Consider the following 144,179-nt stretch of genomic DNA (forward strand, 5'->3'; position numbering starts at 1 on the left):
AAAGCTTCTTGTCCTCTCTGGGAGGAAACAACACCCCTGTGAGGTGGGATGGACTACAACTCCCATCATCCCCTAGCCCAGTATGCTTTGGGGATGGTTGTCTTTGTAGTCCAGCTACATCCAAATACACACATACAGACAGAGAGGAGATAGTAAAGCCCAATGGACTACAACTCCCACCATCCCCTAGCCCAGTATGCTTTGGGGATGGTTGTCTCACTAGTCCAGCTACATCCAAATACACACATACAGACAGAGAGGAGATAGCAAAGCCCAATGGACTACGACTCCCATCATCCCCTAGCCCAGTATGCTTTGGGGATGGTTGTCTTTGTAGTCCAGCTACAAAGAGAGGAGATAGCAAAGTCCAATGGACTACAACTCCCATCATCCCCTAGCCCAGTATGCTTTGGGGATGGTTGTCTTTGTAGTCCAGCTACATCCAAAAACACAGAGAACTTTATAGATAGAGGAGATAACAAAGTCCAGTATCCAACCTAGGCTGGGCTTGGGGATTTTGGGAGTTGTAGTGCAAAAAGCTTGAACACCCTTTTTTGCAAAAACCCAGCACTTATTAGATGTGGCTGGATTACATTTCCCACTTTCCCCTGTATGGGAGTGATAGTCTTTGTAGTCCACCTGGGTGAGGAACAGCTTCTCCTATGCTCTCCTTTTTTCTCCAGCTTCCTCCTTCCTCCTTTTCCTGCTTTCTTTGTACTAAAATACTATTTACTTACCTTTACCTGGCTCAGGTGTGGGATTTTCTTCCTCTTCGAGCATAATCTCCTCATGAGATGCATCTGAACCCCTCCCAACAAACCCCAGCCCCCATTTCCGCACCTGGGCACCTTTACCTGCCTCACCTGTGCTTCCTACCTGGCCAGATAGAGAAGCCACACCCAGTCAAGAGGGAAAAAAAACTGGGCTGCAATGAATCCTGGGAAATGAAGTTTGCAAACGCCCATCCAGGTGGCTTCAAAGCATTCTGGGAAAGGTAGGCTCCCTATTGACTTAATAGTAATTCCCAGGTGTTTTGAACTAGGGCAGTCTACCTTTGCCAGCAAAGCATGCTAGGAAATGTAGTTTCACTCCATTAGCTGCTGCATTCTGGGAGATGTAGTTCTGCAAACATGTTTGGAAATGGAGTTGAATCAAACCAGAGGTGAAAGCCATGCAATGCACCATGGGTAATGTAGTTTTTCTGGAATTGCGAGCTAAGAGACGCAAGGAGATTCTTAAGGTCAATCAAAGTCCTCAATGGAAAGGGATGCTGGGAGATGTAGTTCCAAACCACCTTGACATCTTCATGACTCCTCCTTGTACTATTCTGAGGTTTACCCAAAGATATCTATTTGTATGTGTCAGCACTGAAGACTCCATTGCGCCAACCCATTTATTTATTTGCAGTATTTATATTCCGCCCTTCTTTCTCACCCCGAAGGGGACTCAGGGCGGATTACAATGAACACATATAGGGCAAACATTCAATGCCAACAGACAAACAACATATATAGACAGACACAGAGGCATTTAACATTTTTTTCCAGCTTCACGATTCCGGCCACAGAGGGAGCTGTTGCTTCACTGTCCACTAGTGGCTGTACTTCCTCATTCCATGGCAGTTTTATGATGTTTTAAATTAGTTAAATTAGCCTCCCGCATAAAGCGTACCTAAATTTCCCTAATTGACAGATGCAACTGTCTTTCAGGGCTGCATAGGTCAATAGCAAGCCGGGCTATTTAATGGTCGGGGGCTTAACCCGACCCGGGCTTCGAACTCATGACCTCTCGGTCAGTAGTGATTTATTGCAGCTGGTTACTAGCCAGCTGCGCCACAGCCCGGCCCATGGAGTTAAAGTGGTATTAAACCGCATTAATTCTGCAGTGTAGATGCACCTATAGTCAGCTTAAGCAGAAGCTGGTGAGATGGCCACTGGAAGAAGGAGTGTCTACAGCAGGCATGGGCCAACTTGGGCCCTCCAGGTGTTTTGGACTTCAACTCCCACCACTCCTAACAGCCGATAGGCTGTTAGGAGTGGTGGGAGTTGAAGTCCAAAACACCTGGAGGGCCCAAGTTGGCCCATGCCTGGTTTACACTGTGGAATGAAGGTGGTTTGACCCAAAGGCAATCCAATTCAACCCCCATTTAGATTGACAGACAGACCGACATCACATAATGATTATTGAACAGGGCCTTAGAGTGGTTTCGACCTTAATCCACAGATCTGGTTTTTAATCCACTTTTAATGTGTTATGTTTAGTTTTAATTTATTTATTTATTTATTTACAGTATTTATATTCCGCCCTTCTTTCTCACCCCGAAGGAGACTCAGGGCGGATCACATTATATAAATATAGGGCAAACATTCAATGCCTATACGCATAGAACCGAGACAGAGACAGACAGACGCAGAGGCAATTTAACCTTCTCCGGAGGGGATGTTCGATTCCGGCCACAGGGGGGAGCAGCTGCTTCATCATCCACTCTGACGGCACTGGCCTTGAACTCATGACCTCATGGTCAGAGTGATTTATTGCAGCAGGCTGCTCACCAGCCTGCGCCACAGCCCAGCGCAGTTAAGTACAATTAATTGTACTTAATTAATTATGCTTTTGTATTTTTTATGTTTTGTACAGCATCGAATGGCTGCCATGTATGTTGTGAGCCGTCCATGGGGAGATGGGATAGGATACTACCTACTAATGTTGACTTTGACAGATAGTAGATAGACAGGTAATAGAATCATGGAGCTGGAAGGGTCATCCAAGGGCCATCCAGTCCGACAGACAGACAGACAGACAGACAGACAGATAAATGAATCATAGTCATGGGCAGGAAGAGATCCCAAAGGCACTCCAGTTCAACCCCCATTTAGATAGATAGATAGATAGATAGATAGATAGATAGATAGATAGTAGGTAGGTAGATAGGTGGATAGATAGATGATAGAACCATGGAGTTGGAAAGGTCATCCAAAGGCCATCCAGTCTGATAGATTGATTGATAGATACCCTGTTTCCCTGAAAATAAGACATCCCCAAAAAATAAGACCTAGTAGAAGTTTTGCTGAATTGCTAAATATAAGGCCTCCCCCGAAAGTAAGACCTAGCAAAGTTTTTGTTTGGAAGCATGCCCAGTGCCCGCCAAACAAAACACCATAGCATGCAGGATTGGTAAATGTATATCATTATTATTATTATTATTATTATTATTATTATTATTATTATTATTTCCCGCCTCAATCTCCCCAGAGGGACTCGGGGCGGCTTACATACCAGTTGTATATGGAAATAATGGTAGTAACAAGAAATTTGTTACAGTTTGTCTGGTTTAGTTGTGTTGGTTTGTTATGACAACTACTGTACAGTATAGAATCAATGTTCATTTTTTTTGTTCAACAATGAATACAAATACAAATGGAAAAATAAGACATCGCCTGAAAATAAGACCTAGCGCATCTTTGGGAGTAAAAAATAATATAAGACACTGTCTTATTTTCGGGGAAACACGGTAGATAGATAGATAGATAGTAGGTAGATAGGTAGATAATAGAACCATGGAGCTGGAAGGGTCATCCAAAGGCCATCCAGTCTGATAGATAGATGATAGATAGATGATAGATAGATAGATAGATAGATAGATAGATAGATAGTAGGTAGATAGTAGGTAGATAATAGAATCATGGAGCTGGAAGGCTCATCCAAAGGCCATCCAGTCTGATAGATAGATAGATTGATTGATTGATAGCTAGATAGATAGCTAGATAGATAGATAGATGGTAAATAACAGAACCATAGAGCTGGAAGGGTCATCCAAAGGCCATCCAGTCTGATAGATAGATAGTAGGTAGATAGATAGATAGATAGATAGATAGATAGATAGTAGGAAGATAGGTAGATAATAGAATCATGGAGCTGGAAGGGTCATCCAAAGGCCATCCAGTCTGATAGATAGATGATAGATAGATAGTAGATAGATAGATAGATAGTAGGAAGATAGGTAGATAATAGAACCATGGAGCTGGAAGGGTCATCCAAAGGCCATCCAGTCTGATAGATAGATGATAGATAGATAGTAGATAGATAGACAGTAGGTAGATAGTAGGTAGATAATAGAACCATGGAGCTGGAAGGGTCATCCAAAGGCCATCCAGTCTGATAGATAGATGATAGATAGATAGTAGATAGATAGATAGATAGATAGATAGATAGTAGGTAGATAATAGAACCATGGAGCTGGAAGGGTCATCCAAAGGCCATCCAGTCTGATAGATAGATGATAGATAGATAGATAGATAGATAGATAGATAGATAGATAGATAGATAGATAGATAGTAGGTAGATAATAGAATCATGGAGCTGGAAGGCTCATCCAAAGGCCATCCAGTCTGATAGATAGATAGATTGATTGATTGATAGCTAGATAGATAGCTAGATAGATAGATAGATGGTAAATAACAGAACCATAGAGCTGGAAGGGTCATCCAAAGGCCATCCAGTCTGATAGATAGATAGTAGGTAGGTAGATAGATAGATAGATAGATAGATAGATAGATAGATAGTAGGAAGATAGGTAGATAATAGAATCATGGAGCTGGAAGGGTCATCCAAAGGCCATCCAGTCTGATAGATAGATGATAGATAGATAGTAGATAGATAGATAGATAGTAGGAAGATAGGTAGATAATAGAACCATGGAGCTGGAAGGGTCATCCAAAGGCCATCCAGTCTGATAGATAGATGATAGATAGATAGTAGATAGATAGATAGATAGATAGATAGATAGATAGATAGTAGGTAGATAATAGAACCATGGAGCTGGAAGGGTCATCCAAAGGCCATCCAGTCTGATAGATAGATGATAGATAGATAGTAGATAGATAGATAGATAGATAGATAGATAGTAGGTAGATAATAGAACCATGGAGCTGGAAGGGTCATCCAAAGGCCATCCAGTCTGATAGATAGATGATAGATAGATAGTAGATAGATAGATAGATAGATAGATAGATAGTAGGAAGATAGGTAGATAATAGAACCATGGAGCTGGAAGGGTCATCCAAAGGCCATCCAGTCTGATAGATAGATGATAGATAGATGATAGATAGATAGATAGATAGATAGATAGATAGATAGATAGTAGGTAGATAATAGAATCATGGAGCTGGAAGGCTCATCCAAAGGCCATCCAGTCTGATAGATAGATAGATTGATTGATTGATAGCTAGATAGATAGCTAGATAGATAGATAGATGGTAAATAACAGAACCATAGAGCTGGAAGGGTCATCCAAAGGCCATCCAGTCTGATAGATAGATAGTAGGTAGGTAGATAGATAGATAGATAGATAGTAGGAAGATAGGTAGATAATAGAATCATGGAGCTGGAAGGGTCATCCAAAGGCCATCCAGTCTGATAGATAGATGATAGATAAATAGTAGATAGATAGATAGATAGATAGTAGGAAGATAGGTAGATAATAGAACCATGGAGCTGGAAGGGTCATCCAAAGGCCATCCAGTCTGATAGATAGATGATAGATAGATAGTAGATAGATAGACAGTAGGTAGATAGATAGTAGGTAGATAATAGAACCATGGAGCTGGAAGGGTCATCCAAAGGCCATCCAGTCTGATAGATAGATGATAGATAGATAGTAGATAGATAGACAGATAGATAGATAGATAGTAGGTAGATAATAGAACCATGGAGCTGGAAGGGTCATCCAAAGGCCATCCAGTCTGATAGATAGATGATAGATAGATAGTAGATAGATAGATAGATAGATAGTAGGAAGATAGGTAGATAATAGAATCATGGAGCTGGAAGGGTCATCCAAAGGCCATCCAGTCTGATAGATAGATAAATAAATAGATAGATAGGATGGAGCTAAAAGAGATCCCAAGGGTCATCCTGTCCAACCCTCTAAGATGGATGGATGGATGGGTAGATTGATAGATAATAGAATTACTGTCACGGGTAGGAAGAGATCCCAAAGGCAATCCAGTCCAACCCTATAAGATGGATGGATGGATGGGTGGGTGGATAGACAGACAGACAGACAGACGGACGAATCATAGACATGGGCAAGAAGAGATCCCAAAGGCATTCCAGTTCAGCCCCAATTTAGATAGACAGTAAGTAGGTAGATAGGTGGATAGATAATAGAACCATGGAGCTGGAAGGGTCATCCAAAGGCCATCCAGTCTGATAAGATAGATAGATAGATAGATAGATAGATAGATAGATAGATAGATAGATAGATAGGATGGACGGGCTGTCCTGGAGCTAGAAGAGAGCCCAAGGGTCATCCTGTCCAAATTCCTAAGATAGATAGATCAACAGACTGTTTTGTCGAAGGCTTTCATGGCCTCGAATCACTGGGTTGCTGTGAGTTTGGGCCCTTCAGGTGTTCTGGACTTTACGTTCCACAGATTGGAAGAAAGAACTCTTCTTTCTCCCAACCTGGACTTTTCACAGATATATAAACCCCACTTGCTTAGTTTACAACAAACTCTGAGGATGCCTGCCATAGATGTGGGCGAAACATCAGGAGAGAATGCTTCTATATTACACCTCACAACCTCTGAGGATGCCTGCCATAGATGTGGGCGAAACGTCAGGAGAGAATGCTTCTATATGAGACCTCACAACCTCTGAGGATGCCTGCCATAGATGTGGGTGAAACGTCAGGAGAGAATGCTTCTATATTAGACCTCACAACCTCTGAGGATGCCTGCCATAGATGTGGGCGAAACATCAGGAGAGAATGCTTCTATATTACACCTCACAACCTCTGAGGATGCCTGCCATAGATGTGGGCGAAACGTCAGGAGAGAATGCTTCTATATGAGACCTCACAACCTCTGAGGATGCCTGCCATAGATGTGGGTGAAACGTCAGGAGAGAATGCTTCTATATTAGACCTCACAACCTCTGAGGATGCCTGCCATAGATGTGGGTGAAACGTCAGGAGAGAATGCTTCTATATTAGACCTCACAACCTCTGAGGATGCCTGCCATAAATGTGGGCGAAACATCAGGAGAGAATGCTTCTATGTTATACCACACCACCTCTGAGGATGCCTGCCATAAATGTGGGCGAAACATCAGGAGAGAATGCTTCTATGTTATACCACACCACCTCTGAGGATGCCTGCCATAGATGTGGGCGAAACGTCAGGAGAGCAGGGCTCGGGCTGTGGCGTAGGCTGGAGAGTATGCCAGCTGTAACCAGCTGCAATGAATCACTCTGACCAGGAGGTCATGAGTTCGAGGCCCGCTCGGAGCCTATGTTTGTCTTGTCTTTGTTCTATGTTAAAAGGCATTGAATGTTTGCCTATATGTGTAATGTGATCCGCCCTGAGTCCCCTTCGGGGTGAGAAGGGTGGAATATAAATGCTGTAAATAAATAAATAAATAATAAATAATGCTTCTATATTATACCTCACAACCTCTGAGGAGGCCTGCCACAGATGTGGGCGAAACGTCAGGAGAGAATGCTGCTGGAACATGGCCATACAGCCCGGAAAACTTATCGACCCAAACAGTAGACTGACAGACAAATGATAGGAGCAAACAATCCTAGAGTTGAAAGAGAACCCCAAGTGTGTTGTCGAAGGCCTTCATGGCTGGGATCACAGGGTTGTTGTATGTATTCTGGGCTGGATGGCCGTGTTCCAGAAATATTCTCTCCTGACCCGCAAGTGCCATCCTGTCCAGGCAGAAGGACTTAGTCAAAACCCTCCCAACAGATGGCCAGGCAACCATGTTTCCCTTTTGTGCTTTAATTCTCTCCCACCCGGCAGATGGGTCAAGACGGGGTGTCGAAGGGCTCTTCTTCCTCTGGGGCTCTCTGTGCTTCCATCTACTTCAGGGGCCGGTAGACCCAGTCGGAGCCCCCCGTGAGGTCCGGCCAGGCAGGCGTGGTCTTGGACTTGGCTCCGGCACCCTCGGTCTGTGCGGCCACGCTGGCGGCCAGGTTCTGGAAGCGGGTCAGGCCCGGCGAGGCGGTGACCGGTGCGGTGGACTCCCGGGGGGACCTCCGGCGCTGCTCCCGGACCTCGTACTCGGGCCCCTCTTCGGTGACGGTCCCCCGGCGCCGGTAGGCCCTCTCGGGGCTGGCCGCCCGGCTCCCGGGCGGCGTCTGCGGGTGGACCGGATAGATGTAGACCTTGGTAGGGCGGCGGGTCCGGGTGCCGGCTCCGGCGGGGTATTCGACGTCCTGGTACTGCATCTCGGTGGCCGGCCCGATGGTGTTCCGGCGCTCGTTGCTCCCGGGGTAAAACATGGTCTCCGAGGTCCCGCAGGCCACGTCCCGGTACCGGACAACAGCGGGGGCCGTGGGGGGCGGGTTCGCCGGGTGGTGGTGTTCACACTCGCAGTATTCGCACGGCGGGTAGTCGGCGTACGGCCTCCGTCCGGCTCGGCGGGGTTCCTTGTCCTCGTTCTGGACGTTCATGGTCAGCTTGAGCGGCTCCAGGGTGCAGTGGACGCAGCGCGGGCAGCGTTTCTGGCGGGAGACGTCCGACTCGGACCACCGGCCCCAACGCTTGCGGCTGTGGCTTTTCCTCGTGACAGCGGGAGCTGGTGGTCTCGATCTTTGACACTCTAAAAAGGAGAAAGGAGAGCTTCAGATGAGGGCATCTACACTGTTGAATGGGCCAACTTGGGCCTCTCAGGGGTTTTGGACTGCAACTCCCACCATTCCTAACAGCCTCAGGCCCTTTCCTTTTGCCCCCCAGCCGCTTAAGCGGCTGAGGGGCAAAAGGAAGGGGCCTGAGGCTGTTAGGAATGGTGGGAGTTGCAGTCCAAAATTCCTGGAAGGCCCAATTTGTCCCCTGCTTGGTCTTGGTCTTGGTAAATCCAGCTGAATTCCTATGAAAGGTTAGGAAAGTCTGACACCTAGTGGCCAAAGTGAGTAGTGCCGCCTGTGGTCTGATTTGATTAAAATTTTATTCAATGCAGGCCCTGGAATAAATAATACCAAAATCCAATAGTGCTGAGCCACAGCAGCTCAAACTGCATTCCTTGGCAGTTTGATCTTCATGTTTAAATTCATTGTTTTTCAATGTGGGATTTTTACTATAATGTGTAAGTTATTGTCACTTTATACTTTTGACATTATGAAGAAATTGTGGCATTGAATGTTTGCCGTTTATATGTACCGTATATACTCGGGTGTAAGCCGAGTTTTTCAGTCCTTTTCAGCATGTATGCACCCTCTGTGTTTGTGCATGGGATATAAATAAAGAATTGTTGTTGTTGTTGTTGTTATTAATAATAACTCCCATGTGCCCTAGAAAAGCATGATGAGGAATGCTGGGAGTTGTAGTTTAAAGTGGGGCCAAAGTGCATTCCTTTTTACAGCATGTATTCACCCTCTATGTTTGTGCATGGGATATAAATAAAGAATTGATATTATTATTATTATTATTATTATTATTATTATTATTATTATTATTATTATTAATATTAACTCCCATGTGCCCTAGAAAAGCATGATGAGGAATGCTGGGAGTTGTAGTCCAAAGTGGGGCCAAAGTGTGTTTATGCATCTCTGTCTGCCATGTCTCCATGGATTTGAAACTCCAGAAGTGCACAATTTTGCGTTAAAATGTATATTTATATTACATGCAATATTACTAATAATATTGCAATATAGTCATAGAGTACAATATAATAACATATAATGCTTATATAGTGCTTATATTGCACTATACTAATAATATAATATATTCTATGTATATATAACTTGTAAGCCACCCTGAGTCCCTTTTGGGTTAAATTAGTAAATTGTATATTTATATTACATGCAATATTACTAATAATATTGCAATATAGTTGTAGAGTACAATATAATAACATATAATGCTTATATTGTGCTATACTAATAATATAATGTATTATATGTATATATAACTTGTAAGCCGCCCTGAGTCCCCTTTGGGGTGAGAAGGGCGGGATATAAATGTCGCTAATAAATTAATAATAATAAATTTAATAACATTATTCCACAGGCTGCGCCGCTCTCATCTGCCACTAGATGGCAGGCTTCCCCAACCTTCCATAGGAATGAAGCTTTGTTTCCTCAATTAGGGAAATAGGTTGCATCTGTATTGTAGAATTAATGCACTTTGAGACCACTTTAACTGCCATGGCTCAACGCTATGGGGTCCTGGGAGCTGTGGTTTGGGCAGTTCAAGAGTTGCCAAACTGCATTAAATCGGCACCCATTTGAGACAATGGGTCTCAAATATCTGTATCTGGGGAATTTTTTGCCACGACAGCAATATTTGATGTCTATTTTTCCCCCACCCAGCTTGTTACATAATTCCTGATAAAACAGCAAATGGCAACAGACAACAATTTCTAGCAATTGTTTCAAGCGGCGGATTGAAAACAACGCCGAGAAATTATATAATGCCATTATGTAACACGAGTTAAATGCCAACGTTTAGAGCGTCTGGGAACAGAGTGTCGAGGCGAGTGTTTTAAAAAATATGTATTTTCCGGGAGGAGAATCCCTGGGAACAGAAGGGTTTGGGATTCCCGTTTTAGGAATATCTATAATATAGGGATGGTGAAAGTTGGGCCCTGCAGGTGTTTTGGACTGCAACTCCCATAGACATTTGTAAAGTGTGTCCCATTATCGGATTATATTTCCTGGTGTAAACCATGGTGTTTTGGACTTCAACTCCCTCCATTCCTCACAGCCTCAGGCCCTTTCCTTTTGCCCCTCGGCCGCTTAAGCGGCCGAGGGGCAAAAGGAAGGGGCCTGAGGCTGTGAGGAATGCTGGGAGTTGCAGTCCAAAACACCTGCAGGGCCCAACTTTCACCACGTGTATCCCAACTCACCTTTGGCAATGATCATGGCGCAGAAACTGTGCAAAAGTTGGCAGAGATAGCAGTAGATCTGTGGCGGGAAAAAGAGAAAGCACATTAGATCTGGGAGTTGTAGTATAATTTCCCAAGGCTCAATGGCATGAGATCCTGGGAGTTTATCTTGGGACTTATAGTCCCCCCCCCCCGGGAGTTATAGTTTCCCAAGGCCCACTTGCTATGGGATACTGGGAGTTGTAGTTCTCACAAGGTCTTTCAAAGGGAGTGATAGTTTCACAAGGCTCAACTTTGTGGGGTCCTGGGAGTCGTAGCCTCACAAAGTCTTCCCTAGGAGTTGTAGTTCCGGAAGGCCGTTCCCGGAAGCTATAGTTTCGGAAGGCTCAACGGCATGAGATCCTGGGAGTTGCCGTCTCATCAAGGTTTTTTTTTTTCCCTGGGAGTTATAGTTTCCCAAGGCTCAATGCTATAGGATACTGGGAGTTGCAGTTCCACAAGGCCTTTCCTGGGAATTAAATGTTTAAATTTTTATAATTGTGCATGTTTTTTTGTCTATTGTTGTGTTTTATATTGCTATTGTTTTTATTTGGGCTTGGCCCCATGTAAGCCGCCCTGAGTCCCCTTTGGGGAGATAGAGGCGGGGTATAAAAATAAAGTTGTTATTATTATTATTATTATTATTATTATTATTATTATTATTATTATTATTATTATTATAGTTTTATAAGGTTTTCTTTCCTGAAAGTTATAGTTTCCCAAGGCTCAATGCTATGGGATACTGGGAGTTGCAGTTCCACAAGGCCTTTTCTGGGAATTATAGTTTTATAAGGTTTTTCCCCCTGGGAGTTTTAGTTTCCCAAGGCTCACTGCTATGGGATACTGGGAGTTGTAGTTCCACAAGACCTTTCCTGGGAATTATAGTTTTATAAAGTTTTCTTTCCTGAAAGTTATAGTTTCCCAAGGCTCACTGCTATGGGATACTGGGAGTTGCAGTTCCACAAGGCCTTTCCTGGGAATTATAGTTTTATAAGGTTTTCTTTCCTGGGAGTTATAGTTTCCCAAGGTTCAATGCTATGGGATACTGGGAGTTGTACTTCCACAAGGCCTTTCCTGGGAATTATAGTTTTATAAGGTTTTCTTTCCTGGGAGTTATAGTTTCCCAGGGCTCAATGCTATGGGATACTGGGAGTTGTAGTTTCACAAGGCCTTTCCTGGGAATTATAGTTTCGGAAGGCTCAGCTTTATGGGATCCTGAGCGTTGTAGTCTCACAAGGTGGATCCATAAGGTTGTTCTCAGAAGCTATTGTTTCAGAAGGCTCGATGCTATGGGACTCTGGGAGTTGCAGTCTCACTTTCCTGGGAGTTTTAGTTTCCCAAGGCTCAATGGTATGAAATCCTGGGAGATGTAGTCTCATAAGGTTTTTCCTGGGCATTATAGTTTCACAAGACTCAATGTTATGGAATACTGGGAGTTGTAGTTCCACAAGGCCTTTCCTGAGAGCTATTGTTTCACAAGGCTCAACTTTATGGGGTCCTGGGAGTTGTAGTCTCACAGATCTTCCTTGGGGGGTTATAGTTTCACAAGGCGTAATGCCTTTGAGGTACTGGGAGTTGTAGTTCCATAAGGCTTTTCCAGGAAACTATAGTTTTTGGAAGGCTCAATGCTATGGGACCCTGGGAGTTGTAGTCTCATAAGGCTTAATGGTATGGGACATTGTTCCATAAGGCCTTTCCTGGGAGCTATAGTTTCGTAAGGCTCAATGCTATGGGACCCTGGGAGTTGTAGTCTCACAGATCTTCCTTGGAGGGTTATAGTTTCACAAGGCTTAATGCCTTTGAGGTACTGGGAGTTGTAGTTCCATAAGGCTTTTCCAGGAAACTATAGTTTTTGGAAGGCTCAATGCTATGGGACCCTGGGAGTTGTAGTCTCATAAGGCTTAATGGTATGGGACATTGTGGGTTGTAGTTCCAGAAGGCCATTCCCGGGAGCTATAGTTTCGGAAGGCTCAATGCTATGGGACCCTGGGAGTTATAGTCTCACAGATCCTCCTTGGGGGGTTATAGTTTCACAAGGCTTAATGCCTGTGAGTTACTGGGAGTTGTAGTTCCATAAGGCTTTTTCTAGGAACTATCGTTTTTGGAAGGCTCAACACTATGGGATCCTGGGAGTTATAGTCTCATAAGGCCTTTCTTGGGGGCTATAGTTTCCAAAGGCTTAATGCTATGGGATCCTGGGAGTTATAGTCTCATAAGGCCTTTCTTGGGAGCTATAGTTTCCAAAGGCTTAATGCTATGGGATCCTGGGAGTTATAGTCTCATAAGGCCTTTCTTGGGGGCTATAGTTTCCAAAGGCTTAATGCTATGGGATCCTGGGAGTTATAGTCTCATGAAGCCTTTCTTGGGAGCTATAGTTTCCAAAGGCTTAATGCTATGGGATCCTGGGAGTTATAGTCTCATAAGGCCTTTCTTGGGAGCTATAGTTTCCAAAGGCTTAATGCTATGGGATCCTGGGAGTTATAGTCTCATAAGGCCTTTCTTGGGGGCTATAGTTTCCAAAGGCTTAATGCTATGGGATCCTGGGAGTTATAGTCTCATGAAGCCTTTCTTGGGAGCTATAGTTTCCAAAGGCTTAATGCTATGGGATCCTGGGAGTTATAGTCTCATAAGGCCTTTCTTGGGGGCTATAGTTTCCAAAGGCTTAATGCTATGGGATCCTGGGAGTTATAGTCTCATAAGGCCTTTCTTGGGAGCTATAGTTTCCAAAGGCTTAATGCTATGGGATCCTGGGAGTTATAGTCTCATGAAGCCTTTCTTGGGAGCTATAGTTTCCAAAGGCTTAATGCTATGGGATCCTGGGAGTTATAGTCTCATAAGGCCTTTCTTGGGGGCTATAGTTTCCAAAGGCTTAATGCTATGGGATCCTGGGAGTTATAGTCTCATAAGGCCTTTCTTGGGAGCTATAGTTTCCAAAGGCTTAATGCTATGGGATCCTGGGAGTTATAGTCTCATGAAGCCTTTCTTGGGAGCTATAGTTTCCAAAGGCTTAATGCTATGGGATCCTGGGAGTTATAGTCTCATAAGGCCTTTCTTGGGGGCTATAGTTTCCAAAGGCTTAATGCTATGGGAGCCTGGGAGTTGTAGTTCCACAAGGCCTTTTCCGGGAGGTACAGTATCGGAACACTCAACAGTATGGGATCCTGGGAGTTGTAGTCCCACAAGGTCTTTCCCGGGAATGATAGTTTCCAAAGGCTCAACGCTATAGGGTCCTGGGAGTTGCAACCTCATAGAACTTCCTTGGGAGTTCTAGTTTTACAAGGCTTAATGCAACGGCGCTCTATGGCTTATAGCCTCATGGGGTCTTTCTTGGGAGTTGTAGTCTCATAAGGCCTTTCCTGGAAGCTATAGTCTCAGAAGGCTCAACGCTATGGAACCCTGGGAGTTGTAGTTCTACAAAGTCTTGTGAAACTATAACTCCCTGGTATTGAGACAGTGGGCATGGGCCAACTTGGGCCCTCCCTCCAGGTGTTTCGGACTGCAACTCCCACCATTCCTAACAGCCTACCGGCTGTTAGGAATGGTGGGAGTTGCAGTCCAAAACACCTGGAGGGAGGGCCCAAGTTGGCCCATGCCTGAGCTAGGGTGTTGCCCAAGGGCGTTCCCCCGGTGAACAAGCAGTTCGGACTACAACCCGGCGCGGAGCCCTACCAGGGTGAGGAGCTTGAGGGCCACCTGGACCAGGAGGATGAGGGCCACCAGGACCACCAGGGTCTCGTGGAGCTCCAGGCAGCAGCCCTCGGGGTCCTGGCAGGGGGGCGGCGCCGGAGGAGAGATCAGGCCCATGGGGCGGAGGATGACCCAAGGGAGACCCCTCCCACCCTCCCTCCCTCCCGGTGGCAAAAGGCCAGGAGGAGGAGGAGGGAGGAGGCTTGTGACGCCAACAACAGGCGGCCTGTAGGGGGCGCCAACAGGAGAGGATTGTGATGACTCCGGAGAGCAAGGGCGCCCCCTGGAGACCGGGATGGGGCACTTTCCCCCCTCTATATATCTCCCCATTCTGCCAAAATCGCCTTCAAAGCCCCCCTATCCAGCCTCTCCTTCGAAGCCTCCACCACACTCCCCAGCAGAGAGTTCCACTGCTGAACAGCTCTCTCCCTGTCTCATACACACAGTCAGGAAGTTCTTCCACCATGTTACAGTAATACAGTAATTACTAAAGGTAAAGGTTTCCCTTGACTTTAAGTCCAGTCATGACCGACTCTGGGGGTTGGTGCTGATTTCCATTTCTAAGCCCAAGAGCCGGCGTTGTCCGTAGACACCTCCAAGGTCATGTGGCCACTGGCATGACTGCATGGAGTGCCGTTACCTTCCCGCCAGAGCAGTACCTATTGATCTACTCATACTCTGGGGGTTGGTGCTGATTTCCATTTCTAAGCCCAAGAGCCGGCGTTGTCCGTAGACACCTCCAAAGTCATGTGGCCACTGGCATGACTGCATGGAGTGCCGTTACCTTCCCGCCGGAGCAGTACCTATTGATCTACTCATACTCTGTGGGTTGGTGCTCATCTCCATTTCTAAGCCGAAGAGCCGGCGTTGTCCGTAGACACCTCCAAAGTCATGTGGCCACTGGCATGACTGCATGGAACACCGTTACCTTCCTGCCCAAGCAGTACCTAGTGATCTACTCTGTGGGTTGGTGCTCATCTCCATTTCTAAGCCGAAGAGCCAGTGTTGTCCGTAGACACCTCCAAGGTCATGTGGCCACTGGCATGACTGCATGGAGTGCCGTTACCTTCCCGCCGGAGCAGTACCTATTGATCTACTCATACTCTGTGGGTTGGTGCTGATTTCCATTTCTAAGCCCAAGAGCCGGCGTTGTCCGTAGACACCTCCAAGGTCATGTGGCCACTGGCATGACTGCATGGAGTGCCGTTACCTTCCCGCCAGAGCAGTACCTATTGATCTACTCATACTCTGGGGGTTGGTGCTGATTTCCATTTCTAAGCCCAAGAGCCGGCGTTGTCCGTAGACACCTCCAAGGTCATGTGGCCACTGGCATGACTGCATTGAGTGCCGTTACCTTCCCGCCGGAGCAGTACCTAGTGATCTACTCATACTCTGTGGGTTGGTGCTCATCTCCATTTCTAAGCCGAAGAGCCGGCGTTGTCCGTAGACACCTCCAAGGTCATGTGGCCACTGGCATGACTGCATGGAGTGCCGTTACCTTCCCGCCGGAGCAGTACCTATTGATCTACTCATACTCTGTGGGTTGGTGCTCATCTCCATTTCTAAGCCGAAGAGCCGGCGTTGTCCGTAGACACCTCCAAAGCCATGTGGCCACTGGCATGACTGCATGGAGTGCCGTTACCTTCCCGCCGGAGCAGTACCTATTGATCTACTCATATTCTGTGGGTTGGTGCTCATCTCCATTTCTAAGCTGAAGAGCCGGCTCATGGGCCATCCAGTCCAACCCCATTCTGCCAAGAATCAGGAAAATCACCTTCAAAGCCCCCCCAACAGATGGCCATCCAGCCTCTCCTTCAAAGCCTCCAAAGAAGGAATTTCCACCACACTCCTGAGCAAAGAGTTCCACTGCTGAATAGCTTTCACAGTGTGGAATCTCCTTTCTTTCCTGTCCTTCAGTGGTTCCCAACCTGTGGGTTCCTAGATGTTGCTTATCTATTTATTTATTTATTTCCCTCATTTCTATTTATTTATTTTATATTTATTTACAGTATTTATATTCCGCCCTTCTTTCTCACCCCGAAGGGGACTCAGCACGGATCACATTATATACATATAGGGCACACATTCAATGCCCATATACACATAGAACCGAGACAGAGACAGACGCAGAGGCAATTTAACCTTCTCCTGAGGGGATGTTCGATTCTGGCCACAGGGGGGAGCAGCTGCTTCATCATCTGCTGTGACGGCACTTCCTCATTCCAACGTCGTAAATTAGTTAAATTTGCCTCCCCATTTTTTTATAAGTGGTACCTTATTTCCTACTTGATAGATGCAACTATCTTTCGGGTTGCTAGGTCAGCAACGAGCAGGGGCTATTTTTTATTTTTTAATTGACGGGTGCTCACCCCACCACGGGCTGGCCTCGAACTCATGACCTCATGGTCAGAGTGATTTATTGCAGCAGGCTGCTCACCAGCCTGCGCCACAGCCCGGCCCCTCACCTGAAGGGACTCAGGGCGGCTCACAATCTGGCAAAAATTCAATGCCAATATACAATACAAGAAGATAAAGCATAAACAATTAAAACAATTGAATAATTTAACAAAATACAATAAATACATTTTAAACCATACAGTATAAAATCCTTGAACTATTTGTCCACAATACCTTGTTGGGCTTCAACTCCCAGGAATCCTAACAGCTGGTAAACAGGCTGGGATTTTTGGGAGTTGTAGGTTAAAACACCTTCAGACCCATAGATTGAGAACCACTGGTGTAGATGCACCCCGAGATGCTGATAGAGGTAAAGGTTTCCCTTGACATTAAGTCCAGTCATGTCTGACTCTGGGGGTTGGTGCTCATCTTCATTTCTAAGCCGAAGAGCCGGCGTTGTCCATAGACACCTCCAAGGTCATGTGGCCATTGGCATGACTGCTGGAGCGCCGTTACCTTCCCACCGGAGCAGTACCTATTGATCTACTCACATTGGCATGTTTTCGAACTGCTAGGTTGGCAGGAGCTGGAGCTAACAGCGGGCGCTCATTCTGCTCCCGGGATTTGAACCTGGGACCTTTCGGTCTCCAGCTCAGCGCTTTAACGCACTTCGCCACCGGGGAATTCAATTTCGTATTGAACTGCTTTTTCTGTCAAATTTGTTGTAAAACATGATGTTTTGGTGCTTAATTTGTAAAATCATAACCAGGCTGTGGCGCAGGCTGGTGAGCAACCTGCTGCAATAAATCACTCTGACCATGAGGTCATGAGTTCGAGGCCAGCCTGTGTCCGGGTGAGCACCCGTTAATTGAAAAATAAAAAATAGCCCCTGCTCGTTGCTGACCTAGCAACCCGAAAGATAGTTGCATCTATCAAGTAGGAAATAAGGTACCACTTATAAAAAGTGGGGAGGCAAATTTAACTAATTTACGATGTTGGAATGAGGAAGTGCCGTCACAGTGGATGAGGAAGCATCTGCTCCCCCCTGTGGCCAGAATCGAACATCCCCTCAGGAGGTTAAATTGCCTCTGCGTCTGTCTCTGTCTCTGTTCTATGTGTTTATGGGCATTGAATGTTTGCCCTATATGTATATAATGTGATCCGCCCTGAGTCCCCTTCGGGGTGAGAAGGGCGGAGCTGGGGCTAACAGCGGGAGCTCACTCCACTCCCTGAATTGGAATCATTGACCTTTCAGTCAGCAAGTTCAGCAGCTCAGCGGTTTAACCACAGCAACCCAGTGATTCCGGCAATGAAAACCTCCGACAACATAATTTGGTCAAAGTTAGTAGAATTTCAGCTGCAATATCGGGGTATTCTTTAATGCAAGTCCATGAATGATTACATGGGGCCTGGATCTATCCTTGCACTCCCTGTCCCAGTTCAGCACTCTATAACACCTTGGGGGATGATAGTTGTGGTAGTCTGTCTCCCTCCAAAAAAACAGATTGCAAGCAGGCTGCAAGCAATGCAGGAGGCGACCACCAGGTGGAAGCAGCGAGCCACAAAAAGCAATGATGGGCATCACAGTGGATGGCAAACCCCTTGCCCTGGCAGTGACCCATGAGATCCGGCGCCTTGAGCCCTGTTCCCCAAGAGACCTTGGCACCTAGTTTCACCCGGCTTTGACTGATAGGCGTTGCTCCCCTTCCCGGGCCTGTCAATCACTCATGTGCCCATGATAGCCCAGGCAGGAGATGCTGCAGCTGTATAGACCATGGAAAGGCCAAGTTGGGTCCTGCAGGTGTTTTGGACTGCAACTCCCACCATTCCTCACAGCCTCAGGCCCCTTCCTTTTGCCCCTCGGCCGCTTAAGCGGCCGAGGGGCAAAAGGAAGGGGCCTGAGGCTGTCAGGAATGGTGGGAGTTGGAGTCCAAAACACCATGGTTTACACCAGGAAATATAATCCGATAATGGGACACACTTTACAAATGTCTATGGGAGTTGCAGTCCAAAACACCTGCAGGGCCCAACTTGGCCCATGCCTTGTATATACACTTTGGTTCAATATTCAGAAACTAGCAAATGCCTCTCTTTCCCCCCCCCCCCTTCCCTTCCCCTCTTGCTGCTTCTTTGAGCCGAAACGGATTGGCTTTAAATCTGTCACTGGCGGCTTATAAATTATCCATAAAACGCACTTTCGGAAGGGAAGCAGGCAGGCGAGGGATCTATATGGGCCGGGAGGAGCAATGGATGTGAGCTGCCTCTGAACAACCGTGCCCGCCGAAGAAAGAAAGGCCAAGCGCTCCCAGGGCCTCTTCTGGGTGTCATGCCCCGTGCGCTTGGGCCTCCCCGGACTCCCCCTCTGAGCTTGAGTAATGCTTCTGGACATAGATGCCTCTGAGCATGAACAGAGTGCCTTTGGACATGAGCAGAGTGGCTCTGAAACATAAATGTCTCTGAACCTGAGCAGAGTGCCCCTGAATATAAGTGCCTCTGAGCATGAACAGAGTGCCTCCGAACATGAGCAGAATAAATCTGAGCATGAGCAGAGTGCCTTTGGGCATGAGCAGAATGCCTCTGAAACTTACATGCCTCTGAGCATGAACAGAGTGCCTCTGAACATAAGTGCCTCTGAGCATGAACAGAGTGCCTCTGAACATAGCTGCCTCTGAGCAAGAGCAGATTGCCTCTGCTGAACATAGTGCCTCTGAGCATCAACAGAGTGCCTTTGAAACATAAATGCCTCTGAACCTGAGCAAAGTGCCTCTGAACATAGCTGCCTCTGAGCAAGAGCAGACTGCATCTGAGCATGAGAAGAGTGCCTCTGAGCATGAGCAGAATGTCTGTGAACCTGAGCAGAGTGCACCTGAACATGTGCCTCTGAGCAAGAGCAGACTGCATCTGAGCATGAACAGAGTGCCTTTGCACATGGAGAGAGTGCCTCTGGACATGAGCAGAGTGCCTCTGAAACATAAATGACTCTGAACCTGAGCAGGGTGCCTCTGAACACGTGCCTCTGAGCATGAACAGAGTGCCTCCAAACATAACTGCCTCTGAGCAAGAGCAGACTGCATCTGAGCATGAGAAGAGTGCCTCTGAACATGAACAGAGTGTCTCTGAAACATAAATGCCTCTGAACCTGAGCAGAGTGCCTCTGTACATAGCTGCCTCTGAGCAATAGCAGATTGCACTTGAGCATGAGAAGAGTGCTTCTGAGCATGAGCAGAATGTCTCTGAGCATAAGCAGAGTGGCTTTACACATGAGCAGAGTGCCTCTGAGCATAAACAGAGTGCCTCTGAAACATAAATGCCTCTGAGCATGAGCAAAGTGCCTTTGGACATAAGCAGAGTGCCTCTGAAACATAAATGCCTCTGAGCATGAACAGAATGCCGCTGAACATAAGTGCCTCTGAGCATGACCTGAGGGCACCTGAGCATAACATAAATGCCTTAAGCATGAACAGAGTGCCTTTGAACATAAGTGGCTCTGAGCATGAGCAGAGTGCCTTTGAACATGAGTAGAAGACCTCTGAGCATGAGCAGAATGATTCCGAACATGAGCAGAGTGCCTTTCAGTCTGCACGTTCAGCAGCTCAGTGCTTTAACATGCTGTGCCACCGGGGGCTCATCTATGTATATACAGTATCTATCTATCTATCTATTATCTATGTATCTATCATCTACGTTGGTACGTTCCTATCACCTATGTATATCATCTAGCTATCTATATCTATCATCTACCTACCTACCTATCATAAATCTATCAATCTATTATCTATCCATCCATCCATCTATATCTATCAATCATCTATCTACCTATCTATGTATTTATTATCTATCTTTCATCTATCTATCTATCTATCTATCTATCTATCCATCTATTAGTATCTATCTATCTATCTATCTATCTATCTATCTATCTATCTATCCATCCATCTATTTCTATCTATCTATCTATCTATCTATCCATCTATTTGTATCTATCTATCTATCTATCTATCTATCTATCTATCTATCTATCTATCTATCCATCTATTTGTATCTATCTATCTATCTATCTATCTATCTATCTATCCATCTATTTGTATCTATCTATCTATCTATCTATCTATCTATCTATCTATCTATCTATCCATCTATTTCTATCTATCTATCTATCTATCCATCTATTTCTATCTATCTATCTATCTATCTATCTATCTATCTATCTATCATAAATCTATCAATCTATTATCCATCCCTCCATCTATCTGTCTCTACCAATCATCTATCTACCTATGTATTTATTATCTATCTATCATCTATCTATCTATATATTTATCATCTATCTCTATCTGTCATCTATCTACCCACATAGCTATCCATCTGTCTGTCTATCTATCTATCTATCTATCTATCTATCTATCTATCTATCTATCAATCTATTATCTATCCATCCATCCATCCATCTGTCTCTATCAATCATCTATCTACCTATCTATATATTTATCATCTATCTATATCTATCTGTCATCTATTTACCCACGCATCTATCTATCTATCTATCTATCTATCTATCTATCTATCTATCTATCTATCTATCTATCTATCTATCTATCTATCTATCTATCTATCATCTATCTGTATCTACCTACCTACCCACCCACCTACCTATATATTTATCTATCATAAATCTATCTTCTATCTATATATCTATCAATCTATCCATATATCTATCTATCCATCCATCCATATCAATCATCTATCTACCTATCTATTTATTATCTATCTATCTATCTATCTATCTATCTATCTATCTATCTATCTATCTATCTATCATCTATCAACCTATCTATATATTTAACATCTATCTGTCATCTATCTACCCACACATCTATCTATCATAAATCTATCAATCTATGATCTATCTATCCATCCATCCATCCATCTATCTGTCTCTATCATCTATCTACCTATCTATCTATATATTTATCATCTCTCTGTCATCTATCTATCTACCCACACATCTATCTACTCTATCTGTATCTACCTACCTACCTATGTATATATCTATCATAAATGTATCAATTATCTATCCATCCATCTATCTGTCTCTATCAATCATCTATCTACCTATCTATGTATAGTTATTGTCTATCATCTACCTATCTATATATTTATCATCTATCTGTATCTATACCTATCTGTCATCTGTCTATTTACCCATCTATCTGTCTGTCCGTCCGTCCGTCCATCCATCCATCCATCTATCTATCTCTCTATCTATCTATATCTTGGTATCTAAGTATCTATCCATCCATCACCTACCTATTTATTATTATTTATCAATTATCCGGCTGTCATCTATGTATGTATGTGTGTATTTTCAGGGGTTGGGCAGAAAGGCTTTGGGGGTCTCTTCCAACTCTAGGATTCCATGATGGGAAGTGGTCCAGAGCTGCAGCATTGAATAATTAATTAATAATAATTAATCAGGACCCCCCCCCCCCTAATATTTCTCCCACCCCCGACCAAAGGCGGAGGGCTCTCTTTTCTGCCTCCCTCCCTTCTTCTGGGTCAGGAGAAAGAGGGGTCTCTCCCTGCCTCCCCCTCCCCTGTGACAACCCGATCCTCTCCGTGTCCAAGTGTATTGGGGGGGGGGGGTCTGCCTCCCTTCCTTCCTTCCCCTGCGTCAGAGAGAGAGAGAGAGGGAGGGAAGGAGGGAGCGCGGGAGAGGGAAGAGGAGGTCTATTTTTAGCCGGCTGCACACCCAGACAGAATGCAAAAGAGAGAGGGAAGGAAGGAGGGAGGGAGGGAGAAAGAGAGAGAGAGAGAATGAAAGGAGGGAGGGAGGGAGGGAGGCGACCCCGACTCATTTTGGAGCCTCCCCGCCCCTCCTGCTCGCTCTTCCCTGCGGCGCATCCACCCTTCTTCCCTTCCTTCCTTCTTCCCTTCCTCTTTTTTCTTCCTTCCCTCCTTCCGTCCTCCTCCTCCTCCTTTTTCTTTTCCTTCCTTCCCTCCTTCCTTCCTTTTTTCCTTCCTTCCTTCCTTTTTTATTCCTTCCTTCCTCCTCCTCCTACTCCTTCTTTTCCTTCCCCTTCCTTCCTTCCTTCCTTCCTTCCTTCCCTCCTTCCTTTTTTCTTTCCTTCCTTCTTTTATTCCTTTCTTCTTCTTCTTCTTCTTCTTCTTCTTCTTCTTCTTCTTCTTCTTCTTCTTCTTCTTCTTCTTCTTCTTCTTCTTCTTCTTCTTCTTCTTCTTCTTCCCCTTCCTTCCATCCTTCCTTCCTCCCTCCCTCCCTTCTTCCTTCCTTTTTTCTTTCCTTCCTTCTCTCCTCCTTTTTTTATTTCTTCTTCTTCTTCTTCTTCTTCTTCTTCTTCTTCTTCTTCTTCTTCTTCTTCTTCTTCTTCTTCTTCTTCTTCTTCTTCTTCCCCTTCCTTCCTTCCTTCCTTCCTCCCTCCCTCCCTCCCTTCTTCCTTCCTTTTTTCTTTCCTTCCTTCTCTCCTCCTTTTTTATTTCTTCTTCTTCTTCTTCTTCTTCTTCTTCTTCTTCTTCTTCTTCTTCTTCTTCTTCTTCCCCTTCCCCTTCCTTCCTTCGTCCCTTCTTCCTTCCTTTTTTCTTTCCTTCCTTCTCTCCTCCTTTTTTTATTTCTTCTTCTTCTTCTTCCCCTTCCTTCCTTCCTTCCTTCCTTCCTTCCTTCCTTCCTTCCTTCCTTTGTCCCTTCTTCCTTCCTTTTTTCTTTCCTTCCTTCTCTCCTCCTTTTTTATTTCTTCTTCTTCTTCTTCTTCTCCTCCTCCTCCTCCTCCTCCCCTTCCTTCCTTCTTTCCTTCGTCCCTTCTTCCTTCCTTTTTCTTTCCTTCCTTCTCTCCTCCTTTTTTTATTTCTTCTTCTTCTTCCCCTTCCCCTTCCTTCCTTCGTCCCTTCTTCCTTCCTTTTTTCTTTCCTTCCTTCTCTCCTCCTTTTTTATTTCTTCTTCTTCTTCTTCTTCTTCTTCTTCTTCTTCTTCTTCTTCTTCTTCTTCTTCTTCTTCTTCTTCTTCTTCTTCCTCTTCTCCTCCTCCTCCTCCTCCTCCTCCTCCTCCTCCTCCTCTTCCTTCCTTCCTTCCTTCCTTCCTTCCTTCCTTCCTTCCTTCCTTCCTTCCTTCCTTCCCTTCGGAGGGTCCAGGCCTTTGGTGGTCAGCAAAAGAGAGCGCGAGAGCGAGGCTGGGAGGGGCGCCTGCGTGGCTCCTGCGTGGGCTCTCTCCTGGCTCTCTTTCCAGGCACGTAGGCCGCGTCCTCTTTCCTTTCGGGGAGGGGGATTCAGGGGAGGGAGGGAGAGAGCGAGGAGGGAGGGAGGGAGGGAGGGAAGGGAGCCCCCTCCCCAAAAGAGGCAGGCAGGCAGGCAGGCAGGCAGGCACACACCTGCAGAGATGGGAAAGAGGGAGGGAGGGAGGGAGGGAAAGCAGCCTATCTGGTCCAAGCCCGGCCTGGAAACGCCCCCCGCCCCAAAATCCTCTGCCATTGAGACCCTGGAGGGAATTCAGGGGAGGGGGTAAGAGAGAGAGAGAGAGAGAGAGAGAGAGAGAGAGAGAGAGAGAGAGAGAGAGAGAGAGGGGGGGGGATTTATGATTGCAGGAGGAGGAGGAGGAGAAAAGGGAGGAAGGAGGGGGAGGAAAAGGAGAAGGAAAGAAAGAGGAAGGGAAGAAGGAAGGAAAGGAAAGAAAGAATGAAAGGAAGGGAAAGGAGAGAAGAAAGGAAGGAAGGAAGGAAGGAAGGGTTAAACTGGTGAAGGGAAGAGAAGAATATGAAGGGAAGGAAAAGTAGATGGAAGGAAAGAGGAAAGAAGAAAAGGCGGATTGATGAGGGAAGGAAAAGTAGAAGGAAAGGAAGGAGGGAAGGAAGGAAGGTCAAAGGAAGGGAGAGGAAAGGAAAGAAAGAATGGAAGGAAGGGAAAGGAGAGAAGAAAGAGAGAGGAAGGGAGGGAGGGAGGGGAAGACTGGTGAAGAAAAGAGAAGAATATGAAGGGAAAAAAGTAGAAGGAAAGAAAAAGGAAGGAAGGGAAAGGAGGAGAAAAAGAAGGAGGAGGAGGAAAAGGAAAAGTAGAAGGAAGGAAGGAAGGAAGGAAGGAAGGAAGGAAGGAAGGAAGGAAGGGAAAGGAGAAAAGAAGAAAAGGCGGATTGATGAGGGAAGGAAAAGTAGAAGGAATGGAAAGGAAAGGAAAGGAAAGGAAGGAAGGAAGGAAGGGAGAGGAAAGGAAAGAGAGAGACAAAAGAAGGAAAGAAGGAAGGGGGAGACTGATGAAGGGAAGGAAAAGTAGAAGGAAATAAAGAGGAAGGAAAGAAGGGAACAAAAGGGAAAGGAGGAGGAGGAGGAGGAGGAGGAGAAGAAGAAGAAGACAGGGGATTGATGAGGAAAGGAAAGGAAGGAAGGGAGGGAGGGAGAAGAATATGAAGGGAAGGAAAAGTAGAAGGAAATAAAGAGGAAGGAAAGAAGAGAACAAAAGGGAAAGGAGGAGGAGGAGAAAAAGAAGGAGGAGGAGGAAGGGGGATTGATGAGGAAAGGAAAAGAAAAAGGAAGGAAGGAAGGAAATAAAGGTGAAGGAAGGGAGAGGCAGGAATGGGAGAGGAAAGGAAAGGAAAGACGGAAGGAAGGGAAAGGATGAGAGAAGAAAGGAAAAGGGAGAGTGGTGAAGGGAAGGGAAGAAAAAAGGGAAGGGAAAGTAAAAGGAAAGAAGGAAGGAAGGAAGAAAGGGGAAAAAAGAAAGAAAGAAAGAAAGAAAGAAAGAAAGGGAAAGGGGAGAGAAGAAAAGAAGGAAATGATTGGTGAAGAGAAGAATATGAATGGAAGGAAAAATAGAGGGAAAGAAAGAGGGAGGAAGGAAGGATGAAAGGGAGGGAGGAAAGGTCAAGGAAGGGAAAGGAGAAAAGAAGGAGAAAAAGGGGGACTGGTGAAGGGAAAATAGAAGGAAAGAAATAAGAAGGAAGGGGAAGAAAGGAAAAGGAGGAGAGAAGAAGAAAAGTGGGATTGATGAGGGACAGAAAAGTAGAAGGAAAGAGGAAGGAAGGGGAGAGATGGGAAAGGGAAGGAAAGAAGGAGGGGAAAGGAGAAGATAAGAAGAAAAAAGGGTGGATTGGTGAAGGGAAAATAGAAGGAAAGAAATAAGAAGGAAGGGAGAGAAAGGGGAAGAAAGGAAAAGGAGGAGAGAAGAAGAAAAGTGGGATTGATGAGGGACAGAAAAGTAGAAGGAAAGAAAGAGGGAGGAAGGGAAGGAGGGAGAGATAGGAAAGGGAAAGAAAGAAGGAGGGGAAAAGAGAAGATAAGAAGAAAAAAGGGTGGATTGGTGAAGAGAAGAATACGAAAGGAAGGAAAACAGAATGGGGATGATGCCTGGCTTGACAGCAGTGTGTGTGTGAAAAAGATCCTGGAGTCCTCATGGACAGGAAGGTGAACATGAGCCAACAGTGTCATGCGGCGGCTGAAAAAGCCAATGGGATTTTGGCCTGCATCAATAGGAGTTGAGTGCCCAGATCCAGGGAAGGGGCCTGAGGGAAAAGAAAGGGGCCTGAGATTGTTGGGAATTGTGGGAGTTGGAGTCCAAAACACCTGGAAGGAGGGCCCAGGTTGTCTCATGCCTACTCTAGAAGGTTGAGAATGAATCACCTGGTGCTTTTATCTATCTTCTATATATATAAAAGAGTGATGGCATCACGGCAGCGGACAAAACAACAAAAGTAAACACCCCACAACCTCGAAAATCGACAGCACAACCCCTCATCCATGCCTCTAGGTTGATACAACAAAAAGAAAAGAAAAATAAAGTCCTAATTAGAGGGAGAGGAAGAATTGCTTTTATCCAGTTGCTGCCAGTTAGAAGGCTAAGCTCCTCCCAACTTGGTCTCCTAGCAACCCAATAAAAATAATAAAAACACTAAGAAATACTAAAAAATTAATACAATAAAATACTATAACAGAAAATAACTAAAAGTAATACAAGAAAATAATAAAATATAATAATTAATATATAAATAAATATTATATATATATACATATATAAATATAAATATAAATAATAATATATAAATAAATATATAATAATAATAAATATATATTGTTTATTTATTATATAAATATAACAAATAAACAAACTACACATCCCTAGTAGAAAACAGCCAGGCTTTGAAGCAGCAAGGCTATTCACTGCAATTCCAATTGGCCACAGCAACACGTGGCAGGGCACAGCTAGTATATATATATATATAAAAGGGTAATGGAATCACGGCACCGGACAAAACAACTAAACTAAATGCCCCACAACCTCGAAAATTGACAGCACAACCTCTCATCCACGCCTCTACGTTCATACAACAAAAAGAAAAGAAAAATTAAGCCCTAGCCACAGCAACGCGTGGCCGGGCACAGCTAGTTTCTTGTAAAGTTAGTTTGGAATAAAAAAGCCACAGAAACATGTTGAACAGCTATTCTTTCTCCTTTGAGTGGTGTAGGGAGCTCTCCATATTATGTTTAGACCACATTTCCTATTGGAGGTGTCAAGAGGTGAGGGCTTCAAGTCTCAGAGGTAAACCTGTATTATATATTTGTATTTCTTACCTTTCCACCTTCAACAATGGCTCTCAGGAATGGAGATGCATCGAATATCCAGAGCGTCTAAAACTTTTCATTTTGGGGATGGAAACTTCTGCTGGCTGGGGGTTTTCTGAGAATCGCCATCCAAAAAGGGAACTTTCTCACATTCTGGGTGTGCATCCTCACTGTCGAAATAATGCAGACTGACCCCTCCTTTAATTGAAACTCGGGATTCTGAGCCATGGCAGTTAAAGTGGGGTCAAACCGCATTTATTGTAAAGTGGAGTTGCACATGGAGTCCTGAAAACAAACAGAAAAGCTACAATGGCAAGGTGTTGTCGAAGGGTTTCATGGACGGAATTATTTGGTTGCTGTGATTTTTCCAGGCTATTTGGACATGTTCCAGAAGCATTCTCTCCTGATGTTTCACCCACATCTCTCGCCAGCATCCTCAGAGTTTGTGAGGTCCTTTGGAAACTAGGCAACTAGGAAACTAAGTTTATATACCTGTGGAATAATGTTCAGGGTGGGAGAAAGAACTCTTGTCTGCTGAAGGAAAGTGGGAATGTTGCAGTTAGCATTGAATAGCCTTGCAGCTTCAAAGCCTGGCTTCATCCTGCCTGGGGGAATACTTTGTTGGGAAGTGTTAACTGGGCCTGATTGTCTCCACAGATATTAAAACCCCACTTGCCTAGTTTCCAACAGACCTCACAACCTCTGAGCATGCCTGCCCTAGATGTGGGCAAAACATCAGGAGAGAATTAAAAATGATCATAGGCACTGCCAGTCTGATAAATATTTTGATAATGTTTGACAAATAACTTCAGTGGCCAGAGGTTATGGATATCTTTAAATGGTGCTTGATGTAAGTTTTAAATTGTTTTATTTGATATGTTAATTGGGTTTTTTTCATATCGGGATATGATATTTTAACTGATTATGTATTGTGGTCGGATGTATTTGTATGAATTTTATATGTTGTACGCAGGGCCGTAGCCAGAAAAAAAAAATTGGGAGAGGTTTTGAAAATGCTACAGGCCTGGTTGTACGCCACTTTAAATCCCACTCACGGGAGAAAAGTGGGATAGAAATGAATAAATAATAATACTTTTGTAACATGGCCATACAGTCCAGAAAACTCACAGCAATCTATATTGGCATGGTTTCTTTTTTGTCTCAAGTGATGTGTTTTTCCCATGTGATTTTATTGTATTCCATTGTATGACCCATTCACCATGGTCTAGGATGCAGCTTCTTAAACTGTGGCTTCTGACTCCAAATGGAGTCAATTTTGCTCAATATTGGGGTCCTGAAATAGTGGCAGCGGGAAGTTTTCTGTTTTAGACATTGACGTGAATTGGTTCTACAGTGTTTACAGTGGCCTCTGCAGAAGATGCTTCAGCTATGCTTCATAAAAAAGAAAAACAGCCTGTTTAGCAAGCCTTGCAAATGTTTGATTTTCATCCCTATTTTATTTCACGTAAACATTTCTCAGGTGGAAAGAGGTCACAAGTGGAAAAGCTTAAGAAGCCCTGCTCTAGGATATATCTGCTTATCCACCTGTCTGCTTGGGTGTAGAAAGAATGCAGTGTAACACCACTTGGACTTTCATGGCTCCATGCTATGGAATCGTGGGAATTGTAGTTTCACAAGGTCTTTATCCTTCTCTGCCAAAAAGTGCTGGTGCCTCCCCAAACTACAACTCCGAGGATTCCACAGGAGTGAGACATGGCAGTTTAGGTGGTGTCGAAATATATTAATTCTACAGTGTATAACAGGCATGGGCAAATTTGGGCCCTCAGGTGTTTGGACTGCAACTCCCACCATTCCTAACAGCCTCAGGCCCTCTCCTTTTCCCCCTCAGCCACTTAAGCGGAATGATTCAGGGTCCAAGGAGGAGATGGCTTTGTCTTGTCAGTGGTGGTTTATTCCTGTCCCCTTGCAGGGAGAAATAAGCCCTTTATGATGGATGATTAAAATGTCCAAAGGTTTCCTCCTTCCCAATATGGCCTGGCTTTTGCCCTCCGAGGTCTGCTGAGTAGGAAGTCCATTGTTTTATTCTTCAAGAGGTGATCATGGCAATCCGTATTAGTAGCACATGGCCTAAGGCATCCTGATGATGCTCAGGTCAGGATGGGGTGCCGGCCAAAAGTTCACATCAGGGTCACAATGCCTCTTTTATAAGGGGCAAGATATCATAAGAAATAATAATAAAGATAATACAAATAATAAGAAATAATAAAAATTGATAGGAGACACATGTGGGACCCATTATGGGGGAGAAACATGAGATCCAGCATCCCCATGGGTTGGGAAACAAATGCAGTCAGTCCTATGAGGTGTTCAAAAGGGCTCCGACCTCCTTTTGCGTTTCTTATAAGGGAAAAAGAGGGAATCCCAGAGGTTCTCCATCAGCCTAGGCAGGCAAAAGGCTTGTTGGGGTTCTTCTTAAGACTAGGAAGTGGCACAAGGAATACATAGGGTTAAGTGGCTGAGGGGCAAAAGGAAGGGGCCTGAGGCTGTTAGGAATGGTGGGAGTTGCAGTCCAAAACACCTAGAGGACTACAGTTTGTCCATGTCTGGTGTAGAACACAGTGCATTATGCCCAGAATCCCCTATTGGAGTGGGGGTTTCTGGGGGTTGCAATCCAAAGAAAAAGTAACTTCCTCAACCAAGAATCACACCAGAGTCCTTGAAGTTTTTTTCCTTTTTATATTTACAATATCATTTTCCATTTCTTGCAAGGTTTTAAAAATGTGTACAGCATCTCAGACCCCCCAGCCTCCCCCTCTGCACCCCAAGTTCCTTTTTTCCCCCCAGGGAGACCCCCCCAAAAAAGGTGTCTGTCTGTTCATCCACCGTCTAGAGATCATAACAAACAAACAAAAATAAAAAGAGCACCACCTTTGTGTTTTGTTGAAATCTTCCATAAGCGGGGAGGAGCGGGGAAAAGAAGGTCCGGGGCTCTCTTTCTTGGGGGGCAGATTAGGCGAGGAGTCTTTCTGAGGTTCTGGGGATGATGGAGCGGGCGGGGGGCTTTCCTTGAGTCGGCGGTGCAAGAAGTGTCCATTGTGGGGAGGTCCGGAAAAAAGGGGTGTCCTTCTTCCCTTCCCCAAATCGTCACCCCCTTGGATCCCAAATCTAAGTCTCATAAAAATAGATTTCTCTCCAGTTGCAAGGGAGGCAAGGGGAAAATATGGCCAGTCTTTGTTGTTCTTGGCAATCTTATATATTTTTTGAGGCAGCGGGGGTCATTGAGAAAAGCGAGACCCCCGTTTCATGGTTTGTCATTTCTCATTGCACGGAGAGGGCGGGAAATGCGGCCACCTTGATAAGTCGGGAAGCGGGGCAAAGCAGTGGCCCCCAATACTTTCCAGCGGGCCCCGTTTGGCAGAGAAAGGGGTCGTCGGATTCACTGAGAATGAGGAGGGGGGTTGTCGAAGGCTTTCATGGCCGGGATCACAGGGTTGTTGTATGTATTCCGGGCTGTCTGGCCATGTTCCAGAAGTATTCTCTCCTGACGTTTCGCCCACATCTATGGCAGGCATCCTCAGAGGTTGTGAGGCATGGAGAAACTAGGCAAGGAAGGTTAATATTTGAGAAGACAGAAATGCTTGACCACTCCAACAACTATCATGTCAGACTACACAGAGAGGCCACTGAAATTCACAACTTCACCAGAAAGGAGGAAACCATGAAAATGAACAAAATCTGGCTACCAGTATTAAAAAACTCAAAAATCAGAACAGTAAATAAGAAGCAACACTCTGAGACATGGGAACCAGGGGCAGCTAACAAAGGATGCCTCCAGGCAGAAAGTAGCCAGTAGATGAAGCCATTCAATGCAAATTAGGGTGATTAACTGCAACATTCACGCTGGCCTTCAACTGACAAAGAACTCTTCTCACACCCTGGACTTTCCGCAGAGTTTCCGAGTTTCTCCATACCTCACAACCTCTGAGGATGCCTGCCATAGATGTGGGCGAAACGTCAGGAGAGAATACTTCTGGAACATGGCCATACAGCCCGGAATACATACAACAACCCTGAGGAGGGAGGGTCCCAACTTGGCAGCCATCTCGGACGTTGGGAGAGGTTGTGACCCCTCAGGAGGCCATGGTTTTTTATAAATGCAAATGAAAGAAGTAAAGCAAAGAATGTTCCCGGCTTTGGTTGCAAAACAAAACAGCGTTTGGAAGGAAGGTGTCGTAAAAAAAGAGCAAGCGGGTCTTCATTTTTGTCCTTTCCCCCACGTGATATTCCATTTTTGTGTGGAATATCCAGTATTCCAAGCAAGGCTCCCATTTGTGGGCAAAGATGCATTTCCGGAGGAGCGCCGCCGTCCAAAATATTGGGATTTCGGGAAGAACTGGACAACTGGACCAATGGAAACCATTATAGATTCCCAAACCAAACAAGCTGTGCTTTTCTCCGCTGGTGGATGGACCCAAAACAGTGCAGCCAATGCTTTGGGATGCGCAGGAATGATACAATTTGGGGGGAAACACACAGATTTGGGGGTCGAGGGCATTTGGCAACAGTGTAAGGCGTTGATATCTCTGCCGGCAGCGCAACCGACGTCGAAACTTGCATTCGGCTCCTTGGCACAGAATTTTTTTTTTCCATTTCAGACAGACCCCCAGTAAACCCCACCTTAATTGCCCCCCTCCCAAGCCCACCCTCCAAAAATAAAATTAAAATAAAACAATTCCCCCCATTTACTCCCATCCGAGTTTGCTGAGTTTGGCACAGATTTCGCTTTTAAAATTTTATTTCATTTTTTCCCTCAGTTTTTTTTTACAAAATAATTGTTTTCCTTTTTTAAAAAATGGATTATCTATATATATATTTATATTTATAATAAATTCTTCTGCTTCGTCTTTTTTTAAAAAAAGGAAACCAACTCGAAACATCGTAAAGTTAGATGGAGTCTCCGCATGGCTTAGGACGAAACTCCGGACCCCCGCAAACCCTCCCGCCCCGTCCCCCTTAAACCTTTGTGTTTCTCTTTTGTTTTTCCCTCTAATGGAATATATATATGTGTATATATATATATATATATATATATATATATTCCTTTAAAAAGAAAAGAAAGGAAAGGAAAACAACACCTAAAATGGAGAAATGAAAATTTCGCACGAACAAAAATGGCAGAGGCACGAGAACCGAGGAAGGCAACAGCAGAGAGAAAAAGTTCAGAAGAATGTGCTTTTTTGTTTAAATAAAACATTACAGGCTGCCCTCCATATTTGTGGCTTTGATTAAAATGTTTGTTTGTTTTTAGTGTGTGGTTTTTCCATCTTGCCCTGAACCCCAGCGAATGTGGAGGGCGGGCTGTAAAACGAATTGCTCTTTCCCTCTTTCTGCCTGATGGGATTCCAGAAAGTGTGGCAACCTTGGATCTAACGCAAAGAGAAGGAACGGAGGACGGGACGGGTCCATCGGGAATGGCAATCTTCCTCGGAAGGGATCTGAGTGGCTGCGTCAAGGAGACAATGCATTCACGACATGGGAGATTTGGAGCATTGGAACCAAGCGGGCATTTGGTGCAATGCAAAGAAGGAACAAAGGAATGGCTTCCGGAGTTGGGGCGGAGGGCATGTTGGCTCTCGGCCCCCCAAATAGGCATTTTCTTTCCCCAAGAAAAGGGTAGCCACTGCACCAACTCCACCATTGGGAAGAGACCCTAAAAGCCAGTCTACCCACCTACTAACCAGGCTGCAAGACACAATCCAAGTCCTGCTGACAGACGACCATCTGGCCTCAGAGAAGGAGGCTCCAGTGGACTCCCCAGCAGAAGCATACCTATTCCTCCTACGGTTTGGTGGAATCTCTTTTTTCTGTAGCTTGAATCTAACTGCATGGAAAGCAATTCCACCTAAACCTTAGGAAGAACTTCTAAACAAAGGAAGGCCTGCCACAAAGCAACGCCAACAAGGACAACACAACCAAGTGCCTTTAGAGAAGAGGCTTCGTGTAAGCGAGCCAAGCTACGTATCAGAAGGTGCAGGGAAGCAGGGGGAAAGGAATGGGGGCATGAAGAAAGGAGAGGTGAGGTCACATATACACAGGATGGATTGCAACCATTTTTGCCCCAGTTCCTGTAGTTGGAGGGTCATCTAAACCAGGAATGGGCAAACTTCAGTCCTCCTAACAGCCAATAGCTGGGAATTAGGAATTGTGGGCCAAAACACCTGGAGGGCCAGAGTTTGCCTGTGCCTGGTCTAGATGCGCCCAGAGTCTCTTGGCTCTCCAAGGCACCCCTGTGCCAGTTGCTTGTGAGTGGGTCAAAACGAAGACCTGGCCTTGCAAATAAAGAGTCTTGACCTCTTCAACAAAATACCCCTTCAAAAGTCACAAAGGATAAAACCCCAGAAATCCTTCATGCCTAAAACTTTAGTCTTTGCCACATTTGTTTTCCCCACATCACTTGCTTTCCCTATTTATTCTGGATGCTGAAACAATATTCTTAAATGCTCAGTGCAAGTTTTTGTTCATTTACTGCTATGCTGGACATTTGGGGACTCCTTCAAAATCCTCAACCCAGGAGAATCAATTCTACCGTCCAATAGCTCCTGCCCTAAGGAGGTTCTTTGGAGGAGAAGGAAAAAATGCTGATTTGGGAACAAATAATGGGGTTGGGGGGGGGGGGGATGCTGCATTCTCCAGTCCAGAAGGCAAGCGGGAGTCTAAAGATGATCTGCAGCACAGATCCCTTTCCTTGCCGACCTCTTAAGAAAAATAACAAAGGCAAACATGCAGTGTGTTCTCTATTGGCGGCTCTTTCTCGGTTTGTAAACACTCCCTCTCGTCTCATTTCCCAGTTTGTGTACTCTTGTTTTGCTTATTTTTTTAAAGGTAAAAGAGGGAAAACACATACATAGAATTAAAATAAACATGGTCTCCCAACCACTGCCTTGTGCCTTGCCCATTCTTTCTCAGTTTCAAATCTTGACCTTCGTATAATAGCGTTCCTTAAACCAAACACTTGCCTTCTCTGCCAAGCTCCAATAAACAAAGTTTAGAAGACAGTCAGTCAGAGGAAGGATTCTGAGAGCCCAGGTTGAAACCCTCTCTGAATTTCATTCTGGACTTTTACCTCTTTTTCTTGTTTTCTGGTGAGATTTCAGGGGCTTGTTAAGTTGCCACAATTGGCAATCTTTTGGGAGGAACTTTATCTTTTTGTCAAAATATGTATCATTGTGTTCCACAAGGCTAATGAATGGTGACCAAAACGTGGCCAGGAAGGAGGAGGCATGGGAGACGGCCAAGGGACGAGGCAGACGGCCGGCTTTTCTCTCTGGACGGTGCTAAGAAGGCACTGTGATTTGACCTCCTGCCTCCCCGGGAAGGACAGAAGGGAGGCCGACCCCTTCTTCCGCCCCACAACACAATCGCTCCCTTGGAATGACATTACAACGCAAGCACGCAAGCCGCACAGGAAAAGTAAAAAGAATGGAAGAGGATTGACCTTCTGTCCTTACACTAACTCTTTCTCGGCTCCGAAGAAATATTCGGTGGTGCCCTTCAGCACCCGGAATGTGCCGTGCATTGAATGTGGTGATCCTCATCACGGAGAGAAGATGCGGGTGTCGTTCTCTTTGCTCTCACATTTCAATGTTGACTTCTCCATTACCCTCTGAGCAAAACCATTCGTGTGTCTCGTGATGTGAACCATTTGAGCAATAGCGTGGCCGCCTTTCACAACAAGGTGAACGGAGCACTGGGCGTTCTCGCTCTCGGCCCCTGATCCCCTCCACCCACATCATGGCTAGAAAGAAATAGGCGGTCTTCACCATCCGGACAAGAGGAATGAAGACAAGATTGCAGGTTTTCTTTTCCAATCGCTCCTTTAGCCTGAACCCCAGACCCGCAGTTGGAATGGCACCGGGTTTCCTATTATCTGTCCAAATCAAAGATGTTTCACCTCCCCGTCACGTCCCTTTGGCAACCCCAGTCCCACATCCAAAAGGACCCCTGCCTCCACAACACCCCTATTTCTCTCATTTTCTCTCCACTTGAAAAAGGGACCGATTCTCCAAGTGGCCTGTTTCTGGCCCCAAGGGTGATGGCGGGGGCTCCAGCATCAAACCGAGTGGGCAAGCACCGCCGGCCCCTGCCGATGGAGGGAGAGGGGGGTCTCTGCCTCTCCCCCCCTTGCCGTTCCCCTCCCCACGCACAGAATGTTATACAAAAGACCCGTCCAACGTGGCGGGGAAAGACGCCTCCCTCCTTCCGGGCAGGGGGGCGGGGACCCCCACCGCTGCTGCCGGGCGGCCGAAAGGGTACAGAGGGGAGGGCGACTATACGCGGGTGGTGGAATGAGGGTGGGGGAGCGTGTTATTGTGTCCGGTGGGGAAGGTGTTGAAGGGGTGCAGGGCTTGCATGCCCGTGATCGTGCTGGGGATCATGGTGATGGTGTTGGGGGTCATCAGGGGGACGTCGTCCGGGGCCCGGCGCAGGGCCAGGGTATAATCGGGGGGGCAGGCGGGGCGCAGGATCTCATGGGGCCGCAGGGGCTCCAGGTCATGGGCGTCGTGCTCCGAGTGCTTGATCTGGAGGGACATGATCTCCTCCTCCTGCCCGCCATGCACCAGGTCATTGGCCGCGCTGCGCTGGGGGCTGAGCCGCCGCCCACTCCGCAGTTCATGCCGCTTGTCCCGCTTGTAGTAGAGGGCTGCGAAGGCCAGGATGTTGAGGAAGAGAAGGGAGGCGCCCACGGCCACTGTGACGCTCAGCTCCGTGGAGTAGTCCCGCGAGTCTCCCGGGAAGGGCACGTAGCGCTGCGGTCGCACCACGTCATCCTCGTCCACAGGGAGCGTGGGCATAGGCCGGCGGGTGGTCAGCGGCCCTGTGCTGGGCCAGCGGGTGACGGCCGGTGGGATGCGGGTGGTGGTGGAGGTGTAGGGGGGCTCGTGGAGGTTGTGGAGGTGGGGCACCAGCTCCAGCCAGAAGGCCACCTTGTTGGCCCGGTAGTTGTCGCGCACCCGGGGCTTGAGGCCGATGTGGAGGTACTGCTTGTCTTTCGTGTTGAACTTGGTCCAGACCACCTCCTCAAAGCGGTTGGGCTTGGTGTGGATGAACTTGGTGTCCTGCGGAACTGGCTGGTTCGGGTCTCTGAGGAAACCAGGGAGACACAGAGACGGGATATGGTTAATGCACAGGAAGGGCAAAACAGTGAGAAATTAGAATCATATAATCATAGAATAGTAGAGTTTGAAGAGACCTCATGGGCCATCCAGTCCAACCCCCTGCCAAGAAGCAGGAAATCGCATTCAAAGCACCCCCGACAGATGGCCATCCAGCCTCTGCTTAAAAGCCTCCAAAGAAGGAGCCTCCTCCACACTCCGGGGCAGAGAGTTCCACTGCTGAACAGCTCTCACAGTGAGGAAGTTCTTCCTGATGTTCAGGTGGAATCTTCTTTCCTGTAGTTTGAAGCCATTGTTCCACGTCCTAGTCTGCAGGGCAGCAAAAAACAAGCTTGCTCCCTCCTCCCTATGACTTCCCCTCACATATTTGTGCATGGCTATCATGTCTCCTCTCAGCCTTCTCTTCTGCAGGCTAAACATGCCCAGTTCTTTAAGCCGCTCCTCATAGGGCTTGTTCTGCAGACCCTTGATCATTTTAGTTGACCTCCTCTGGACGCTTTCACCCAAGGCTGCCAATGCAAGCAGCATCCTTTACTCTAGGCATGGACAAACTTTGGTTCTCCAGGTGTTTTGGGCTTGAACTCCCACAATTCCTAACAGGCGGTAGGCTGTTAGGAATTGTGGGAGTTAAATTCGAAAACATCTGGAGGGTCCAAGTTTGCTCATGCTTGAGGGTAAAGGATCCCTTCCTACAGGGGTACAAGTAGGGATGGGTATGATTTATGACCCCACTAGCAACTTGTATGCAAGTCTTTATAAAGGTAATTTGGGATGGATTTTTTTAGTCCTGACAGAATAATATAATGCTCTGGCAATTCTGCTGTCTGTTAACAAGAAAATATTTTCCAAAATAGCAAGAATTTCCACTGAAACAAACAGATAGTCAGTCAGAAAATCTGACCCCAACTCCCTCACTTCCAGAGAAAAGCTGAGAACTGGCCCAAACTTGGTGGCCAGACGCAACATAGTCTCACATCGTCTGCAGCTGGATGTACCGGAGTGGCCTGCAATGGGCCATGGTGGCAGCTGCTGACCCCATTCAGTTAAGGAAAAAAAGCGATTGAAATACATCAAAGAAAATGAGAACAGAATTGTACAGTTATTGAATAACCTTTCCCCATGGTAAATTCCTAAAGGTCTGCCAGCCACAGAGAAACCATGGAGGGGACCAGTTTAGCCTCTCTATAATAGGGAGCAGCCTGAAAGGCTGGGAAGTCCTCCATGACTTAGATCTTTCCCATCTTTCAATCCCCGTTCCTTTTTACCAGACCTTTCAGGCGCTGCGTCTGAGAATTACAGGCTTCTCGCTCAACCAAGGGTTTCTTCTTCCATGCTCAGCTTCATCCCTTTTCGCTCCCTGCTCAAGACTCTTGGGATTGGCTCCCTCGACGTTTGCAGGCAGCCTCTCCCTGCACTGCTTTTAAAGCTCAATTAAACACTTACTTGCTTTCTGAAGCATTTGGAATTGTCATTTAATATTGTTTGTACTCGTGTATAATTTGGTTATATGTATTTGTCAGTTTGTTTTATAACATATTCCATTGGTTTTTGTATTTCAATCTGGATAATTTGTTTCACAATTCTATTACACAGATTTATGTTGTATTACTCCCTCCATCCCTCATGTACGTATGTGTATTTTAAGTTGCACGCCTTCAACAACAGTGACTGTTTTGTTGTTCTTCTACAGGTTATCTGGAATCCCAAAGTTTGCAATATTCCAAACTCCTAAACTCTCTATATGAGTAGCTGAGAGAGTGATACTTCTGCAATATGAGGGTTCAAAGTACCCAAACCTATTTAAAATAATGTGCATGCAATCCCCTTCATGCTATGTGTAGAAGGTACATATAAAACATAAATGACTTTCGTGTTTAGACTTTGGTCCTATCTCCAAAATATTTCATTATATAGGTGCATGCAAACACAGATATTCCAAAATCCAGAATAAAAAAACTCTGAAATCCAAAACACTGCCAGTCACAAGCATTTTGGATAAGGGAGATTCAACCCTGTATTCTGCCAACTGCCGTGAACAATGTTGGTGCTAAAGTAGGCCCTCTAATTAGGCAGGTTTGTTGAATGAAGTTTTAATTATATATATGAAGAGCCTTGAATTCTATAGAATTATGCTGGGTAAAACTAGAAAATTCCTAGATCAGTGTTCGTTCTAGACATCCAAGGCGATTCTATGGTCAGTTTCTACGGCTTCCACAAAATCACACTGGAGACCCAGAGATAACACATCTCTAGGCATTTTCTAGGTCCTCCAGTGCTATTCTACATTTATTTCAGATAGAAAAAAATACATTATACTCAAAAATACTCTAACTTGAAACATCATGGAATGTATCCCTTGCATAATATGCTGGCATACTACATATAAATAAATGACAAGAGTAACTTAAATATTGTAATCGCCAAGGCCATGAGTGTCGTCTTACCCGGTCTTGGCAAAATTGGTCCAGTAGGTCATAACAACCGCGCTCAGCATGACGTCGTTCTTGGAGAAGTTGCACGGGAAGAGGTCGGTGGCTCCGATCATGGGCACACCAAAGACGTACGGGATCTCATCTCCGTGGGCGGCGTCTGCCCACTCGGGCCGCGTGTCGGTCTGGCAGTGGTGGTAGAAGGTGTAGAAGTAGACCGGTGACTGGTACTCGGCGTGCAGCTTGGCGGTGGCCACGGCAGGCGCCACCCACTGGTGGTCTGTGAAGAGGGCCAGGAGGGTCTTGCGCCGCATCTCGCCGTTGTCCCGATCCGCCCAATCCGTGTACATGAACTTGATGGTCTCTCGCAAAATGTCCTTACCCTCCGGGTATCCGTACAAGTTGTCCACAAAGTTGGATATGGTGAAGTCGAAGTAGCTGGCCGAAATGCCATCCTCGTTCTCCATGGAGTCCTCCACAAACTTCAGGCCTTCCCCCTGGTTGACACCAATGAGGATGTCGTAGTTGAGGAACTCCCCTTGCTGCATCAAGATCTCCGGGTCATCCGGCACCACATCCCCATCCACCACGGGCCCGAAAGCAATGTGGTAGCGAGCCGGCTGGATATCCTGATCCACCAGCTCCCGGTAGGGTTTGCGCCGAAGGCAGTCGACCGTGTTGCTGGTGTCCATGTGGTCGCAGCCTACCTTGGAGGCCAGCATGCGGGTGTACTTGAGGGGCTGGTAGTTGACCGACCAGCTGGAGATGGCGGTGCCACTCTGAGCAATGGCTTTCTGGAACAGACCTGTGAAGAAGGAGAGGAATCATCAGTCCCAAGACCTTGGAAGAAGGTGGAAGGGGAAGGTGAGGAGCTCCCCTTGCTGCATCAGCTTAGGGTTGGCTTCCATCGGACGTTGGCCACAGAGTTGTGCTTGAGGACTGAGAGATCCCTAGAAAAGTGTTCTCTCAGAAAAAAAAAACATTACTAAGAGGGCTTACCCCCAGCTTTCTCACTTTTGTGGAAGTCTGGAAGGCTGACTGTAAAGTGGAGGCTGGGGTTAGGGCAGGCATGGGCAAACTTCAGCCCTCCAGGTATTTTGGATTTCAGCTCCCACAATTCCTAACAGCCAGTAGAAGTTGAAGTCCAAAACACCTGGAGGGCTGAAGTTTGCCTATAACTGCTATAAAGGGTATCACACAAATTGTTAATTTGACCTCAGGCTTATAATCTAAATGAGAAGCGACACAGAAGAAAATGTCTAGCAACATGCCTGCATTCCACACTAGCCTTCCCAAAAGGAGGTAAAATGTGGAATTTTCCGCTCAGAGGGTTACCTTCCGAATGGTGGGAGAGGATGAGGAGGTTGACACAGGAGGCCCCGGCCCCCGAGCCAAAGATGGTGATCCGCTCAGGGTCTCCCCCGAAATGGCCAATGTTCTCGTTCAACCACCGCAAGGCCTGGATTTGGTCAAGGAGGCCGTAGTTTCCCTTGGCGGATTGGTCGCCGGTGCTCATGAAGCCTGAAGAGGAGGAAATGCAAATCGTGGTGTCAGGAAGAACCATCTTGGGCAATCCGTCGGTTACTGGGATAAATTTGGGGGGAGGAAGGGAATCCCCAAAGGAACCCTTTTCTCTTTGACTATTTCCTTGCAAAAATAGAAAATCATAATTAGCAAGAACGAACGGTGTGCTGGTTGGCCAAAAGGGCCAAAGTAATATAGTGGCCTGAGAGCTGGACTAATTAATTAATTATGAATGTGTTTAATTTCTACAGCACCTTTCTAGGAATCTGAGAGACCTGGGTTTGAATCTTCATTTGGCTGTGGAAAACCACTGGGAGGTGGACTAGGGATGCATCTAAACTGTCAAATTAACACAGTTTGACACCGCTTTAACTCCTATGGCTCAACATTCAATGCTAAGCAATTTGGGAATTTTTTCCAACCTTTTCTTGAGTGTTTACCAACATTGATTTCATCCGCAATTTGTCCTTGTGTCCAGTCATGAAGACTGGAGGATGCAGTGAGATATAGTACTTACTTTCTATATAAAGAAGAATCCCTTAAGAAACAAGAGAGATAGAGCCAGTTTTCAATGGTTAAACTTTCAGGATGAAAGCTAGCAGAGGGCCAGTTACCCTGTTTCCCCGAAAATAAGACATCCCCTGAAAATAAGACCTAGTAGAAGTTTTGCTAAATTGCTAAATATAAGGCCTCCCCCGAAAGTAAGACCTAGCAAAGCTTTTGTCTGGAAGCATGCTCGCTGAACAGAACACCTGAGCATGCAGGGTTGGTACATGTACATACCATAGAGTGTTGTACATGGAAATAATGGTAGTAACAAGAAATTCTTGATAGGATTCACAGTTTGTCTGGTTATGCTGGTTTGTGATGACAACTACTGTATAGTATATGATAAATGTTCATTTTTTTGTTCAACTATAAATGTGAATTCTTCTTCATGGAAAAATAAGACATCCTCTGAAAATAAGACCTAGCACATGTTTGGGAGCAAAAATTAATATAATACACTGTCTTATTTTCGGGGAAACATGGTAAGTCTAATCCACATTCCTTTTCGTGAACTTGAACCCTGTTCCGAAGACACCAAATCTTGCCTGATTTGAAAGCCAAGCAGGAATGGGACTGGTTAATGTTTGGGTGAGACCTAGGGAGCTGGAGTTTTCCAGAGTTTTTAGCCTTGCCTGCCCAAGACTGTAGGTGCCCCATCAGACCACAACTCCCAGGTTTCCATAGCACTGAGCCACGGCAGTTCAAGTGGTGTCAAACTGCATGAAGTCTACAGCGTAGATGCTTCCTTAGTCTAAATGCTTACCCAGCTATTCCCCTGATGAGGCACCAAGCCGAAAGCGACGATGTCAAGGAAGAAGTGGCTGGTGTTTTGCCTCCATTTCAAACAAAAGGGAAGCGATCGATCGGAAGGCATGCCTCCTGCCTCTGCTGAAACCCTGCGTTTGCACACGACCAATCTCCTCCAAAATTAATCATCGTTCCGTCCTGGGGCCCTTTCGCTGGAGATAACGAGGCCTTGCCGTTAATTATTAAAAGCGTTTTAATGAAATATTAATTCCAGCTGTGCCTGGGTAAATTTCACACCCATAAGGGGAACAAAGGGAGGGGGACGGAAAGGGAGGGACCCCAGACCGGAGCCTGATGGGAGATTGAGCAGGGACTGCAAGGCACTCCAGGGTTGGGCCGGGGGCTGGTTATGGCCAGAATTTCCCCTTGGCAAAAGTGTCCAAAACAAAGAGGGTTGGTTTTGCATCCCATGCATGACTCAGGCAGCTGACCCCTTCTGCCTATATGCATTTGAACATGCTGCCCTACTATAAAGCTGCATCTCTCCTTTTATGGGGATTTCAGTGCATGTGCCAAAGGATGCTTCATCTTAAAGGAGAAAAGTTATGTTGAACAGAGAGCTTGGCAAACGTATATATTTTTTGGGACAGGGACTTTGAGTATGGCCCTACCCAGTCCACTTCCAATCATGAGTTTTGATTTGCAAATATCCAGTACTTTATGTTGTATTTCAAGGGAAGGAACTGGTAAAACTACTACCTCTGAGCATCCTTTGCCTGTGAAAATCTTACGAAATTAATGGGGTCACCATAAGCTGATAATGACTTGAAGGCTCTTACACACACCCGGCTAAAACTGCCAGCTTACTAGGGATTTGAAGAGTTGTTGTCCAAACGATTAACACTTCCAGGTCTGGTTTAATGACCTACGCTTCTTGGACAATCAGCCCTCCGCATCTGTGGGTTTGGCTTTTGCAGATTTGATTCAAAGCTTTGTTTCTAGAAATGTCTAGGCCCTCCAGTTGTCTACCAAATCACACAGGAGGACCTAGAGATTCTGAGAGGTGTTATCTCAAGGTTTAAAAAAAAGTACAGCTTTAAAAAAATACAACACTTTTCCTACATTCACAAAAGATTTGTACCCCTATCCCCAGAAAATCTGGAGGGCTGACTGATTTTCAGAGCCCACAAATCTGGGGCTGGACAAGCAACTCAGTGTAAAATCCAAACTTGTTCCTCCAGTCAATGATAGAATACTTCATTTCTGTAGGGCAGGGGTTAGCATTGTGTTTGTGGGTCCCTGAACCCTATTTCTTGTGCGGCTCCTTGCCAATCCCAAAAGTCTCTCATAACCGGGGGCGGGGCTGTGGCGCAGGCTGATTAGCAGCCAGCTGCAATAAATCACTCTGACCAAGAGATCATGAGTTCGAGGTCAGCCTGTGTTGTGGTGAGCACCAGACAATTAAAAATAAAATATAGCCCCTGCTCGTTGCTGACCTAAGCAACCCGAAAGATAGTTGTATCTATCAAGTAGGAAATTTAGGTACCACTTATTTGTGGGGAGGCTAATTTACGACACCATAAAAATCATCCAGCTGCCGTTGGAATGAGGAAGTGCTGTTGCAGTGGATGATAAAGCAGCTGCTCCCCCTGTGGCCAGAATCAAGCATACCCTCAGGAAGCTGGAAGCCGGAGAAGGTTTAAATTGCCTCTGCGTCTGTCTCTGTTCTATGTTATATGGCATTGAATGTTTGCCTTATATGTGTACAATGTGATCCGCCCTGAGTCCCCTTTGGGGTGAAAAGGGCGGAATGTAAATATTGTAAATAAATATGAAAACATGCAAAAATGTTTTCCCAGAAGCAGCCCAGAGCCCTCAATATCCCATTTCGCTCTTCTAAATGATATGACAAGAGTCAATTTCCCTGCCATTTTGAGCATGGCTACAGAAGAAAATGAAGCTATTTGGCTTTGCTGAGTGGGGGAATGGCATGAGAGGGGAACTGACTCTTGCCCTATATGTTCTCTTGCTCCAGCCTTCAGGACTCTGGGATTCTGGAAGTTGTTCCCCTCAAAAGTAACTTTTGCAAGGAAGAAGTCGCAATCCTGAGCATCCCGAAGCCTAAGTTGCAACGTGCGCCCGCCTCCCCCGTACCCAGCACGCCGAGCCGGTAGTTCATGGTGACGACAATCACGTTGCCGTATGCAGCCAAAACGCTGCCGTCGAACATGTTCCCCGTTCCTTCCATGTAGGATCCGCCGTGGATGAAGAGCATGACGGGCTTCTTGCCGCTGTCCCGGATATCTGCGAGGCGAGAAGGGAGAGACGGGGTGGCGTGAGGCGGGGAACCGGAGAACCAAATCCTCCCCCTATTCCCTTTCCTTCCAAGTCAATTTTCCGCTTCACCCCTGCCCAACCGCAACACTCCGTCCCTTGTACCAAGTACTGGCTGTGTAGATCCAAAGGCCGCATTTTCAAAGTCACAAAAGTTCTATCCCAGCACAAAATTCAACCAGGGAAACATATGCCAATACATTTAGAGGTGTATGTAGTCCAGAGGTGCAGAATCATGAAGTTGGAAGAAACCACAAGGGCCACCTAGCCCAACTCCCTTCTGCCATCCATAAAAACCCTCCTGACAGATGGCCATCCAGCCTCTGCTTAAAAACCACCAGAGACAGAGACTCCACCGAACTCCCAGGCAGCCTATTCCATTGCTAAACGGCTCTTGCAAGTGGGTCACACTCCAAGTAATCACAATATTTTTCAAAAACACAAAACACACAATACAGATAGAAGTACAATTGAATGGCACAGATTTCTGCACTCCTAAGTGGCGAAGTGCGTTAAAGCGCTGAGCTGCTGAACTTGCAGACCAAAAGGTCCCAGGTCCAAACCCTGGGAGCGGCGGGAGCAGCCGCTGTTAGCCCCAGCTCCTGCCAACCTAGCAGTTCGAAAACATGCCAATGTGAGTAGATCAATAGGTACCGCTCCGGCGGGAAGGTAACGGAGCTCCATGCAGTCATGCCAGTGGCCACATGACCTTGGCGGTGTCTACGGACAATGCCGGCTCTTCGGCTTAGAAATGGAGATGAGCACCAACCCCCAGAGTTGGACACGACTGGACTTAACATCAGGGGAAACCTTTACCTTTTAAGGCAAGAGACTGGATGGATATTCAGGTGAGATGATAGAGTCAAGGTAAGCCAACAACACAAGAGAACATGTGTTAAGGTGGTTGGCAAAGACATGCGTGCCCCTGTGCATATACAAGGGCATATCAGTCCTCCAAGAGGGGATGGTCCATAACTCCTCTTGAAGAGAGCATTACTAGGCCTTGCACTGTCTTCGTTTTTCTCTTCTGATTTACCATTAGAAATTGACGTTCAACCTCCTTGTTCCACCTTCTCTCACTGGACACCAAATCCAACTACTGTATCCTCTTCCTTGCCAAGCAGCTCCCAACATCTCTATGTTTCCTGGTTTGGAAAATTAGCTCACTTCAAGAAGCCTGGCCATTTGGATGTAAATTACCAATAAATATGCAAGTGGGTGGGTTTTTAAGACCCCCATTATTAGTTACCGTATATACTCGCGTATAAGTCGACCTGAATATAAGCCGAGGCACCTAATTTTACCACAAAAAACTGGGAAAACACTGACTCAAGTATAAGCCGAGAGTGGTAAATTCCAGAAATAAAAATAGATACCAATAAAATTACATTAATTGAGGCATCAGTTGGTTAAATGTTTTTGAATATTTACATAAAGCTCAAATTTAAGATAAGACTGTCGAACTCAGATTAAATCATTATTCTCATCTTCTTCAATGTAAATGTGCTTATGTATCCTTTTAATAATAATAGAGTAAAATAATACATGTAATAATAATAATAATAATAATAAAAACAGGAGAATAATTGTCACTGCTAAAGGAGGAGAACCTCCTCTCTAGGGGTGCATCTATATTGTACAATTAATGCAGTTTGGCACTACTTGAACTGCCATGGTTCCATGCTTTGGAATCATGGAAGGTGTAGTCTCATGAAGTCTTTGTCTTTGCCAAAAAGAGCTGGTGAGTCACTAAACTACAACTCCTAGGATTCCACAGCATTCAACCACGGCATTAAAGTGGTCTCAAACGGCACTCCTTCTATAGTGCAGAGCCAGTAGCATGGTTGACCCATCTCTGGTTTTCTTACAGATTGAAATGAGGCTGCTCTCCAAGGTGCTGAACCTCATATCCTCCCACTTTGGAGGGCTTCTTTTGTAGCAGGAAATAAAACCTGGTACAGATTTGCTGCACCTCTGACCATAAAAGCTACCATGGGATGGAAACCGAGGCATTGAGAGGGGGAAGGAGGTAAAAGTGTAGTAAATCAGAAAGCTGAGATGCTCAAGAATGGCATCTCTCTAAGGTTGGATCTTGCAGAGATGAGAAAAGAGGTCAATATAAATGAGGGGGCTCAGAGGTTAACAGAAGCCAGGAAATGGGAAAGCTGACCAGGTATATTAGGAGGTCATGTAAATGCCAAGACGGTTAGTGCGGGTGGGGATGGGGGTGTATAAACATCTTTGAAGGCTTCCAGTTCGCTTTGGATTTGAGATGAGACATGATTTATTTTTTTTTGGAAAAAGGTGAACCTTGTTTAAAAAGCTTCCGCAGGTGGCAAACCCCCTTTGCTCCCTGAAAATGGCACCCCTCTCCTCAAATCCCCTGCTTGCGTTTCTAGGTCACATCCCATTTCCATGGCAACTTGGAGCCTAATTAATTCACTGCAAGGGGAGAGCGTTAATTAGACGCACCAAGGTCTTAATTAGCGGTTTCCAAGCGAGGCTCCTCCCCGCTTGCCTTCCCCCAGGGAAACAGATGGGGACGAGGGCAGGGCCAAGGCAGGGGCCTTTGGGGCAAATGGGGTGCCCTGCAACAACACCCCAGATTTGTGGGGTCAGGGAGTCATGTGGCGACCAACTCCTGAGACGCTCCCATGCGAGATGAGTTCTTCTTTACACCATTTGCCACTTACATTGGCCCTGATTCTGAAGACACTCATCTAGTCTGCTTGCACACTTTTCCAACCTTGTCAGAACCAGCACACAATTTCCATGCCTTCTCCCTGAATTGGGAATGCCAGAGATGTAGCTATGGAAGCACTGCAAAACAATGTGCATGCCTCCTCACAATAAGAATTCCAGCAAAATAATGCCGCTCTTTAATAAGAATTCTGGCAAAAATAACGCCCTTCCTCCCCCAAATAAAAGTTCTGTCCCTCCATGATATTATCCTCTGTTCCTCAAATTTCTAGACTTGCATTTCTGGTGAGCCACTGGAAATAAGAATTTTTAGGATCTGAAGGAAAAAAAAGTTACCAAAGGAAGGTGAACCCAGTAAAACTCTGCAATTTGGAGCAATTTAGGGAGGCAGAATCCTTACTGGGGGGAGCCAGGCCCTCCTTCCGTTCCTGTGTTTCTAAACCTCCCCTTCATTTTCTCTCGCAGACAGATGCACACACATTTTACAACACATTCTGGAACTCGGCGCAAAGCAACAAACTCACACCTTCAGGGTGGATTTCACAACTTGGAGATCCACGTTTCCAAGATGAGAAGGTGAGATCAGAATGGATTATATAAGCACAGATAAGTGGCAATGATTGTTCTTTGGGCATCACTTTTTGTAAATACAGGAGAGCAAATGGTTTTGGACTATAACTCCCAGTATCTTCCTGAGCAGCACATGGCAGCTGGGGGGGGGGGGGGGGAATCTGGGAATTCCAGTCCCAAAGTGTTGCTCATTGGGTTGTGCATGGCAGGACGCTATGGTGCAATACAAGCCAGTGGTGGAAATATTAAACTATGTCATCTCTGCACACACAAGGACTAATCATTTCCAAGGTTCTCTCTCTGCTAATCAGAAAAACAAACTTTCCTACATACTTCTCACTTGGGATTTCCACATTCCGAAATGATTTGGGAAATTATTCCGCACAGAAAAGCAGACAAGTTTGTTTGTTTTCTTTGCATAAGAAATATGAGCCTTTTTTCCACACACATAAAACATGTTCAAACACTCACATTTTGGTCCATGATTGCTGTTTTTCTATGCACAAAATAGTGACCTAGCTACACTCACCAAATGAATTTCAGCAACGTCTAAGCAGGAAAAATCAAATGCAGGAATACAGGATGGATGACACCTGGCTTGAAAGTCAGGATTCAGGGACTATAGTACATAACAATGTGAGCTAAGTGTGTGATGCAGCAGCGCAAAAGGCCAATGCAACTCCAGGCAGCATCGACAAGACCACAGGAAGCCAATCAAGGGAAGTGTAATGCAATCCTATTCTTCTTTGGTTGGATCTCACCTGGAGCCCTGAATCCCATTCTGGGCTCAACAACCCAGAAAGGATAGGGACAAGCTGGAAAATGTCCAGAGAAACCAAATCGTGATCTGGAAATCAAGCTGTATGAGGAACGACTCAAGGAGCTGGGTATTTTTAGCCTGGTGAAGAGAAGACGGAGAGGTGACATGATAGCTATCTTTAAATATCTGAAGGGATGTCATTTAGAAGATGGGAGCCAGCTTGTTTTCAGCTGCTCCAAATGCTAGATAGAAAAAGGAAGCAATGGATTCAAATTACAAGAAAAGAGATCCAACCTAAACATTAAGGAGAACTATATTTACACTAAAAGCTGTTTGACAGTGGACTCTATCTTGGAAGTCTTTAAACAGGGGTTGGAATTAAAATGTTGCAGAAATGTGTTCCACCATGGCTGAATGGGTTGGGTTTGATGACCTCTAGAGTCCCTTCAAACTCTACGGGGACATCACGTTTTACAAGGGCCATCCTCCTCCCTGCAACTATATCCGTTCTGGAAACGACTCTCTAGTGGCAGTTTCAGTAGCTTTTTGTGCAAGATATAGAATGAAATTCTGCACAAAACTGTCATGTGACTATTTTAAAACAGTGTTTTTCCACTTTAAAAATCACTTTTTAAACACATATAAACCATGGGTTTATGCAAAGAAAACCATGTGTTTTTCTGTGCAATATAATTTCCTGATATTTGAGGGAAATGAAAATTGTATGCAGTTTTTGCACATATTAGAGATTTTTGTCCTTGTTTTAATTTTTTGACCAGGTTTCCAGACTAACATCAACTTTTTCTTTTTCTCAGCAAGGAAACGAACAATTTTTTCCATCCTTCACAGAAGAGTTGTGCAGCATGCTCAGTGGAAATGTATACTATGGAAACATGGGTGCATCTACACTATAGAATTAATGTAGTTGGACTCCGCTGTAACTGCCATGGATGGCTCAATGCTCTGGAGTCCTGGGAGTTGTAGTGTGATGAGTTCCCAGAACTCTTTGGCCGAGGAGGGCAAAACACATTATGAAACTACAATTCCCAGGATGCTATGGCACGGAGCCATGGCACTTAAAGTGGAGTCAGATTGTCTTCATTCTATAGTGTAGGTATAGAGTCTGTACTGTAGACTGAATGTATTGTGACATCGACTTAATGGCATGGCTTCATGCTAAGGAATGATGGAAGCTGTAATTTGGCTGAGAAACTATACGTCGTGTGGTCGAAGGCTTTCATGGCCAGAATCACTGGGTTACTGTGGGTTTTCTAGGCTGTCTGGCCATGTTTCAGAAGCATTCTCTCCTGATGTTTCACCCAACAAAGGATTCCCCCAGGCAGGAAGCAGCCAGGCTTTGAAGTTGCAAGATTATTCAATGCTAATCAAGGTGGCCAATGGCAACATTCACACTTGCCTCCAAAAGACTTCTTTCTCCCACCCTGGACATTATTCCACAGGTATATAAACCCCATTTGCCTAGTTTCCAACAGACCCCACAACCTCTGAGGATGCCTGCCATAGATGTGGGAGAAACGTCTGGAAAGAATGGTTCGGGAACATGGACAGACAGCTGGAAAACTCACAGCAACCCAAACTATACATTGTTATTACATTGTGGGATTGTAAGCTGCCTTGATTCCCTATGGGGAGAAAGGAATAAAATCAATAAAGTTAATAATGAATAATGATGAGAAGCCTAGACCTGGTAAAACTACAATTCCCAGCATCCCACACCCACAGCACAGAACCATGGCAGTGTCACATTGCATTACTTCTACAGTGTAGACGTGCTCTAGGTTTCTTTTTACCAAGTAGCTTTTTATTAAGCCCATTGGAACCTAATCTACTTTCATGCATGCACACTTTGAAAAAAAAACCCCTCTTTTTAAGCTGAATTAACTTGTTCCAATTGTTTAATATGTTTTTTCTCTCGGTTAAATTATTTATTGATTTCAGTTTGGAATTGTCTAAATTGTATGCCTTGCTTTATCTGTTTTGCTGCCCCGAGATTGCACGATTAAAGGGACAGATGAAAACATGATAATAAATCTATAAGAATTGTAACTTTTTGTACACTTTGAGCTCCCTGGATAAAAACAAGTCTTTTCAGGTTTGCTTTGTAATCAGTCTGGAGTGTCATTTTTGGAAAAATGTTGGGTATAACATACTGTTTGATCCTCCGCTGATGAAAACCAGGGTTTCTGTGTCCAAGCAGCATCACAGTGTGATCAAAATGGCAAAAAATATTCATTGAATATCAACTATTTTTGCACTTTGAACTCATTTTTCCTGCAACTGAAGCAAGCTGAAGACAAAGGGGGAAAGTGGTGGAGAACAGACAAACAAGGATGTTTTAAAAGCAGTTGGAAGAATGGGAATGTAGAGGATTAATCAGGATTGTACCTGTGATACATTTCTTTTCATGCTGGTGCATTAGGATTTTCACTGAGGTTTCTTACATTTTATGATGCTGTTTTAACCAAATAAATGCTCAGTAACGCTATTATCCCCAAACAAAATATATACAGTATGTTTGAAGACTAGGATAGGAAAATATTAAGAAACAAATCGAATGATTGCATTAAAATGCTAGGGCTGCATCCAAGGGAGCTCAAACTGGTGGCAGGAGAGAACTCTTGCCCTCTGGGAACCATTTTGCAATTTAAATTCTGCATGGTTTTTTGTGTGTGCAAAACGGAATGTATTCCTATGTTTTGCCTCATAGTATTTTACCCCAAAAGTTGGATTCTTTTCAGGGATTTATTCCAAATGTTGGAAAAAATTGCCTCTCTTTTTTAGGTGAAGGCATCCAGAATCCTCCAACCGGCACAGGTTCTGGAGGATTGTGGGCCTTGTAGTGCAAAGAAGTAAAATGTCAATGGAACAAAATTTTATTTTATTTACCGTATATACTCAAGTATAAGCCAACCCAAATATAAGCTGAGGCACCTAATTTTACCACAAAAAAAAAAAAACTGGGAAAACACTGACTCCAGTATAAGCCGAGATACCAATAAAATTACATTAATTGAGGAATCAGTAGTTTAAATGTTTTTGAATCTTTACATCAAACTGTAATTTAAGGTATGACTGTTCAACTCTGATTAAATCATTATTTTCATCTTCTTAAATATAAATGGGCTTATGTATCCTTTTAATAATAATAGAGTGAAATAATAAATGTAATAACAATAATAAAAGAGTAAAATAAATGTAAAAGTAACAATAATAGAGTAAAATAATAAATGTAATAATAATTAATAGAGTAAAATAATGAATGTAACACTACCAATAATAATAGAGAAAAATAATAAATATACCATATATACTTGAGTATAAGCCAACCTGAATATAAGCCCACCAGGACCCTTACCTGAGTATAAGCCGAGGAGGGATTTTTTCAGTCCTAAAAAAGGGCTGGAAAACTAGGCTTATACTCGATTATATACATACTTTTACCCCGCCTTTCTCACCCTGGAGGGGACTCAAGGATAGCATTCTGAGAATTGTAATCGCTTCATCTTTACTGACAGAAATGGAGAGTAGATGCTTGCAAGCAGAGATCTAGTAATTTACGGAAAGGGGTCCTAAGGGTGCATCTTCACTGTAGAATTAATACAGTCAGACCCTATTTTAACTGCTATGGAATCCTCGGAATGGTAGCTTTTAAAGGTCTTTAGCTGCCTCTGGCAAATATTGCTGGAGCCTTACCAAACTACACTTCCCAGGACTCCATAACACTGAGTCATGGCAATAAAAGAGGTGCCAAAAAGAGGGGCCACAGTGGCGCAATGGGTTAAACCCTTGTGTTGCCGAACTGCTGACCTGAAGGTTGGCAGTTCGAATCCATGGGACAGGGTGAGCTCCCGCTGTTAGCCCCAGCTCCTGCCAACCTAGCTGTTTCAAAACATGCAAATTTGAGTAAATAGATACCGCTTCAGCAGGAAAAGGCAAAAAAGATGCTCCAAGGAGCCTTGCCGGCCACACAATCAAGAAGTGTCTATGGACAATGCAGGCTCCTCAGCTTAGAAACAGAGAAGAGCATCTCCCCAAGAGCCAGAGATGAGCACTGCCTCCAGAGCCAGAAATGAAAGGAGAAACCTTTTCCTTTGTCTGTGTATTTGTGTTTCACTGTATGTCATTGCAACTAGGCACTGAATGTTTGCCTGTGCCTGTGTATATGTTGTAATCCGCTCTGAGTCCCCTTGGGGAGAAGGGCGGAATATAAATAAAGTGTTGTTGTTGTTATTATTATTATTAAACCACATTCATTCTACTACAGTCCGATGTAGAAATGCCCCACATTTGTTCTTGCAGGGATTTTCTCCCTGCCGCCCCCGCCTGGTGATGCTGAGGATTGCAGCCCCCACCACAAAAGTATGTAACTTTCTGGCTTGACTGTCCTCAACGAGGGAGCCTGGAAACATAAGCCTGAGTGGGAAGTGTGTGTGTGTGTCTGCCGTTTTTCTCACAATGACAACAAGCTTCCCACTGCTTTCATATATTTTTTACTGGGGGTTGGAAATGTTGAAAGGAGTGGCATTTTCGATTTCTGCTGGCATAAAATCATCAGCCCAGAAATCTTTTTTTTTAAATCCAATTTCGCTGTTTTACATCCAAGAGATGGAACTGTGACTTTGCATTTACGTGACAATTGTGCCTTAGTGAACAGCAACATCGTATGATTGTAGAAACGTGGAAGGCACAACAGCACCAGAAGTGCCACTTGGCTTGCGAAACCTTCCGTCGAATATGGATTCTCGCATCAGGCACAAAAATATCCTGCTTTTGTAAGGGAGATGACACTGGTGCAAATCATTAACAAGGAACCCATGGTTACTTTTGGGGTGATAAAAACTCCCAGCATCCCCTAGCCAATAAGCACTTGATGGGAATGTTGGGAACTGCAGTCCCAAAAGTCACTGTGATCAGCCCTGATTGCATTAAATTCATCATAGTTATAGTAATAGTAATAATAATACATAGATATGCGTGTATTATTTAGTCATTTTTGGGAGATTCCCTTTGAAATTGTTGAACAGCAGCTCTCTAAAGCTTTAGGTGCTCTTACTGCCCATTACAGGGAAAACCAGCTGATTCCTAATGCATCTAAAATGCAGACCTGTGCTTTTCACCTTAAGAACAGACAAGCATCTTGAGCCCTGAGGATCACCTGGGAAGGAATTACATTGGAGCATTGCAGAACATCCAAATACCTGAGAGTTACCCTGGACCGTGCTCTGACTTACAAGAATCACTGCTTGAATATCAAGCAAAAAGTGGGTGCTAGAAATAATACCATACCTCATAACCTCTGAGGATGCCTGCCATAGATGTGGGCGAAACGTCAGGAGAGAATACTTCTAGAACATGGCCATACAGCCCGGAAAACATACAACAACCCAATACTATACACAATATGACTGGCACAACCTGGGGATCACAACCTGATACAGTGAAGACATCTGCCCTTCCTCTTGCTACTCTGCTGCAGAGTATGCATGCCTAGTGTGGAATACATTTCACCATGTTAAAATAGTGGATCTAGCCCTTAGTGAGACATACTGCATTATCACAGGATGTCTATGACCTACACCACTGGAGAAATTATACTGTTTAGCGGGTATTGAACCACCTGACATCTGTCAGGAAGCATCAGCCTGTAATGAAAGGACCAAGGTATTGACATCTCGGGCCCATCCTCTGTTGGATATCAGCCAGCATGCCAATGCATTAAATCAAGAAACAGCTTCCTAAGATACTCGTAGAAACACTTCAGCAAGCGAGAGTCCAAAAGTGGCAGGTTAAAACCCGGAACCTCAATCTATGCTGATACCAGATGAGAAACTCCCTCCTGGGCACACAGAAGACTGGGCAACTTGGAAGGCGCTGAACACACTGTGCTCTGGCACCTCAAGATGCAGAGCCAATCTTAGGAAATGGGGCTATAAAGTGGAGTCAAAGACATGCGAATGTGGAGAGGAGCAGACCACAGGTCACTTACTACAATGAGCCCCGCCACATGCACAATGGAGGACCTTCTCACAGTGACACCAGAGACACTCCGTGGCCAGTTTCTAGTCAAAGGAAATCTAGTATAATGCCAAGTTTTTAACTTTGTGTTTTAAAATACATTATTACTGTATCCTCAATTTGCTTCTGACACGACAGATAAATAAATAAGATCATAGAATCATAGAATAGTAGAGTTGGAAGAGACCACATGGGCCATCCAGTCCAACCCCCTGCTAAGAAGCAGGAAATCGCATTCAAAGCACCCCCGACAGATGGCCATCCAGCCTCTGCTTAAAAGCCTCCAAGGAAGGAGCCTCCACCACAGCCCGGGGGAGAGAGTTCCACTGTCGAACAGCTCTCACAGTGAGGAAGTTCTTCCTGATGTTCAGGTGGAATCTCCTTTCCTGTAGTTTGAAGCCATTGTTCCGTGTCCTAGTCTGCAGGGCAGCAGAAAACAAGCTTGCTCCCTCCTCCCTATGGCTTCCCTTCACGTATTTGTACATGGCTATCATGTCTCCTCTCAGCCTTCTCTTCTGCAGGCTAAACATGCCCAGCTCTTTAAGCCGCTCCTCATAGGGCTTGTTCTCCAGACCCTTAATCATTTTAGTCGCCCTCCTCTGGACGCTTTCCAGCTTGTCAACATCTCCCTTCAACTGTGGTGCCCAAAATTGGACACAGTATTCCAGGAGATTCCCTATTTACATTCAAATTTCCCCTATAATCAAATGTTAGGATTAGTATCGTCGTCGTTGTCATCATCGCTGCACTCTTGCTATTACCTTTATTTGCACTCCACTTTTTCACAACCGCAACTTAAATTGGCTCAATATGTCTCCCTATTGAAAACACCATTCTTTAGACATTTAGTAATAAACGGCTAGCAAATATTAATTCACCATTAAAAAAGCAGAACGCAATTCCTGTTTCATTAGCATCCTTGAAAAAGCACTCTTAGAATGGGGAGCCGATGCTGGCAAAATTTATTGTGTGAAATGACATTTTGCTTTATCTCCAGCACCGACTTGCTGTTTAAATAATGTGATTTCTTAAATTGCTTCATCTGTTCATTTCTGAGTGTGAAATTAATGCAGCCCATACAATATTTCAAAAATAAAGAAGGAACCCCGCCTATTTTTTTCTCTTCCAAAACTGGATTCCACGATCTTTTGAAACCAGGGTTGCTTTTAGAGAAAGTCACTCTAATATTTTCTTTCAATTTTTAGCCTTTGTGACAAATCAAATTACCCACAGCACAGCACTTTCCTATAGATAGACATGGAATAAATAGATAATCCTGAAACAAATAGATCAGGACTCTCCAATAAAGTAACTTTTCCAAGTCTTGGTTGTCAGAGATTATATATAAACCAGAACTTGGAAAAGTTACTCTGCTTGCAAAAGATTTATGCTCATACAATCGGGCACATCCAAACATACATATATAACCTCTTGCACCCAGAGCTTGGAAACGTTACTCTGGTAGCAACAGATAATATACATAGACAGACAGATAGCAATCAAAGCTTGGAAAAATTACTTTGTTGAAGAATTGTGACCCCAAAAAGGTAACTTTTCTAAGCTCTGAATCTAACGTTAAAGATGAATCAGAAATGAATGATTAGAGAAGTTCGGAAAATTCTATTCTTACATTTATCAGTGGAGAAAAAAACACTCTTTAACAGGTAAGAGCAAGCTGCGATTATTAGAATAGACTATACTGGGTTTAACCACAGCGTCTCTCCCCAGTCAATATGTTTTAGGGAACGATGGACATTGACATCAAACACAATTGGAAAAAGCAACCTATTTTTAAAAAACTGAGGATGAGAACCCTGGAACTCTTCTGATAACCTTGGACTCTAATCCCTAGTAGCACCTGGCAGGAGAAGCAGTGGTAGAGAATGCTGGGAGTTGCAATCCAAGTGCACCAGGAGGGCCATAGGAATCCTACTGCCAGGGTACACGAATAAATGTGTTCTGTATTTTTTCAACTGGAAAGAAAAATGGCGGTTTCCTCTATTAAAACCATCCAGGGGATTCTGGGATTTGTAATTGAAACTACCTATTTCAAAGGCCAGTCCTTCCAGTGGATGTTCAACTGCCTATTCCCTGGCCCTTAGGGATACCTGGCAATAAACCTCTTGCAGACCCTCCAGATGTCTTGCGGACTATATAGCCCATGTTCCTAAGCCATGCAGGTGCCACTTAGGAAACTCTTGGTATTAGCATATTTTTCTCCGCTCCATTTTACACAAAGGCAGCTGTATTGCATCCACTAGGATGCCTTTTCAAACTCAGTCCCTACTGACCTTCATCTTTCAACACTTGCTGTCAGAACTACACATCCCATAATGCATCACAAATAAAAGCCAAGCTGCAATCAAAGGTATTAGTGAGTAGGTGATGCTCTCCATGTGTCCTGGACTACAAAACCCATTGCCTACGGACAGCTGAGACAGTGTCTGGGGATGATGGAAGCTGTAGTTCTTAACACCTGGCTGATTTGCCATGATGCCCTAGAGGTTAGAAAAGCCAGAGGAATTATACTGAGTCGTGAGTCAACACTTATGTAAATCTCACCGGTGCAATGGGTATATTTAAATTTCCCTGCTGTTGCAAAAAAACAGAACAATTTCCCAATCAAAAGGGGTTCAAAAGAGTTTTGGTTTCCTCACTTTGAAAACCTTAACAGCAAATGGTCTTCAAAGCAGAGCTTGGAGAAGTTACCTTCCTGGACTATAAATGTATTTAATATATTATGTATTTATGTATAATCTGTGCTTGAATTTGTTTTTGATTTTATACTGCTTATTATTTTGTTGTCTTGTTTTATATTTTAACTTGTTTATATTGTACTTTGTCTTTCCTGGACTTAGCCCCATGTTGGCCGCCCCAAGTCTCTTCAGGGAGATGGTGGCGGAATACAAAAATAAATTATTATTATTATTATAAATCTCAGCATCCCCTGATCCACACAAGCAACTTTTTTTTTTACTGCAAGCCCTACAATGGTGTCTGAGGGATTCTGGATGTTGGAGTCTCTCCAAGTAACTTTCCCAAGCATCAAGGGTTGATTATCCCATATCCAAAATGCTTGAGACTAGAAATGTCTTTGATTTCCTCTCTCCCAGATTTTATAGAATTTGCATATACAGTACATAATGGGACATCATGGAGATGGGACCCAAGTTTAAACACAAAATTCACGGATGCTGCATATACACTTGGTGGTACCGTAATTGTATAAACAATATTTTAAATTGTTTTGCACATAAAACAATTTTGAACATATTGAATCATCCAAAAGCAAAGGTGTCACCATCTCAGCCACTCAAGTCTCCTCAGAGCGAGGTATAAATTAGCATAAACATAATAATATGCATAATTTCACGTTTTGGAATATTTCGGATATCCAGTTATGGATGTTTAACCTGTACTAGGTAAGAGAGATCCTCATTTTGTAAAACGCTTTCAGCCATTCTTAGTACGTCAATTGTAAATATGTTGGGTTGCTGTGAGTTTTCCAGGCTGTATGGGCATGTTCCAGAAGCATTCTCTCCTGATGTTTTGCCCACATCTATGGTAGGCATCCTCAGAGGTTGTGAGGTTTGTTGGTCTGTGGGAAACTAGGCAAGTGAGGTTTATATATCTGTGGAATAATGTCCAGGGTGGGAGAAAGAACTCTTGTCTGTTTGAGGCAAGTGTGAATGTTGCAACAGGCCAGCTTGATTACAGAAATCAGCCATAGCAGAGCACTTGATGAACCAACCTGGACACAGCATATTATTTGAGAACACAGAAATGTTGGACCACTCTAGCAACCACTATGTTAGACTACGCAGAGAAGCCGCTGTAATCCACAAGCATGTGGATAATTTCAGCAGAAAGGAGGAAACCATGAAAATGGACAAAATCTGGCTCCCAGTATTTAAAAACACCAGAATCAGGACAGTAAATAAAGAACAACACTCAGAAAACAGGAAATTCCAGACAAGAAAAAATCAGGGCCAGCGAACACGTTCCAACAAAGGATTGCCTCAGGCAGGAAGCAGCCAGGTGTTGAAGCTGTAATCAAGCTGGCCTGTTGCAACATTCACACTTGCCTTAAACAGACAAGAGTTCTTTCTCCCACCCTGGACATTATTCCACAGATATATAAATCCCACTTGCCTAGTTTCAACAGACCTCACAACTTTTGAGGATGCCTGCCATAGATGTGGGCGAAACGTCAGGAGGGAATGCTTCTGGAACATGGCCATGCAGCCCGGAAAACTCACAGCAACCCAGGGATTCCGACCATGAAAGCCTTCGACAACACAGATATTGGATGTACAACCTGTACCAGATAAGAGAAATCCTCATTTTGTGAAACTCTTTCAGCCATTCTTAGCACGTCAATTGTAAATATGTTAATTGCATCTAAAAACAGACTTTGCTTTTGCTAGTTAAAAAAACCCCACAATATAACAATTAAATAAGAAATAATGACACAATGACGCAATACCCCCCATTGCCCATTCACCACAAAATTCATTTTAAAATCCAATACAGAATTAGTGAATAAGAAGATTCAAGGAAAACAGGCAAAGATCGCATTGATTTTGCAAAATATCCCTTTGTCATCATACACAAGAGACCCCACAACCCCAAATAAATCATTTCTCTTTACAACAATATATACATATATATTAAAAAACTCTTCTAAACCACCCTTCTATTACCCTAAATGGATTACAGGGCATTTTCTTCCCTTTCCAAAAAACGACAAAGAAAAAAATAAGAGGAAAAGGTAAAGAAAGGAGGAACAGAATCACTGGCAAAGTTTTCGGATGTTTTCGGAAAGCAAGAAAGGGGGTGCGTTTTGCTCAAAGAGAAGATCAAAAAAAGGAAAAAAAGGGGAGGAAGGGGTTTTTGTTCCAAAATGTGTTAAATATATATATAGATAGATATAGATATATAGATAGATTATTATTTGTTCTGGTTTTTATACAAAAAAAGAAGAAGTTAAAAACCAAAAAAAAGGATAATAATTTTTTTGTTCTTTTTTTGTTTTAAAAAAAGCAAAATGTGAAACATGCAGGAAAAATACCTTCGTCTGGAGTGGGATTGTTAGTTGATGCCTCCTCACGCTTTTTCGTGAGCGGACCTAAGAGCAAGAAAAAAGAAGAAAAAAGAAAAATGGGACAGGGGGAAAAAAGAGAGAGAAAGATCAAGAAAAAAAGAGATCGTTTTTCGGTTCATCAAAAAGGGGAAAAAGCAATATTTCTTTTTTTTCTGTTTAGCAAAATACAAACAGGTTTTTAAAGCTTTTTTTTTTTTCCTTCCTGGGGTCGGCCTTGTGTGCATCATGTTTGCATGTATGTAGGCATGGCTTTTGGTTTTGTTTTTCCCCCACCGCAAAAAAAACAAAACAAAAACAAAACAAAGCACAGAAATATGAGATAATACCGGAAAGCTGTGAAATTAAAAGATTGGTTAGAGAGGGATAAACCGAGATGGGGAAGGAAGGTTAGAAATGGAGGGGGGGGAGAGACCCCAACGTTTTGTGCCCCATTTTCAAGGTTTGGGGTTTGAAATTCCCAGGAGGGAGAAGGAAGGGAGAAAAACGGGGCCAACTTTTTTGCTAGCTGGGCTCCTGGGCCATTTAAGGCCGGCTATTTAACTGGGAACTTATTGGGATTGTAGGGATTGGCCCCCCAAATGGCCAAGACTAATGCAGTAGTTGGTTGTGTGAGTTTTCCGGACTGTAAGGCCATATTCCAGAAGAATTCCCTCCTGAGGTTTCACCCACATCTATGCAGGCATCCTCAGAAATTGTGAGGTCTGTTGGAAACTAGGCAAGTGGGGTTTATATATCTGTGGAATGTCTTGTCTGTTGGAGGCAATCCAACAAAGGATTCCCCCAGGCAGGAAGCAGCCAAGCTTTGAAGCTGCAAGGCCATTCAGTGCTAATCAAGCTGGCCAATTGCAACATTCACCCTTGCCTCCAACAGAGAAGAGTTCTTTCTCCCACCCTGGACCTTCCACAGACATATAAACCCCACTTGCCTAGTTTCCAACAGACTTCACACAACCTCTGAGGATGCCTGCCATAGATGTGGATGAAACATCAGGAGGGAATGCTTCTGGAACATAGCCATACAGTCCGGAAAACTCACAGCAAACCAGTGATTCCAGTCATGAAAGCTTTGGCAACATATAAAGCAGAAGTGTCCGTTGATTAATCTTCTAAAAGGAAACAGGGTAGATCTCCCTTTAGGGTTTAGGAATCTCTGGGATGTCCCTCCTCAGTTTAGTTCAGTCCTCATCTACACTGCCATATAAACCAGATTATCAAAGAACATAATCCACATTATCTAGTTGGAACTGGGTCACCTCCTCGTTGCCTTCTTATGGGGGTTTGTCCGGGATAATGAGTCTACATGGCCATATTGTTTTCTTATGGGGGCTCGTCCGGGATAATATGAGTCTACATGGCCATAAAATCCAGATTATCTGGATCATGGGCAAACCCTGGCCCTCCAAGTGTTTTGAACTCCAACTCCCACCATTCCTAACAGCCCCTTCCTTTTGCCCCTTGGCCGCTTAAGCAAAAGAATATAATTATTACATTTATTATTTCGTTCTGATATTATTGTTATTGCGTTTATTATTTTACTCTTATTTATTATTGTTAATACATTTATTCATTTACTCTATTACAGTAAAGTCTCTCATATCCAACATGCGCTTATCCAACGTTCTGGATTATCCAACACAGTCTGCCTTTTAGTAGTCAATGTTTTTGTAGTCAATATTTACAATACATTGTGATGTTTTGGTGCTAAATTCGTAAATACAGTAATTACTACATAACATTACTGCGTATTGAACTACCTTTTCTGTCAAATTTGTTGTATAACATGATGTTTTGGTGCTTAATTTGTAAAATCATAACCTAATTTGATGTTGATAGGCTTTCCCTTAACCCCTCCTTATTATCCAACATATTCGCTTACCCAACGTTCCAATGTTGGATAAGTGAGACTCTACTGTATTACATTTATTATTTTACTCTATTTATTATTATTGTTGTTGTTGTTGTTGTTGTTACATTTATTATTTTACTCTACTATTATTATTATTATTATTATTATTTTATTATGACACAGCAAACAAGATAGATATGCTGGATTTCATATCACAAAATCACAAGTCGAACACTTCCCAAGTGTCTAGGACTGTGTGATGTATTTTCGATGATGCGTGCAGATCCCATTATTATTATTTTATTATTATTAAAAGGATACATAAGCACATTTACATTGAAGAAGTTGAGAATAATATTTAATCAAAGTTGGACAGTGTCATCTTAAATTACAGTTTTATGTAAATATTTAAAAATGTAATTTTACTATTATCTCAGCTTATACTGGAGTCAATGTTTTCCCAGTTTTTTGTGGTAAAATTAGGTGCCTCGGCTTATAGTCGGGTCGGCTTATACTCAAATATATATATTATCTGCCTTGATATTCTGGGTTATATGGCTGTGTGGACGGGCCCTTCGATAGTGGGAAAATTCCCTTTGGTTTGGGAATGAAAGCGGTGGAAAGCCTCCCCTCAAGTCTTAGGACGTTTCTCCTCAGGACTTAGGCCCCTTCCACACAGCTGAATAAAATCCCACATTATCTGCTTTGAACCGGAATATATAGCAGTGTGGACTCAGATAACCAAGTTCAAAGCAGATACTGTGGGATTTTCTGCCTTAATATGCTGGGATTTTAGGCTGTGTGGAAGGGCCCTTAGAAAGACTTTCCTCAATTTGGAAAGCCTCTCCTTAGACACTTCAGGGTTTGGAAATACAGTAGAGTTTCACTTATCCAACACTCACTTATCCTACGTTCTGGATTACCCAACGCATTTTTGTAGTCAATGTTTTCAATGCCTTGTGATATTTTGGTGCTAAATTTGTAAATACAGTAATTACTACATAGCATTAATGTGTAATGAACTACTTTTTGGGTCAAATTTGTTGTATAACATGATGTTTTGGTGTTTAATTTGTAAAATCATAACCTATTTTGATGTTTAATAGGCGTTTTCTTAATCTTATTATCCAACATATTCGCTTATCCAACGTTCTGCCGGCCCGTTTATGTTGGATAAGTGAGACTCTACTGTACTTCCCTCAGGGAATTAAATCCCTTCTACACTGCCAGATAATCCAGGTTATCAAAACAGAAAATCCACATTATCTGATTTGAATTGGATTATCTAAGAGCCCTTCCACACAGCCATATGACCCAGAATAGCAAGGCAGATAATCCACAATATCTGCTTTGAACTACCCTGTTTCCCTGATAATAAGACATCCCCGAAAAATAAGACCTAGTAGAAGTTTTGCTCAATTGCTAAATATAAGGCCTCCCCTGAAAGTAAGACCTAGGAAAGTTTTCGTTTGGAAGCATGCCTGCCAAACAGAACACCAGAGCATGCAGGATCAGTAAATGTACGTACCAGCTGTACATGAAATTCTTGATAGGATTCAGAGTTTGTCTGGTTACGTTGGTTTGTGATGACAACTACTGTACAGTACAGTAGAGTCTCACTTATCCAACATTCTGGATGATCCAACGCATTTTTATCGTCAATGTTTTCAATATATCGTGATATTTTGGTGCTAAATTCGTAAATACAGTAATTACAACATAACATTACTGTGTATTGAACTACTTTTTCTGTCAAATTTGTTGTATAACATGATGTTTTGGTGCTTAATTTGTATAATAATAACCTAATTTGATGTTTAATAGGCTTTTCCTGAACCTCTCCTTATTATCCAACATATTCACTTATCCAACGTTCTGCCAGCCCGTTTATGTTGGATAAGTGAGACTCTACTGTATATAATAAATGTTCATTTTTTTTGTTACAAGAACACCGTATTTAATATTTGGTAAAAGAAAAATATTTAACATGCTAGTGGGATTCAGTTTAATATGCTCATACAGTTTGTGAATGTGAATTCTTCTTCATGGAAAAATAAGACATCCCCTGAAAATAAGACCTAGAGCATCTTTGGGAGCAAAATTAATATAAGACACTGTCTTATTTTCGGGGAAACACGGTAGGTTCAAAGCAGATATTGTGCCAAACAAGGCCTGAACAATACAATTGACCAAAAAAGCCACAGAATGAATACAATTCAATATACAAAAGATAAAACAGTAATACAATAAAAACACGAGTTTACAACTATTAAAATATCAGTCAACCAGGTACACTTACCTTAGGATGTAGTTCAGGCCTGGGCAAACGTCGGCCATTCCAGAGAGAGATTTCCCAAACTCTGACTGAGGCTTTCTGAGCTCTGAGGGGAACTTTTCGGAGGGAATATTTCCCAAATTGAGGAGAGGCTTTCTAAGGGCCCTTCCACACAGAATAGCAAGGCAGAATAACCCACAAAATCTGCTTTGAGCTGGGTTATCTGAGTCCACACTGCCATATATTCCAGTTCAAAGCAAATAATGTGGGATTTTATTCAGCTGTGTGGACGAGGCCCAAGACATGAGGGGAGACTTTCCACTCTGAGGAGATTTTCTAAACCCTGAGGGAAGGAAAACTTCCCAATCTCTGAGGAGAAACTATCTCAACTAAAAAGGCAGTCTTTCTAAGGCCCATAAAACCCCACATTATCTGCTTTGAACTGGATTATATGACAGTGTAGACAGGGATTATATGACAGTGTATATGACAAGGCAGATAACCCACAAGATCTGCTTTGAACTAGGTTATCTGAGGCCCTTTTCCACACAGCTGAATAAAATCCCACATGATCTGATTTGAACTGAAGTATATGTGGAGCAGTGTGGACTCTGCTAACCCAGTTCAAAACCGGTATCATGGGATTTTCTCCCTGGATTCTTTGGGTTATATGGCTGTGTGGAAGGGCCCTAGGCTATCCGAGTCTACACTGCCATATATTATTTATTATTTATTTACAGCATTTATATTCCGCCCTTCTCACCCCAAAGGGGACTCAGGGTGGATCACATTACACATATAGGCAAACATTCAATGCCTTTTAACATAGAACAAAGACAAGACAAATATAGGCTCCGAGCAGGCCTCGAACTCATGACCTCCTGGTCAGAGTGATTCATTGCAGCTGGTTGCAGCTGGCTTGCTCTCCTGCCAGCGCCATAGCCCAGGCCCAAAGCAGATATTGTAGGATTTGATTCAGCTGTGTGGGAAAGGGTCTCATATACTGTATGTACTCGAGTATAAGCCTAGTTTTTCAGCCCTTTTTTAGGACTGAAAAAAGCCCCTCTCGGCTTATACTCGAGTGAGGGTCCTGGCTGGCTTACACTCAAGCATATATGGTACATTTATTATATTTCTCTATTTTTATTGGTATTATTACATTTATTATTTCACTCTATTATTATTGTTAGTATTACATTTATTTTACTCAAGTATATATGGTACATTTATTATATTTCTCTATTTTTATTGGTATTATTACATTTATTATTTCACTCTATTATTATTGTTAGTATTACATTTATTTTACTCAAGTATATATGGTACATTTATTATATTTCTCTATTTTTATTGGTATTATTACATTTATTATTTCACTCTATTATTATTGTTAGTATTACATTTATTTTACTCAAGTATATATGGTACATTTATTATATTTCTCTATTTTTATTGGTATTATTACATTTATTATTTTACTCTATTATTATTGTTAGTATTACATTTATTTTACTCTATTATTATTATTATTAATACATTTATTATTTCACTCTGATATTATTGTTATTACATTTATGATTTTACTCTATTATTATTAAAAGGATACATAAGGGCATTTACATTGAAGAAGATGAGAATAATGATTTAATCAGAGTTGGACAGTCTTATTTTAAATTAGAGTTTTATTATTATTATTATTATTATTATTATTAATATATTTATTATTTCACTCTGATATTATTACATTTATCATTTTATTCTATTATTATTAAAAGGATACATAAGGGCATTTACATGGAAGAAGATGAGAATAATGATTTAATCAGAGTTGGACAGTCTTATCTTAAAGTATGTAAATATTCAAAAACATTTAACCTACCGATGCCTCGATTAATGTAATTTTATTGGTTTCTATTTTTATTCCTGAAATTTACCACCCTCGGCTTATACTGGAGTCAATGTTTTCCCAGTTTTCTTGTGGTAAAATTAGGCGTCTCAGCTTATATTCGGGTTGGTTGATACTCGAGTATATACGGTAACCAAGTTCAAAGCAGATATTGTGGATTATCTGACTTGTCATGTACACTGTCATATAATCCTTGTCTACACTGTCATATAATCCAGTTCAAAGCAGATCATGTGGGGTTTTATGGGCCTTAGAAAGACTGCCTTTTCAGTTGAGATAGTTTCTCCTCAGAGATTGGGAAGTTTTCCTTCCCTCAGGGTTTAGAAAATCTCCTCAGAGTATGGAAAGTCTACCCTCATGTCTTAGGCCTCTTCCACACAGCTGAATAAAATCCCACATTATTTGCTTTGAACTGGAATATATGGCAGTGTGGACTCAGATAACCCAGCTCAAAGCAGATTTTGTGGGTTATTCTGCCTTGCTGTTCTGTGTGGAAGGGCCCTTAGAAAGCCTCACCTCAATTTGGGAAATATTCCCTCCGAAAAGTTCCCCTCAGAGCTCAGAAAGCCTCAGTCAGAGTTTGGGAAATCTCTCTCTGGAATGGCCGACGTTTGCCCATGCCTGAACTACATCCTAAGGTAAGTGTACCTGGTTGAATGATATTTTAATCGTTGAAAACTCTTGTTTTTATTGTATTACTGTTTTATCTTGTGTATATTGAATTGTATTCATTCTGTGGCTTTTTGCTCAATTGTATTGTTTGGGCCTTGCCCCATGTGAGCTGCCCCGAGTCCCCCCGGGGAGATGGTGACGGGGTATAAATAAAGTTTTATTATTATTATTATTATTATTATTATTACAGTAGCGTCTCACTTATCCAAGACTCGCTTATCCAAGGTTCTAGATTATCCAAGGCATTTTTGTAGTCAATGTTTTCAATATATCGTGATATTTTGGTGCTAAATTCGTAAATACAGTAGAGTCTCACTTACCCAACATAAACGGGCCGGCAGAACGTTGGATAAGCGAATATTTTGGATAATAAGGAGGGATTAAGGAAAAGCCTATTAAACATCAAATTAGGTTATGATTTTACAAATTAAGCATCAAAACATCATGTTATACAACAAATTTGACAGAAAAAGTAGTTCAATATGCAGTAATGGTATGGAGTAATTACTGTATTTATGAATTTAGCACCAAAATGTCACGATGTATTGAAAACATTCACTACAAAAATGCATTGGATAATCCAGAACGTTGGATAAGCGAGTGTTGGAGTGTCAAATTTGTTGTATAACATGATGTTTTGGTGCTTAATTTGTAAAATCATAACCTAATTTGATGTTTAATAGGCTTTCCCTTAATCCCTCCTTATTATCCAAGATATTGGAGCCTCCGATGGCCAAGGGGATAAAAGCCTTGTGACTTGAAGGTTGGGTTGCTGACCTGAAAGCTGCCAGGTTCGAATCCCACCCGGGGAGAGCGCGGATGAGCCCCCTCTATCAGCTCCAGCTCCATGCGGGGACATGAGAGAAGCCTCCCACAAGGATGGTAAAACATCAAAACATCCGGGCAATGTGCCCTGGGTAACGTCCTTGCAGACGGCCAATTCTCTCACTCCAGAAGCAACTCCGGTTGCTCCTGACACGAAAAAAAAAATCCAAGATATTTGCTTATCCAAGGTTCTGCTGGCCCGTTTAGCTTGGATAAGTGAGACTCTATTGTATTATTATTATTAAGTGTAGGCCCCATCTACATAGCCATTATAATACACACTTAACCGGATTACAATATGTAATACGATTATTGTTCCTGGGTTATAAATGTCAGTTCCTAATTGGTTCTGCACAAAATGGCACATTGAAAGGTTAAAGATGGCAGCTACAGAAACCAAGTTTCTGGAGTAGAACAACTCCTTGTAAAGTAAGGACCGCACAATTAAACAGGAAATTATTACACTTTCAAACCAGGAACAGAATTTTCTTTTCAATTTTGTTACATAGCGTTATATGTTGATCATATAATCTAATTCAATCTGCATTACAGTGACAGTGTGGATGGGAATTTCGTTGAATCTGGGCCTGAATTTAAATTGCTTTAAAATGACTTTATCTTGCTTATCAAAGGGTCCAATATGCTTTCTGGCTCATGAAATTATTTCTTCTTGAGGTAGATCATGTAAATTTGTTAAAACTATTGGGCTAAATTGAAATGGTATGCCGCTAATGTTGCCTGCCTTCAAATTATGTCCACTTTATGACAACCCTCCTTAAACTACTTTGTTTTGTTTGGAGGTTTTGGTTGTAAGTTATATCAAAGGGTATCCTGTGCTTTCTCGCTCTTGAAATGATTCCTTAATGATGTAGAAAAGGCATGGGCCAAATTGGGCCTTCCCTCCAGGTGTTTTGGACTCCAACACCCACAATTCCTAACAGCCTCAGGCCCTTAAGCGACCGAGGGGGGAAAAAGGGGCCCGAGGCTGTTAGGAATTGTGGGAATTGGAGTCCAAAACACCTGGAAGGAGGGCCCAAGTTGGCCCATGCCTGATGTAGAATATGGAGATTGGACAAGTTGGCATGATATGACGAAGTTGTTATTTGCCTTCAATTGTGTCCACTTTACGACAACCCTCCTTAAACCACTTTGTCTTGTTTGAATGGTCCAGTTGTAAGTTGTCAAAGAGTTCGATGTGCTTTCACGCTCTTGAAATGATTTCTTACTGATGTAGATCATGGAAATTGGTTAAAACTGTTGTTTTATCCTTCATAGAATCATAGAGTTGGAAGAGACCTCGTGGGCCATCCAGTCCAACCAAGAAGCAGGAAAATCGCATTCAAATCGTGCCCAGCTTAAGGTGAGTCTCTTTAAACTGCTTTATCTTGTATGGATGCTCTGGTTGTAACTTATCAAAGGGTTTAATGGGCTTTTTTGGTTCTAGAAATAATTCCGTGCAGGTGAAGATCATTTAAATAGGTTAAACTGATTTTAGTGAGTTGGGATGGCATAGTGGTGTTTTTGTTGTTGCTGCTGTTATGTGCCTTCAAATCATGACCAAGCTATGGTGGCCCTATCATGGTGTTTCTTGGCCAGATTTCTTTTGGGGAGGTTTGCCACTGTTGACTACTTCTGAGGCTGAAAAAGTGTGACTTGACCAAGGGCACTCTGCGGGTTTCCATGGCTAAGTTGGGATTTAAACCATGGTCCAACACCCAAACTTCTACACCATGCTGCCTCTTCTTTGCCACATTCCTTCAGGGCAGGTTAGCTATCACTGTCTTCTTAAAGACTGAGAGGATGTGACTTGTCCAAGGGCATTCGGAGAATTTCCATGGCTGAGTTGGGATTCAAACCATGGTCCAACACTCAAGCCATGCTTCCTTTTCCTGAGCCACATTCCTTCAGGGCAGGTTAGCCATCACTGCCTTCTTAAAGGCTGAGAGGATGTGACTTGTTCAAGGGCATCTAGGGGGTTTCCTTGACCGTGTGGGGATTCGAACCCTGGCCTCCTGCAATCCTAGTCCAACACTTAAACTACTCCATCACACTGGCTGTCATGGATACTGTTTAGGATGGGATATAAATACTTACACAAACAAAGGAAGAAATGTCAAATAGTGGAGGGGACCTGCAAAGTAAATTATTGTTCCTGGGCTAAAAATCTAACTGAATGAAGGACACTGCATTCATTTGTGTCTTGAGGGATGCATCCACACTATAGAATCTATGTGGTTTGACATCATTTTAACTGCCATGGCTCAGTTTGGTGAGGCCCCAGCAGTCTTTGGCAAAGAAAGCTGAAGACTTCGTTAAACTATACAACTTGGATTCTATAGAGTTGAGTCATGGCAGTTCAAGTGGTGTCAAACTGCATTCACTCTACAGTATAGATCAGGCATGGGAAAACTCTGGCCCTCCAATAAGTAAGTAAAACTTTATTTTTATCCCGCCTCATCTCCCTGTGGGGACTCAGGGTGGCTCACAACATAAAAGCCAAACATTCGATGCCAATTCCTAACAGCCTACTGGGAGTTGAAGTCCAAAAGACCCGAAGGGCCAAAGTTTGCCCATGCCTGGTATAGATGCACACTTGGGTGTTCTTTTTAATTGACATTCAAGGATACATCCTGGGATTTAGTATGATTAGGCAACAGATTCTTTGGAAGAGAAGCCTAATGACCTTGTAAAACTACAACTCCGATGCTGACTTATAGTAATCCTATCCTAGAGGGGGGATGGCAAGGTTTTTGTTCATAGAGTGCTTGCCACCATTGCCTTCCTCTGAAGTTGAGAGAGTTTAACTCCCCCTCTCCTAAGTTCACCCAGTGGGTTTCATGTCCAAGCACGGATTTGAATCCTGGTCTCCACTGTCCCATGATCGAAGCATTAGACTCTCTTTGGAGAAAAGTTGGAAAAGTTGTGGGGGGCTATACCTTCCACAATCCATGCGGGATTATAAGAGGTACAGCTCCCCCCCCCTATTAATTTCTGTAAGGTCCTGAGGGCAGGATTTCAAGTAGGCTTTCCCCAAATTCCAAGGAGCTCTCTTCTGATCGTAGGAAAAGCATCACTTTACACTATTTTCTTTCTCCTTCATGCAAAATGCACCCTTTTAAGCCCTAAAACTACCTGCCACAAGAAGACCTGGAAGGTTAAGACTCTGAAGGCTGCAAATGGAACGGAAAGGAGAAAAACAGGGGGGGGGGGGGGAGTCCCAAAGTATGCCCTATTCCAACTTGATGGAGGGCAAGTGGACCACAAATCCCAGGCGAGTGGACCACAAATCCCAGGCGGGTGCAAATTTCTGCAGACAGAAGGGGGGAATTAAAAATGCAACAATTACAGGGATTTATGCCTGGCTGAACTTCCCTTGGTGAAATCCAGAGCAAACCTTGCCTCTCTCTTTCTCCTCTGTGTATTTCTGCCTCCTTCCCTCTTTCTCTTTGCCCACCCCCCCTCCCTACTTCTCTCTCACCCTCCCTTATGTTATGGGGAAACTGGCATTTACAGATTAAGACAGAAGGATTTTTCATGGGCTGGCAACTCGCCCCAGGGGCAGTCATTGCTAAATAAAGAGTCCAATGAGAGAGAGAGGAAGGGAAGAAGGGAGCGTGTGAGAGAGAGAAAGAGTAAAGCGGAGAGAAAGCATGGTTACGGATGCCCCGTGACAACCGGGACCTGAATGCCATCTTCTCCCCATTCTGCCAGGTGTGGTTGGCTTTGGGAGCAACTTGACAGATTTGGGTCATGGAACGCACTCCCTTTCTCTCTTTCCTATTCCTGCTTGATGCAGTTCCAGAGGTTAACGGGCATTTATGTCCTGTAAGGAAGGATGCAGCCCCTCCAGCCTCTGTGCCCCCAACAAGAGGGGCAATCCAAGGACGCCACAATGGGAGAATTTAGGGCCCTGACCCAAATTTACGGCCCAAACTTTTGGCAGTTGGAAGAAGAAGCATTAGGCAGGAAATGCACAAGACCACTGCTATCCACAAAGGGTGCATCTATACTGTGGAATTGATGCAGGTTGTCTTCACTTTAACTGCTGTGGCTCAATGCTATGGCATCCTGAGAGTTGTAGTTTGGGGAGGCATGATCACTCTTTGGCAGACAAGGCTCAGGTGTCTGTGGCCAAGGAACATCAAATCGTGTTCAAGATAGCAAAGGTTGTTAATGAGGAAGGACAAAGAAGCCAGGAGAGGCTACAGCGGTTTTCTTTTGTCTGAGTCTACAGCAGGCTGGCTGTTAGAAACTGTGGGAGTTGAAGTCCAAAACAACTGGAGGGCTGAAGTTTGCCCATGCCTGGTCCACAGGGAAGGGTAAAATTCTGACATGCTTGTGTAATTAATTAAGTGCAATCTACTTTTGCAATTTAACAGTTTGCAGCAACTGGATAAGGGGGGAGAGTGGGAGGAAGTAGGAAAATCAGGAAAATTTTAAAAGCAGCCATAAAACTGGGTAGAAGAAGGATTAATTGGGACTATTGGGACCACAAATTGAGGATTTTAATCCCATTTTAACTGCCATGGCTCAGTTGTAGTTTGGTGAGGCCCCAGCTTTAGCAGAGAAGGCTAAAAACTACAGCTCCCAGGATTCTATAGCACTGAACCATAGAAGTTAAAGTGGAGTCAAACTGCATCAATTTTATAGTATGGCTGCACCCTAAGACAGCTGGACACCTATTTAATTCTAATTATCCCCTGATATTTTCTTCCTGAAGAATCATGGGAATTATAGTCCAGCCAGAGTGTGCTCAACATTTTCTACAGTTGTCCTTGCACATTTGAGGTTTTTGCCTTTGTCAATTTGATTATTCATGGATTTGATTTAAAAATGCTTACTCTAAGAATTCCTAACGTCTCCAGTATGTTCAGATTCCTCCAGCCATGGTGGAGGATCTAAGGATTCCAAGGGTGAACACTTCTTTAGGAACTTCTGGGTCCTCTTATGCAGTTCCATGGTCAGCTTCAGTGAACTACATTTCCCAGCGTGAAGATGGAGGTTCTGTTTTCCCAAACAATTAAAAATAGTGAGAAATATTTGCTTGGAGTGGGATGGGGAAATGACTTCAAAAGAGATGAAAATTATATTCATAATTATTCCTTTCCGAGTTTAAAAATGAGTTTCCTGAAAGTCATGGGGCTCATCAAGAAATTAAAAGACCAGTGGAAATTTTATGCAATCCTTTAGCAATATTCAAACATCTCAAGGTGTTGAGGATGAATTCTGCAAAGAAGATATGACAACATCTCTTTCTTTACAGGAAACAGGTGTTTTTGAACAACAAACAGAATTCTGTTTAGCCGCTCTGAGTCCCCTCGGGGAGAAGGGCGGGGTATAAATGCATGTAATAAATAAATAAATAAATAAATAAATTCTCTGCACATAAAACACTGTTTACTGTATTAAAAACACTTGTTTTTTGTACAGAAAACTACTGTCAACCACCCATATTTGTGGGTTTAAGTTTTGTGGATTTGATTATTCATGGATTTCAATACTGCAACCTCCTGAGGATGCTCTAGTTCCCCCAATGCAACTTTATAGTCAAATTCTGCCGGAAGTTGACCACAGTTGCACTTGAGGTCTTCAAGATTCCTAGAAAAAACATTACCAGGAGGTATCAAGGGCCACAAATGTGGGGTTTGGGAGCCACATACTGCCCAAAGATCACATGGAACTCTTAGCTAGGGTAAACTTTGGGCAGCATAACTTTGGGGGGCAGCAGCTTCCTGTAGGACTGTAGCCATTTCCTTTCTCACGGAGGATTGAGCTGTGTGCATCGTGCTGTTCTCATTCAGGCAGGCCCTATGAATTTGCTGAGCTCAGGTATGCTGGAAGATGTCCCATCATCACCACTGAAGTCAGGATAAAAAGAATATTAATCATTTATGCATTTCCTGGCCCGAAAAGGGGATTTCTGGTAGCTTGGAAAGCCTTATTCCAAAGAATAGAGTAGCTGCCAGCAAAGTCTCACTGATTTGGGAAGTGTCCATCTGCGCAGAAATAGCATGTTTTCTGTGGAGAAAAACCATGGTATTCCTATGTAGAAAACAGATGATGTTTCTGACCAAAAAAAATTGTGCAAAAATAACCGCATGTTATTTTTATGTAAAAATCCTGTAATTTTTTTGGTGTGTTGTCAGGAGCAATCTGAGAAACTGCATGCCGCTTCTGATGTGGGAGAATTGGCCGTCTGCAATGACATTGCCCAGGGGATGACTGGATGTTTTACCATCCTGTGGGAGGCTTCTCTTATGTCCCCGCATGAGAAGCTGGAGCTGACAGACAGGAGCTCACCCCCCCCCCCCCCCGGGATTCATAATGGCAACCTTTCAGTCAGCACTGGGGGCTCCAATCCCACGATGCTGTCTGCTAAAAAAAACATGGTGTTTCTGTTTGTTCTCTGTAGAAACATTACTTTTTAAAGTAGAAAACATTTTTTTGCACACAAAAATATTTCCTGTGCACAAAACACATTACTTGTGCAAAAAATAAAATGTATTTCCTACCCAGCTATCAATGGTTTTTGTGCAGAAAACCATGTACATTTCTCAGCAGATGTATATTTCTCAAAACATGAATAGTAACTGGGAATGGTACATATAGTAAGGAGAATGAGATAGGAATTTTTTTATCTTGTCTTACTAGAACATGAAGTTTTGCACTGCTATGCCAAAATAAGTTCCAGTGCAGTCAGCTTCTATACATGCAATAGAGGAGCAAAGCGTGGGGAAGTTCCTTTTTTGGACTACAGCCACCAGAATCCTTTGGAGGACAGAGATTGGGAGAGTCCTTTTTATACTATAACGCCCAGAGCTGTTAGAGCTGTTAGAGCTGGTATTTAACTTTCTTGGACTACATCTCCCAGAACTTCTAGGGGGCAGAGATTGGGTAAGGTCCTTTTAGGACTACAACTCCCAGAACTCTGAATGGAACGGATTTTCCAAGTTTTGTGAGTGGAGTAGTAAAACTTGACTTGAGCTATGTGGGGAATTGCAGTGCAAAAAAGATTAATTCCCAGAGCACTTCTGGGAAAGAGGCACTATGTTGTATTGTTGCCTCAAGCAACAAAATGTGATTGGTTGATCTGACTTAGTGTCTATACAAGAATCAGACGACCCACTTCCTCCCTATCAAATTATTTTTAAAAAATCTATACTGTATGACATCTGTATCCAGAGGGATTACATTCCAGGGCTTGGCATTGGTATGTGAAACTGCAGGTAAAAGGAACTCTATTTAACATTACTTCCAGCGGAAGCATACCACAGCATTGTGCTAGAGGACACATCTCTAAATGTTGCATGGTTCTCCCATTCACCTCTTCTAAAACAATGGCTTATTATAGCCTGTCACTTAAAACATGGGTGTATATATACTATAGAATAAATGCAGTTTAACTTAAACTGCCATGACTCAATGCTATGGTGTTATGGGAGTTGTTGTACTGTTAACAGCATTGTTTGGCAAAGCACCTTATAAAACTACAACTCCCATAGCATTAATTGTACAGTGTAGACGCACCCTCAGACAATTGGGGAGGTGGTTGCGGCTGCTGTAGCCCTGCCAAAAGTAATTTTTTAAAGTCTTGTAAGGACCAAGAACAAAGGGGTCTTTCCCCCCGGCCATCTTCACTGTTTCCATCCCAAAAGCAGATTTATGCAGATTCCGATGGCAACCCTACGCACCACCATTTCGGAGCAAGCCCCGGTCAGCCACAAGGGGACTGAATCCACTGGATTGGGCTGCGAATCAGCTGATTAATTCGATTAATCAATCGGCCAATCCCTATAATGTGCTGGCCAACTTTATTATAGCAATTATGCATCTTTATAACAACTGTGAGTCAGAGGCTGGAGAAGAAAGGAAAGATGTCCCGCTGGGAGGGAGAAACCAGAACAATAATACAGGGAATGGTACGTTTTTATCTCAGCTTTGCCTTCTAGGACACCACCGGGGTTTTGGACAGATCTCAGAGCTGCGTTAATCTGGAGTCGGACCAGCTTATATCGTACTCATGTCCTCTAAAAAGCTGCTGGTTTGAGAATAAGGTTGGGCGGAAGGGCGTCCTGAGGGTACATATCAAGAGCAGGGTCCTTTGGGGATGCTCAGTCCTACAGATTTCCAAATGAGAATGGGTCAGATGCTTGTCTTAGAAATCCCCTGAAAAGTCAATTTCTCCTGGAAAGAGATTTTTTTAAAAAATACCAATTTTGCAAAGGTTTTTTTTGGGGGGGGGGTTAGTTGGGGGGCACAAAATAAGTGCATCCCATATGACTTCTGCCTCTCAGATTCCTAGAAGAAAGCGTACATCAAACCTGAAAAATGAATGCAGTAATTTGATAGTTGTGGCTCCATGTTATGGGATTCTGGGATTACTGTATAGTTTTATCAGGCCTTTAGCCTTGTCAATCAAAAAGGACTGGGGGCTCACTAGACTATAAATTCCGAGTCTGAACTCAGTTGTGGGAACTGAAGTAAGCTGAGGATTAAAGGTGAAAGAGTGAAAAGGAGAGAAAAAGTGGGACATTTTTAAAAAGGATCAGAAAGTGGGACAGCAGAGAATGAATCAGGACTTTCCCATCCAAAATGAGACACTTGGAGGTTAACTCTGATTTTTGCATTGCTTGCACTCTAACATTTTATGTACATCTTTTTCTTTGGAAGCACAAACTGTATTCCTAAAGGTTTTGTGGAAGTTTTACATTACTATGGAGCTAAAGATTTAGGAAATATAGGAAAATGTCCCTGGGAAGGGAGCAGAATTCTTATGCATTTTCTCAGGGTCCAGATCCCTGCTCAGCCATGGAAACCCACTGGATGAGCATTGGCATGCCATACTGTTTCAGCCTCAGAGGAAGGCAAGAACAACAAGCACCTTCTAACTACATTTTGTCACGAAAACCCTGGGATAAGGTTGCTGTAAGTCAGAAAGGACTTGAAGACACACAGTTAAGATGACGTAACTACACTCCTGCTTTTTTCCCCTTTGGGATTTTTGGCTATCCACGTGGCCTCCCTGGTGCGTCACGGGGCCAGAACAATGGTCCATGCAACCCATCTCAGTCGCTGATGGTTTCGAAGAGCGGAGAAGGTGTTTGGCTGGGGACGGCTAGGGGCATGCATCACTTCTTTCTGGAAATGAAGCAATCCCTCAGCTGACCTCATGACTTGCACGCGTTCTTGCTTGCCTTGGCAAAAACGCGGATTGGGGACGGGCGGGGGAACTACACAGCCCAAACCATAATGCCCTCTTTTTCCTGCCCGATTCCACATTTGATCTCATGCTGGCCAATAAGGATGACCATGGTAGAGAATTACCCATCCCCGGCTCCCGATCCCAGGAGGGCTTGAACAATTGTGGCTTCCCTAGCTGGATGGATGGAGGGGGCAAAAAGCCCCCCAACAGAAGGGATAATTCTCCATCAAAGGGAACAGAAAACGATGCATCCCTGGACAGCATCATTTGCAGGGATGGGAAAAGCCAGGGGTGGGATATGGGGAGGCATTTCCTCCAATGCAGGAGGTGGGAAGAGATGCTATTTTTGAGGGATGGGAGGTAGAGAGGAGCTCAATGTCGTCAGCCCCCTCTCTCCCCATCTCCAGAGGAGGGGAAAGGACTAGGTTGTCTTGTTTTTCTGCTGACCGTTTTGGGATTTGCTTTTGATTTTTTTTCCAAAGAAAAAATTGCAATTTTCTCTTCTCCGGTTTTTTTTCCTGTTGCCAAGGCAACTGACTTAGCAATGCTGCAAAAAAAAAAAAGGATGGCAGGGTAGAGAAAGGGTTGGCGATGGAGGGAGGGAGGAAAGGGACCAACAAGGGGGGTGGAAGGGTTGCTCCTCCTTTTTTCCCCCAGCCTCCCTTGCGCCTGCAATTTTAGGGGGGACAGCCTGATCCTGACCCACCTGCAGTGATGCACGCACAGCCTGTCTTGTTGCCTCAAATGCCCAAAACCATGGACATTTGCAAAAGACATCTTCCCAATAAACCCTGAATTTGGCGCAAAGGCGGGTGTCACTTGGAGACATGAGGGGGATAAAACTGGGGGGTTCAGATGAGGAATGGAGGTTGTGTACAGGCTACAGAAAAGGAGGTTAGCAAGAGAACTCTTGGGTTCTCCAAAATGAGTTGGGTGCAATTTGGAAAGCAATACCAAAAAACTATATTGTGTGTTTCTGAGTCATTTGTGACTTATGGTGACCCTTAAGCAAATCTATCCCAGTGTTTTCTTCACTGGATCTTAGCCAAAAGGCCGTAAAAATTTGTTTGCTATCAGTGGCATGCTCTGAGGCTTTTGCTCTATCTACACTGCCATATAATGCAGTTTGAACTAGATTATAATGGCCAGTGTAGATTCACATCATGCAGGTTGAACTGCGTTGAACTGGATTATATGAGCCTATACTGCCATATATTACAGTTCATTCAGAAACTGGGTTACATGGCAGTGTAGATGGGGCCTGAGAGAGTGTGACTTGCCTAACATCACCCAGTGGGTTTCCATGGCTGAGCAGGAATTCGAATCCTGGTCTCCCCGTTTCCTAGTGCAGTGCTCAAAACACTATGCTACACTGGTTCTGGGGAAATAGGTCCCCCATTTCCCCAGAATCAATCAATCAATACTGGGCTGAATCCTATTGGTTACTACCAATCTGGTCTAAAACTATTTAGTTGTTTTGTGATTTCCTCTATTTTTTTCATCATTTTTAAAATGTATTTGTTATGCAATGCTTTTGACACGAAATAAATAAATCTGGAATTAATCATGGAAAGATAAATCAACACATAGGTAGATCTCATTGATCTATATCTGCTGAGGTTTGGTTCGAGATCCTTCACCCCACCCCTGTGGATCCCATTATATAAAATGGCAAAATCAAATTTATTTATTTATTTATTTATTTATTTATTACATCACTTCTACCCCACCCTTCTCACTCATCAGGGGACTCAGGGCGGCATATATATATATTCCATCGAGATTAAAAATTACAATAAAATTAAGAATATACATTAAAATATACATAATTATACATTTAAGGTGCTTTCCATGTCCAGGTGTTTCGTTTGGATTTTTAAAAATATTTTCAAGCCATGAATGGTTGAATCTGTGGATATGTAGGGCTGACTATCTTTATTCATCTCCTTAAGGTTGATGTTTTTTGTACTGAATTCTTCTGTCTACAATCTAATCCCAATTGTATGAAATTCATACAACCGAAATACAGTACAACTTCTAGACTATATCTGCTAGACTATTAACTGCATTTCCTCTTACCTAGATATATATACACCAATATATAGGTACGGTATATATGTGTGTGTGTTTTTTCTCTATGCATTGTCTATGTCCTCCAACATGATTCTATGGTATATGTCTGCCAGAAGCTGACCATAGCACTGCACTGGAGGATTTTGAAATGTATACTTGTTATGCATTTTCTCGGTCCTCTAGCATAATTCCATGGTATGTGTCTGCTGGAAATTGATCGTGTGTCATGCTGGAGGACCCAGAAATGCTAGAGGTGTCTCTCCAGGCATTTTCTAGGTCCTCTAGTGTTGATTCTATGATATGCATCGGCAGTCATTACTTTCCGGATTGTTGAATTCACTGCCAGAAATGAATGAACTACAAGTGGAAGTTTGAAAATCTTACTTTTTGGGCCTCTTTTGGCAAGCCTTTCCCAGTAGTGCAACCTACCCATTATTGCTACTGATCATGTTGGCGGGGGGATTCTGGGAATTGCAAACCCCCAAAGTTGCATGGTTGTAACCAAACGGCAGGCGGGAAGGTGTTGAATATTTCCCACAATGTGGAACGGTTGCCTTCATGATAGGGACAAGTCCCATCATGGGTCATCATTAATATGAATGCAACCTCTTTGTTTCAGAATTATTCTCTGGCGTTCCCTCTCTCCTCCTGGCCTGCCCCTTCCACCCCGAGCCATCCTTAGTTTTAAAATGTCAGGGGAAATGGCTAGGGTCGGGATGAACAAGTAAAGGGCATTCATCCAGAAAAGCAGAGGAAGAAAACAGAAAGAAAGAAGGAAGAAGTAAAAAGAAGGCTGAGGTCAAAACAGCTGGTCAGGTGTAGAAACGTGGGGGGAAAGAAGGGATAAATCCTTTATAGAAGGAATAATTCTGGGGTGAAGAGTTGGTCATAGGATTTGAAAAAGTAAGAAGGCAGCGCAATTAGGGTAAAAATTTAGGAGTGAAAGATTTATGGAGTGGTATTTACATTTCAGAAAATAACAATGTGTTTCTCCCTTTGCAAAATAGGGAAAGACTCAAGAGTTCGATGGCAACTCTAAGTATTTGCATATTGCTGTATTTATCACTGCCTCATCTGAAACCCTATATGCCACTAAAAAGATTTCTAGGTCCTCTAATGAGAATCTTTGGTCAACTTTCATCAAAAATATTCTCTTTTGGCATTTTCTAGGTCCTCTATTGCAATTTTATGGTCAGCTTAAAATCAACAATATGTTCTCTCTAGGCAGAAGCTGACCATAGAATTTGAGGACCTATAACTTTTGGGTTTTAAAAAAAAGCGTTTGCCCCTAAATTCACACAAATGTGGTAACACTGTTGTTCAATGTCCACAATACTTTTTAATTGCATTTTATCTTTTAACTTGAATTCTGGATTGTTTTAATACTATGAATAATTTAATCCTATTTGAACCTTCACCTTTCAGCTGTGTTTAATTGTATTGTTCTTTTTAGTTGTGAGCCATTTTTGAATAACAATTGGGAGGGCGGTGAGCAGTGTATAATCGAAAGAAGTAGTCCCAAAAGAAATGGTTTCAGGGAATAATAATAATAATAATAATAATACTTTTCCAAGGTCTGGATTTGCAATGCATGAGATCCCAGGCTTTGGGGTTCAAAACAAGGTCCAAATGGATAGAGAGACAGAGTGTTTCCTGTCTCAGACCTCCAAAAAAGAAGTAATCCAGCAAAATACCAAGGTAGATACTTTTACAATCAATATGCTAATAGAAATACCTTCAGAGCTTATTAAAGGTGACCTGCTTGAGTACTACAACTCACAGGACGCTCTAGCCTGAGCTAGAACTCCTGGTGATCTTCACAGTCTTGCCTTTTAAATATATAGCCTGTAGAAATAAGAAACTTGACAAAGGTATCTTTTAATGGACTTCAAATTGCCTGGCTGGCTGGGGAATTTTGGGAGTATGCCCCTTCAAAGGACACATTTTCCAGGCTCTGGAACTAAGGGCAGACATCTTGTATATATTTTTGTCACCCCAAACTTCCAGTGGAGGAAGGAAAGAAAGGGGGTTGTTGCCAAGGGAAAGGCAGTAGTAGGCAGGAGGATAGATCATGGAGAAGAGCCCAGGTACAAATGTAAATATATCAACTACAAACAGCCCTCTGCATTCTCTGGGTTTGGGGGCACAGGACCCCTGCAAAAGTGGGAAAAAAACCAGTAATTTAAAACTTGCTAACTTTTTTTTTACTTGAGATAAGATCTCGCTAGGAACCTCTAGGTCTTTGAGCACAATTACTTCTGCCAGAAGCTGTCTATAGATTTGCAGTGGAGGACATAGAGATATATGGTGAGGGGAATACCTCTAGGAATATCTTAAGTCCTCCAGTGTGACTCTGTGGCAAACGTTCAGCAGAGGCTGACCACAGAGTTGCACCTAGAGAGTTCTACAGATAACATTTTAATCAATTACGAAAAAGTCAAACCCACAAGTGTGGAGTGCTGATTGCATATCCTCTTTGCTAAGAAGGAAGGATTTCTATTGTTTCCTCCCTGCTGTAAAAGACAGCAAAAGTTTAAGTGTTGTTTTGCCTCAGTATTTGCACATGCTGAAATGCTCTGGGAAATTAGTCTCTGTATTACAATTTTTCTCCTTTACATACAATCTCAAATGTGTTTCTGGAACTACCAGAGAGAGTTTTTACAAGAAAAAAGATGTTTTTGTGTGCAGAAAACACATTTCTATGCAAAACACCACTTGGGTGCATTTATGTGCAGAATGTTCACAAAACGCTTCTGCATATGCAAATAACACATATGCCTACAGTGTTATTCTTCCTGACCAGATGTCCTTAGTGTTAGGAACCTTTTATTTTTTTGTAGCCAGGGAAGGAATAGTGGCAAATATTCTTTCCATTTCGAGATATGAGTTTCTCCTTCCCTCTCCTTTCTTCCTCAATTTGTAACAAGAGAATTTGCAAAAGGGAAAAACTCTACATCTCCTGGCTTCTGCATTCCATAATGTGCCAACAATCAGGGCTCACACCAAGTATAAAAATCATGAGGTGACGGGGTTTAAGATATTCTAGAAAATGAGATTTGTGGTCAGAAGAGAACAGGATGTAAGTGCTGTTATTTGGAGCATTTCTGATTAGAATGGTGGGGCAATGGGAAGAAAAGGATACGAGCCAAGTCTATTTTTGGATGAGAATTTCCATATCACTGGTTGGGGGATTATGGGTCTTCTCATCCAAAAAAGCTAGGTCTCAGGAAGATCTTAGCCAAAAAGATAACTCTTGAGGGGTTCTTGTCCAAAAATGTAACTTTCAGGGAACTCTCGTTCAAAAAAAGGTAATTCTCTCCAATTTCTCATCCAAAAAAAAGTAACACTCAGTGGACATTGCTTCCAAAAAGGGTAATTCTCCCAAGGTTAGTACTGAAAGCCATGATATAAATTAGAAAGGGGTATCACTCCGATTAGGAAAGAATTACTTCCTTATGAAGAAGGGGTGCTACCCAATGACACGAGACAGATGAGGGGAAGCAAGGGGGTTAAGAAAGCAATCCCACCCATCCTGTCCCTCTTCCAATCCCCTGCTTTGGCTCTTACCGTCCTCCATGGGCACGTAAATGTTGAGGTAGAGGCAATCTTCACTCTGGTTCTGGACATAGCCGGCGACGATTTCCAAGTTGTCCGTGAACCAGACGGGCAGCATGATACCGGGCAGCATGCCATGGATGTTCTGCGGGCAGACGGGAGCAAAAGCTGTGGCATTCCGCACCTCGGACCACGAAGCGGGTGCCTCAGGGGGCTGGAAGCGTCTCTCCCCCACGGGCGGTGTGGCGTAAGGGATGCCCAGGTACTGCACCACGGGGCCAAGGATTTCGTTGTTCAGGTCTTTCTTGATTCCCCGGAGCTTCCCGTAATTGGTGGGCACCACAGGGTATTTGTCCTCGGGTTTCTGCCCCGAAAGGGGTAGCGAGCGCAGGGCTAGCCCCAAAAGCCAGAAGAAAAGAGCAGAACCTGTCCGGATGTTCAGCACCCGAAGGACGAAACTTGAAGGTGAGAGAAACATGGCGGCTGTTTTGTGCGGGCGTGCGCACAAGGAGAGTTAAGGGTTCTGGGAGAACCACAGGGCGTGGCGGTTCCTCAGAGAGGGGGAGAGGAAGAAACAGATTGCCGGCCCAAGTAGAAAAGGAAGAGGAGAAAGCAACCAGGAAAGGCCGTGGCTTGAGTGAACAGGATTGGAGAAAGCAGTCTTAAAGGAAAATGCAAAAGGTCACTCCGTCAGAGAAAAGGCGTCTGTTGCGTTCCATTTTTGGCCCGGTAGCACAAGCAGTGTCCCAGCCGGACTGGAGAAACACACCTACAGATTAAGAGATGGGGAGAAAAGAGAGAGAAGTGAAGGAACAGGTCAAAACCATAGGTGAAAGGAAGCAAAAGGAAAGAGAGGAAGAAAGGATGGAAAGGGGACAAGGAGAGTAAAGTACTTTCCTCCTTCCTAATTAACTTTTTTACAAGTGCAGAGAGAATTAGTGTGGCTTCCCACAAACTGACAGCATCCCTCAATCCTGCTTTTTACAAATCCCTCCCACATCTACAAACCTTCCTGCACCTTTACACCCATTCATGCTTCTTCAAGGAGAAAATGGATTTGGGGGGCGATGGGTAGGCAAACGCAGGGGAGGGATGAGAAAGAAAGCTTTGTCACAGGTACCCCACAACTATCAGCACCTCCAAATCAGTCTCTTTAGGGGGAACAAATTCCTTTTCAGCTGAGATAATCTTGTTCTTCCTTCCACTTTGGTGCTATTAATCACCTGCTTAATCTCCTTTTTCAAAACCCACACGCTGAGGAGTGCCAGGGTAAAGAACTGGGATGAAACCATCACGAAACACATTGAGGAGGAAGTAGAGCTGACACATTTTGGGTTCTATCAACACCATCAGTGGACTAGGTAAAGCTAAGGGAGGCATTGCCAGCACCAGGCGCCATTTTTTTAAAAAAGCCAAAGAAACAGCATCCTACTCTGAACATAACAAATCTTGTCTGTGTTTGGAGGCCAACCAGGGTCCCTTCTGGTTAATACGTGGGTTGTCAACCACCACAGAATCATAGGGTGGAAGGGACCACCAAGGCCATCCAGTCCAACTGCATTCTGCAGGAACAGACAACTAAAGTAGTCCCAAAGGATGCCCATCCTTCTCCAAGCTAAACACCCCATCTTTGTAAGCCACTTTTCATAGCACTTCACTTCCAGACCTTTGACCATTTTGGTTTTCTAGATACCTTCAGGCTTCTCAATATGCTTCTTCAATTAAGGTGCCCAGAATCGGAGACAATCTTATTCCAGCTGAGGTCTGTCCAAAGCTGAATAGAGTGGGATCATGACTTTCCTTGGTAATAATGTAGCCCAGAATTTCATTGGCCTTTTTTTAGCTGCTGCATCACATTGTTGACTTATATTGAACTTGTGGTCTACTAAGACTCCTAGATCCCTTACACATGTACTGCTATCAAGCGAGGCATCATCCATCCAGGGAAGAGAAAAGACGTCCAGGGCGGGCTAGAAAATGAACTCAACTGAAACCTCAGAGAGCTGATCAGAATTGACATCATGAGTTATCCCAAATTGCCAAACCAATGTGGTAGATTTTAAAGGATAACACTTTCTCCCTGCTTTGTCTCAGAGATCACTGTACAGTGAGAAGAAAACATTGCAGCTGGTGATGGGAATTGACTGAAAATAGTTCAGGAAAACACTCCAGAATATTTATTTTTTTAAAAAAATCCAAACCTGACCACTTCAGCAATACATAACATCATGCCAACACTAGTACAAAATACCACCCATATTTGGCAGGACTTGAAACGATTTGCTGGAAGCTCATCTTGCTGAGAGAAGGCAGAATTCCCCCCCCCCCCCCAAGAGAATAGTACCCACAATCTCCACCCCATTTAATTGTGGGACATTGTGGGAGTCATATTCCAGATGAGATATTTCAAGGAGGGGAAACCCTGGAGTGCTCAAAACCCTTGACTGCACACATATTTCTGTGCCAAATGAAATAAATCCTCCCAAACTAGACACTCCCAATTCCACTCCAGATGTTGACCTACTAGGGCTGCGGCCAGCAAGAGCCTCACTTGACCTGTGAACTGACCTCATGGCTCCAGAGTGACCTCACAGCAGAAGGCTCTTTACCCGGATGGGCAATTGAATCAATAGCAGCTCACTCTCCACGTAACACTAGTCAGCATTTATTCACTCATGACCCCTAATAGTCATTTCCTTAACATCACTCTGGAACAAAACATGGGGCAGTTGCCTTTATTATTATCTTTTGCTACAACTTCCAGGGTCCTCCCCCTCCGGCCTGGATTCTGGGTTTTATAGTAAAAAAAAAACTGATTTATTTTTGTGGATGGACCTTGGAGCAATCTTTCCTGCACTGCACATGTTTAAAAAAAAGGCCAGGAGGTGAAAGTATGTGCATGAGACACTGTTTTTCCATTGTGCCTTTTCTTCTTTTCATTTACGGACTCCAGACAAGAAGCCATGAAGTGTTGAGAAAGTAAGACTTCATAGATCAGTATCCTAAAAGTTGAACGGTATCCCTGAGAACACCTCTCTAGGAATCCCTAGGTCCTCAGTGCAGGTCTGTGGTGAGCTTCCTGCAGAGGACTTGGAAGATTCCTAGAGAGGTGTTCTTTTATTTGTGGATTTTCTATTTTTGTGGGGATCCTGTGGCCCTAAACCCAGTGAATGTGGAAGGCTGGCTGTACTGCTTGTACATGACAACCCTTTAAGGAAAACCATCATATCTTAGCCTTTCCTCATCCAGTTTAAACAAACCCAACCCCACCCACCTTGACTTAATCACCTTTGGCCATCTTGGGGTATGTGGCATTCAGAATAAGGAGGTACAAACCCACCTCTAAGTCATCCTTGCTTAAGAAGAGCCTGAGGAATTCATGGGGTCTCCATAAGTCAACAGGTGACTTGAAGTCACATAAACACACACAAGATCTGACCTTGATCCCTTTTTCTTTAATGCTGTAGGCTAGAACCTCCAGAGCATGGAGGAAAGTCCCATTTTGAGTTGTTATTTCCAGGGTCCTCCAGTCTGGAGGATTACAGGAGTGACAATCCCCCTTCCCAAGTGCAGAAGGGTTGCCAATGAAAACCAGAAGCTGTAGAGTTTTATTTCAGAGGAAGGAATTAGCAACACCATCTCTGAATGTTCTGGTGATTCCCACAACTTGACATAACATTCCAGGTGAGATCCGACTAAAACTGGATATAGCAGCACAATGTTTTCCCTTGATCTGGACACTACAGCGTGATCTCTGCAACCATGAATTGCAGCAGCATGGTTTAGGTCCCTGTGAACTTAAGGCATATTGCAAAGAACGTACAGCACGCTCTATGGATGAATCCCGTCCCAGTGAGAATCCACTCTGCAGAGGAACACGGCCTCCTCCTCCTCTCCATCTCCCCCAAGTCTTTACCGTACAATCCTCCCCGATGGATTCTCCCAGGTCTTTAATTAAATAAAATTGGAGGCTTTTTTTTTGTTTATCATTCACAATGTGGCAATTAGAGGCAAGAACGTGTAATTAGTACAAAATTGCGTCTGGGAGAATCCAAAGGCCCAAAGAGAACAAGAGAACAAGAGAGAATGCTAGAAATCGGATTCCTCCCCAAATGATATGGATGGAAAAAATGCAGGTGGAATGGGAGTCCAAGAGCTAAAACTTTGGGGAGGGATGAAGGGAAGGGTGGTGAAGAATGGAAAAATGTGATTTGGAGGACAGATGAACGTGCAAAAATACCAAAGCAGGATGGATGGATGGATAGATAGAACATTATTGATAGAGAGAGAGTCATAGGGTGCATCTATGTTGTAGAATGAATGAAGTCCGACACTGCATAAACTGTGATGGCTCAAAGCTATGGGATCCTGGGAGATGCCATTTGCTAGAGAAGGCTAATGACCTTGCTTGACATAGGAAGCTAATGACCTTGTGAATCTACATCTCCCGGGATTCAATAATGCTGAACCATAGCAGTTGAAATCATGTCAAACTGCATTCATTCCACAGTGTAGATGTACTGATATGGTACCTTGAATCCAAAACATCTGAGCTGAAAGATCAGGTTGCAAAAGGAATTTTTCTTCCCTAAAAAGGTGCTGCTAGCCAGAGCAGAAAGTTCTGGGTTAGATTGGTAGAATGTAATTTGGGATAGCTTCTGCATTCCTGTCTGACACACACAGAGGCTCATAAACACTTCCTAAAGAATTTATAAAACTACATCTCCCAGGATGCCAGATGATTGAGCCATGGCAGTTTAGGTGGTGTCAAACGGCTATAAATCTACAGTGTAGATCAGGCATGGGTAAACTTGGGCCCTCCAGGTGTTTTGGACTTCAACTCCCACTATTCCTAACAGCTTCAGGCCCTTTCCTTTCCCCCCTCAGCCACTTTAGTGGTTGAGAGGCAAAAGAAAGGGGCCTGAGGCTGTTAGGAATTGTGGAAGTCCAAAATACTTGGAGGGCCAAAGTTGACCCATGCCTGGTGTAGATGCACCCAAAGACATTGGCAAATGGAAGCCATAGAATATATGATTGTATGCAAGAAGAAAAGAATATAAAAGAGAAATTGACAAATGGATGAGCCATGGGTAAGGCGAGAGGGTCCCGCAAGGGGGGCAGAGATGAGATTCATTGCAAGCCTTCAAGGCAGGAGGCTAAATGGAGCATTCTACCCACTAGGCCTCAAGGCAAACACAATGAGAACGTCTGTTAAATCAGACCCAGATTTGCCAATTCTGCAACTTGCAGAGACAGAAAATGCTCTAGGGATCACAAAGAAAGAGTATGCTGATTGTGGACTAACGCCATGCTCTCCTAAAGAAATAGAAGGTCCCATTTCCCACTGTAGGGAATTCTGCTTAGAGGTGAGAGACTAGCTGGTGGCTTTGGGTTTTTTTTCTTTCCATTTTTCATTTTTAAGTGACAAATTCAGACAAATAAAGTCCCAGTATCCCCCAGCAGGGGATTCTTGGATCTTTGGTATAAGAAAATAGGATTTCCAAGTTCTGTTTGTGACTTTTTGAAGAACCTTGTATGTGCCAGTTTGGATCTAGGAAAAGGCTTATACCAGTTTAGTGTTTGTCCACCTAGCCCAGAGGCAGCAGCCCTTGGTGCTCCCCAGGTAGAGAAAGGTTTCTTTCCATTCTCCCTGATCCCTGATTTTTTAAAATAACAACAACTAAAAACACTGATGGAGAAAGAAAGGCATACAGTGAAGACTACAATTTCTAACTTTCCAAGGCTGTTAAACTTTGGGTCTATCATGACCAGACCTGGCTCAATGTCCACAATTATTACATTTGTCTATTGGCTATTCCTTTTTTCTGCCAAGTGAAAAGAATTCTGGAACAGATAGTTCTGAAAAGACCAGGTCATCCAATTGGACGCACACCAAGTCCCTCCATCACTGTGAAACTCATACATGTAGTTTCAGTTTCCCATTCCGAGGGAGAAATAGTCTCTCTAGGGATTTTCTAGATCCTTCAGACAATTCTATAGTATGCATCCCCCAGAAGTTACTAAAGAGTTGTGCTGGAAGGCCTGGCAAACTTCTAGAAAGGAATCTCTAGGTCCTCCAACCTATGGCATGCTGGGACAAGAAGTGCACTAATTTAATGATATTCGATTGTATCTGCGCTTTTGTGTATGGAATCACCATTAATTGACAGGCAACTTGAATTAGCACACAAAAACATGCATGGCGACTTTGAAAGTTGTAGTCCAAAACATCTGGAGTACCATTCCTCTAAAGCAGGGTTGCAAATTCTGAGGTCTACCACACATTGCTGGGCTTCATCAACCAGCATGCCTCAGCCTTGATAAATTGGCCAGAAGCTACTGGAAGTTGCATTCCAACAACACCCAGAGACTTGATGCATTACTAACTCTCCTCCAGCGTATGATGTGAAGTTGGAAAATCCACTTAAAGCAAGGAAGACCTTGTGGCTTTTTCTATAGTTCTTCCAATGCTGCCAATGAGTGCCCTCAAAAATCCATTGACACAGAAGAGCTTTTGTCACCCCTAAAGTCTTTCAGGATTAGTGGTTTTATGTCTGTATTACGCATGGGAGAAAAATGCACATAGAAGCACCAAAGACAAAACCAGAAAGTGGATACCTAACTGAATTAACAGTGGTGACTGCAGTCAAGAAATCCAAAAAAAGAGAGATTCAGAAGGATAGCTATGAAGGGACTAGGCAAGATCCTGAAGTGCAAATTTGTCTCATTAAATACTAAAGTCAGGATGGCCATTGTCATCATATTTCTTATTTCTACACATGGCTGTGAAAGCTGGGCAGGGAAGAAAGCAGACAGAAAGAGAATCAAGTAATTTGAGGTGTGATGCTAGAGTCGAGTTCTACCGATACCTAAAAAGGCCAATAAACGGGTCCAAGAGCAAATCACGCCTGAAATATCCCTAAAAGACAAGATGGCTAAACTGAGGCTGTTGTACTTTGGAGAAGATGGGACTCGAGTGAAAAAAATAGTAATACCAGAGAAAGCAGCAGGAAAAGAGGCAAACTGCATTCCAGATGGAGCAAGAACCTCAAACAAGAAAAACCTGAGCTGCGTTGTGGATGATTCCATGGCGCTGTGCTATGAAATCCTGGGAGCTGGAGTTTAATGAAGCACCTGCATCCTTAGGCAGAGAAGGCTAAAGATATTGCAAAGCTACAACTCCCATGATTCCATACCATTGAGCCATGGGAGTGAGTGTCAAATGGCATTCATTTAATAGTATAGATCAGGCATGGGCAAATTTCGACCCTCCAGGTGTTTTGGACTTCAACTCCCACCATTCCTAACAGCCTCAGGCCCCTTCCTTTTCCCCCTCAGCCGCTTAAGCCACTAAGAGGGAAAAGGAAAGGGCATGAGGCTGTTAGGAATGGTGGGAGTTGAAGTCCAAAACACCTGGAGGGCCCAAATTTGAACATACCTGTTATAGATGCACCCCACATTGTAGCATGCTAAGAAACCAACTAAAATGGCAGTTTGCGGGAGATTGCTTGGCAAGAAGATGCTTCTGATTTTTTATATATATATATATATATATCTTTTCAATATGTAGCACATACAAAAGTAAGGTCAGATTAGGCCAGGTACTAGAAACAGCTGCAGGCTATCAAGCATGACTTCTATATTGAATTGATAATCAATATATAGTTTCTTTCCTCCAAGCAGTAAAAAAACAGCATCCATAGACCCAACCCTGTTTGATCATTTTAAAGAGTACTGCATGTATGTCTTTTAATTGTCTTAAGGTGTTTTAATGTTTTAATAGATTGGGTTGTTGTGTGTTTTCCGGGCTGTATGGCCATGTTCCAGACATATTCTCTCCTGACGTTTCGCCCACATCTATGGCAGGCATCCTCAGAGGTTGTGAGGTATGGAGAAACTAAGCAAGGAAGGTTTATATATCAGTGGAAGGTTTTAATAGGTTAGTTTATTTTTTATCAGATAGCTTCCAACATTTCTTTGGTTTATTTGTTGTCAGGTCCTTGGCCAGGGGAAAGGGCCTTCTCAGTGGTGGCCCCTCAGCTATAATATGTGAAATCATATCACCGCCCTCCAGAAGTAAAGTGAAGACATGGCTATGGGACCAAGCCTTTGGTCAGTAAAGTAATGCAGTGCTAGAAGTGGATATGGAATATGTGCAATTAACTACTAGAATGGACCTGGACTACCATTTTGGACTGCTTGGTTTTTAAATGTAGCTGCTAAGTTGTTTTACTTCTATGATTTTAATGTAACTGCTTATTTTTCATTGATTGTTGTTTTATATGGCATTGAATTATTGCCTATCTGTAAGGCCACTCTGAGTCCCCTTCGGGTGAGAAGGGTGAGATATAAATATGGTAAATTAATAAATATAAAATAATAAATAAGTAGCTAGAAGATGGGATTCCCAAGGGCCACCTAGTGCAATGAGCATGAAAACCTACTGAGTGACCCTAGAGAAGTTGTACGTTCTGAGCCTTAGAAAAACCCATGATAAGGTCATTATAAGTTGAAAATGAAGGTATATAGCAGCAACATCTATGTATGTGCATACATAGTTTTTGTGTGTGTGTGTTTGCATACATAGTGGGCCATAGGTATCTGCTGGGGTTTAGTTCCATACCCGCCGTGCATACTCAAATCTGTGGATGTCCCAATATAGACAATAGTATAGTAAAATGGCAAAATCAAGGGTTGCTTTTTCAACATTTTTGGGGAATATTTTCAAGGCGTAGACAGTAGAACCTGTGAAGTGGGATCCGTGGGTATGGAGGGCTCACTGTACTGCTTTTGGCAAGAGAAAGGCAATATTATTGAATCCAGAACTGATGGCTCTTTCTGGAAAGAGGAGGTGAAGAGACGCCTGCGGGACTGAACCAGACAAGGTTGCCTCATTCTGCACTCTCTCCCATAGCAGCCGCTTGGGAGCAACAGGCACACAGCCACAGGCTAAAGATTGATTTTGCGTCCTTTCCGAAATACCTGTGCCTCTGTCTGCCTCTTCCTGCAGAAACCCTGTTCTTTGTGTTGTATGCAGGATTGCTGGCTAGCCACTTTGAGTCTCCTTGTGGAGAGAAAAAGCGGGGTATAAATAAACATCATAATAACTGGAAGGGCTCCTGTCCCTTTAAGACATGCATGTGCAAACTTTGGCCCTCCATGTATTTGGACTCCAACTCCCACAATTCATAACAGCCTCCAGCTCTTTCCTTTTTTCCCTTAGACGCCTGGAGGGCCGAAGTTTTCCCATGCCTGCTTTAAGGTCTGTGCCAAAGAGGGAATTCCTGCAGGGATGGCTTCCCATGCAAACAGGTGTCACAAGCAACACCTGCCTCTACTAGCCCCCTCTTCTATGCAACCTGTAAAGGCACAGGAGCCTCCTCCAGCATTTACTCTGGCAACCCCAAAGGGAGAGTACTGAATCGGGGCCCTGGCGGCTTCTCTTGGTGCAGCTGGCAAAGGGTGGGGGGGAGCACAGAGCCGGAAGCGGGATCCTCAATAGTAAAAAGGCTGCGCTGGACGGCAGCCAGCCCCCAAAATGGCAAAGGCTGGGCAAGGGGCCAGCAGCAAGCGGGCAGGCAAAGGGGGGCTGCTGATGGGACACAGGCCACACCGACTCACTCCCACGTTCGAGCTGAGGGTCCTTTCCCCCCATTTTGAAAAACTGGGGGGCAATGCGGCCTTTCTCATATTGCTACTATGTACTATGCATTGGGGGGGGGGGTGATTTTGGAAAGAAAGGATAATTGAAAGGCAGAGAGAGATAAAGAAAGGAAGGATCTACATATTTCAAGGAAAATAATTTGGGCCAAAGTCTAGTACTATATACGGGTTAAGGGGGTTGGCATAAGGACGCATGGGGACTCCCAGATCGCAGTTTGGATTTGTGTACATTAGGCATGGGCAAACTTGGGCCCTCCAGATGTTTTGGGTTTCAACTCCATAAACGTGGAGGAAAGGATGAAAAAGTACATATCAATGGGCAGATCCTAATGATCGTCTAGACGAGGCATGGGCAAACTTGGGCCTTCCCTCCAGGTGTTTTGGACTGCAACTCCCACCATTCCTAACAGCCTCAGGCCCTTAAGCTTAAGCGGCTAAGGGGGAAAAGGAAAGGGCCTGAGGCTGTTAGGAATGGTGGGAGTTGCAGTCCAAAACACCCGAGGGCCCAAGTTAACCCATGCCTGGTGTATATGATAAAGAGGGGAGAGAAACAATGAAAGAAAGAGAGCAAAAGGGGGAGAGAAAAATGGTGAGAAGCCAGGCTGGATCAGAAACTCTGGCCTAGATGCATAAGGATAAACCCTGTTCATATTTTGGAGGGGGGCAGAGAGTGAGCAATGAAAAAATAGATTTTATAACCCTTTTTCCCAAATGGGACCCAAGGCAGCTTATAATATGAGCTGTAAAAAAAGGAATACATGAATAACAATTAAATAAGCTGCCATCTAAAAACATCAATACTTTTAAACAATATAAATATAATTTACAGGTTGAGTATCCTTTATCTGAAATGCTTGGGACCAGAAGTGATTTGGGTTTTTTTTTTCCTCCCAGATTTTGGAATATCTGTCATTGTAAATATGTGGATACATAAAGAAATATCTTAGAGGTGGGATCTGGTTCTCAATATAACATTAATTTATGTTTGGGTTGCTGCGAGTTTTCTGGGCTGTCTGGCCATGTTCCAGAAACATTCTCTCCTGACGTTTCACCCACATCTATGGCAGGCATCCTCAGAGGTTGTGAGGTCTGTTGGAAACTAGGCAAGTGGGGTTTATTTGCCTGTGGAATAATGTCCAGGGTGAGAGAAAGAACTCTCGTCTATTGGCGGCAAGTGTGAACGTTGCAATTGGCCAGCTTGATTAGCATTGAATAGCCTTGCAGCTGCAAAGTCAATCAGTGAGGTTATCTGCATAGAGGTCTGTTGGAAATGAGGCAAGTGGACTGTATATATGGAATGAAGTCCAGGGTGGGAGAAGGAATTGTCTGTTTGATGCAAATGTGAATGTTGTGATTGGCCACCTTGGTTAGCAATGAATACCCTTGCAGCTTCAAAGCTGGCTCACAACTTCACAGTCTCTGAGTATGCCTGCCATAGATGCGGGTGAAACATCAGGAGAGAATGCTTCTAGAACATGACCATACTGCACAGAAAGCACACAGCAACCCAATAATTCCAGCCAAGAAAGCCTTCGACAACAAAATATTTATGTTTAATATACATCTTCTATTCATAGCCTGAAGGTAATTTTATACCATACTTTTAGTGCTTTTGTGCATGAAACATCCATGCCTTAGTCATGGATGATTCCAGATTTTGACATTCTGGATAAAGGATGCTTCACCAATAATACCATGATCGGAATAACCATTAAAATGAAAGAAATGGAGAGGGAGAATTTAATAGAGGGTGGGGTGGGGGATCAAATAGTGGCCCAAGAGGAGCTTGTAGTCCTCAACCTCTGCAGACCCACTGGGACCCCCACTTTTCAGGCCAAAAACATAGGCTGCATGACCTTTTATGGCAATTCTCTTTGAGAATGTGTTGCAGTCCCAGCTGCATGCCTGCACTAATACATTTTTTAAAATCCCATTTCTCAAAACCAGCATTTTTGGGCACTTTGGGAGTGCATTCCCATTTGGCGAAGCATTTTTGGCAGTGTGCGAACTCTTCTGGGAATCCTGTGGTGTAATATTAGCCTCCAAACCACTCACAACTGTCTAGCTCAGTGTAATCTTAGCACCGGCAAATATTAGTTTTTTGGCCAAAGGACAGTTTTGGGGTGCCCTGTTGCTTCCAGAAGCTCCATATTCCGTCCCCTAAAGGGGAAGTGAATGGTCCTGGAAACTGTCAGGGAAAAAACTTCACATTTTACATAGACATTCAGGCCACCACGGACTATGTGTTGTCGAAGGCTTTCATGGCCAGAATCACTGGGTTGCTGTGAGGTTTCCAAAAGCATTCTCTCCTGATGTTTCACCTGCATCTATGGCAGGCAGCCATACAGCAACCTCACAACCTCTGAGGATGCCTGCCATATAGATGCAGGCAAAAGGTCAGGAGAGAGTGCTTCTGGAACATGGAAAAGTCACAGCAACCCACCATAGACTCCTTACTATCCAAAAATACTGGTCTTTAAGAACCAGGAGTGGATTTGGGGCTTATTTCCTGGTCCCAAGGCCAAATACTTGCCCCAGTTGTGCGCCCCTGACCTAATGAGATAGATATCCCCCTTTAAAACCCCTTAATAGAACAAGACGCTGGGGGAATTGCGGCTAAAAGGATGGCCAGGCTGACAGATAAGCCGGCCAAAATGATTATAGGGTTAGAGAAGCAGATGAAAGCCTAATGAATTGACGGAGATGTGTAGACAGAAAGAGGCAGGTTTTTTAAAAAAGACAGCTACGGAGAAGGACAGGCGGAGACAGGGAGAGAAAGATCTCAAAATATTCCATCGTTTCAGAGGAAATGCGGCAGGAGAGGCAACCCACACGGCCCCCCCTTTCCACTCGGGGAGAGGAATAATCTCTCTTTTCTTGTATTAATAATCAATGTCCTTTTGGGGACGTTCCTTGGAGGGAGAATCTCTTTTTTGGATGTATTTTTTTCTTCCATGGCAGCACACTGCAGGGACACACAGGGAGGAGAGCGCATGTATGCGCATACCCCCGCTCATAGAAGGGAAAGATGGGTTTATGGAGGATTCGGGGAGAAGAAAGATGAGCATGTGACAGCGCACAAAGCACACGCTCTCCTGTGACATTCGCCACCCCGGCGCCCTTCTCCGCGCCACCATGGCCTCTCTCTCCATGCTGCTGCCAACCTATGGCTTTCCTTGCCCCCATGCGCCTGCGCGGGCCCAGCCTGGTCCCCCAGGTGCAACCATGGCAGCTTTTTGCACATTGCAGGGCATCTGTGCGCCAGGAAAGAAAGAGACGCAGGAAAGGCTTCTTATCTTTTCAGTTTTTGGGGAGGATTTGGGATTCCTACAATCCCAGATCCACGTCACCCCCTTTTCTTCCTCCCATTGCCACCCCGATATTCCTCCCCCTGTGATGCCCTGGGCCTGGTTGCCGTGGTACTCCGTCACTACGAGCATCCGTGCATCTCCGTGGCAACCGGAGTTCCAGAGCGGAGCAGCGATGGTTCTCGCTTACTCATCCTCCTCTTGCCAGAAATCCCAGCCTGCCCGTCCAACCCAAGGGAGCGGTGTTCGGAGTTGGTGCTGGAGCGGAGGCAGGGAGGCCTCTTTTTCCCTGTCCTGCTGGCAAGGGAAAAGACACTCGGTGCCAACCCAGGCGGCTTCCCATGCCAGGAAAGAGAGGAAGACAAAAGAGCCCCTGTGCAAGTACAGAGTGCTTCCCCTCTCCCTTGACCCCTACAAAGCAAATGAACAAGTTAGACCTGCTCAATAAATCCCTGATGATTTTGGTGAGACCTGGGGTGCATCCACGCTGTCCAGTGAATGCAGTTTGACACCACTTTAACTGCCAAGGATGAGAGCTCTAGAATCATGGGAGTTGTCGTTTTGTGGGGCCAGAAAGGGCAAACTTGGGCTCTCCAAGTGTTTTGGACTGTAACTCCCAGAATTCCTAACAGCCTCAGGCCCCTTCCTTTTCCCCCTCAGCCGCTTAAGCGGCTGAGGGGGAAAAGGAAAGGGCCTGAGGCTGTTAGGAATTCTGGGAGTTGCAGTCCAAAACACCTAGTTTTCTCGTGCCTAGTCTATCCATTCCAGGCTTTAGTCCAAACTCTAAGAGAGTCAGATGTTCGTATGCACTAATGCTGATGTTTGTATGCATTAATTCAGATATTTGTATGCACTAATGCTGCAAATCACTCAAGGTTAGGCTGGCTGATCAGCTGGGCAACAAATGGTGGAAAACACCCCAAAATGTATTGAATTATAACTCCCAGCATCCCCCTGCCAACACTACACCGGAGGCAGCTAAGCACATCCATGTACAGTAGAGTCTCACTTATCCAAGCTAAACGGGCCAGCAGAAGCTTGGATAAGCGAATATCTTGGATAATAAGGAGGGATTAAGGAAAAGCCTATTAAACATCAAATTAGGTTATGATTTTACAAATTAAGCACCAAAACTTCATGTTATACAACAAATTTGACAGAAAAAGTAGTTCAATACGCAGTAATGTTATGTTGTAATTACTGTATTTACGAATTTAGTACCAAAATATCACGATATATTGAAAACATTGACTACAAAAATGGCTTGGATTCTCCAGAGGCTTGGATAAGCGAGGCTTGGATAAGACTCTACTGTATCTATCCATCCTCATTCTAAGCTTCAAAGATACCTGGGTTTAGGACTACAACTCCCAGAAATCCCAAGAAAGCATGTCTACAAGGGGATTCTAGGAGCTGTCAAGGGAGTAAATTGCCTGAGTGCATTATTCATGGAGGAGATATCTCTCATGACAACATACAGGATCCTCAGAAACAGGGTTGCTCATCTTTGGACTACAAATCACAGAATCCCCCAGCCAAGATAAGGATTTATAGAGGAGAGGATGGAGGAAGAGGAGGAGGAGGAGACATTGGCTTCATGGAGCCTCCATGGTCAGGAGCAGTGTACATTTGTAAAAGCCAACAGGGAAGAAAGAGAAAATGTGAGCAATTCTAGGAGATGTCAGTAATTTTCCATCCCAAAACTGATCCCAATTCTTAAAGTCATTCTGACGCTTCCCCCCAAATTGGCTAGCAATAAGATCATAATTAATCATTAACAACATGCAATATTTAAGAAATAAGGTATTCAAGGGGGAGAGATAAATTTACCACCAAGGGTGCATCTGCACCGTAGAATGAATGCAGTTTGACACCACTTTCACTGCCATGGCTCCATGCAATGGAATCCTGGGAGTTGTAGTTTTATAAGTCTTCTCTGCCGAAGAAAGCTTTGACCTCCACAATTTACAACTATCTACATTGAAGCTGTGCCCTTGATAACCTCTGATCAAATTGTCCTGTCCCTTCCTAAAATGATATCTAAGCCCATGAGCAATGACTCCAAAGTCAATAAAGACAATCTGTGTTTGGAAGAGAGAAAAATTCTTCCTTTTCTGCACATCCTAGTGGCATGGGAAAACCCTCAGATCTACAGCTAAAGCCTCCCTTATAACACAGAGATCTATCTCTCAGCTTTAATCAATCTGCTTCCCCAGGTGTTGGGACTACAAAACCCAGAATCACTTGCCCAGCATCGATTACAATACAGGGATTTTTCAGCCTTCATCAATCTGTCTCCCTCCCAAAACATTGGGACTGCAAATCTCAGAATACTCCATCCAATCAATATCCAGGGATTTTTCAGTCTTCATAAACCCCCATAGTTTGGACTGCAAATGCCAGAATCCCCCAACTAGCATTTTTTTTTCTACAGAGAATAGTGTTCAGAATCAGGATCTTTATTTACAGCCAAATTTTAATCTGACTTGTCTATAATGTATCCAACCCAAATCCCACACTGTTAACCCTCCAATGTGAGGGGCACAGAGGTTGTGGGTTTTTTGCTCCGCATTTGGAGGACTGCACTACAAGTCCCATCCACCCAAGTTCGTCCTTGTGAACATAGGACTAGAAATTACCCACAGGCCGCTTCATGTTCAGAGTGTGAGATTGCCAACCTGATCATAAATATAGTTTATGTAGTCAGGGGGAGGGCTTGAGAGGCTTCAGCCACCGCCCCCCAAAATAATACCTTACTGGTATTATTTAAACTGTTATGTTTATTCATATCATGATCTGATCACCATGATCAATATATCCCATATGCATTGGTTATTGGGATAACAATACAAAAGGTTTGCTAGGGCAGATCCTCTTTCACTCAGATTCAGCCCCAACCCCAACCCCAAAATCAAAATCCTGGCTATGGGCCTGTTTATGGTGAAGCCAATATTCAACTCCAAGCGGGGTTTTGTAAAATGTTCTTTTTGTATGCCACATTGCTCTTCCTTTCATTGTCTCACCTTTATTGTGCCTCAAATCTACCCTAACTGCTTCTCACCCTTGAAATAACATACCCCAAAGGCCCTGTAAACCCTCCAAAGCATGACATAGTAATACAGACTCGGAAGGGACCCTTAGGACATCTAGTCCAACTCCTTGCCACTGCAGGCACACACAAGTATGCAAAATATTCAAGAATTCTGCAGCATTTTAAAGTTGACCCAATTGATTATACCATGACCTTTGAGGACTATTGGCCACTTCTGAAAATGCACAGGATGTTTTCCAGGATTTCAACTGTACTCACGGCACATTGTGACTATTTTTTATTAAGAAGCGCTGTTTTAAGAACTGCTAGTTTTAAGAACTGCTTCAGATTAATGTTTTTAGCAAGATTGCTTATTCAACTGCTTTTTTCCCCACTCCTAATTTCAGATCCAAGGCGGCTCCCGACACGGGTTAAAACAAAATGCAATTAATTCTTTTTTAATAACAGAATTTATACTAAAAATAAATAGTTGCATTTTGTTTCAACCTGTGATGGAAGCCGTTTTGGGTCTCATATGGGGAGGAAAGTTGGATAGCACTGAAATTAAGAATACATTTCAATAAATAAATATCTCATTGCAGCTGGATTTGCAAATTAAATGCAGAAATGGTTGAAAGCATCGACCAGAGAGGAGGGGAGAAAAACAGCCTGTGATTCCCATGAAACCTGAATCATATAACCTAGTGGCTCTTAACTATTGGTTTTCTAGAAATTTTGGACTTCAATTCCCAGAACTCCTGCTCCAAGGCTTCTGAGAGATAATTTGAAGAGCCAAACTTTGAGAACTACAAGTACAGTCAATGTTGAGGGATGTTGGAAGTCCTAGTCTAACACAGGCATGGGACAACTTGGGCCTTCCAGAGGTTTTGGACTGCAACTCCCACCATTCCTAACAGCCTCAGGCCCCTTCCTTTTGCCCCTCAGCCGCTTAAGCGGCTGAGGGGCAAAAGGAAAGGGCCTGAGGCTGTTAGGAATGGTGGGAGTTGCAGTCCAAAACACCTGGAATGAGGACCCAAGCCTGGTCTAACAGCATCTGTAGATTTCTATAATTCCCAGGGTAATATGTATATTTATCTCTTTTCTATCAGATGACAACATTTGTCCAATTTGACCTTTATTATTGTGTATTTATGGCTGCTTGGAGTTTCATTCTAGGATTATCTGTCCCATGTACTCAACGTGTTTTTATCCAGAAATAATTCAAACACAGATCTTACTAGTCCAGCTTTCCATTCCGACAATATCCTCATGGAAGCTACAGAAAAGCAGGACTAGAGTGCTAAAACTCCCTGGTCATGTTGTTAATCTTATCTTATTATAGTTATTGTTGTTGTTATTATTCATTGTAATCCCACCATTTTCCCAATATGGGACTTAAGACAGCAAACCATCTACTGAAAGCATTAGCAATGCGAACTCAAAACAACCCAAAAACATGAAAGTATGATTTCAAAACAACAAAACCATGTATGAAGTTAAAACATTACATTTTACATGTTAAAAATATGAATACAGTAGTCTCACTTATCCAACATAAACGGGCCAGCAGAATGTTGGATAAGCGAATATGTTGGATAATAAGGAGGGATTAAGGAAAAGCCTAATAAACATCAAATTAGGTTATGATTTTACAAATTAAGCACCAAAACATCATGTTATACATCAAATTTGACAGAAAAAGTAGTTCAATACGCAGTAATGCTATGTAGTAATGACTGTATTTACGAATTCAGCACCACAATATCACGTTGTATTGAAAACATTGACTACAAAAATGCGTTGGATAATCCAGAACGTTGGATAAGCGAGTGTTGGATAAGTGAGACTCCATATTGCGATGAAAAGGGGCACAACTCTAGTAGCTCATAGCCATCCACAGCCATTGTATCCTGCATAAATTTGTCAACCCCCTCCCTTTAGAAACCTCCAAATTGGGGGCAGCTGCTCCATCATGTGGCGGTGAGTTCCACCATTCAACCATGCTCACATTCAATCTTTGTTCTGGTCCCATGTTTATTACAATTGCACCCAACTGCATGGGGAAGAGACGAGTGAGGTAGATTTGAACCCAGCAAAATAATAATAATAATAATAACCCTGACAGCCATATTCACTGTGCTCGAAGATACAGGGATTGAAGAGAAGCACAGCCCCATAAAAATGCGTGTTCACTGTAGAAAGAATGCAGGTTGGCAACCACTTTACCTGCCTGGGTTTAATGCTGTAGAATCCTAGGGGCTGTAGTTTGGCACTCATTGCAAGGAAGGCTAAAGGCCTTGCAAAACTGCTACTCCCAGGATTCCATTGCATGGAGCCATGGCACTTAAAAGGGTGCCAAACCGCATTAATTTTGCATGGGGTATCTCAGGCATGGGCAAACTTTGGCCTTCCAGGTGTTTTGGACTGCAACTCCCAGAATTCCTAACAGCCTCAGTACCCTTCCTTTTCCCCCTCAGCCGCTTAAGCGGCTGAGGGGGAAAAGGAAAGGGCCTGAGGCTCTTAGGAATTCTGGAGTTGAAGTCCAAAACACCTGGAAGGCCAAAGTTTGCCCATGCCTGGGTTATCCCATTGCAGCTTCCTTCCTAAATTTTCACCCAGCTCATTGTCTCCCCTCCCTCTCCTTTACTGTATCCTCCCCCTAAACGTTGGGCCTAAAACATGGCGGAGGGAGAATCTCTGGTGGTCCAGAAGTGCATGGCCCACGTCTCCAACCTCAAAAGCCCATTTCAAAACAGGGCCCACTTCCAAGGGGAAATGATGGAGCGAGAACAGGAAGGAAAGCAATGAAAGAAGGAAGGAAAAATAGGAGAGGGCAAGGAAGGAAGGTAATTGCGAAGGAAGGAAGGGAACTAGGAAGGAAGGTAACTTGGAAGGAAGGTAGGTCGGTAGTTAACCAGGAAGGAAGGAAGTTAACTAGGAAGGACGGGAAGTAATTAGCAAGGAAGGAAGGAAGGTAACTAGGAAGGAAGGAAGTTAACTAGGGAGGGAGGGAGGGAGGGAGGAACGTAACAAGAGAGGAAGATACTTGGGAAAGAAGGAAGGTAACTAGGGAGGGAGGGAGGAAGGAAGGAAATTAGGAAGGAAATTAGGAAGGAAGGAAGGTAACAAGGGAGGAAGGTAATTGGGAAGGAAGGAAGGGAACTAGGAAGGAAGGATGGTAAGTTGGAATGAAGGAAGGTAACAAGGGAGGAAGATAATTGGGAAGGAAGGAAGGGAACTAGGAAGGAAGGATGGTAAGTTGGAATGAAGGAAGGTAACAAGGGAGGAAGGTAATTGGGAAGGAAGGTAACTATGAAGCCAGGAAGGTAAGTTGGAATGAAGGAAGGTAACTAGGAAGGAAGGAAGGTACTTAGGAAGGAAGGAAGGAAGGCAACAAGGGAGGAAGGTAATTGGGAAGGAAGGAAGGGAACTAGGAAGAGGAAGGAAGGTAATTAGGAAATAAGGAATGTAACTAGGAAGGCAGGAAGGTAAGTTGAAATGAAGGAAGGTAACTAGGAAGGAAGGAAGGTAATTAGGAAGGAAGGAAATCTGGGTGGAAGGAAGGAAGGTAATTAGGAAGGAAGGAAGGAAGGAAGGAAGGAAGGAAGGAAGGAAGGAAGGAAGGAAGGAAGGAAATCTGGGTGGAAGGAAGGAAGGTAATTAGGAAGGAAAGAAAGAAAGAAGTAAGGAAGGTAACAAGCGAGGAAGGTAATTGGGAAGGAAGGAAGGGAACTAGGAAGAGGAAGGAAGGTAATTAGGAAGGAAGGAAGGTAACCAGGAAGGAAGGAGGGTAGCTAGGAAGGAAGGTAACTTGGAATGGGAAGAAAGGAAGGGCTTGGAAGGAAGAGAGGAGGGCTTGGAAGAGCATGAAATATGCATGTGAAAGAGAAAAGGAGAAGGCAGAAGGAGGGGAGAGAGCGAGAGAGAGCAAGGCAGGTGTCAAGAGGAGCAAAATGGATGGATGGGGAGATGGGAGAAGGAAGGAAGGAAGGAAAATACGAGGAAAGCTTTCCAAGAGCATGTGAAAAGATGCCTGTGAAAGCGAGAGCGGGGACAAGCAGGAGAGAGAAGGAGGAGAGAGAGACAAGACAGCAAGGCAGGTGTCAAGAGGAGCAAAATGGATGGAGGAAGGGATGGAGGAGAGAAGAGGAGGAGGAGGAGGCAAGGATGCACCGAAAGCCATTGCAAGCCAGGCGGAAGGAAGGAAGGAAAGAAGAAAGGATGGAGGAGAGGAGAGGAAAGGGAAAGAGAAGGAGAGGGAAAGGGAAGGGAAGGAGAATGAGGCACGATGCCTCCTCCATTGCAGGAGATACAAAAAAAGGATGGAGATGGAGGAAAGGATGGCAGCAGGCAGGATGTGCCCACCGATGAAGGCATTACCTGGGGGGTTTTTTGGAGGGGGAAATGGGAGAAGAGAAGCCCCGGGGAGGAGGAGGCTTCCTTCGAAACCAAGCGGGGATTTCCTGGGAGAGGGATGGAGAAGCCGGGGCCTGGCTCAACCGGGTGGGTGGGTGGGTGGGTGGGTGGGGGGATTCGGATGGGGATGAAGGGAGCGCAAAAGATGGAGCCCTAAAAAGGGGGGGGGGCTCTCCTTACCTCCGCAAAAGCAGCTCCGCCGGCTCCGGGGAGGGGGGCTCTCCTCTTCTTCCTCTTCCTCCTCTCCCTCTTCCTCCTCCTCCTCCTCCTTGGCCCTGCGATGGCCGCATCCTGGGGTGGGGGCTGGGAAAGGGGGAGGGGGAGGGAGGGAGGGAGGGAGGCAGGCGGGGGGCTGCTCAGCCGAAGGCCATGGGGCTCCTCGGGGGCGGCGGGGAAGGAGCCCAGAGGAAGGAAGGAAGGAAGGAAGGAAGGAAGGAAGGAAGGAAGGAAGGAAGGAAGGAAGGAAGGAAGGAAGGCAGGGAGGGGGGAGGGAAAGGCCGACCCCCTCCTCCTTCTCCTCCTTCTCCTCCTTCTCCTCTGGCTGAGGTGGGCCTGAGGCCGGCCGCCCCTCCCTCCCGCCCTGCCTGAGGCCGCCGCCGCCGCTGCCGCCGCGCTCCTCTCTCTCTCTCTCTCTCGCTCTCTCGCTCTCTCGTTCTCCCTCTCTCTTCTCGGCTCCTGGCCTGCCTCCCTCTGCCTGCCTCGCCGCCTCGCCTCGCCCACCGGCCCCGCATCAGCAGCCGACGCGCCAGGGCAGGAGGGGAGGGGCCAGGGGGAGGAGGAGGAGGAAGAGGGACCCCCACCCCCCACACGCTCAGATGGGGAAGGAAGATGGGAAGAGCAGAGAGGGAGGAGGCAGAAGAGGGAGGAGGGGAGAGGGGAAGAGGAAAGAGAAGAAGAAGAAGAAGAGAAGGAAGAAGAGAAAGAAGAAAGAAGAGAAGAACAAAGAGGGAGAAGAGGGAAATGGAAGATGGGTAGAAGAGAAGAAAAGAGCAGAGAGGAAGAAAGAGAAGAAAGAAGAGGGAGAAGGAAGATGGGAAGACGGAAGAAGAGGGAGAAGGAAGATGGGAAGAGAAAAGAAGAGAAGAATAGAGAGGAAGAAGGAAGAAGAGGGAAATGGAAGAATGGGAAAAGGAAAAATAAAAAAGAGAAGGATAGAGAGGAAGAAGAAAGAAGACGACATATAAGAAGATGAAAGAAGAGGGAGAAGGAAGATGGGAAGACGGAAGAAGAGAAGAGCAGAGAGGGAGAAGAAGAGGGAAATGGAAGAATGGGAAGAGGAAGAATAAAAAAGAGGACAGAGGAAGAAGAAAGAAGAGAAGGACATAAGGAAAAGAAAGAAGAGGGAGAAGGGAGATGGGAAGATGGAATAAGAGCAAAGAGGGAGAAGAGGGAAATTGAAGATGGGAAAAGGAAGAAGGAAAAAGAGAAGGACAGAGAGGAAGAAGAAAGAAGCGAAGGACATATAAGAAGAAAGAAGAGGAAGAAGGAAGATGGGAAGACGGAAGAAGAGAAGAGCAGAGAGGGAGAAGAGGGAAATTGAAGATGGGAAAAGGAAGAAGGAAAAAGAGAAGGACAGAGAGGAAGAAGAAAGTGGAGAAGGACATATAAGAAGAAGAAAGAAGAGGGAGAAGGAAGATGGGAAGAGCAGGGAGGAAGAAAAAAGAAGAGGGAGGACGAAGAAGAAAGGTGGGAAGAAGAAAGATGGGAAGGATAGAGTGGAAGAAGAAAGAAGCGGGAGGAGGACGATAGGAAAAGGAAGATGAGAAGAGCAGAGAAGAAGAAGAGAGGAAGAAGAGAGATGAGAAGAGCAAAGAGGAATAATAATAATAATAATAGCTTTATTTATATCCTGCCACCATCTCCCAGAAGGACTTGGGGTGATTTAAGGAAGAAGAAAGAAGAGGGAGAAGGAAGATGGGAAGAAGAAGGATTAGAAGAGCAGAGGGGAAGAAGAAGGAAGAGAACCATGGGAAGAAAAAAGAGTGAGGAAGGAGAAAAGAGGGAGTAGAAAGACAAGGAATGGAGAAGTAGAAGAAAATGTGAGAGAAGAAAAGGGAAGTGGAGAAAGGGGGACCGGTGAGAGGAAGACAGAAGAAGCGGAGAGAAGGGAGGAAGAGAGAGAAAAGAAAATGGGAAGAAGGAAAAGAAGGGAGGGTGGATGAGAAGAAAGTTGGGAAGAAGTGGGGGATATGAATGAAGAGAAGCAAGATGGGAAAAGAGGGAGAAGGAAGAAAGGTGGGAGATGGGGAAGGATTGAGGGAAATAAAGATAGGGAGAAGAGAGAGAAGGAGGGGAAAAGACAGAAGAAGGGAGGATGGAGGAGGAGAAGCAGGTCAAGATGAGTGAGAAAAGAAGGAGAGAGGAAAAAGAGAAGGTGAAGAAAAAAGAAAGATGCAAGAGAAGGAAAAAGAAATTCATGAGAGTAAGAAGAGACAAGGAGGAAGGGAAAGCAAGAGTGGATACAGAGGAAAAGTGAGGGAAGAGAAAGGGAGAAAGAGAAAGGGAATGGAAGGCGGGAAGAAGAAGAGAGCAAGAATCAGAAAGAGGGGTCAAGGTGGGAGAAAGAAGCCAGAGAGGAGAATACAAATCAAAGAGAAGGAGCGAGAAAGGCAAAAAGGAGGGGAGCCGGAATCTATATCTGCTTTGGTGGTTGGCAGGCCACCAAAGGAGAGCAATAAATAGATGGATATCAGATGCTGGGAGTGAAAACCGCCAGTAAGCAAATACGGGAAGGTGATATCAACAGAGGAAAGGGAAAACAGGCCGGAGATCATTGCGGGAAGGGATCCTTTCCAAAAGGAAGCAAGGGCTCCGCCGGGGAGTTCCAAGTGCCATCGTCCACCTCCTCCGTTCAGGCCACATCCATTCAGGCCGGCCTGGTTCCCTCTCCCATCGCCTCCCTTTTGCCCTCAGGGACCCGGGTGAATGGTTATTGACGGGATTCAATTGACCAAAAAAACAGGCAGGAGAGAGCCAAGGATGCCTAGCTGCGCTGATTGGGTGAGGGAGGGCGCATCTACACTGCACAAGGGGTGCAATTTGGCACCACTTCAACCGCCATGGAATCCTGGGACGATTGTTTGGTGAGGCACTAGCACTTTTTGGCAGAGAAGGCCTTGTAAGACTATACTGTGTTTCCCCGAAAATAAGGCAGTGTCTTATATTAATTTTTGCTCCCAAAGATGTGCTAGGTCTTATTTTCAGGGGATGTCTTATTTTTCTATGGAGACGAATTCACATTTATTGTTGAACAAAAAATGAACATTTATTATATACTGTACAGTAGTTGTCACCACAAACCAACATAACCAGACAAACTGTGAATCCTATCAAGAATTTCTTGTTACTACCATTATTTCCATGCACATGCTCTGGTGTTCTGTTTGGCAGGCGCTGGGCATTCTTCCAAACAAAAACTTTGCTAGGTCTTACTTTCGGGGGAGGCCTTATATTTAGCAATTCAGCAAAACTTCTACTAGGTCTTATTTTTCGGGGAAACAGGGTAACTCCCATGATTCCATAGTAGTGAACTAGGGCAGTTCAAGTGGTGTCAAACTGCGTCCGTTCTACAGTGTAGAGACACCCAGAGTCTCGGGGGGACCTCAGAGGTCATCAGGTTCAACCTGCTGATGTGAGAGAACCATCATTACAACCTCTGTGCATCTAGCCTTTGTTGACAAACTTATTTATTTATTTATCGTGTCAGAAGCAAATTGAGGGTAGAGTTATCATGTATTTAAAAACACAAGCAAAGTTTAAAACTTAGCATTCTACTAAATGTCCTTTGACCAGAAGCTGGCCACTTGGAGTGTCTCTGGTGTTGCTGTGAGAAGGTCCTCCATGGTGTATGTGCCAGGGCTCAGACCGCATTGCAGTCAGTGGTCTGTGGTTTGCTCTTCTCCACATTCGCATTTCACGGACTCCACTGAGCCACACTTCTGAAGATTGGCTCTTCACCTCGTGGGGCCAGAGCACAGTGTGCCCAGCGCCCTCCGAGTCACCCAGTCTTCTGTGTGCTCAGGGGGAGCTTCTCACCTGATATCAGCCATGAATTGAGGTTCTGGGTTTTAGCCTGCCACTTTTGGACTCTTGCTTGCTGAGGTGTTCCTGCGAGTGTCTCTGTAGATCTTAGAAAGCTAAGGCATTGGCGTGCTGGCTGATATCTGAACAGAAGATGGGCTGGAGATGTCACTGCCTTAGTCCTTCCATTGCTGGCTGTTACTTCCCAGAGGATGCCAGGTAGTGCAATACTGGCTAAATAGAAATATGTTCTACTTCTATATAGACACTCTATTTATCAGTTTGATTGTTTGCCCATTTATGTCCATATTGGACTTTTAATGCGGTGGATGATTGTTTATATTTCCTTCTCTTAATTATGTTTTTTTAAACTTTGACCTGTTTAATTTGTTTTTAAATGTGATGCTTGTTGTTTTAACTGTTTGATTTTGTGATGTTATGTGATTTGTATTGGGCTTGTCCCCATGTGAGCTGCTCTGAGTCCCTGTTGGGGAGATGGAGGCGGCATACAAAAATAAAGTTATTATTATTACTATAAATAGTATCATTTATCCAGTGGTGTGGGGTATAGACATCCTGTGATAATGTGGCATGTCTCATTAAGAGCCACATCCACTGTGGTGAGCTGTAGTGCATACTGGGCATGTATACTCAGCAGCAGAGTGGCAAGGCACAAGGGCTGATGTATTCATTGTGTCTGGTTGTGATCCCCAGGTTGTGCCAGTCAGCTTTTGTACGATATTATTTCTAGCACCCACTTTTTGCTTGATAAAAGTTCCCAGGTATTTGGGTATGCTGCAATGTTCCAGTGGAATTCCTTCCTAGGTCATCCTCAGAGCTTGAGATGCCTGTCTGTTTTTAGGGTGAAAAACACATGTCTGCGTTTTAGATGAATTAGGGATCAGCTGGTTTTCCCTGTAATAGGCAATAAGAGCACCTAAGCTTCTGAAAGCTTGTGTTCAACCATTTCAAAGCTCCCTACTTGATGGTGATGGCACGATTGTTAGCATAGATGAAACTCTTCGTCCGTCCTGGTAGTGTAGTGGCTGATCATTGTGTAATGTTAAACATTGATGGAGCGAGCACACTCCCTGAGGCAGGCCATTCCTCTGTTTTCGCTATCAGCTTCTCTGGCCCTGGAACTCAACAAAAAAGCTCCTGTTTTGTAGCGGATTTCTTATGAAGCGGGTAAGGTGGTAATCCTTTGTGATATTATAATTTTTTCTTAGGAGAAGGCGTTAATTTGCAGTGTCATGAGCTGCTGACAGGTCTACGGAGACAGCTCCTGTAATCTGCTGCCTTTCCAAACCATCTTCTATGTGCTGAGTCAGGTTCAACATTGGGATGTGCAGCTTTTTCCTTTTCTGAAACCAGCTTGCTGTAGAACCATACATGGGTCTATTTTTCCATAATTCTATGCAAAATAAGTATCTCAAGAACTTTGTAAAAATGGTACAACAAAGAGATTGGTCTTTTGGGTTCCTTACGGTCATTGCCTGGTTTCAAGATGGCTATGACTCCTGCTTTCCTCCAGATTTTAGGCTGAGGAGGAAAAGAAAGGGACCTTAGGCTGTTAAGAATTGTGGGAGCTGAAGTCCAAAACACTGGGAGGAAGGCCAAAGTTTGCCCATGCCTGGTATAGATGAAAGGGAACCAAATCCCAGCAGACACCGAGTGCACACTGTACAAGTGGTGCATCCCTTATCTTAAATATTTAGGACCAGACGTGTTTTGGATTTCAGGGGTTTTTAAGCATTTGGAATAATTGTGTTTGGATAAACTTACACAATAATATCTCTTGAAGTGAGGATTCAAGTCTAAACGTGAAATTAATTTATGTATCATATACACTTATAACAGATCTTTTGAAACTTTTTATGTTGGTGACACGCTTTGTAGACATTTATCCTTTTGTGACACGGTCATTCAGTTTTACTGGCAAACCAGATGTCAAACTAACCCCTTTCAAGAGTTTAATCCAGCACACACACACACATCGTGTAATCTTTACTGTATAAACAAGGTTTCACTTTTTTCCCTTTCCACTTCTTACGTTGAGGCTTCTGCAGTTGATTCTTCTGTAGTTTCCTCTAAAGCCACTCCATGTGGTTCATCGCAAACATCATTGTCAACAGATTTTTTTTCTTAATTAGAAATTCATTGGCAATTACTGCAACTCAATCAACAAATTGTGCAAATTATAAAAGTTCTAGTAGTCCTTACCCTTGAACAGCACCAGCTTTTGTTTGTGGAGCAGGAGGGGCATGTTCCACATGACACACTCGTGTCTCCTGCACACCGTTTGAAAAGCTCTGCCTTATAGGCATCTCCCGAATGTCATTTTGTGCAATACGTATTAGTAATAATTTTGTGCATGAAACAAAGTATATGTACCATATACGAACCACCAAAAAGCAAAGGTATCACTGTGTTGTCAAAGGCTTTAATGGCCAGAATCACTGGGTTGCTGTGAGTTTTCCGGGCTGTCTGGCCATGTTCCAGAAGCATTCTCTCCTGATGTTTCTCCCACATCTATGGCAAGCATCCTCAGAGGTTGTAAGATGTTGGAAACTAGTTTTCAACTGGTTCCCTCTGAGGATGCCTACCATAGATGTGGGTGAAACATTATGAGAGAATGCTTCTGTAACATGGCCATACAGCTTGGAAAACTCACAGCAACCTAAAGGTATCGCTGTTTTAGATATTGGACTATTTTGGAATTCCAGATAATGAACTCCCCTCCCCCCACTTCTATATTTTTGGATCCATGCAACTTCCAAAGGGCCTTCAGGGCCAAAGTTGCTGCAAATAGATTTCTTGCCAGTTTTATTCTGATCTTGACATCTTCACCCTGAAAAGAAGGGATGGCTAAGAAATCAACCTGGATCGATTTTTAAGTTAATTTTAATGTATTTTTAATTCTTTTATTTTTGTACATTCTGTCTTGCCCTGTTTTTCCTCTTTTTTTGGTGGTAGTAATGCTGGCAAACAAGTGATCAATAATTACATAAAAGGACATTGCTAAATTCTTCAATTTTTGCCTAAATACGCAAGGCACCAGATTGCATCTGATTTTAGATGTAAAGTCAGGTCAGGTAAAAGGTAAAGGTTTCCCCTGACATTAAGTCCAGTTGTGTCTGACTTTGGGGGTTAGTGCTCACCTCCATTTCTGAGCCAAAGAGCCGGCGTTGTCCGTAGACACCTCCAAGGTCATGTGGCTGGAATGACTGCATGGAGCACCGTTACCTTCCTGCCGATACCTATTGATCTACTCACATTTGCATGTTTTCGAACTGCTAGGTTGGCAGAAGCTGGGGCTAACAGCGGGCACTCACTCTGCTCCTCGCATTTGAACCTGTGACCTTTCTGTCCGCAAGTTCAGCAGCTCAGCGCTTTAACGTGCTGCGCCACCGGGGGCTCCACAAGTCAGGTCAGACCTGGTTAGAATTTGGATGGGAGACCACCATTGGATAACAGGCACTTTAGAAGTTATTTCAGGGGAAAGAATTGTCAAAACTGTTTGGGAGGATTCATTGCCTAAGAAAACCCTACACAATATATAGAGCCCCCATCAATCCAGGCACTTGTACCCTTTTTTTAATACAGAGTGTTTGAAAAACGCCATAGTTTTAGGTACAGTAGAGTCTCACTTATCCAAGACTCGCTTATCCAAGGTTCTGGATTATCCAATGCATTTTTGTAGTCAATGTTTTCAATATATCGTGATATTTTGGTGCTGAATTCATACGTACAGTAATTACAACATAACATTAGTGCTTATTGAACTACTTTTTCTGTCAAATTTGTTGTATAACATGATGTTTTGGGGCTTAATTTGTAAAATCATAACCTAATTTGATGTTTAATAGGCTTTTCCTTAATCCCTCCTTATTATCCAAGGTATTCGCTTATCCAAGGTTCTGCCGGCCCATTTAACTTGGATAAGTGAGACATTACTGTATAAATACATTAAAACTAGGGAGTTTTTTTCCCAAACACCTTGTATAAACAGGCACTAGAACCCTCTTCTTTCCAGTAGTTTTAATATGAGGACATGGTTGAGTTTAAGGAGTTTCTTGGTTTGTTTTTGTTTTTAGGGCATACACAGAGAGAGACAGAGAGATATAAAGGAGCCTCAAATAATGAAAAAAGACCACTTAGTACTTAATGTAATTAGCTCGAAGTCGGATCCCGTCTCCTCAATTCAGCTTTAAAAATGGCACGCCTCCAGGTGAACTCTTGCAATAAGAAATTATGATTGCCGGTGCCAAATATTTCCATGCATGTTTGGAAGGCCGGCCTGAATTGGAAATGTGGAATTGGCTTGCTTTGGGTGGACATCAGAGTGAAGATGTGGCTTTTGTTTACACTACTCAGGATGGGGAAAAATACATCCCATGATTTAGTTGCAAGTGGTGTCAAGTGGTGTTTTGGACTTCAACTCCCACCATTCCTAACAGCCTCAGGCCCTTTCCTTTTGCCCCTCAGCCGCTTAAGCGGCTGAGGGGCAAAAGGAAGGGGCCTGAGGCTGTTAGGAATGGTGGGAGTTGGAGTCCAAAACACCCGGAGGGCCAAAGTTTGCCCATGCCTGTTCTAATGCATTGCTCAGCATTTTTCCCACTTTCATTATGTTGCAATATACTAAGCTGCCATCTCTAGTTCTGAGATGGAAACACACAGATGGAAAAATCAGCTTGCAATTAATTGTCATGCCAAATCCCTATTCCCCTAATTCAGGACTTGGGATAGCTCCTTTAAGGTTCAGACTAAAGCTGGAAAATGGATTCATATTATATATACCCAAACAATCCAGAAGTCACAAATGATCCCAGCTTATGATCTGTCGCCATGAGAGCACAGCAAGTGCTGCTGTCTGATGGAACTGGGCTGCTGGGGGAATTATAGCCATTGAGATGGAAGGGACAACAGAGGTCATCAGGTCCAACCCCCTGCAGTGCAGAGAGACACACACAGATGATTGATAGACAGATATAAGATAGAGACCTATAAAATATTGTTGTCTGGCTTCAAGTCATGTCTGACTAATGGCAGCCGTGATGCAAGGTTTTCTCAGTAGGATTTGTTCAGGAGTGGTCTGCTTTTGCCTGCATCGGAGGTTGAGAGAGTGTGACTTACCCAAGCTCACCCTGTGGGTTTCCATGGCTGAGCAGAAATTCCAACCCTAGACTCTAGAGTCGTAGTCTAATACTCAAACCACTATACCACTGTGTTGTCGAAGTCTTTCATGGCCGGAATCACTGGGTTGCTGTGAGTTTCCCAGGCTGTATGGCCATGCTCCAGAAGCATTCTCTCCTGATGTTTTGCCCACATCTATGGCAGGTATCCTCAGAGTTTATGAGGTCTATTGGAAACTAGGCATGTGGGGTTTATATATCCATGGAAGGTCCAGGTTGGGAGAAAGAACTCTTGTCTGTTGGAGGCAAATGTGAATGTTACCATTGGCCACCTTGATTAGCATTGAATGGCCTTGCAGCTTCAAAGACGAGCTGCTTCCTGTCTAGTATAATCCTTTGTTGGGAGGTGTTAGTTGCCCCTGATTGTTTCCTGCCTGGGAATACCCTGTTTTCTGAGTGTTGTTCTTTATTTACTATCCTGATTTTAGAGGGTTTTTTTAAATACTGCGTGCCAGATTTTGTTCATTTTCATGCTTTCCTCCTTTCTGCTGCCAGGCCATTCAGTGCTATTCAAGCTGGCCAATTGCAACATTCACATTTGCCTCCAACAGACAAGAATTCTTTCTCCCATCCTGGACATCATTCCACAGATATATAAACCCTGTCCTGATTTTAGAGTTTTTAAATACTGGTAGCTAGATTTTGTTCATTTTCATGGTTTCTTCCTTTCTGCTGCCAGGCCATTCAATGCTAATCAAGCTGGTCAATTGCAACATTCACATTTGCCTCCAACAGACAAGTGTTCTTTCTCCCACCCTGGACATCATTCCACAGATATATGAACCTCGCTTGCCTAGTTTGCAACAGACCTCACAACCTGTGAGGATGCCTGCCAAAGATGTGGGCGAAACATCAGGAGAGAATGCTTCTAGAACATGGCCATACAGCCAAGAACACTCACAGCAACCCACTATACCACTGTCTACCTGTCTGTCTGTCAATCATCTATCTATCTGTCTGTCTGTCAATCATCTGTCTATTTATCTATACACATAAACGCACATACTGAACATTTTGGCAGCAGCTTTAAGATGACCCAGTTTTTTATGACGGGTGTTTGTGGACTCCCAGCCATTTCAGGTCTTCTGGTTATATTTACAGGACTCAACAACTCTCATCTCCTCTCTTCCCACTGGCAGGAAACAACCTTTTTTATTTAGCCAGGCTTTTGGCATTTATCGAGCCACTGCAGAAGAGCCCTGAGCGTGGCTTGTACGTGTCTGTGCTGTTTTTTCCACTCAGATTTCCATGCTTTAAATGCTTTTGGGCTATTTTAAGAGTGCACCTCCACTGTCGAATTAATGCAGTTTGACCCCACTTTAACCGCCCTGAGTCAATGCTATGGAGTCTCGGGATTTGCAGTTTTGCAAAGTGTTTCGCCTTGTCTGCCAAAGAGGGCTGGTGCCAAACTACAACTCCCAGGATGCCATAGCACTGAGCCACTGCAATTAAAGTGGTATCAAGCTGCGTTCATTTGACAACTGCAGATGCATCCCTGTGTGGAAGTGGTAACATCCATGCACACGTAAAGGAAAAGGTTATGACTTGCAGACAGGGAGATCACATCCAGAAAATGTGGGCAGCATCTTCCAGACAGATAAATATATTATGATAGCTAGATAGATAAATGATAGCAAGATGATAGAAAATGCCTAGACAGAATGACAGACAGCAGACAGATTGATACATAGACAGATAGAAGGAAATAGAGACAAATGATAGCTATTTAGCTGGATAGTAGATGGATAAATGATAGATAATAGCTACCTAGGTAATTGATAATCATACATGCATAGATATGTGGTGGATGAAAAATGATAATTGGCTAGCTAGCAAATTAATAGCTAGTAATACTGGAATAGCTAGCTAGGTATCAGACGGATGCAGGATAGCTAGATTATAGATAACTATGCAATTATATTAGACACAGATAGATGATAGATAGATATATGGATGGATTGATTGTTAATTGAATGATGGATAGGAAAAGAGAAGTAATAGATAATGGAAAGATGGATGGATTGATTGTTGATAGACAGAATGAGAGAGACACAGAGATAGACGAGATGAGGGACGGATGATAGCTAGATGGAAAATAGGCGATAATGGAAAGATACATTATTTATTTATAGATAGATGACATAGATGGGTAAGTACTGTATATACTCGAGTGTAAGCCTAGTGTTTTCAGCCCTTTTTTAGGGCTGAAAAAGCTCCCCTCGTCTTATACTCGAGTGAGGGTCCTGGCTCGCTTCTATTCAGGTCGGCTTATACTTGAGCATATAGATATTCAGAGTTGGACAGTTTTATCTTATGAAAGTCTTATTATTATCTTAAATTACAGTTTTATATAAATATTCAAAAAACATTTAACCTACTGATGCCTCAAATAATGCAATTTTATTAATATCTATTTTTATTTTTGAATTTGACCCGTAGCTGCTGCATTTCCCACCCTCGTCTTATACTCGAGTCAATAAGTTTTCCCAGTTTTTGTGGTAAAATTAGGTGCCTCGGCTTATATTCGGGTTGGCTTATATACTCGAGTATATACGGTAGATTGGTAGATAGACGAGGTTAAATAGATGATAGGTAATGGATAGATTAGAGATCAGGCATGGGCCAACTTGGGCCCTCCCTCCAGGCGTTTTGGACTTCAACTCCCACAATTCCTAACAGCCTATCGGCTGTTAGGAATTGTGGGAGTTGAAGTCCAAAACGCCTGGAGGGAGGGCCCAAGTTGGCCCATGCCTTTGTCCTCTTGGAACTGGACACTTCGGCTGCTTCGTGTTTTTTCGGCTGCTGTGTATATATATATTATTATTGGTTTTTATTATTGTTCTTTGATGTTTCATATTTTATTTTATCATTGTTTGTATCTGATTTTGCTGTGACCCGCCCCGAGTCCCCTTCGGGGGAGATGGAGGCGGGATATAAATAAACATTATTATTATTATTATTATTATTATTATTATTATTATTATTATTATCTGGGATCATCTGCATACCCACGTTGTGGGAGCTGGAGTCCAAAACACATGGAAGGAGGGCCCAAGTTTGCCCATGTCTGGTGTAAATGCAATACTGTATGCAGCTTGACCAACAGAGGCTGGTTGGCTGTCTGTTGGGAGGGCTTGGATGGTGTCTTCCTCCCTGGTACAATGGGGTTGGACTGGATGACCTTTAGGGATCTCCTCTAGGATTCTATCTGGCTCTGTGGTGATGTCTGTTCCTCCCTTCCTCCTCTTGCGTTCCTTGCATCACTCCTTTTTTCATATATCTGCTTCTCGGCTCCCTGCCTGTCCCACTTCTCGTGGCCCGGAGGCCCAACAATGTGTGCGTGCGTGTGTGCGCTTGTGTATAAAATTAGCAGCTGCTTCCCACATCTCCCATGCTCTCCTTCATCCGCACAGCTGTTACCTTGTTCTCCCTCTCCCTCCGACCCCAAATCCCCAGCCTTCTACCCCCCTCCTCATACCCTTCACACCTCGCAAGGTTGTTGTGTGTTGTCTTTGTCATAATCTCCTGGGATGGAACAAAATGAAATGAAAACCCACATTGGCTGGTTTCAAAGTGAGAAAACTTCAGCAAATGCAACACATGTGGAGTATTATCTCTATAGACCAGATATGGGAATTGTACCGACTGTTAGGAATTGTAGGAGTTGAAGTCCAAAACACCTGGAGGACCAAGGTTTGCTCATGCTTGCTATAGACTGATAGTGGCATAAGGTGGAATCATTTTCTCTGAAGGGTTTATATACCTGTGGAATAATGTCCTGGGTGGGAGAAATAACTCTTATCTGTTGGAGGCAAGTGTGAATGTTGCCATTGGCCAGATTGATTAGCATTGAATAGCCTTGCAACTTCAAAGTCTGGCTGTTTCCTGCCTGGGGGGGGGAGTTATTTCTCCTATCCTGGACCTCATTCCATAGATAGATAGATAGATAGATAGATAGATAGATAGATAGATAGATAGATAGATAGATAGATAGAAGAAACCCACTTGCCTAGTTTCTAACAGACCACATAGCATCTGAGGATGCATGCCACAGATGCAGGCGAAACATCAGGAGAGAATGCTTCTGGAAGATGGTCAGACAGCCTGGAAAACTCACAGTAACCCAGTGACAACACAATGTCAATAATAATAATAATAATAATAATAATAATAATAATAATAATACAGTGTTCCCTCACTTCTTCGCGATTCACTTTTCGCGGATTCGCTGTTTTGTGGCTTTTCAATAAACTCTAAAAGTCTATTATAAATAATAAAAAATTACAATTTACAGCCTAAGGGAGGGAGGGAGGAGAAGCCAAAGGGAGAGAAAAGGAGCCCAAGCGGCAACGGGAGGAGAAGGAGGCGATTTATCAACACACAATTGGTTGATAAAGACTTAAAATAGTGTATAACTACTAAAATATGTATAAATATTAAAATAAATATAGTGTCCCTACTTTGCAGATTTTCACTTATTGCGGGTGGTCCTGGAACCTAACCCCAGCGATAAGTGAGGGAACACTGTAATAATAATAATAATAATAATAATAATAATAATAATAATAATAATAATAATAATAATAATAATGGGACCAAACCACTGCCTTGTAGATGTTATTGACCTGCTTACCCCACTGTGCTTCCTCTTCAGTTCTGCCGCCAAGCCAAGAGGGCTGATGGGACCTGCAGTCTCACATTGCCCCAGATGTTAAAAGCCGACAAATAAAACCCCGCAAAGGGAGAAGCCATCTGCCTGCTCTTTTGCGGCTGAGGTCTGCCAATGGGCTTTGCTTACAAGGCAGGAAGGCCCAGGTCCCGGACCTTTGCCGTTGCCCTTTCATTGGCGAGCCAGTTAGATTGATTGGTTATGTTAATTAATTAAAAACTGCTTGACACTTGAAAAAGACACCGGCCAATTCTTTCCTTTTTTAATAATAAGGAAGCAGAGGTGGCAGGCCTAAAGCAACTACAAATCATAGAACTGTGTGGGACTGCTAAAAGTCATCTGGTCCAACCCTCTCTCTTGTTGAAAATAGCAATCTCCTAAGCCTTTCACTATTTTTTGATATAATATATATACAGTAGAGTCTCACTTATCCAACGTTCTGGATTATCCAACGCATTTTTGTAGTCAATGTTTTCAATATATCGTGATATTTTGGTGCTAAATTCATAAATACAATAATTACTACATAGCATTACTGCGTATAGAACTACTTTTTCTGCCAAATTTGTTGTCTAACATGATGTTTTGGTGCTTCATTTGTAAAATCATAACCTAATTTGATGTTTCATAGGCTTTTCCTTAATGCCTCCTTATTATCCAACATATTCGCTTATCCAACATTCTGCTGGCCCGTTTATGTTGGATAAGTGAGACTCTACTGTGTATATATATATGTATGTGTGTGTATATATGTATGTGTATATATATATATATATATATATATATATATATATATATATATGCTAACCTGTATTCTATGTGTCAGTTTAAGTGTACCTCTTGGGTGTGGGAGGAGTTATAGACATGTGATTGTACTGAGCATGTTCAGACTCAGGACTCCATTTTGTATTCAGTACCTGTTTAGCACCTCAATGGAGGTGGATGCATGTTTGCATTAGACCCCAGTGGAAGTGGATGCATGTTGCTGTTTGGATTTCAATAGAGAAGTATGACTTATGGACCACTGAGTACAACTATACCTAAAGACTATGGACTATTGATTAAGAATGATACCCTGTGTACTCAACACACAGAGAAAACTACATCCTATCTATAATTGAACATCAATAAGAAATGTGTAGGGGGGCTCTGGTGGTGCAGTGTGTTAAAGCACTGAGCTGCTGAACTTGCAGACCGAAAGGTCCCAGGATCAAATCTGGGGAGCGGAGTGAGCGCCCGCTGTCAGCTCCAGCTTCTGCCAACCTAGCAGTTCAAAAACATGCAAATGTGAGTAGATCAGTAGGTACCTCTCCAGTGGGAAGTTAACAGCGTTCCAAGCAGTTATCCCGGCCACATGACCTTGGAGGTGTCTATGGACAACGCCGGCTCTTCGGATTAGAAATGGAGATGAGCACCAACCCCCAGAGTCAGACACGACTGGACTTAACGTCAGGGGAAACCTTTACCTTTACCTTAAGAAATCTGCCTGTATGGTGAGTTAATACAAGATATTTGTGAGTAAACAAGATATGTTATTTTTCAAAGAAGACGTTGGTTTTTTTTTTAAAAAAAATCCCTGGATGCATATTTTAAGCTAAGAAATTTTGAGGGAGTGTATATCTTTTGGGCAACTGTAATTATAACTTCAAAGAAACAACCATCCTCTGCTAACCAAATATATCTTTTGTAGTGGCGTGTCTTTGTCCTTGGCAGTTCAAAGACACGGTTCTTCAGTTTAACAACCGAGATCCCTGTGTGCCACTACAGGAATGCTTATGAATATCACTTGGGTTGACTTCTAACAAGGTTGTGCTTTTCTTGAGACTGGGTGCAGTTATTTCCAATATCTCTATGCTCTGAAACAGGCCAACTTGGGCTCTCTAGGTGTTTTGGACTGCAACTCCCAGCATTCCTAACAGCCTTGGGCCCTTTCCTTTTGCCCCTCAGCCGAAGGAAAGGGCCCGAGGCTGTTAGGAATGCTGGGAGTTGCAGTCCAAAACACCTGGAGGGCCCAAATTGGCCCATGCCTGCTCTAAAAACTCCAGCAGTGATCCCCAATACATAGCAAATTTTTCCATGTTTGTATTAGAAAGTAATTGTTTACTGCTCCCTGGTGGACATGCCTGGAAATGCAACTCTACAAAAACATCATCGCAGGGAATAATAATGAAGGAAATGGGACGAGGTGGTTCTAGGGTTTGTTTGGCTTTGTTTCTAGATGCAGAAATAATATTTTTGTGGAAATCCATCGTTCCAGAGGTGAAAATGTTATTATTGTTACTATAAGGGAAGGAAATCTGCCAGACAAAATGAGTTTTGGGGTTTCTCTGCTGCAAGGCATGTGTCTGGAATATCAACAAAAGAATATAATAGGAGAGAGGGAGAGAAATAATTAGGGAAGGAGCTGCAGAAATAGGAGGAAGAGAGACAGAAAGGCACAGTATTATTAGCACAATATTATGCTATACTAATAATATAATATATTGTATATACATATACAGTACAGTCTCACTTATCCAACACTAGCTTATCCAACATTCTGGATTATCCAACGCATTTTTGTAGTCAATGTTTTCAATACATCGTGATATTTTGGTGCTAAATTCGTAAATACAGTAATTACTACATAGCATTACTGTGTATGGAACTACCTTTTCTGTCAAATTTGTTGTATAACATGATGTTTTGGTGCTTAATTTGTAAAATCATAGCCTAATTTAATGTTTAATAGGCTTTTCCTTAATCTCTCCTTATTATCCAACATATTCGCTTATCCAACGTTCTGCCGGCCTGTTTACGTTGGATAAGCGAGACTCTACTGTATTGATAATAATATTATAATGTAATAAAATATAATAATAATAATAATATACTATTAGAATTGTATATTATATCTTACATGTAATATTACTAATAATATTGCAATATAGTGGTATAGTACAATATAGTAATATATAATGTTTATATTGTGCTATGCTAATAATATAATTTATTGTATGTACATATAACTTATAAGCCGCCCTGAGTCCCCTTCGGGGTGAGAAGGGCGGGATATAAATGTTGCTAATAATAATAATAATAGCCGCTGTCTTATTGCATTTGCTGCAGCATGAGCCATGATCTTATCCTTGAGCTCTTGTTGTCTTGCTGTCAAGTTTCCTGGTGGTTCAACAAGTGTTTCAAGTGTTGGTTCTTCAGATTCTTGCAAAAGCTCTACACCTTCTTCTGGTTCAATCTGTTCCACCCTTCCAAGTGTTGCTGGAGTCTCTGCTGCTGTCTGTGCTGTGTTCTGATAGTAACTTACTTTGCAAATTTTCTGGATTTCTTCGAGTTCAACTTCACTGAACACTTTGTTTCTGATTATGAATCTTTGTTGGTCAGCCAGTCGGGGTTCTGTTATCTGTGAGTTAGGGTACTCTTGTTTCCACAGTTGATGCATCCTTTTTTGGTAGCCACGCCTTTGAGGTTCAGATTTGTAGTAGCATTTCATAATTGTGTGGTTTTCTGGCATTGTATATTTCTGCCGCTTCTGTGACTGTTCATTTGTATTTTGATTCCGTAGCCCACTTGTCGATGGATGTCCAGAATCGGCAGCATCCACCGCAATCCTTTTTATCCTGGGTGATGACCGAGCCAGTATAGACTTCGTTTTGGTTTGATTCTCCATAATGCTAATGGGTTAGGTGCTCCTGGTTCCATTCCTCAGCTGAGGCCTCTCTGGCTTGGTTGGACCTGCCGGTAGTTACACTACCGCCAACACAGTCCTCAGCATCATTGGTAAGGTAAAGTAATGGTAAAGGTTTCCCCTGACGTTAAGTCCAGTCATGTCTGACTCTGGGGGTTGGTGCTAATCTCCATTTCTAAGCCGAAGAGTCGGCGTTGTCCATAGACACCTCCAAGATCATGGGGCCGGCATGACTGCATGGAGCGCCATTACCTTCCCGCTGGAGCGGTACCTATTGATCTACTCACATTGGCATGTTTTTGAACTGCTAGGTTGGCAGGAGCTGGAGCTAACAGCTCTCAGCATCATTGGAGCAGTTGCCAAAAGATCTCAGCCGCAAACATACTGTGGGACTTCCGAATTCAGACTGACAAAGTTCTGGAACACAACACACCAGACATCACAGTTGTGGAGAAGAAAAAGGTTTGGATCATTGATGTTGCTATCCCAGGTGACAGTCGCATTGACGAAAAACAACAGGAAAAACTCAGCCGCTATCAGGACCTCAAGACTGAACTTCAAAGACTCTGGCAGAAACCAGTGCAGGTGGTCCCGGTGGTGATGGGCACACTGGGTGCCGTGCCAAAAGATCTCAGTCAGCATTTGGAAACAATAGACATTGACAAAATTACGATCTGCCAACTGCAAAAGGCCACCCTGCTGGGATCTGCGCGCATCATCCGAAAATACATCATACAGTCCTAGACACTTGGGAAGTGTTCGACTTGTGATTTTGTGATACGAAATCCAGCATATCTACCTTGTTTGCTGTGTCATAATAAAATAATAATAATAATAATAATAATAATAATAATAATAATAATAATAATAATAATAATAATAATAATAATGGGGAAAACCCCAGGGGAAGTTCTCTTTACCTCCACCAGGGGCGCCAAAGAGAAAGGCACTGCTCCAAGAGGAGCCAAAGAAATGACAGAGGCGGGGAAGGAATATAAGGTTTCTGATTGGACAGCTCCAAGCTCCAATCCTTGCTCTCTCACGTCGCAGCACGCTGCTCACCATTGGACACCGATGCGGAAGAAAAAGAAGCTATTGCTGCAAGAGAAAGGCGCCCATTGGCTGAGAAGGGCCACCGTAGGGCGGGGACTGCATGTTAAAGATCCAGCGGGAGCGCTGATTGGTCACTCGGTTGTGTTCTAACGGAACAGGGAGGGAGGCACAGAACTCAGCCCTTGAGGGCGGCTCTGATAGGCTAGAAGGCTCCGTTCTAAAAGGCGGAGCCTGCATATTAAGGAACCGCCGCGGGCGGTGATTGGCTAAGACGCGCTGCTGGCTAAGTAGCGCCTGGAGGTTCATTCAAGTCGGATCCGAGGATGGTCGCCGGGGTCTCTGGAGTGTTTTTCCGCCGGCTGGGAGCGTTAAGCGGAGGGGCTGCGGTGGGAGCGGCCGCCTATGGAGCGCACGGTGAGCGGGGCCAACGCAGAGAAGGCTCGGGTGCATCTGTACTGTAGAATTAACGCAGTTTGACACCGCTTTAACAACTATAATTCAATGTTTTTGGAAATCCTCGTGAAAATCCTATCCATTGATAAGTGTCAGCCCCTAATAGACTGGAAGAACTAACAACTAGAAACTCGAGGTGTGTCTACTCTGTAGAATTAATGCAGTTTGACACCGCTATAAAAGCAATGCTTAGGAGTTGTAGTATGGCGAAGCACCAGCACTCTTGGGCAGAGAAGGCTAAAGACGTTGTGAAACTACAACTCCCAAGATTCCATAGCATTGAGCCATGGCAGATTAAGGTTGGATCTAGACTGCCATATAACCCAGTTCAAAGCAGATAATCTGGATTTGGCAGTGTAGATGAATGAATTTATTTCTATCCAACCCTATCTCTCCAATGGGGATTCAGGGCGGCTTACAACAATAGAGAGAGGCAAACATTTAGTGCCGTATAAAAATACAAAATAACATAAACCAAACTATAATACCCAATTTACATTTACACAAGCAACAAAGACAAGCAGACAATTGGCCTTTTTGAACAGGAATCTACCGTTGCTGCCGACAGAGGCCTGGGCTGCCCTTATCACTCTTTGGCCTTTGCTTGGGGCACACCCATGACCCACCCTTTCCCCTCTGCTATACTTTCGTATCTGGGTTGCTGTGAGTTTTCTGAGCTTTCTAGCCATGTTCCAGAAGCATTCTTTCCTGACCTTTCACCCACATCTATGGCAGGCATCCTCAGGTTGTGAGGTCTGTTGGAAACTAGGCAAGTGGGGTTTATAGATATCTATGGATTGATGTCCAGGGTGTGAGAAAGAACTCTTGCCTGTTTTATACTCCACCTCCATCTCCCCAAGGGGACTCGGGATGGCTTACATGGGGCTAAGCCCGGGCAATAACACTCAGCAGAAAAGAAAAACACACACATAAAATACAGTTATACACATTAAACACTAAAAACACATTAATCAACTAGACATAATCTAAAAACCTGAGTGAAAATTACAAAATAGAACTGAGCCAAAGTGCGTGGAGTAGATGATGTAAACTAGAGAATCGAGTAGGAAGCCAAAATGCTGCAATAGATAGGAGACTTGGGATGAGGAAGACGTTGAGATTATTTCTAACTGCGGGAATAAGATAAAGTGCATCAAAAATGGTAGTGGTCACTGGAACAAGAACCTGAATTGGATGGGCATTCACTCTCCAAAAGCCTGGTGGAAAAGCCAAGTTTTAAGGCTTTTCCTAAAGGCTAAGAGGGTAGCATTGATTAGCATTGAATAGCTCTGCAGCTTCAAAGCCTTGCTGCTTCCTGCCAGGGATCCTCTCACCTCTGCAGGCGTCTACTGTATGCCATTCAGCTGCGGACAAGTCTACATTAGGACCATCAAATGCAGCATTGCCCAGACACGAATCAAGGAACATGAAAGGCACTGAAGACTAACTCAACCAGAGACGTCAGCCATAGCAGAGCACCTGAGGAACCAACCTGGACACAGCAGATTATTGGAAAACACAGAAATGCTGGACCACTCTCACAACCACCATGTCAGGCAACACAGAGAAGTCATTGAAAGCCACAAGGAGCATGCGGACAATTTCAACAGAAAGGAGGAAACCATGAACATGAACAAAATCTGGCTCCCAGTATTACAAAACTCTAAAATCAGGACAGTAAATAAAGAACAACACTCAGAAAACAGAGGAATTCCAGACAGGAAACAATCAGGACCAGCTAACACCTCCCAACAAAGGATTCCGCCAGGCAGGACGCAGTCAGGCTTTGAAGCTGCAAGGCTATTCAATGATAATCAAGGCAACCAGTTGCAACATTCACGCCTCCAACAGACAGTTGTTTCTCCCACCCACCCTGGACATTATTACACCAGGATATAAACCCCACTTGCCTAGTTTCCAACAGAACTCACAACCTCTGAGGATGCCTGGCATAGATGTGGATGAAACGTCAGGAGTGAATGCTTCTGGAACATGGCCAGACAACCTGGAAAACTCACAGCAACTCAGTAATTCTGGCCATGAAAGCCTTTGACAACACAGTTTCATATCTCTTTTTCTTCTTGTTTAGGTTTCCGAAGGAGCGACCGAGATGATTACTTAAAAGAGGTAAGACTATTCCTTCTTCTTTTCTTTCTTTTTGGCACTTCTGCTTCCAGTTTCTCCAGCTGAACTGGTTTGAACTTAGGGTTGAGAGGGGAAAATTTTCTGTTTCCAGTTATAGGAAGAAATTGGTAGCACTGGAAATGTCCTAAAGGCATTTGTTGACTTACAGAAGGCATGGGCAAACTTCGTCCCTCCCTCCAGGTGTTTGGACTTCAACTCCTTAGGAATTGTGGGAGTTGAAGTCCAAAACACCTGGAGGGAGGGCCGAAGTTTGCCCATGCCTTATCCACACTGTAGAATGAATGCAGTTTGACTTTGCTTTTAGTGTCATGGCTCACTCAGAGATGTGGAAGCCTGGGATTTGTGGTTTGGTGAGGCACAGGCCTTTTTGGCAGAGAAGCTTAGAGCCTTATAAGCCTACAACTTCCAGGGTTCCTTAGCATTGAGCCGCGAGAGTTAAAGTGATGTCAAACTGCACAAAACTCTCAAACCATTACAACACGCTGGCTCTGATATCGATACTTTTACATCCCGCCCTGTATCCGAATATTTCAGGTTAACTTATAATAAAAAAAATGTGAAAGAACATATAGTAATTTCGAAAAATTAAAAACATGTCTCTACTCAATGGAAAAAAGTAAAACAACATACAGATTAAAAACATGTCTCTACTCAATGGAAAAAAAATTAAAATAATAATGCATTTTTTTCCCCCAGCTCTATGAAACGGCCAACAAGTATCACTTCTTGCACAGCCTGGCGCTGCTAGCCGTCCCCCATTGCCGATATCCCATGATGGTGAGTGCTTAGGGCTGGGATATTGGGATTGGAGGGGGAAGTTGACTCTATTATTATTATCATTATTATTTAATTGGGTGGCCATCTGTCGGGAAGGCTTTGATTGTGCTTTTTCCTGCATGGCAGGGAGTTGGACTGGATGGGCCATGTGGTCTCTTCCAGCTCTGTATCTATGATGATGAATCACCGCTCCATTCACAATAATAGAAAACTTTGGCCTTCCCTCTAAGTGTTTTGGGCTGCAACTCCCACCATTCCTAACAGCCTCAGGCCCTTTCCTTTTCCCCCTCCGCCGCTTAAGCGGCGGAGGGGGAAAAGGAAAGGGCCTGAGGCTGTTAGGAATGGTGGGAGTTGCAGTCCAAAACACTTGGAGGGAAGGCCAAAGTTTGCCCATGCCTCGTCTAGATGTTCATTAGGATCCCCCTATTGATATGTACTTTTTCATCCTTTTCTCCACATTTACGGAGCTTGATGTCGGGCCATGCCTTCTGCTTGTTCCACTGCCTCCGTATGTATGTATCCCCAACGGAAATAACGTGCGCCGTATATTTCCGCTCTGACAAAACCTCGCCAGATATAGGGCTGTAATTAGCGGGAGATTATAGGCCCTCCATCACTGATACGGTGGCATTATTTCTTGTAACTCGGAGGAGAAGTATCCGGTCGTTTTCATCAGTGCCTTTTAAGGCTCCTTAATTGTGAATTTTAATGGGATGTCAATATCTGTGCAGCAAGCTATATTTCAACTCTTTCCTGGTATATTCTAGAGGCTGTTATTTTGCATAAAATCTTTATGTGAGAATTAAGGTGAAGATTTTCCCTTGACATGAACTCTAGTCGTGTCCGACTCTGGGGGGTTGAGGCTCATCTCCATTTCTAAGCCGAAGAGCCGGCGTTCATAGAATCATAGAATCATAGAATAGTAGAGTTGGAAGAGACCACATGGGCCATCTAGTCCAACCCCCTGCTAAGAAGCAGGAAATCGCATTCAAAGCACCCCCGACAGATGGCCATCCAGCCTCTGCTTAAAAGCCTCCAAGGAAGGAGCCTCCACCACGGCCCCGGGGAGAGAGTTCCACTGTCGAACAGCTCTCACAGTGAGGAAGTTCTTCCTGATGTTCAGGTGGAATCTCCTTTCCTGTAGTTTGAAGCCATTGTTCCGTGTCCTAGTCTGCAGGGCAGCAGAAAACAAGCTTGCTCCCTCTTCCCTATGACTTCCCTTCACATATTTGTACATGGCTATCATGTCTCCTCTCAGCCTTCTCTTCTGCAGGCTAAACATGCCCAGCTCTTTAAGCCGCTCCTCATAGGGCTTGTTCTCCAGACCCTTAATCATTTTAGTCGCCCTCCTCTGGACGCTTTCCAGCTTGTCAACATCTCCCTTCAACTGTGGTGCCCAAAATTGGACACAGTATTCCAGGTGTGGTCTGACCAAGGCAGAATAGAGGGGGAGCATAACTTCCCTGGATCTAGACGCTATTCCCCTATTGATGCAGGCCAGAATCCCATTGGCTTTTTTAGCAGCCGCATCACATTGTTGGCTCATGTTTAACTTGTTGTCCACGAGGACTCCAAGGTCTTTTTCGCACACACTGCTGTCAAGCCAGGCGTCCCCCATTCTGTATCTTTGATTTCCATTTTTTCTGCCGAAGTGAAGTATCTTGCATTTGTCCCTGTTGAACTTCATTTTGTTAGTTTTGGCCCATCTCTCTAGTCTGTCAAGATCGTTTTGAATTCTGCTCCTGTCTTCTGGAGTGTTAGCTATCCCTCCCAGTTTTGTGTCGTCTGCAAACTTGATGATCGTGCCTTCTAACCCTTCGTCTAAGTCGTTAATAAAGATGTTGAACAGAACCGGGCCCAGGACGGAGCCCTGCGGCACTCCACTTGTCACTTCTTTCCATGATGAAGACGACGCATTGGTGGGCACCCTTTGGGTTCGTTCGCTTAGCCAATTACAGATCCACCTAACCGTAGTTTTGTCTAGCCCACATTTTACTAGTTTGTTTGCCAGAAGGTCGTGGGGGACTTTGTCGAAGGCCTTACTGAAATCCAGGTAGGCTACATCCACAGCATTCCCTGTATCGACCCAACTCGTAACTCTATCGAAGTTGTCCATAGACACCACCAAGCTCATTTGGCCAGCATGGCAGCATGGAGCACTGTTACCTTCCCACCAGAGCAGTACCTATTGATGTACTTAGGGCTGGGATATGCATGTTTTCAAACTGCTAGGTTGGCAGAAGCTGGGGCTAACAGCAGGAGCTCACCCTGCTCCATGGATTCGAACTGCTGATCTTTCAGTCAGCAAGTTCAGCAGCCCAGCAGTTTAACCTGCTGTGCCATTGGGGGGCTCCACAGCCAACCTAGCAGTTTGAAAACATGCAAATGTGAGTAGATCAATAGGTACTGCTTCAACAGGAAGGTAATAAAGGTGCCCAGGGGCTCCTATGTGAGGGTGCGTGTGTATATATATATATATGCATGTATGTATATATATGTGTGTGTGTGTGTTTCTGTCTGTGTGTATACATACATACATAGGTGTGTGTGTATAGGATTCTAACTCTCAGAATCCTCAACAGCAATCCCATAGTTCCATAGCATTCAGCCATGTCAATCAAAGTGGTGTCAAATTGCAGTATTTCTACAATTTAGATTTATTGTAAGTCTGAACGGACTAAGGTGCCGAGCTTTCTTTCCCTAGGATGCCTTGGGTTGCTCATGCCATGGTCAAACTACAGTTCCCAGCATTCCCTAGCCTTGAGCCATGTCTATTCAAGGGGTGCCAAACTGCGTTCTACTACAGTGTTGATACACCCATAGCTAAAACGCATAGACAAAAATATAAAGCCATTATCATCCATCTATAAGGAGGCCCTCGGTAGCACAACGGGTTAAACCGCGGAGCTGCTGAACTTGCTGACTGAAAGGTCACAGGTTCGAATCCAGGGAGTGGAGTGAGCTCCTGCTGTTAGCCCCAGCTTCTGCCAGCCTAGCAGTTCGAAAACATGCAAATGTGAGTAGATCAATAGGTACCGCTCTGGCGGGAAGCTAATGGCACTCCATGCAGTCATACCGGCCACATGATTGTGGTGGTGTCTACGGACAATGCTGGCTCTTGACTTAGAAATGGAGATGAGCACCAACCCCCAGAGTCGGACACGACTGGACTTAACGTCAGGGGAAACCCTTCACCTTTACCTAATCCATCTATAAAAACAAGACTTAGGTTTAAGATTAAAACACACTGAAATCATGCATCCCCATGAAATGTAAGTATGGATTCATAGGTTGAAATTGGTTGAGTAGACCCTGAGCTCCAACTTTAAAATGTCGTATTTACTCATCTAATGCGCCATCGAACTATACATGCATTTTAAAATTTATAATTCATGGTTTAATAGAGTCTAATTAGAGTTTTAATTGATGTGGTACTGTTTTATTGTTTATTAATATATCGTTGTTTTATTGAATGTATTTTGAGCAATGTAATTTGCCGACTGTTGTAAGCCGCCCTGAGTCCCTTCGGGTGAGAAAGGCAGAGTAAAAATGATGTAAATAAATAAATAAAAATAAATCGAATCTAATGAGCACATCCATTTTCAAAACCCTGAAACCAAAAAAAGTATTTGCTACTGAATGCAATGCGCAGTGGCAAAAAGTGCGCTTTTTGTACATTGCCATTGCTGCCTGCTTAGGATTCATTCTTTCAAAACAATTGTGTTAGAACTCCAAAGGTTCCAGCAACAGAAAAGAAAACCTTGGGGTGCATCTTTGCAGCAGAATGAATCCACTTTAATTGCCTTGGTTCAATACTATGGTGTCATGGGATCTGTAGTTTTGCAAGGCCTTGAGCCTTCTATGTCAAAGGTTGTGGCTGCCTCACCAAACTACAAATCCCAGGATCGCATAATATTGATCCCATGCCATTTAATTAGAGATGACGTCAAATAAGAGCTTCTGAAGCAGCTTCCCCTTTGGCTTCATTACACACCCATATTTTGGCGAGGTCAAGTAGCAAAAGCAAGCAATGATTTATTTAGTATTATTATTATTATCATTATGATTTTCATGCTTTCAAATGTCCATGTTTCCCTTGTCTTCCAGGCTGGGAGCGTCCTGTCCTTAGGGATGGGGATGTTTTGCGGGGCCTTCTATTACCACGCTTTGACCGGAGACCCGACCTTCACCAAAGCGGCTCCGTACGGGGGAGGTCTCCTCATCCTCGGCTGGCTCGCCATGGCCCCCTGACCCTGCCCACCCGCTCTACAAATCCCAATTGAGCCCTTCCCCTCCTAGCTACACCCCAAGTTTATGTGGCTGTTCAAGGTGGCGTGAAAATTGCACTGTTCATAGTGTGTAGTTTGGAGACTGTCATTTAGGACTATCTGCCGCAAGACTACATATCCCAATTCCACAGGCTGGATCTGTCATTGTTCAATGCAAAATTATAATGGTGGCATTACAGCGTAAGTCCACGTGAACTTTCCAAGGGAGAATTCTGCAGCATCCTGGGATTTGTAGTTTAGGGAAGGGCATTTAGAACTCTGCCACAAAACTATGGTTCTTCAACCCAAACTACATATCCCATGATTGTATTGGATGCAGCTACACATGGGTTGTGCAAGAGGCATATTTTTAGACATGTATAAAAGGTATACCTTTGCAAACTATAACTTTGTAATCATTTAGAAAAAACAAATCAATGACTTCAATCAAGATGAAAATTTATTTAATAAATGAACTGGATGTCTTTAATGCTTGACTGTTTCTGTATGGAGGCATATTATGAAATGGTACGGAAAAAATGAACGCATCTTTACTGTAAAATGGATGCAGTTTGGTACTACAGTAGAGTCTCACTTATCCAACATTCACTTATCCAACGTTCTGGATTATCCAACGTATTTTTGTAGTCAATGTTTTCAATACATCGTGATATTTTGGTGCTAAATTCATAAATACAGTAATTACTACGTAGCATTACTGCCTATTGAACTACTTTTTCTGTCAAACTTATTGTATAACATGATGTTTTGGTGCTCAATTTGTAAAATCATAACCTAATTTGATGTTTAATGGGCTTCTCCTTAATCTCTCCTTATTATCCAACATATTCGCTTATCCAACGTTCTGCCGGCCCATTTATGTTGGATAAGTGAGACTCTACTGTACTTTCACTGCTTTGGCTCAAGGCTATGGGATCATGGCAGTTGTAGTTCTACAAAGGCCTTATCCTTCTCTTCCAAAAAATGCTAGGCAAAACTACAACTCCCAGGCAGCCATAGCCTTGTATCGTTGTAGTTAAAGTGGTGCCAAACTGCATTCATTCTACAGTTTAGACGCCCCAATGAGATGGAAGAATCTAGGGACTCCTTATCCAAAGAAAGCAACTTTTCCTAACTCTGGAAAACAGGAATGTGAAGGCTCCATTGCATTTGTCCTTTTTGGTTCCAGGATTTTCCGTGTTTCTTAAACAGACGTAACATGATTTGAGATCAGCATGATGGTTTTTAGTATTATTGTTATTAGTATTTTAGGGTGGCAAAGAATACTTTTATATGCCTTGTTCCCATAAAAGTGCCCAGAGCGGCCATAAAAATGACACATCTGCCGTAAAAGCAAGAGAAGCGGAAAAGCCCCACGAAATAACGAGAAGAGATAATGGGACGATTAAAAGAACCACATAAAATCCCAGTCCAGAATAGACCGTAAATCGTAGAATCTCAGAGCATCTACACTGGGGAATGAATGGAGTTTGATCCCACTTGAACTAGTATAAATGTTTTCCCCCCACCATGATGCTCAGAATAAATCATTTTTGGTCTGTTCTTGGTTGCTAAGCAGGGTCAGCCCTAGTTGGGATTTGGATGGGAGGCCGTTAGAGAATGTCAAGCCTATTTCAGAGGAAGGAACTGGCAAAACCACCAATGAAACATGCTTTTCCTAAGAAAACCCACCGTTTTGGAAAATATGGGACTCAAAAGTGGCTGCTAGGACTCATGTGCTAAAAAGTTACTTTCCTCAAGTCTTTCTTCAATAAAGACTGGAAGCAGACAGACAAATACAGTAGAGTCTCACTAATCCAAGCCTCGCTTATCCAAGCCTCTGGAGAATCCAAGCCATTTTTGTAGTCAATGTTTTCAATATATCGTGATATTTTGGTGCTAAATTCGTAAATACAGTAATTACTGCGTAGCATTACTGCGTATTGAACTGCTTTTTCTGTCAAATGTGTTGTATAACATGAAGTTTTGGTGCTTAATTTGTAAAATCATAACCTAATTTGATGTTTAATAGGCTTTCTCCTAATCCCTTTTTCTTAATCTCTCCTTGTTATCCAAGATATTGCTTATCCAAGCTTCTGCCGGTCCGTTTAGCTTGGATAAGTGAGACTCTACTGTAGTTACCCTTTTCCCCCGCAAAGGAATAGCGCTGTGATACATTTCTTGCTTTCGGAGACAAGTTGTTGCCTGATGCATCTCACACGAGTATTATTATTATTATATTTATTTATACCCTGTTTTTTTTTTCTCCACAAAGGAGACTCAAAGCAGCTGTGTATCTATTATTAGCATTAGAATGTCTTATTATATAATATATTATTATATTTTATATTAATATATTATTATGTTTATTTCTACCCCACTTTTTCTCTCCACAAAGAGACTCAAAGTGACTGTATCTATTATTAGTATTAGTAAAGGTAAAGGTCTTCCCCTGACGTTAAGTCCAGTCATGTCTGACTCTGGGGGTTGGTGCTCATCTCCATTTCTATGCCCAAGAGCCGGCTTTGTCCATAGACCCCTCCAAGGTCATGTGGCCAAAGGCATCACTGCCTGGAGTGCTGTTACCTTCCTGCCGGAGCAGTACATATTGATCTACTCACATTGGCATGTTTTCGAACTGCTAGGTTGGCAGGAGCTGGGGCTAACGGTGGGCGCTCATTCCGCTCCCAGGATTTGAACCTGGCACCTTTTGGTCCGCAAGTTCAGCAGCTCAGCGCCTTAACACACTGTGCCACCAGGGGCCCCCTTTATTATTAGTATTAGACTGTTATTATAGGAAATCTGCTACAAAACAGGAGCTTTTTTGATTTCCAGGGTCAGAGAAGCAGATAGCGAAGACAGAAGAATGGCCTGCCTCAGGGGAGCGTGCTTACTCTATCCATGCTTAACATTTACACAAATGACCAGCCACAGCCAGAAGGGACAGAGAGTTTGATCTACGCTGACGATCTTGCCATCACCGCTCAAGCAGGGACCTTTGAAATGGTTGAACAGAAGCTCTCTGAAGCTATAGGTGCTCTTACTGCCTGTTACATGGAAAACCAGCTGATTCCTAATCCATTTCAAACGCAGATGTGTGCTTTTCACTTTAAGAACAGACAAGCATCTCGAGCTCAGAGGATGACCTGGGAAGGAATCCCACTGGAGCATTACAGCACAACAACATACCTGGGAGTCGCTCTGGACTGTGCTCTGACTTGCAAGAAGCACTGCTTGGCTATCAAGCTACGTAGAAGTGGGTGCTAGAAATAATATGTAAGTTAACTGGCACAACCTGGGGATCACAACCAGACACAGTGAAGACATCTGCTCTTGTGTTTGGCAACTCTGCTGCTGAGTACGCATGCCCAGTGTGGAACACATCTCACCACGTTAAAACAGTGGGCATGGCTCTTAAGGAGACATGCCGCATTATCACAGGATGTCATCACCTGAAAACTAGATTGTTTCAGCTTGCTTTTGACAAGACCTAGTCCCTAGTCACAAATATTCCACAGAATATACTACTTTCTTCACGTTATCTAATACCTGACCCTGTCTATGCCTCTTGCACTACTCATGCTCAGCCCTTGTATATCCCGATCACACCCATTGTACTATGGCAACTGGCTTTGCTGAGTATCATTACATGGCTGTTTTATATTCTTATGTTTGATTGAATTTGTGTTTTTAACTTTTGTTATTTTTATTCTTTTTTAAAAAAATAATTTTATTCAAGCTTTTTCAAATCAACCGTGACATAGACATGGACATAAAATAAAATAAAATGCAATATTGAGAGCAAGTTTGAAAATGTGGAAAAGAAAGAAAAGAGAGAAGAGAAAAAGAAAAGGGGGAGAGAGAAAAAGAAAACAAAAACCAAAGGAAATAACATTAAAATCGACTTCCATCTATTGCATGGTGATGTTAAGGTTCTTTTTTCTTCATAACTTCTCAGATTTATTCTGGTAGCTCCATCCGCTCCTATTCTCCTTTTTGTAAGGCTCAGTTTTTAGTTTTGCTTACTTGGGTCTCATGATAATTCTCATTTTTTCCTCTCTTAAGTATTATTATTATTTTATTATTATTATTTTGCTATATTATTATTATTATTTTATTATGACACACCAAACAAGATAGATATGCTGGATTTCGTATCACAAAATCACAAGTCAAACACTTCCCAAGTGTCTAGGACTGTGTGGTGTATTTTCTGATGATGTGTGCAGATCCCGGTCTGGTGGCCTTTTGCAGTTGGCAGATCGTAATCCTGTCAATGTCTATTGTTTCCAAATGCCGGCTGAGATCTTTTGGCACGGCACCCAATGTGCCCATCACCACCAGGACCACCTGCACTGGTTTCTGCCAAAGTCTTTGAAGTTCAATCTTGAGGTCCTGATAGCGGCTGAGTTTTTCCTGTTTTTCGTCAATGCGACTGTCGCCTGGGATGGCACATCAATGATCCAAACCTTTTTCTTTTCCACAACTGTGATGTCTGGTGTGTTGTGTTCCAGAACTTTGTCAGTCTGGATTCGGAAGTCCCACAGTATCTTTGCGTGCTCATTTTCCAATACTTTTGCAGGTTTGTGATCCCACCAGTTCTTTCCTGCTGGGAGGTGGTACTTGAGGCATAAGTTCCAATGAATCATTTGGGCCACATAGTTGTGCCTCTGTTTGTAGTCTGTCTGTGCAATTTTCTTACAGCAGCTGAGGAGATGATCCATGGTTTCGTCAGTTTCCTTGCACAGTCTGCATTTTGGGTCATCAGCTGATTTTTCGATCTTGGCCTTGATTGCCTTTGTCCTGATGTCTTGCTCCTGGGCTGCAAGGATCAGGCCTTCTGTCTCCTTCTTCAGGGTCCCATTCGTGAGCCAGAGCCAGGTCTTCTCCTTATAATAATAATAATAATAATAATAATAATAATAATAATAATAATAATTTTATTTTTGTACCCCACCACCATCTCCCCAGAGGGACTCGGGGCGGCTTACAGATATAAAACCAACATACAGCTTTTCCTTCAATTTTGTCAAGGAACTTTCCATGCAATGTTTTGTTGTGCCAGCTGTCAGCTCTAGTTTGTAGTGCGGTTTTCTTGTACTGGTTTTTTGTCTGCTGTGCTTTGAGGAGTTTCTGATTTTTGACTACAATCAAAGCAGGTTCTTCACTTTGTTTTCCATATTCTGCCAGGGCATGTTCTTCTTCTTTGACTGCTTGTTTGACTTGTAAGAGTCCTCTGCCCCCTGATCTTCTAGGCAGATATTATTTTGCTATATTATTATTATTATTATTATTATTATTATTATTATTATTATTATTATTATTATTATTATTATTATTATTTTGCTATATTATTATTATTTTGCTATATTATTATTATTATTATTATTTTGCTATATTATTATTATTTTATCATGACACAGCAAACAAGATAGATATGCTGGATTTCATATCACAAAATCACAAGTCGAACACTTCCCAAGCGTCTAGGACTGTGTGATGTATTATTATTATTATTATTATTATTATTATTATTATTATTATTATTATTATTATTATTATTTATATCCCACTTTTTCTCTCTACTAAGGAGACCCAAAATAGCTATGTGAATCCACCAATATGCTACACGGGTGTCTGGACACGTGTCTGCAAACAAACCCCTCGTGTGAACGGCCCAGATCCGTGTCTGCCTTTTCCACAACGAGGTGGGACACTTATGCAGCATTCCCACGCACATGTATTAGGAAGACAGGCAAACCCTCTCCCCAAATCTGCCAATTAGGGCTGCCTGTCCCTTTAATTTTGCATCTCTCCTTTCCTCTCCCGCAGAGAAAACAAAGGGGACTCGCCCAGAAGCGGCTGCCTACGACTCCCAGAATGCCTCACCATTGGAGGCGACGGCAAAGGCTTCTGGGAAATGGAGTTCATCATTGGCAATGTATGATTTATGGGCAAAGCTGGGCATGGGCCAACTTCAGCTTTCCCTCCAGGTGTTTTGGACTGCAACTCCCACAATTCCTAACAGCCTACCGGCTGTTAGGAATTGTGGGAGTTGCAGTCCAAAACACCTGGAGGGAAAGCTGAAGTTGGCCCATGCCTGGGTGAGACTATATCTATATAGGGCTATTGTTTTGGACTCTAACTCCCAGTATCCCCCGCAAAAGGGCCCTCCCCGCCCCTGGTGTGGCTTGGGGCGGGATCATCCCCTTCCTGCCCGCCTCTCCTCCTCCTCAGCTGCAGGACAAAGACTTGCGTGTCAAGGGGCGGCGCGTTCACACGTGCAAGGCGCTCTTTCCGGCTGTTCCCGTGTCTTTTCTCCACGGGAGTGGCCCCGATCCGGAGCTGCTGGAGCTGCAGAAGGAGGAGGGAGAGAAAGGCGGCTCCTCCATCCATCCTTTCCCCTTCCTTTCTTCACTTCGGAGGCTCCAAAGGTAAATAATAAAGAGAAAATCTCTTCCTCCTGATAAGATTCCCTATGCTTCTTGCCCGGGCATCCTTTTGACTACAACTCCCATTATGCTTCCTTACCAGCAGCAGGGGTTTCTGGGTTTTGTAATCCATGGATAGATAGATTTCCAGAGCTTTTTTCCTCCATAACTTTGCTTCAATCCCATCAGACCAATATTAGTAGAAGAAATAATAATAAAGTTTTGGACTACAAGTCCCATAATGCGTCCTTACCACCAGCAGGGGGGTTCTGGGTTTTGTAATCCATAGATAGATAGATTTCCAGAGCTTTTTCTCCGCCATAACTTTGCTTCAATCCCATCAGACCAATATTAGTAGAGGAAAAAATATTAATTTTGGACTACAAGTCCCATAATGCGTCCTTACCAGCAGTAGGGGATTCTGGGTTTTGTAATCCATAAATAGATAGATTTCCAGAGCTTTTCTCCTCCATAACTTTGCTTCAATCCTATCAGGCCAATATTAGGAACAAAATAATGTTGGACTACAACTCCCATTATGCTTCCTTACCAGCAGCAGTGGGATTCTGGGTTTTGTAATCCGTAGATAGATTTCCAGAGCTTTTTCTCCGCCATAACTTTGCTTCAATCCCATCAGACCAATATTAGTAGAGGAAAAAAATAATAATTTTGGACTACAAGTCCCATAATGTGTCCTTACCAACAGCAGGGGGATTCTGGGTTTTGTAATCCATAGATAGATAGATTTCCAGAGCTTTTCTCCTCCATAGCTTTGCTTCAATCCTATCAGGCCAATATTAGGAAGAAAATAATTTTAGACTACAAGTCCCATAATGCGTCCTTGCCAGCACCATGGGGATTCTGGGTTTTGTAATCCATAGATAGATAGATTTCCAGAGCTTTTCTCCTCCATAACTTTGCTTCAATCCCATCAGACCAATATTAGTAGAGAGAAAAATAATAATAATTTTGGACTACAAGTCCCATCATGCGTCCTTGCCAGCAGGTGGTGAATGATGGGATTTGTCGTCCAAAAAGACCTATTTTCCCAGACTTATCAGGAAAGGAAAGAAAAAGTTTGTTTTTGTAATTTATTTGAGGGATTCTGGGATTTGTAGTCCCAAAGATATCACTTATTCCAGGGCTTTTCTGTCGCTTAGACTTGTTTAGATCCCTCCAGAGTTTTTCTCCTCCATAGCTTTGCTTCAATCCTGTCAAGCCAATATTATGAAGAAAATAATTTTGGACTACAAGTCCCATAATGTGTCCTTACCAGCAGATGGGGAATTATGGGATTTGTCGTCCAAAAAGACCTGTATTTCCAGACCTATCAGGGAAGGGAAGAAAATATTTTTTGCAATTTTTTTATGCGACTACAAGTCCCATAACGCATTCCTGCCAACAGGTGGTGAATAATGGGGTTTGTAGTCCAAAAACACCCATTTTTCCAGACCTATCAGGAAAGGAAAGAAAAAGTTTGTTTTTGTAATTTATTTTGGGGGATTCTGGGATTTGTAGTCCCAATGATATCACTTGTTCCAGTGCTTTTCTGTCTCCTAGGCTTGTTTAGACCCTCCCAAGGAAAGTCAGGGAAAGTTCATTTATTTATTCATTTGGGGCTACAACTCCCATAATGCTTCCTTACCAACAGTTAAGGGATTCTGGGGTTTGTAGTCCCACAAAATAGCCAATGTTCCAGCACTTTTCCTTTCTCCTAGCCTGGTTCAAATCATAGTAGGTCAATTTTGGGGGGGAAAGGTTAAGGAAGGTTTGTTTTTTGGGACTACAATACAATACAGTCTCCATAGGGTGGGGAGGATTCTGGGATTTGTAGTCCCCAAAATATCAATGGCTCCAGAGTTTTTTCTCCTTTCTCTCTCCCAACGTGGCTTAAATCCTTGTAGCCCAAGAAAAATTAGAGATGTGCGGTGTGCAGGAAGCAGCCAGGCTTTGAAGCTGCAAGGCCATTCAATGCTAATCAAGCTGGCCAATGGCAACATTCACACTTGCATACAACAGACAAGAGTTCTTTCACACACACACACACACACACACACACCTTGCCTAGTTTCCAACAGACCTCACAACCTCTGAGGATGCCTGCCACTTTTGGACTCTTGCTTGCTGAGGTGTTCCTAAGAATGTCACTGTAGATCTTAGGAAGCTATATCTTTTGATTACTGTGTGTGTGTGTGTGTGTGTGTATATATATATATATACAGTAGAGTCTCACTTATCCAACACTCGCTTCTCCAACGTTCTGGATTATCCAACACATTTTTGTAGTCAATGTTTTCAATATATTGTGATATTTTGGTGCTAAATTCGTAAATACAATAATTACTACATAGCATTTCTGCATATTGAACTACTTTTTCTGCCAAATTTGTTGTATAACATGATGTTTTGGTGCTTAATTTGTAAAATCATAAACTAATTAGATGTTTAATAGGCTTTTCCTTAATGCCTCCTTATTATCCAACATATTCGCTTATCCAACATTCTTCCGGCCCGTTTATGTTGGATAAGTGAGACTCTACTGTATACACACACACACACATACACACACACCTCTTGCCTAGTTTATTTATTTATGTATCAATATATTGTAATATTATTAGTAATATTATACGTAATACATAATATAATTAATATTATTATATTGTATTATTAGTATTATTTTGTATTACAAAATAGTATTATTAATATTACTGCATATGTATGCACATGTATAGTTTCCAACAGACCGCACAACCTCTGAGGATGCCTGCCACTTTTGGACTCTTGCTTGCTGAGGTGTTCCTAAGAATGTCACTGTGGATCTTATTTTTATTTTATTTATTTCCAGAATTTATACCCCGCCCTTCTCACTCGGGGGGACTCAGGGCGGCTTACACAGTTGGCAACATTTAATGCCAAGAACATAATAATAAAACAAAAAACAGTACATATAATCAATTAAAACTATAAAAATACATCATTAAAATACATTATAAAAATTAAAACATAAGTAAATTAGATCCATTTGTCTAAAAACCTCATCTTAGGAAGCTATTTCTTTTTATTACTGTGTGTGTTGCCTAGCTTATTTATTTATTTATCAATATATTGTAATATTATTAGTAATATTACACGTAATATATATTATATAATTAATATTATTTTGTATACAAAATAATATTATTAATATTACTGTATACGTATACACATGTATAGTTTCCAACAGACCTCACAACCTCTGAGGATGCCTGCCACTTTTGGACTCTCGCTTGCTGAGGTGTTCCTGAGAATGTCACTGTAGATCTTAGGAAGCTATTTCTTTTTATTACTGTATGTATACACACACACACACACACACACACACATATACACACACACACCTCTTGCCTAGTTTATTTATTTATTTATCAATATATTGTAATATTATTAGTAATATTACACGTAATATATAATACCAGCTGTGCCCTGCCACGCGTTGCTGTGGCCCATTGGAATTGCACTGAATAGCTCCGGTTTTGGGTTTTTTTAAGGCCCTGTGGAGGTTCGTGATGTGATATTTTGTGGTTTCAACCTCGAGGCGTGGATGATGGATTGTGTTGTGAAATTTTGAGGTTGGGGGGTGTTTAGTTTTGTTGTTTTGCTCGGTGCCAGGATTCCATCACTCTTTTATATATAGAGATATAAATAATATTATTATATTGTATTATTAGTATTATATTGTATTACAAAATAATATTATTAATATTACTGTATATGTATACACATGTATAGTTTCCAACAGACCTCACAACCTCTGAGGATGCCTGCCACTTTTGGACTCTCGCTTGCTGAGGTGTTCCTGAGAATGTCACTGTAGATCTTAGGAAGCTATTTCTTGATGTGGGCAAAACGTCAGGAGCATGGCTATAGAGCCCGGAAAACTCACTGCAAGCCAAAATTAGAACTGTTTTACTGAGGTTTTCTATGGGAAATGTGGAGAGGCCAACGTGTCACCTGCCTGATGGGTTTTGGGGTGAATGATGGGCACCCCAAAGCCAGGTTCAGGGGCTGCTAGGCCGGTTAGTCCTCTGTGGGTGGTAATGAAAGAGCCCTGGGCCCCAAGAACTGGTTTTGATTTGGGTTGTTTGTATTGTTTCACAGCTGGGAGAGATTAACTCCTCCTCCGGAGCTTGGGAAAAACTACATTTGTTGGACTACAACTCCCAGATTCCACCCAGTTGCATTAAGGCATGGGCAAAATTTGGCCTTTCGTCCAGGTGTTTTGGACTGCAACTCCCATCATTCCTAACAGCCTCAGGCCCTTTCCTTTTCCCCCTCGGCCGCTTAAGCGGCCGAGGGGGAAAAGGAAGGGGCCTGAGGCTGTTAGGAATGATGGGAGTTGCAGTCCAAAACACCTGGACGAAAGGCCAGAGTTTGCCCAGGCCTGATCTACACTGTAGAATGAAAGCAGTTTGACGCAAAACCATAACTCCCAGGATTGTGTAGCATTCAGCCATTGTTTTGTGTGTGTGTTTGTGTGTGAGAAAACTGCAAGTCGCTTCTGGTGTGAGATAATTGGCTGTCTGCAAGGACGTTGCCCAGGGGATGTTTTGATGTTTTTACCATCCTCGTGGGAGGCTTCTCTCATGTCCCCGCATGGGGAGCTGGAGCTGACAGAGGGAGCTCACCCGCTCTCCCCGGAATCGAACCGCCAACCTGTTGGTCAGCACGAGGGTTTAACCCGTTGCACCACCAGGGGCCATGGTTATTATACAAGACGTGGTCAGAGAAAGCTAAAGACCTTGCAAAACTACGACTCCCAGCCTTCTATGGCATTCAGCCTTGGGTTGGTGTGCCGTTTCCTGGGCTGTGTGGCCATGTTCCGGAAGCATTTTCTCCTGACGTTTCTCCCACATCTACGGCAGGCATCCTCAGAAGTTGTGAGGTATGGTTATTATTTGCAAGCCAACATTTTCGTGAGACTCCCAAATTATTCATCATGAGGAATACTTGGTATGTCTGACCCTGTGCTTCCTGTTTGCGCTTGTTTTTAATGTTATATTTACTTTTCTTCGGGCCTGTTGTGAGTAACAAATGCCTTGTCAAAGCAGCTCATTTGGCAAAACCTTTGTATTGCTTACCGGGCCCTTTTGCTCCTCATCCTCTATCTAGCTGAAGGGCTTTTTAGCATTGACGTTATTAGGAGTGTGAAAAAGGAGGGCTGGGCTGCAACTAAACTCCGGAATAATAACAATGTATGAGATATAATTATTAAACATTGTATTATGTACAATAAATGTATATACATGTCAGATAAGTGGTTACAAATTACAATCAAACTGTTGCGCTCAAAGTATGATGAATGGGTAGTTGCATTCATCATATTTGTTGTGTGTTTTCCGGTATGTATGGCCATGTTCCAGAAGCACTCTCTCCTGACGTTTCGCCCACATCTGTGGCAGGCATCCTCAGAGGTTGTGAGATCTGTTGGAAACTAGGCAAGTGGGGTTTCTATATCTGTGTGGTATACGAGGCTTTCTTGTCTATATTTTCTTTTTTATATATACAGTAGAGCAGGGGTCCTCAAACATTTTAAGTGGAGGGCCGATTCACAGTCCTTCAAACTGTTGGGGGGCCGGACTATGATGAAATAGTAAAAAAATTAGGATTGTTGTTGTGTGCCTTCATGTCATTTCAGACTTAGGTCAATCCTAAGTCTAAAGTTTAGGATAGAGGCCAGGTCAATGACCTTAGAGGGCCCACGGGCCTTAGTTTGGGGACCCCTGATCTAGACGATCTCATAAGACCATAGGTAAGCAAAGAGACTTCCAAAGACCATCTAGATGATCTAATAATAATAATAATAATAATAATAATAATAAGACCATTGGTAAGGAAAGGCACCCTCAAAGACCATCTAGATGATCTCATAATAATAATAATAATAATAATAATAATAATAATAAGACCATTGGTAAGGAAAGGCACCCTCAAAGACCTTCTAGATGATCTCATAAGACCATTGGTAAGGAAAGGCATCCTCAAAGACCATCTAGATGATCTCATAAGACCATTGGTAAGGAAAGGCACCCTCAAAGACCATCTAGATGATCTCATAAGACCATTGGTAAGGAAAGGCATCCTCAAAGACCATCTAGATGATCTCATAAGACCATTGGTAAGGAAAGGCATCCCCAAAGACCATCTAGATGATCTCATAAGACCATTGGTAAGGAAAGGCACCCTCAAAGACCATCTAGATGATCTCATAAGACCATTGGTAAAGAAAGGCATCCTCAAAGACCATCTAGATGATCTCATAAGACCATTGGTAAGGAAAGGCATCCTCAAAGACCATCTAGATGATCTCATAAGACCATAGGTAAGCAAAGAGACTTCTAAAGACTATCTAGATGATCTCATAAGACCATTGGTAAGGAAAGGCATCCCCAAAGACCATCTAGATGATCTCATAAGACCATAGGTAAGCAAAGAGACTTCTAAAGACCATCTAGATGATCTCATAAGACCATAGGTAAGCAAAGAGACTTCTAAAGACCATCTAGATGATCTCATAAGACCATAGGTAAGCAAAGAGACTTCCAAAGACCATCTAGATGATCTCATAAGACCATTGGTAAAGAAAGGCATCGTCAAAGACCATCTAGATGATCTCATAAGACCATTGGTAAGGAAAGGCACCCTCAAAGACCATCTAGATGATCTCATAAGACCATAGGTAAGCAAAGAGACTTCTAAAGACCATCTAGATGATCTCATAAGACCATTGGTAAGGAAAGGCACCCTCAAAGACCATCTAGATGATCTCATAAGACAATTGGTAAGGAAAGGCATCCCCAAAGACCATCTAGATGATCTCATAAGACCATAGGTAAGGAAAGGCACCCTCAAAGACTATCTAGATGATCTCATAAGACCATTGGTAAGGAAAGGCATCCCCAAAGACCATCTAGATGATCTCATAAGACCATAGGTAAGGAAAGGCACCCTCAAAGACTATCTAGATGATCTCATAAGACCATTGGTAAGGAAAGGCACCCTCAAAGACCATCTAGATGATCTCATAAGACCATAGGTAAGCAAAGAGACTTCTAAAGACCATCTAGATGATCTCATAAGACCATTGGTAAGGAAAGGCACCCTCAAAGACCATCTAGATGATCTCATAAGACCATTGGTAAGGAAAGGCATCCCCAAAGACCATCTAGATGATCTCATAAGACCATAGGTAAGGAAAGGCACCCTCAAAGACTATCTAGATGATCTCATAAGACCATTGGTAAGGAAAGGCATCCCCAAAGACCATCTAGATGATCTCATAAGACCATTGGTAAGGAAAGGCACCCTCAAAGACTATCTAGATGATCTCATAAGACCATAGGTAAGGAAAGGCACCCTCAAAGACTATCTAGATGATCTCATAAGACCATAGGTAAGGAAAGGCATCCCCAAAGACCATCTAGATGATCTCATAAGACCATTGGTAAGGAAAGGCATCCCCAAAGACTATCTAGATGATCTCATAAGACCATAGGTAAGGAAAGGCATCCCCAAAGACCATCTAGATGATCTCATAAGACCATAGGTAAGGAAAGGCACCCTCAAAGACCATCTAGATGATCTCATAAGACCATAGGTAAGGAAAGGCATCCCCAAAGACCATCTAGATGATCTCATAAGACCATAGGTAAGGAAAGGCACCCTCAAAGACTATCTAGATGATCTCATAAGACCATTGGTAAGGAAAGGCACCCTCAAAGACCATCTAGATGATCTCATAAGACCATAGGTAAGCAAAGAGACTTCTAAAGACCATCTAGATGATCTCATAAGACCATTGGTAAGGAAAGGCACCCTCAAAGACCATCTAGATGATCTCATAAGACCATTGGTAAGGAAAGGCATCCCCAAAGACCATCTAGATGATCTCATAAGACCATAGGTAAGGAAAGGCACCCTCAAAGACTATCTAGATGATCTCATAAGACCATTGGTAAGGAAAGGCATCCCCAAAGACCATCTAGATGATCTCATAAGACCATTGGTAAGGAAAGGCACCCTCAAAGACTATCTAGATGATCTCATAAGACCATTGGTAAGGAAAGGCACCCTCAAAGACTATCTAGATGATCTCATAAGACCATTGGTAAGGAAAGGCACCCTCAAAGACCATCTAGATGATCTCATAAGACCATAGGTAAGCAAAGAGACTTCTAAAGACCATCTAGATGATCTCATAAGACCATTGGTAAGGAAAGGCACCCTCAAAGACTATCTAGATGATCTCATAAGACCATTGGTAAGGAAAGGCACCCTCAAAGACTATCTAGATGATCTCATAAGACCATTGGTAAGGAAAGGCACCCTCAAAGACCATCTAGATGATCTCATAAGACCATTGGTAAGGAAAGGCATCCCCAAAGACCATCTAGATGATCTCATAAGACCATAGGTAAGGAAAGGCACCCTCAAAGACTATCTAGATGATCTCATAAGACCATTGGTAAGGAAAGGCATCCCCAAAGACCATCTAGATGATCTCATAAGACCATTGGTAAGGAAAGGCACCCTCAAAGACTATCTAGATGATCTCATAAGACCATTGGTAAGGAAAGGCATCCCCAAAGACCATCTAGATGATCTCATAAGACCATTGGTAAGGAAAGGCATCCCCAAAGACCATCTAGATGATCTCATAAGACCATTGGTAAGGAAAGGCATCCCCAAAGACCATCTAGATGATCTCATAAGACCATAGGTAAGGAAAGGCACCCTCAAAGACTATCTAGATGATCTCATAAGACCATTGGTAAGGAAAGGCATCCCCAAAGACCATCTAGATGATCTCATAAGACCATAGGTAAGGAAAGGCACCCTCAAAGACCATCTAGATGATCTCATAAGACCATTGGTAAGGAAAGGCATCCCCAAAGACCATCTAGATGATCTCATAAGACCATAGGTAAGGAAAGGCACCCTCAAAGACTATCTAGATGATCTCATAAGACCATTGGTAAGGAAAGGCATCCCCAAAGACCATCTAGATGATCTCATAAGACCATAGGTAAGGAAAGGCACCCTCAAAGACTATCTAGATGATCTCATAAGACCATTGATAAGGAAAGGCATCCCCAAAGACCATCTAGATGATCTCATAAGACCATAGGTAAGCAAAGAGACTTCTAAAGACCATCTAGATGATCTCATAAGACCATTGGTAAGGAAAGGCATCCCCAAAGACCATCTAGATGATCTCATAAGACCATAGGTAAGCAAAGAGACTTCTAAAGACCATCTAGATGATCTCATAAG

The 144,179-nt window shown here is 43.4% G+C and overlaps 5 protein-coding genes across 9 annotated transcripts in view; 2 read left to right on the forward strand and 3 right to left on the reverse strand.

The window, feature by feature from the left end:
- Positions 1 to 7,771: 7,771 nt before the first annotated feature.
- Positions 7,772 to 14,743, reverse strand: LOC134292414 (uncharacterized). The gene is made up of 3 exons (XM_062957308.1): positions 14,545 to 14,743; positions 10,858 to 10,915; positions 7,772 to 8,610 (listed from the first exon to the last, which is right to left on the reverse strand). Exons 1-3 carry the CDS (start codon positions 14,677 to 14,679, stop codon positions 7,868 to 7,870), a joined length of 936 nt encoding a protein of 311 aa, XP_062813378.1. The 5' UTR covers positions 14,680 to 14,743; the 3' UTR covers positions 7,772 to 7,867.
- A 4,394-nt stretch (positions 14,744 to 19,137) lies between these two features.
- On the reverse strand, positions 19,138 to 22,130 carry LOC134292368 (uncharacterized). The gene is made up of 2 exons (XM_062957042.1): positions 22,104 to 22,130; positions 19,138 to 21,911 (listed from the first exon to the last, which is right to left on the reverse strand). The coding sequence occupies exon 2, from the start codon at positions 20,395 to 20,397 to the stop codon at positions 19,138 to 19,140; it is 1,260 nt and encodes a 419-aa protein (XP_062813112.1). The 5' UTR covers positions 20,398 to 21,911; positions 22,104 to 22,130.
- A 10,120-nt stretch (positions 22,131 to 32,250) lies between these two features.
- nlgn2 (neuroligin 2) lies at positions 32,251 to 102,929 on the reverse strand. Of its 4 annotated transcripts, XM_062983673.1 has the most exons (7): positions 102,352 to 102,928; positions 81,766 to 82,522; positions 59,367 to 59,423; positions 44,050 to 44,199; positions 40,411 to 40,596; positions 39,091 to 39,880; positions 32,251 to 36,614 (listed from the first exon to the last, which is right to left on the reverse strand). In XM_062983673.1, exons 2-7 carry the CDS (start codon positions 82,229 to 82,231, stop codon positions 35,801 to 35,803), a joined length of 2,463 nt encoding a protein of 820 aa, XP_062839743.1. In that variant the 5' UTR covers positions 82,232 to 82,522; positions 102,352 to 102,928; the 3' UTR covers positions 32,251 to 35,800.
- Positions 102,930 to 121,033: 18,104 nt separating this feature from the next.
- On the forward strand, positions 121,034 to 128,926 carry tmem256 (transmembrane protein 256). The gene is made up of 4 exons (XM_062958151.1): positions 121,034 to 121,207; positions 123,336 to 123,373; positions 124,088 to 124,168; positions 128,276 to 128,926. Exons 1-4 carry the CDS (start codon positions 121,117 to 121,119, stop codon positions 128,417 to 128,419), a joined length of 354 nt encoding a protein of 117 aa, XP_062814221.1. The 5' UTR covers positions 121,034 to 121,116; the 3' UTR covers positions 128,420 to 128,926.
- A 5,605-nt stretch (positions 128,927 to 134,531) lies between these two features.
- Positions 134,532 to 144,179, forward strand: part of plscr3 (phospholipid scramblase 3) — a 47,078-nt gene continuing 37,430 nt past the window's right edge. For both annotated transcript variants that reach the window (XM_062983929.1, XM_062983928.1), the window contains exon 1: positions 134,532 to 134,870. The gene's annotated coding sequence lies outside the window, so the exon portion shown is untranslated. The remainder of the gene's footprint in view (positions 134,871 to 144,179) is intronic.

The sequence above is a fragment of the Anolis carolinensis genome, chromosome 6, assembly GCF_035594765.1.
Source record: "Anolis carolinensis isolate JA03-04 chromosome 6, rAnoCar3.1.pri, whole genome shotgun sequence".
Classification (NCBI taxonomy): domain Eukaryota; kingdom Metazoa; phylum Chordata; class Lepidosauria; order Squamata; family Dactyloidae; genus Anolis; species Anolis carolinensis.

Coding starts and splice junctions, on each gene's coding strand:
- LOC134292414 (XM_062957308.1), bottom strand. CDS start 14,679: ATGGGCCTGATCTCTCCTCCGGCGCCGCCCCCCTGCCAGGACCCCGAG. Junction 10,916..14,544: donor CCCTCAAGCTCCTCACCCTG/GTAGGGCTCCGC, acceptor TTCCCGCCACAG/ATCTACTGCTATCTCTGCCA. Junction 8,611..10,857: donor CGCCATGATCATTGCCAAAG/GTGAGTTGGGAT, acceptor TCTCCTTTTTAG/AGTGTCAAAGATCGAGACCA.
- tmem256 (XM_062958151.1), top strand. CDS start 121,117: ATGGTCGCCGGGGTCTCTGGAGTGTTTTTCCGCCGGCTGGGAGCGTTA. Junction 121,208..123,335: donor GGCCGCCTATGGAGCGCACG/GTGAGCGGGGCC, acceptor CTTCTTGTTTAG/GTTTCCGAAGGAGCGACCGA. Junction 124,169..128,275: donor ATTGCCGATATCCCATGATG/GTGAGTGCTTAG, acceptor CTTGTCTTCCAG/GCTGGGAGCGTCCTGTCCTT.
- LOC134292368 (XM_062957042.1), bottom strand. CDS start 20,397: ATGCTCAGGTGCCCTCAGGTCATGCTCAGAGGCACTTATGTTCAGCGG.
- nlgn2 (XM_062983673.1), bottom strand. CDS start 82,231: ATGTTTCTCTCACCTTCAAGTTTCGTCCTTCGGGTGCTGAACATCCGG. Junction 59,424..81,765: donor TTACGTGCCCATGGAGGACG/GTAAGAGCCAAA, acceptor TCTTGCTCTTAG/GTCCGCTCACGAAAAAGCGT. Junction 39,881..40,410: donor CCTCTCCCACCATTCGGAAG/GTAACCCTCTGA, acceptor CCTTCTTCACAG/GTCTGTTCCAGAAAGCCATT.